This window comes from Clytia hemisphaerica, unplaced genomic scaffold, assembly GCF_902728285.1.
Source record: "Clytia hemisphaerica strain Z4C2 unplaced genomic scaffold, Clytia hemisphaerica genome assembly, whole genome shotgun sequence".
In the NCBI taxonomy this organism is placed as follows: Eukaryota; Metazoa; Cnidaria; class Hydrozoa; order Leptothecata; family Clytiidae; genus Clytia; species Clytia hemisphaerica.
Genome location: NW_027104192.1, coordinates 324,025 through 462,495, shown reverse-complemented (window position 1 = coordinate 462,495; position 138,471 = coordinate 324,025). Strand labels below are relative to the sequence as shown.

The window sequence follows — 138,471 nt, the reverse complement described above, 5'->3', positions numbered from 1 at the left end:
TAATACTTAGGTTCAAAGTAGGCTAGAAAGACTCAAAAGTGTAATACTTAGGCTCAAAGTGGGCTAGAAAGACTCAAAAGTGTAATACTTAGGCTCAAAGTGGGGCTAGAACGACTCAAAGGTTAATACTTAGGTTCAAAGGAGGCTAGAAAACTCAAAAGTGTAATACTTAGGCTCAAAGTGGGCTAGAAAGACTCAAAAGTGTAATACTTAGGCTCAAAGTGGGCTAGAAAGACTTAAAAGTGTAATACTTAGTCTCAAAGTGGGCTAGAAAGACTCAAAAGTGTAATACTTAGGCTCAAAGTGGGCTAGAAAGACTCAAAAGTGTAATACTTAGGCTCAAAGTGGGCTAGAAAGACTTAAAAGTGTAATACTTAGGCTCAAAGTGGGCTAGAAAGACTCAAAAGTGTAATACTTAGGCTCAAAGTGGGCTAGAAAGACTCAAAAGTGTAATACTTAGGCTCAAATTGAGCTAGAAAGACTCACAAGTGTAATACTTAGGCTCAAAATGGGCTAGAAGGACTCAAAAGCGTGATACTTAGTCTCAAAGTGGGCTAGAAAGACTCAAAAGTGTAATACTTAGGCTCAAAGTGGGCTAGAAAGACTCAAAAGTGTAATACTTAGGCTCAAAGTGGGCTAGAAAGACTTAAAAGTGTAAAACTTAGGCTCAAAGTGGGCTAGAAAGACTCAAAAGTGTAATACTTAGGCTCAAATTGGGCTAGAAAGACTCAAAAGTGTAATACTTAGGCTCAAAGTGGGCTAGAAAGACTCAAAAGTGTAATACTTAGGCTCAAAGTGGGCTAGAAAGACTTAAAAGTGTAAAACTTAGGCTCAAAGTCGGCTAGAAAGACTCAAAAGTGTAATACTTAGTCTCAAAGTGGGATAGAAAGACTCAAAAGTGTAATACTTAGGCTCAAAGTCGGCTAGAAAGACTCAAAAGTGTAATACTTAGGCTCAAAGTGGGCTAGAAAGACTCAAAAGTGTAATACTTAGGCTCAAAGTCGGCTAGAAAGACTTAAAAGTGTAATACTTAGGCTCAAAGTGGGCTAGAAAGACTCAAAAGTGTAATACTTAGGCTCAAAGTGGGCTAGAAAGACTCAAAAGCGTGATACTTAGTCTCAAAGTGGGCTCAGAGACTCAAAAGTGTGATACTTAGGCTCAAATTGAGCTAGAAAGACTCAAAAGTGTAATACTTAGGCTGAAAGTCGGCTAGAAAGACTCAAAAGTGTAATACTTAGGCTCAAAGTGGGCAAGAAAGACTTAAAAGTGTAATGCTTAGGCTCAAAGTAGGCTAGAAAGACTCAAAAGTGTAATACTTAGGCTCAAAGTGGGCTAGAAAGACTTAAAAGTGTAATACTTAGGCTCAAAGTGGGCTAGAAAGACTTAAAAGTGTAATGCTTAGGCTCAAAGTAGGCTAGACAAGACTCAAAAGTGTAATACTTAGGCTCAAAGTGGGCTAGAATGACTTAAAAGTGTAATGCTTAGGCTCAAAGTGGGCTAGAAAGACACAAAAGTGTAATAATTAGGCTCAAATTGGGCTAGAAAGACTTAAAAGTGTAATACTTAGGCTCAAATTGGGCTAGAAAGACTCAAAAGTGTGATACTTAGGCTCAAATTGGGCTAGAAAGACTTAAAAGTGTAATGCTTAGGCTCAAATTGGGCTAGAAAGACTCAAAAGTGTGATACTTAGGCTCAAAGTGGGCTAGAAAGACTCAAAAGTGTAATACTTAGGCTCAAATTGGGCTAGAAGACTAAAAGTGTAATACTTAGGCTCAAAGTGGGCTAGAAAGACTCAAAGTGTAATGCTTAGGCTCAAAGTGGGCTAGAAGAAAGACTCAAAAGTGTAATACTTAGGCTCAAAGTGGGCTAGAAAGACTGAAAAGTGTAATACTTAGGCTCAAAGTGGGCTAGAAAGACTCAAAAGTGTAATACTTAGGCTCAAAGTGGGCTAGAAAGACTGAAAAGTGTAATACTTAGGCTCAAATTGGGCTAGAAAAGACTGAAAAGTGAAATACTTAGGCTCAAAGTGGCTAGAAAGACTCAAAAGTGTAATACTTAGGCTCAAAGTGGGCTAGAAAGCAAAAGTGTAATACTTAGGCTCAAAGTGGGCTAGAAAGACTCAAAAGTGTAAAATGCTTAGGCTCAAAGTGGGCTAGAAAGACTCAAAAGTGTAATGCTTAGGCTCAAATTGGGCTAGAAAGACTCAAAAGTGTAATACTTAGGCTCAAAGTGGGCTAGAAAGACTCAAAAGTGTAATGCTTAGGCTCAAATTGGGCTAGAAAGACTCGAAAGTGTAATGCTTAGGCTGAAAGTGGGCTAGAAAGACTCAAAAGTGTAATACTTAGGCTCAAAGTGGGCTAGAAAGACTCAAAAGTGTAATGCTTAGGCTCAAATTGGGCTAGAAAGACTCAAAAGTGTAATGCTTAGGCTCAAATTGGGATAGAAAGACTCAAAAGTGTAATACTTAGGCTCAAAGTGGGCTAGAAAGACTCAAAAGTGTAATGCTTAGGCTCAAATTGGGCTAGAAAGACTCGAAAGTGTAATGCTTAGGCTGAAAGTGGGCTAGAAAGAACTCAAAGTGTAATACTTAGGCTCAAATTGGGCAGAAAGACTCAAAAGTGTGATACTTAGGCTCAAATTGGGCTAGAAAGACTCAAAAGTGTAATACTTAGGCTCAAATTGGGCTAGAAAGACTTAAAAGTGTAATACTTAGGCTCAAATTGGGCTAGAAAGACTCAAAAGTGTAATACTTAGGCTCAAATTGGGCTAGAAAGACTTAAAAGTGTAATGCTTAGGCTCAAAGTGGGCTAGAAAGACTCAAAAGCGTGATACTTAGGCTCAAATTGGGCTAGAAAGACTCAAAAGTGTGATACTTAGGCTCAAATTGGGCTAGAAAGACTCAAAAGTGTAATACTTAGGCTCAAATTGGGCTAGAAAGACTTAAAAGTGTAATGCTTAGGCTCAAATTGGGCTAGAAAGACTCGAAAGTGTAATGCTTAGGCTGAAAGTGGGCTAGAAAGACTCAAAAGTGTAATACTTAGGCTCAAATTGGGCTAGAAAGACTCAAAAGTGTAATACTTAGGCTCAAATTGGGCTAGAAAGACTTAAAAGTGTAATGCTTAGGCTCAAATTGGGCTAGAAAGACTCAAAAGCGTGATACTTAGGCTCAAATTGGGCTAGAAAGACTCAAAAGTGTGATACTTAGGCTCAAATTGGGCTAGAAAGACTCAAAAGTGTAATACTTAGGCTCAAATTGGGCTAGAAAGACTTAAAAGTGTAATGCTTAGGCTCAAATTGGGATAGAAAGACTTAAAAGTGTAATGCTTAGGCTCAAATTGGCTAGAAAGACACTCGAAAGTGTAATACTTAGGCTCAAAGTGGGCTAGAAAAGACTCAAAAGTGTAATACTTAGGCTCAAAGTGGGCTAGAAAGACTCAAAAGTGTAATACTTAGGCTCAAATTGGGCTAGAAAGACTTAAAAGTGTAATGCTTAGACTCAAATTGGGCTAGAAAGACTCAAAAGCGTGATACTTAGGCTCAAAGTGGGCTAGAAAGACTTAAAAGTGTAATACTTAGGCTCAAATTGGGCTAGAAAGACTCGAAAGTGTAATACTTAGGCTCAAATTGGGCTAGAAAGACTCGAAAGTGTAATACTTAGGCTCAAAGTGGGCTTAGAAGACTCAAAAGTAATACTTAGGCTCAAATTGGGCTAGAAAGACTCGAAAGTGTAATACTTAGGCTCAAATTGGGCTAGAAAGACTCGAAAGTGTAATGCTTAGGCTCAAAGTGGGCTAGAAAGACTCAAAAGTGTAATACTTAGGCTCAAAGTGGGCTAGAAAGACTGAAAGTGTAATACTTTAGGCTCAAAGTGGGCTAGAAAGACTCAAAGTGTAATACTTAGGCTCAAAGTGGGCTAGAAAGACTCAAAAGTGTAATACTTAGGCTCAAAGTGGGCTAGAAAGACTGAAAAGTGTAATACTTAGGCTCAAAGTGGGCTAGAAAGACTGAAAAGTGTAATACTTAGGCTCAAAGTGGGCTAGAAAGACTCAAAAGTGTAATACTTAGGCTCAAAGTGGGCTAGAAAGACTTAAAAGTGTAATGCTTAGGCTCAAAGTGGGCTAGAAAGACTTAAAAGTGTAATACTTAGGCTCAAAGTGGGCTAGAAAGACTCAAAAGTGTAATACTTAGGCTCAAAGTGGGCTAGAAAGACTCAAAAGTGTAATGCTTAGGCTCAAAGTGGGCTAGAAAGACTCAAAAGTGTAATACTTAGGCTGAAATTGGCCTAGAAAGACTTAAAAGTGTAATACTTAGGCTCAAAGTGGGCTAGAAAGACTCAAAAGTGTAATACTTAGGCTCAAATTGGGCTAGAAAGACTTAAAAGTGTAATGCTTAGGCTCAAAGTGGGCTAGAAAGACTCAAAAGTGTAATACTTAGGCTCAAATTGGGCTAGAAAGACTCAAAAGTGTAATACTTAGGCTCAAAGTGGGCTAGAAAGACTCAAAAGTAATACTTAGGCTCAAATTGGGCTAGAAGAAAAGACTAAAAGTGTAATACTTAGGCTCAAATTGGGCTAGAAAGACTCGAAAGTGTAATGCTTAGGCTCAAAGTGGGCTAGAAAGACTCAAAAGTGTAATACTTAGGCTCAAAGTGGGCTAGAAAGACTTAAAAGTATAATACTTAGGCTCAAATTGGGCTAGAAGGACTCGAAAGTGTAATACTTAGGCTCAAAGTGGGCTAGAAAGACTCAAAAGTTTAATACTTAGGCTCAAAGTGGGCTAGAAAGACTTAAAAGTGTAATGCTTAGGCTCAAATTGGGCTAGAAAGACTTAAAAGTGTAATGCTTAGGCTCAAAGTGGGCTAGAAAGACTCAAAAGTGTAATACTTAGGCTCAAATTGGGCTAGAAAGACTTAAAAGTGTAATGCTTAGGCTCAAATTGGGCTAGAAAGACTCAAAAGTGTAATGCTTAGGCTCAAAGTGGGCTAGAAAGACTCAAAAGTGTGATACTTAGGCTCAAATTGGGCTAGAAAGACAAAGTGTTACTTAAATTGGGCTAGAGACAAGTAATGCTTAGGCTCAAAGTGGGCTAGAAAGACTCAAAAGTGTACTTAGGCTCAAATGGGCTAGAACGTAAACTTAGGAAATTGGGCTAGAAGGACTCGAAAGTGTAATACTTAGGCTCAAATTGGGCTAGAAAGACTCGAAAGTGTAATGCTTAGGCTCAAAGTGGGCTAGAAAGACTCAAAAGTGTAATACTTAGGCTCAAAGTGGGCTAGAAAAACTCAAAAGTGTAATACTTAGGCTCAAAGTGGGCTAGAAAGACTCAAAATGTAAGAGGCTCAAAGGGGCTGACAAAAGTGTAATACTTAGGCTCAAAGTGGGCTAGAAAGACTCAAAAGTGTAATACTTAGGCTCAAAGTGGGCTAGAAAGACTGAAAAGTGTAATACTTAGGCTCAAAGTGGGCTAGAAAGACTCAAAAGTGTAATGCTTAGGCTCAAATTGGGCTAGAAGGACTCGAAAGTGTAATACTTAGGCTCAAAGTGGGCTAGAAAGACTCAAAAGTGTAATGCTTAGGCTGAAAGTGGCCTAGAAAGACTCAAAGAATGTTTACCTTGACATGAGCTTTCAATTTATCGGCGAGAGTTCCATTAAAGCCGTCTTTGGGTACTTTGCTGTCTTTGGTAAGCACTTCTTTTAAAAGAAGTTCTTTTGCTGCGTCCGACATCAGTGGCGGTGGTTGGGGCGCTGCCCGCTTAGCGGGTGCTGACATTTCTGGAGCTTATAATAAAAAATTGTAAAAATTATATTTGTTTCTTCGACGCGTCTTGATTCGACTTTGCTTTTTTCCAATTTGAAGAAGAAATTACCAACTCATTTTCGTGTCGTTACTTAAAGCAGTTTTGAAACATAATTGACGTCAATTTTTTTAAAAAAGATATTTGACGTCATTTATTTCTTTTTTTTTACATAAATTATTTCATGAATATAAAGTTTTCCGTTAACTTCTTCAACATGTCATATATTACTGAAAAAACGCATAAATTATTACCAAATCAATAACGTGACGTCAAATAAAATGATTTAGATTTTCCGTTTACATAGCATGCGCACTGAGGTTTTAAGGAAGACAGGTGTCGGCTGTGTTTTAAACATTTTTTTATATTTAAAATCTGAATTAATAAACATGTTTTGTTACTAGAGCTGTCTATTGTGTAAATTAGTCTTTACATTTATAACCGACAGGATTTATACGCAATACGGTGGGAAAGAACTTTGTAACTTACGAAAAACATTTAAAATAATTCAAAATATGCCGAAGAATATCAATTATAGCCCCCAATTCAACACCACTGCTTTAACAAATTTTAGAAAAATTAATCAAAAGAATTGTCCCAGGGTCTAGTTTCTAACTTCAGCGTCACGCTCCCTTTTTGTATAATCTTACGAACTGTTCTTATAACAGACAATATAAAATTTCATTCAGCTTCTTAATTTGACACTCCTTCGTATATTAATTTCCTTTGTTTTTATATAGCATATTCCCAAATGACATTTTCTCGACGTTTTCTTTATACTAGGAGTGGGCTATACAGGGTGATTTTTCAAAAAATGTCAAACTAAATAATTTTAGGTCTAAATTATAAGTGTAGACAGGATCAAATAGAATTATTTTTGAACAAAAATGAAGAAAAAAAATGTGGGAAGCCTTTTTGTAGACTAAGGTTTGTGCCCTCAAATCAATCTTTTTCCATCTACCCAACTACCCAAATTATGTTGGAAATGAGACACACAGTAATTGAATTCCGCTTAAATTTGGCACATTCACTTCTCAGGGACAGAAATAAAGTATATCAAAACATTTATTCGAGAAATATAATTTTGGACATTTTGGGCGTTGCCCAAAGGTTTTACGCAGGCAAAAAAGAGGAAGGCTTGACTATAAAGGCGAGAAAACATTCTTTCCTGCTTTTATTTCTATGATCTTAAACAACAGAAAATCCATCAAAATTTATGTTTGTGAATTGTAAGCACTTCTTTTATATCTGAAATAATGTAAATTCTCGTAGAACTGCCGACAATTTGCTCTATGTGATAAAAACACTTTCCTTAATTTAGCACTGCCTCAGTGAAGTTCAGAAGACGTAAAAAGGGATCTGAAAGCGGAAAATTGAAACTTTTACATGAATTTCGACCCCGAAAGGCTTCAAAACTGTTCTTGGATCAAGAATACCAATTTTTAGAGGGAATTTCAATTGAATTACTCTTAGGTTCCAAATAAACGGGGGGGGGGGGGTTCGAATAACGGGGTTTCAAAAACGGGGGGGGTTGGAAAATTTTCTAGATTTTAATAGACGGGGGGACCTAATTGCCGGGGGGGTCGGAAATTGTACTTCTGAAACCCAAAAATAAGGTAAAAATAGGATAAAATCAGGCTATTTAGAGCAAAATAAGGGGCCTTCTCTTTGACAGCTGAAAATATTCTTAGACATTAATAAACGGGGAGGGGTCCTTATAAGGTCCGGGGGGGTTGGAAAATTTTCGAAAAATTAACAAGCGGGGGGGGCCGTTTATTTGGAACCTAAGAGTACACGATTTATGAATGAGCCCTAGCCCGTCTATATTTCCCCTTTTTTTACGGACATCGAAACAATCATTTACGAAATAACGAATTTACTTTGGGAAATATTCTCAGGATTCGGCAAGATAGGTATGCAAAACTTTAGGGCAAAAATATCATTCCAAAGTTTTCTAGAGCTACCCAATCCTTTTTGCCCTTTTTGGGGTTTGGCCACGCCCTAAAACGTCCGATAATGAAATTTTTTAAATAATACTGACAAAATGTTATTATTGTTATTCAAGGAGGACTTGTACCAAATTGCAGCAAAATTGAATGATTTTTAAGGTTTCCAGGTCAAATTGGGAATTTTTTTGTCATACTTTATATGAGTCTAATAGGGGGCCAGAAAAGGGGCTCCCACATTTTTTATATCTAAAATATCTCAAAAATTACTTTTGATCCTGCCTAGATATGCCATACGGAGCTAAAGAAAATTTAGTTTGACTTGATTTGACGAAAAAAATGAAAATGACCCTGTATAGCCCACTCCTATTTATACTAGGATAATTAATTTTAATTATTAGTCAATTATTTTATGCCATACTATATCCGATTCTTTCACGCTTGTGACTACTAAATTCATTCTAAATTTGATTTGATTGGAGAAGGTTGTTTTTGACATGAGTTGACTCTCTAAAGAAATTCAGTAGAAATTTATCGTTTCGTTATGGCAAAGTATCATCATATCCAGTTTCTTGTTGGTCAGCATCTAACACAGCATCTCACTCGTGGCCAGCTGGTGAGTTTTTCTGCTTTTTTTTTGTTCTTTTTCATTGGCTTAGGTTAGGTTTTTGTCTGGCCTCTGGTCTTGTCTGTATGGCCTCATTTTTCTCTGTCTGTTTAGCATTTTTCTGTTTGGCATTTTTCTGTTTTACACATTTTTAGGTTAAGTTAAGTTAGGATTTAAGTTCTAGGATTTTCTGTAAGTTTGTCATTCATTTTTCTCATATTTTTCTCAGTTTAATCATTTTCGTTAATTAGTCAATTAGTCATATTTTCTCTAATTAAGATCAAATTTTGTCTTGTCAAATATTTATGAATTTTTCATTTTCTTTCTTCATTCAGTTTGAATATATCTATTCTCGCATTCGACCCTCTGGCGTCAAGATTATTTCGGACACACCCCAGGTGCGATGCACTAGGCCCACACTTTTATAGCTACCATATAAAGATCCTAGTGATATACACACGATGATGACTCTTCACAAAAATTTCTTCTACGCGATAAACCATTTTACAGATTATATATTATGTGTTCTGCGTTAAAAGTCGCGTTTTAAAGGCCGGTCAAAATTGTTGAGCGTTCATGAAAGACAGAGGAGAGGCTAGGGGCGTTGTCCTCCTTGACTTCCAAGCCCGAATGGCTAGACTCAAGACTCCTGGATTCGAAATCCAGAACGCCCGCGCGTGGTTCTTAGACAAACGCCGGACTGAAAGTAAAATCTATCGCTAGATTTTTAAAAATGCAGTCCTTCGTCATGATTGCGGCGCGTTCTGGATGGGATATAAGTGGCTTCACTTTTTCTTGCCTGGGAAAGGTTAGAGATTCTACTCTAGCCCTTCGGTCTTTAAACTCAATGGTTGTCCTTGCACTATAAGTATTCAATCTTATATTTTAGTATGATGATGATTATAATGACTGGCTTCTCCTTAAAGAGGATAACCATTGAGTGGTCTAGAAGTTGTATTTTTAGAAACGTCTTAAGCTGTAGTTTATACTACCTGTCCGCCTGAAAAATAGAACACACAAAAATCGTACATTAAACTGAAATCGTGAAGTGCAAATTAAAGGGATTTTTTTTACAAAACTGGCAGTTTCTCTCTTGAATTTTATTCATAATGATGTTAGATCGACCAGAGGGTGATTCCTTTTTAAACTTTGGTTTAACAAATGAAGAGCGTACTCTTAGGTGCCAAATAAAACGGGGGGGGGTTCGAATAAAATAAACGGGGGGGGGGGTTGGAAAAAATTTTCAAATCAAATAAACGGGGGGGACCTAATTACCGGGGGGGTTGGAAAATGGACTTTTAAAAACCCTAAAAAGGGTCAAAATGGACTAAATTTAGGCTTTTTAGAGTAAAACAAGAAACTTTTCCTTTGGGAGCTGGGAATTTTTTCAAAAATTAATAAACGGGGGGGTCCTAATAACGTCCGGGGGGGGGGTTGGAAAAAAATCGAAAAATTAACAAGCGGGGGGGCCCGTTTATTTGGCACCTAAGAGTATTTCAATGAAATAGGAGATTAAAGCTCACTTTCACACGTGTAAAGGGGGGCGTACGGGACTTCCAAAAACCGATAAACCGCGCAAAAATAGCTCTTTCACCGATAAGCGGACAACATTTATCCTCTTCGTCACCAACACCGACTTTTTACTCTTCCTTCAAAGGGTATATAACTGTTAATAAGGTAAACTGGATGCATCCCCGAAATTGTTAAAACAAAACTATCCCGTCAATCCCAGTCTATGTAGGAAAATCATATTAGTAAATAATTTTGTGTATTTAATAAAACCAGTAGTGGTTTGACTCTATGCTCTTGAGTTCGCGAACCATGAATTTGGTGTCTGTGCAATCGCAACCTCGTCCCCGTGTATCCCAGGCTTTATTTACTTTACTGATTGACGCCAGAGAATTTTATCTAGCGCTATCAGTAAGCATAAAAAGCTGCTAATACGCAGTGAACGAGGTTGGCGCAATCGTTAATTTTTTTAGCTCAACCTTCATACACCAGCGTACAATCGGCGTCGAAATATATTGGCACTTTTGCGTGTTTTAACGTTTTTCAGAATTTAAATTTTGTTTCATTGGATTCTTCGATTAGTGAGGGGTTAAGTGGCTTCCAGTACGTTGGCCGAGGAGGGACAAACAAAATAAAAAAAGAAAAACAAAATAAAAAAAGAAAAACAAAATAAAAAAAGAGAAACAAAATAAAAAAATAAAAAAAGAGAAACAAAATGAAAAAAAAAATAAATAAATAAAAAAGACAAAGCAAAGATTAAAAAGTTATTTTGCGCATGCGCGCCTGCGTGATCCCCGAATAAACCGATAGTGGCGATCTAGTGTTTATGTTTATTCTAGAAACAAGATGGCGTCGTCTCATGCACGTGTATGCAGAAACTGTAAAGCTGCATTCCCACCCAATGCAAAGCATTGTGGAGATTGTGGGGAGAAAATATAGAATCGTATTTTGCGCATGCGCAAAATAACTTTTTAATTTTTACTTTGTCTTTTTTATTTTTTATTTTCTTTTTTTCATTTTGTTTCCCCTTTTTTTATTTTGTTTTTCTTTTTTTATTTTGTTTTTCTTTTTTTACTTTGTTTGTCCCTCCTCGGCCACCGTATTCCAGGCTATATTCTCAGCCTTATTGAAACATTTTTGAGCTTTTAGATCCTGAAATCCTAAAACTCAGAGTTAAATTCTACTTTCCAACCGTACTTTAAAGCACTTAAAAATCACTTACGGTTTTCAAATTTGAGGGAATTCCCCCTTTTGTGCCAAATATTACGGTGGGGATTATATATTTGGCTATGAAACTCTATTGTTTTCATTGCCGCTCATCTTTATTGTTCTCCGTCGAGTATACTGGCTGTGATAGGGAACATAGATTTATAAAGTCCGAAGAGCTATAGTCGTGCTTTAAGCTCTTCGAAGCAAATAAAAGTGAATATCGCAAAAAATATTGTTTCTATGGTTTTCGAAAGCCCGCGAAGCTTCTTATTGGTCAAGCGCCGAAATACTTTTGTAATGTCACGTGACCTAGGTAGGATTTCCTATCCAACTTTTCAGCCTAAGCACGACATATAGCACTTTATAAATCTATGTTGGGGAATGGTGACGGGAAATGGTAAATTAAAATTGTTATTGTCAAAGTGGCAGCAGGAGTAGACTAGTAAACCACGTCGTTTTATTTATTTGTTCACTGAATACAGCTTTCAACTGTCTTTCCAAACCACTCTCCCGCGGCAATTTCTATTTTTTATAAGAACTCTTTATAAGCACTATTCCCACGTTCCTGTCCTAGGAAAGACGGACGCTTGCTAGTCTACAGTAGGAGGTGCAACCATGGTTTGCGCCGATGGGAAAATATTCATTTTTCTAACCTTTGTTTAAATGATGGTAAAAAAAAAATCCCCTAAAGTGAGGTTTTCAGTTGTAACCACATTATGGCCCACAGCTTTAACATTATTGTGGCTGCATAAAAATGAAAAGAACCATCTAAGTGAGGAAGAGTTGAGCTTTCCAAATATTTGGCTCATTCTTAAAACGAATCGTCCTATAATTAGCTATCAAGGAACAAAGTAGGGGGATATTTTGCGGCTGCATGTCACTGTGGCTCCCTCAACGGTTTGGCTTATATGTGCTGTCCTGCTTATTAAGACTTCAATATTTTCTGACCATTTTTCTTGAAATTGGTAGTTTAAAGATACTTATGGGTTTAATTTGAGGCTGCAGGGTTTTCAATGGGCTTAAAATGTGACTTCAATGGAAGCATATATGACTTTGAGCCACAATTCTAGCCCAATGACCCAATAATTTTTGATATTTTGTAGATAAACTCTTTTGCTATGAACTTCATCTGAAAAAATTATTTTTACTCATTGAACAAATTTGTGACTTCTGTTTTATAAACATAGTGTTTTTCTTGATTTGAGCCGCAATTTTGTCCCATTTTACAAAAAAAAAATTTCCAACCTACTTATATCACCTCTAGAACCGACATTGTGAAGTTTCGTTTGAAAAGAATTTTTTTTAAAAAGGATATTCAAATTTCTTTTCTTTTTTTCTGTTTTTGAAAACCTCACGCAATTTTTGACCAGTATCTTTAGGCTGAAAGCACCCTAAATATTCATTTAAAAAAATCTTTTTACAGAAAATAAATCTGATTCAATGAGTCAATACTTTTCAATACGGGTCTCTTTGCATTTCTTCTCGTGCTTATACGAGGACAATTCTGAAAAAAGTGTTTTTGTTGTTTTGTTGGCCTCAATATAGAGAAAACTTTTGTATTTTTTCAACACTCTATGCGAGCAAAGAGAGCGAGAAAAAAATTCATGGACTTATTTGTAAAAATTATTTGTCCACGATTTTAAAATCAAGAATGATAATCTCTAAAACACCCCTGTCTCACAGCCCCTGTAGAACTCTTTTCCTCCAAACTCTTTTCCTCCAGTGGAACTCTTTTCCTCCAGTGGAGATAAAATTTCTCATTGAAATCTCAATGGGGATATAAACTCTATTGTTCAACAAAGGCTAAAAAATCCAGTGGGGATTATTATGGAGGGCAATTTTTATTTTTAAATTAAACATTTAATTTTGAGTGGAGCTGAAATTCCAGGGCATTTTCCTACCGGGGAAGAAATTTTTGCCGGATTTTTCAGTGAGGCCCTAAAAGTATCACTGGGCTGGAGTATTTTATTTTTCTGCTGGTCGTATATGTACATTTATAAACAGCTTTCCCATCAAAACTTTTACTTATGGCCCGGTGGAGACATTCGATTCAAAAACGACCAAACGCGCAACCCAAAAGTCATTCAAATTGAACCCCCGGCCGGGGGGGGGGGAGCACTCCAGGTAAGTGACCTACCGGAAGTGCGGCCCTTAAGGGTAGGTTTTTTGTACTTTGGAAAGTGCACTGTAAGGGTGTAAACTTTGAGAAAATACCAAATTTTGAGGTAAAATTTGAGAAATTTCAAGGAATTTTGCCCTGAAAAGGGCAAACAATTTCGAAAAATTGCAATATAAGGGTCGATTTTCAGCCAAATTTTTCCTGCACTGTAAGCGTTCGGTTTTAGAGACCTGATTTTTGGCCGAATGTACGGTCGTTTTCAAAATTGAGTGCTCCCCGGATTGAACCCTTACAGTGCAGAGAAAATTTGGAAAAAAAGAAGAATCGAACCATACTACGGTGCTTTTTTTGAAAGTTTTGACCGTTTTAAATCAAAATATGGTCAGATTGTCCAAATTCTACAACCCTTCAAGTGCATTTTTTCTCATCTTTGTTTATTCTGACCCCTACAGTGAACTTTAGGAAGCTTGGAAAAATTACCCTTAAGTACAGTAGGTCGTTTACCTTGAGAGCCCTCCCTGGAATTATCGGCTATTGTTGAACGTGTTATCTTTTTGTATCTATTTTTATTATGTTAGTTATCTTTCGTTATGTTAGTAATCTGAGATTTTTTACTTTGGTATCCTGTTGGTCCAAAACGTCCGAGGAAACGAACGTTTCTCGACACTCTAAAGCGGGAAATAGGCCTGGAAACACTAGAGCTCGGAATAGTAATGGCTAATCGTGAACTGTGGAGAGAGGGCTATTGTTTTTTTTTTCTGTCCTAGGGACCTAGGTCGAAGGATGATGATGATGAGTTATCTTTTCACTGAGGCAGATTTGACTAGGTCACTGATGCAGGAGTGTTTTCTTCAAGGGAAGCGAGCAAAGAATTTTTTTTACTTCTTGAACTATTTTACTTCTTGATTTTCGATTATTCATGCACAACGAGTCAAGGATAATCAATTCTCAGAAACCGACGTATTTGACTTTTTATTCAATTTCTCTTCTATGTCTAGGTCACCGAAAACCGCAAAGGCTATATCTTTGATCTATGGTATCTGGAGGGTTTTGACGCGCTCTTGTTAAAAAGATAATCAGAGTTAAAAAGTAAATAAATCGGCCCTGGGAATACCAAGAGCTTCACACTTTGATTGTATATGTTGGTTCTATCATCAGAGTGTCAATAAAATTTGCCGTTGTTGTAAATCCATGTAATAAACCGAGCCCTTCGTTATAAACTGTTTTTGTTATTGAGAGTCAACTCTTTGTTGAAAAATGTTAATATTTCCATCCCTAGATATTTTTTATGATATTCCTACCAAAAAATTCCTTCTGAGTGGCTGATAGGAGTGTAAATCAAAAGCTCATGTAAACAAGGGACCATCCATATAGTACGTACGCCAGTTGGATGAAAGGCTTAGCAAAACCGTACGCCTATCGTTTGAATTACGTCATTTCTACACGAACAAGGGTTTATATATCATATATTTGGCTTTTTCCTACTATATGGTTGACTCCAAAGACAAAATGACAGAAATTGAGTCAGCGAGTCACTTTGAAAAATGTTCTATAAGGGTCTATTCTGAATTTCTCAGATATCTCCGACAAGAACAATGACACACGTGGGTACAGTGGAGGTAAAAAACAGTAACGTATTAAAGTATTTAATCTTCAATAGCCAATTTTCTGAATAAATTTATAAAACGTAAAATACAAAAAAATAGTTACAATCTCCTTTCGTCCAAATTACAAAATAAATTATTCCTTCTTCAAACAATTGGTATACTTTTAATCAAACATGATAACGGGGCTGACTTCACATTTGTCTCGAAAATTCGAATATCACGCACGGGGAAGACAATCTAATTTCTTTTGGAGTATTCGATATGAAAACTAATTTACAAGGCTCTTTGGGGACAGAAGGTTCGTTTGAGTTGTAGGTGATAAAAAAGCCAAAATGACGCATCGTGCTTTCTATTAACGCATACTCTTAGGTGCCAAATAAACGGGCCCCCCGCTTGTTAATTATTCGATTTTTTTCCAAACCCCCCGGACCTTATTAGGACCCCCCCGTTTATTAATTTTTGAAAAAATTCCCAGCTACCAAAAGGAAAGTTCCTTGTTTTCTCTAAAAAGCCTAAATTTAGTCTATTTTGACCATTTTTAGGGTTTTTAAGGTCCATTTTCCAACCCCCCGGTAATTAGGTCCCCCCGTTTATTCGAACCCCCCCCCGTTTATTTGGCACCTAAGAGTAAACAGTTAAATCATAGCTTACAAAACACCTTTCTTTAAGATAATATTCCCATAAAGTGCATTTTCTCCTGTAGCAACGACTGCAAATGCTTTTTCTGCGCGTTTATAAAATTCGAATCGTTCAATTAAGGAAACTGAAATATTTTTCCCTTCTGATTGATTGACTGCTGCTTTGTATTCTTCCCAGATCGGAGTTTTGATTCCTTTCACTTTGTCACTTTCGGTGGGATCCATTAACATGACAGGTGCTTCAACGTACATATCAAGTGGTAATAATTTTAAAACGCCTTTCAATATTTCCATACACCCATGGCCGTCAGCTCTTATCTAAAATGTTTTAAATATGCACTACTTTTTGTTTTGCTTGCCATTTTCCAACAACTGATTCAAATATAACAAATCATAAAAGATAATTCAGAGCACTATAATTATTGAGAAAAAATATTCTAACAACGTTAGAAAATTAAGACAATAAATTTATTTACTTATTTATTTATTATGTAGTTAGTTCTTGCATTGAGGCTTACAGACTCTGAAAAGTACTCTCGGGTACCTAATAGCCGGGGGGGGAGGTTGGAATAAGCAGGGGGGGGGTTGGAAAAAATCTCAAAACCTAATAAGCGGGGGGGTTGGAATAAAAATGTCCTGGGTGGAAAACTTTTGAAAAGGAGGCTAATACAGCTGAATTAGGACAAAAAAGGGAACTTTCAAAAACATTTTCCCAAAAATTAATAAGCGGGGGGGTTGGAATAAGAATGTCCTGGGTGGAAAATTTTCGAAAAATTAATTAGCGGGGGGGGGGCGGCTATTAAGTACCCGAGAGTAGCTCTTTGGAGTCGAAAAGCCTCGTTTTTTGTAGCTTTTCTTTTACTCCAACAGGCAACCTTTTAAGATCTATAATTGCGTATGTAACAATTCTATTTGAAAAATAGTTGTATATCTGAAATCAGGAAGCTTCAAAGTACCTTAGTACTAAAAATGGACTTCATTTTTCTTCTTAATTTTTCATCTTCAATTATAGTGCTATGAATAATCTTTTCAAAGGTTTATAATTTGTTATATTTGAAGCCTATTGGTTGAAAAATGGCAAGCAAAACAAAACACTTAAAGCGAATTGATTTTGAATAAAGCTAACTTATTTTGGACACATAAAAAACACGATTTTACTTGAGGATAGATCAGAATCTCTTTTTATAAATCTTAGAGATAAAAGAAATAACTTTTGTCAATTATAAGTTGAATAACGTCGTTTTTATAATGAGAATTCAAATACAAAAACAATAGTATTCTAAATCTTCCATTGAGACTCAGCTAGAGCTTAAGGCTACTATAGAATGTTGTACGAGTCCAGGACAAAAGAGAGTTTTGATCTGGGAAAAATATATTGCAGCTAAAATGCAAAGACACTAATGGCCACTATCGAATATTCTATTCTGTCATTGAGACTTTCTGAAGAATATCTTACAAGTTCAGGACCAGCTTTAGCGGTTGAAGCGCTTGGAAAGTTGGCATCAGCTAACACAATTTCATCACCATGACCCATTCTTGCCAAAACGGACAGTAACTCGGGTGACAAAACTCGAGGGATATTCTTTAACATTACCATTGTTTTATTGAGCTTAAAACGAAAAAACTTTCGATTATTACTTACTGTACTTTTAAATATTTTTTTTGTTGGGATTTTTTTAATTAATTTCATTCGTGTAAGTCCCAAGGAAAATATGGATGTGTATGCATTTGAACAACTGAAAACAAACAAACTTCATAAGTTTCTGGATCTTTTGATGTCATAACAAGTTTTAAAAAGGTTTTAGATTCTTCACACTGAGATTTCTAAAAAAATGTTCTAGCAACAGCAACCTGACTATTAATAATGGTACTGTTTTAAAATTGAATAAACGAAACTTGTTCAGAAAGCTTATGTAACAAATTGAAGGAATACCGTGAGTGGTCCTAAATCCGACAGCCCTGCCTATATCCGATGAGGTCTTTCAAAGATACAAACTAAAATAAAAAACCTTTCGCTGTGATGCAACGAAGATACCAAAGTGTCAACTAAACTGAGAGATTTGATACACTGAACCAATTGAACCAAATAACATAATAATTGCTTCTTATACAAAACATGTTTTTTTATTACAAAATTGTTAACGTTTTAAACACGAGCAACGGATTCGGAATAATAGAGGGACTTATTTTTACAACTCACACTTTTTTATCACATTTTAATTGACATCTTGACATTTTAGTCATCTTGTTAGATGTTTTGTTTCGAGAGTTTTTGCAATATAGTTTATTGTTCAACTTGGAGAGGGAATGTTTGTAAACATAGAATTTTTTTCATATAGCCAGTTATTTGTGAGGTCTGATTTAAAGTAGGGGCTGTCGGATTTAAGGACCACTTACGGTAATATACCTTGAGATTGGGTAACTTGCATCAGTAGAGGCTAACATGCATAGCCCTCAAATAAAAGACCTGGCTTGTCATTAAAATACAAAGTTAAATCAAAACAAAAATGGTAGAGTAGAGCTGCGAGCAGAGCTGCGTAGTTGTATTTTAATGACCAGCCAGGTGAAAAGTTTTTCAGGGTAGTATCATATCATAAATAGACCTTTTTTCAAAGAGGCCACCCTGTTGAATAATTATGTAGTCCAGCAGAAAAACAATGATAAAACCATGCATAATTATTACAATATGCATGATACAGTAATTATGCATGGCTCTATCATTGTTTTTATGGCTGGACTACATAATTATTCAACAGGACGTCGTCTTTGAAAAAAGGTCTATAGCAAGAGTATGTTAAAATTTGAGAGGATTCTGTTCGAACTTAAGAAAAGCTAGAAAAACCAACTTTTCCTATTAAGGAAACACAGGCAAAAACGGGTTGTTTACCTTACCAGATGCCAGACCAGACTCTGAGACCAAACGGGGGGAAGAAATGAAGAAGAGCAACAATATAATAAATATGTGCAGGTAACTGCTTGTGAAGTACAGAAAAGGCGCATGCCCTATTGTGGTAGAACTTTTTGTTAAACTTGCAGAAAAAGAAGGAAGAAAGGAAATACAAAATACAGAAGTCTGGTCTGGCTGTCTGCTTTCCTTTCTTTATTTTATTTTTTCATTTAACTCAAAAATCAACCCAAGAAAAGAGTTCAAAATATTACAAAAATCAAAACTTACTATGCTCGGTCAGTTGGTTGTTGGTGGGTGACCCCTCTCTTTTCTATCTACCTCACTTGAGCTTTAGCTGCTTTTGTTAAACGATTAAATTAAAGGCCAATGCCAGCAGCCTTTACCATTTACCCCACTGACCTTTATATAAAGGTCAGTGGGAAAAGGATAATTACAAGGTCTCAAAAGAAGGTTGTCTATCGCTCATTCCGACATTTTAAATTTTCCAGGGGTTTTGTTGTTTGGAATTGATTAACTAACAGTTAGGTAGGGTCAGGGTTGCTAGTAACGGCTTGTCACTGTGCCGGGTGCATACTCGGCGCCTTGGGCCCCGCAGGGTTGCTAGTAACGGCTCGAATTTCAGTCAGGTTATAAGTCGATGTCGGAATGAGCAATAGACAACCTTCTTTTGAGACCTTGTAATTATCCTCTCCCAGGTCAGTGACCCTCATCTATTTCAAATCACTTTCACTTTCGTTTTAGAAATTGTCGTTGGCTAGATTCATGTAAAATGACACTACAAGCCGTATATGTATAAAAATTGCGAAGCGATCGAGGCAGGTCACTACATTCGCAAGTTGCAAGCAAAAAGATAGAAAGTATTGAATGAGCCCGATAAGTTTTTTTTTCTAACGTTATAGGGGGGTCTCACCAAAGAAAAATGATTTATACCTTATTACATTAATATAAGTATGGAATTTAACGGCCTTGAAATTAACATGAAATTTCTCAATTCGTGTTAATTCACTTAGTTATACACGTAAATAATATTCGAAGAACATTTTAAAATCGCGTCTTTTGTTCGGGAAAGCTTTTCCACCTAAACCTAAAAAGTAAATTATTTTTGAGTTTGGTTTTTATTTTGACTCATTTTACTTCCGGTTTTAAATTCCTCGTGTTCGAAAATCGAACTTTCGAATCTTTCGAATTTCGAATGTTTCAATAAAAACAAACATTCGAATCCCCCCTGCCATAAATAGTTTTTTATTTGTTAGAATTCCAGGGTAGACAGACTTTCCTCAGTAAATGATTGGTGACTCGATGATAGTATTCATGGTTACGAAGATTTTTACATGTAAATGTTGATATCAAATCTAGTCTTTATTTTAGAGTCCCTTGCATACAACCAAAACCCAATCAAAACATAAGAATCCTCGGGGTCAGGCACTATCCGGTTTAAACACCAGTCGGTCTATTGAGACAGGGGTGTGAAATACTGTAATGAGGAATTTAATCTTTAATAACCATACCCAGTTACGAGTTAGAAATATTGTATCAAGTTACATCATTTTTTATACACAAAAATTTAAAAGTTTAAGTTCTATAATTACAATAAAACTATTAGTGGTATAAAATCCTAGATAAATATAAAGAACAGAGAAAAAGGGGGGGGGGCGAAAAAGAACTTAAATTTAAGAAGATTCCTACAATTCCTTCAACTAGGGTTTGATTCAACAATCAAGCAAAAACCTCAATATTTTTATAATGACTGAATTTTGTGGTGAAGCCTGGTTTTTAATCTTAAATCTGCTGGAGACAAATGTTTGACAGTCTTACCTTTGATTTAGAAGCAAACTCTTCACATTAAAATAATTTTATCAGCTGTAGCACAGAAATTTAAAACAGTTAAAAGTACTTCATCATAAATATCCATAATATCATGTTTTGATACTGTAACTGTCAAGATTTGTTTTATTATTTCAATATTTTACAGTCATTTTCATTTCCAGCAATTTCTACAAGCATATGTTTCCTCAATAGTTACTTTATCCTGGCCATCAAATGCATATTTATAACAGCAAGCGACCAGAGCCCACATATTTTCAAACAGCCAAGTCAAGATTTCAAGAACAACAACAAACAATCAGTGCTCTTTTCCACTGAATAAGAGGAGGGATTCTTCTTCCCCATTTCAAATCATGCAAAAAGGGCAAGTTATTGTTCTTGCTCACTCTCTTATAGTTATATTCGCTTTTTTCACCACGTATGCAGGTCATTTTTCAGCTTTCCTTTTCTGGAAATGACACAATAACTCTGAGCCTGTCTTGTCAATGAAACCAGATGAAACAATAAAAATCTCTTCTTTCATCTGTTCTTTCTCTTTGCTACAGTTTCAGCTTCCTCTTTTCAACCAACATCTTACACCTCTTCAACTTTTTCAAAACATTCAACGTTTCACTTTTATTTCTCACAAAAAAAGTAAACATTCGAAATTGGAAAGATTCGAAGGTTCGAAAGTGTCTGTGTTTTCAATGCTCGAGTCAATGCAGCGACTTCTTAAAAGGGAGCACTATGAGAGCAGAGAGAGTTTGAGCTTTTTGAACGCTTCGACCGCGCGCTGGTTTTCTGAACCAATCAGCTTTCTGATATTTGAACGCTTCGACCGCGCTCTGGTTTTCCGAACCAATCAGCTTTCTGATATGGAGCGGGAGTAAGGAAGCTAAAAATGTACGGGAACGACGGAATATCTTTTATGGAAGTTGGCCTGACTTGAAGATTTTCGGCGCCGGAGAGTGGTTCTTTTTCTCGACGAAGCAGGACGAATCCACCCTAAATACAATCTACCAAACCGATATTGTAACGCCTCCTACCTGGACGAAAACAACCGGGATCTGAATACTTAATCCACATTTAACAGATGGGAACTAAATTTTCGTTTTCGTCTTGCGCTCCCCTGGGTATATAGAATTTAAAGGTACATGCACACTATAGCAAAACTGCTTCGCTCATGTATATTCGCTTCGCAAAAAACCCGATATATAATCGGGAAAATTTCGGGTGCTCTTTCTTAATCCGAACTTTCAAAATGGCGCTAAAATTTTATCAGCACTCGAACAAGCCGTATATGTATACAAGCCGTATATGTATAAAAGTTGCGAAGCGATCCAGAGCCTCCCTCAATTCGCAAGTTGCAAGCAAAACATTTTAGACACACAAACACTGTATATTCAACAACATTTTTGCAGTTATTCCTTTACATTCGCTCTAGTCTTTCCGAATATCCTATCATTTGCAAATTTTTTATAGTCCCTCTCTATAAAAATGACATCTGTAGTCAGTGTAGTATTATCTCTCATTGATGAAAAATGAAGCTTCAACCGTTCTATTTTTCATTTTCTAAAATAAATAGCAAAAAGTTTAAAGAAACAACAATATAAGAAGTACTGTAAGATGAAAACACTAACAAACTCAGGGCATTTTGAATTTATAAAATAAAAACAAACTGTACCCTTATAATCATAAAGGTTGGTGAGTCCAGTCAAAACACAGATTTGATCTGTAGCGTCACGCTTCACCTTTACAAAAAGGAGGATATCATAAAATGAACCAAGGAAAATTTCATAATTTTAAAAAAGAGTCATTTTGCATATAACTAATAATGTTAAATAAGGATATAATTTCCAACAAATTGCAAGGAGGGAAAAAAATCTTTTGGGAAACATTTTTGTAATCTGAAAGAATGCCCAAAGGGAAAAAAACGTATGCGGAAGAAAACTTCAAGGCGACAACAAAAGTTTTCCATATGAGACAAAACGTCTAATCGGGATTGGCATGCGTTTTCTAATTTCGACATAGCTGTAGGCTGGTCTTCGAAATAAAAAATCAAACATAAACAAATACATACCAAAGTTATCAATCAATCACTAAATTGTACTCTCCCTATCACGTCACAGATTGTTGAAATGTAAGAAACGTGAAGTGGGTTTTTTTCGAAAAGAAAACTTTAACAATGTAGTCACTAAAAAACTAATTATCATGCTTTCAACGAAGATGCCCAAATCACAACAACATTTTGCACGCTAGAAATTTTTTAGTAGACCTTTTTACAGTGAGCCGAAAATAATTAAGAGCATGAGTCTGGTAATGTCACCCAAATAGGTGAAAAAATTTGGAAAAAATAAAGTTTTGAATTTCACTTTTGTTCCGGGATAATTTTTTTATTAATGACTTCAATTTTCAGAAAACATAAGTATCAGGGCTTAATCAAACTGGCTTGGTCCATAAATTTAACCTAGAGTAGTTATAATCAGACAAATTTGGCAAAAAACTCTTTGTAGTTTACACTTTATTTGAGATAAAATATGCATAATCTAATACTTGTCTTAGATTTCAGTTCATGGCTAATATATTAAGCTGCGTTGAAAAGCAATTTTTACCCTCCAGTATGGTAGGGTGTAAACTGGATTTTGAATTTTAGAGTTTCAAAATTGTCACAATTTTTTATCAAAATTTATTATATTGTAAGACTTTTTGCGCAATTTTGAGGTCCATAAGTCAAAAATCCACTGTTTGCCCCAGGGGTATCTGATTCACGGTAGTAGCAAAAAACGGCAAAAATGGCTTTTTTTGTCCATTTTAAGACTATTAAATGCCAGGAAATGGTCAAAATGGTTTCTAAATGGTGTCTTGTACTAATATTCAACACAAAAAGACAAAATAACCCGCAGCGAGATCGCTCAATGTTTCAATTTCAGGCTAAAAAAGCCGATTTGCTCGGATTCTGGGTAGCAAAATGCATGAAAGCAGCATTTTTTAGGACCCACAACTTTTAAACTTTCTAAGGTACACACTTGAAATTTTCAGCAATGAAACACTTCAGAGAAAGCTTGAGGAAAAATCAAACTTGAGTTTTCAAATATTTTCTATAAATCCATAATGGCGCCCTATAAATTGAGTTTTCATGCTAAAATGCCAATATTTCAAGCTAAAACTTGGTTTTCTCAGACTAAAATCTCAAAAATGGTTTCAAGTGGTGTCCTGAAATCTTTTGGTGTTGAAAGTATTCTGAAAATACTCTGGGAGAATCAAAATGGTTTGGGTCAGGAATTTGCCTAGGTTTGCCATTATGGTATTGCATTTCCCACTAAAACGCAATATTTAGAGTTAAAGTCTGATTTTCTCAGGCTAAAATCTCAAAAATGGTTTCAAATAGGGTCCTGAAATCTTTTGGTGTTGAAAGTATTCTGGATATACTCTGGGAGAACAAAAATAGTTTGGGTTTGAAATTTGCCCAAGTCCGTCATTATGGTATTGCATTTCCCACTAAAACGCAATATTTAGAGTTAAAGTCTGATTTTCTCAGGCTAAAATCTCAAAAATGGTTTCAAATAGGGTCCTGAAATCTTTTGGTGTTGAAAGTATTCTGGATATACTCTGGGAGAACAAAAATAGTTTGGGTTTGAAATTTGCCCAAGTCCGTCATTATGGTATTGCATTTCCCACTAAAACGCAATATTTAAAGTTAAAGTCTGATTTTCTCAGGCTAAAATGTCAAAAATGGTTTCAAATAGGGTCCTGAAATCTTTTGGTGTTGAAAGTATTCTGGATATACTCTGGGAGAACCAAAATGGTTTGGGTTTGAAATTTGCCTAAGTCTGCCAATATGGTATTGCATTGCATTTTTGAGATTTTAGCCTGAGAAAATTAGACTTTAACTCTTAAAATTGATATTCAACGTGATATTTAAGAGTTAAAGTCTAATTTTCTCAGGCTAAAATCTCAAAAATGGTTTCAAATAGGGTCCTGAAATATTTTGGTGTTGAAAGTATTCTGGGAACACTCAAGGAAAATCATAGTGGTTCACAATGGTCATATATATGCCAAAGTCTGACATTATGAATTTCATTTCTTTAGGAAGAACACTCAAGCTTACTCAAAACATTGTGTTTTAGAATGAAACACAATTCCATAATGGCAGACTTTGGCAAATTTCTGACCAAAACCATTTTGGTTTTCCCATAGTATTTCCAGAATACTTTCAACACCAAAAGATTTCAGGACCCTATTTGAAACCACTTTTGAGATTTTAGCCTGAGAAAATTAGAGTTTAGCTCTAAATATTGCGTTTTAGTGGGAAATGCAATTCCATAATGGCGAACTTTGGTAAATTTCTAACCAAAACCATTTTGGTTCTCCCAGAGTATATCCAGAATACTTTCAACACCAAAAGATTTCAGGACCCTATCTGAAACCATTTTTGAGATTCTAGCCTGAGAAAATTAGACTTTAACTCTAAAAATCGCATTTTAGTGGGAAATGCAATACAATAATGACAGACTTAGGCAAATTTCTGACCCAAACCATTTTAATTCTCCCAGAGTATTTTCAGAATACTTCCAAGATTCAAAGATTTCAGAACACCATTTGAAATCATTTTTTAGATTTTAGCCCAAGAAAACCAAGTTTTAGCTTGAAATATTGGCATTTAGCATGAAAACTCAATTTCTAGGGCGCCATTATGGATTTATAGGAAATATTTGAAAACTCAAGTTTGATTTTTCCTGGAGCTTTCTCTGAAGTGTTTCATTGCTGAAAATTTCAAGTGTGTACCTTAAAAAGTTTAAAAGTTGTGGGTTCTCAAAAATGCTGCTTTCATGCATTTTGCTACCCAGAATCCGAGCAAATCGGCCTTTTTAGCCTGAAATTGAAACATTGAGCGATCTCGCTGGGGTTATTTTGTCTTCTGGTGTTGAATATTAGTACAAGACACCATTTAGAAACCATTTTGATCATTTCCTGGCCTTTTATAGTCTTAAAATGGACAAAAAATGCCATTTTTGCCGTTTTTTGCTACTACCACGAATCAGATACCCCTGGGGCAAACAGTGGATTTTTGACGTATTGACCTAAAAATTGCGCAAGAAGTCTTACAATATGATAAATTTTGATAAAAAATTGTGACAATTTTGAAAATCCAAAAAAAGTATTTTTTCATGGTTCCAGTTTACACCCTAAGTATGGCATATTTTTCAAATTCTGACACTTTTTTCAAAATAAAATCTAAAATACTAAAAAAATATTCCCATAAAGTTTGACTTCATGAAAAGAAAACTGGCTATGGTCAGGTAATTTCATTTTAGATTTGAAGGACTCATCACAAGGCTTCCAAAAAACCAAAAGTTTGCTATATTTCAGTTAGCCAATAAAAATTAGAAAATGAAACCTTGTTGGTTGCGGACATAACTTTTTGTTAAATTTGATTTAAAATCAGCAATAAACATTAAATTGAGTTATTATTTGGCTTTTAATACTTTGCTGTACTTGAACCAAAACTTAATCATTGAAATTTGTTGTCTTGAAAGGTCTTTGTAACTATGATTTCCTGAAAATTGAAGATTTATTTGTAAATGAGAATCCAATCATATATAATTTTTTGTTAAAATCTAATCTTAAAAGTTAAGATTTGAGCTTGACATCAACTGTTGTACATTTTCATAATCATTAAATATGATTTTTCCTTGAGAGTCACTAAACTTTTTCAATAGAAAGGGTTAAATGTATAATAATGCTGTGTTGCGGACATAACTTTTTCTTCTTAGGGTAGAACCCTAGAACATTATACATCATTAATTAAAGATTTTGGAGTGTCTTTTTCTATTGCCAAAATTTAAGGAATATTATAGAGACTAAATCAATATAAAACCAAAAGATTTGGTTTGGTTTGATTTCAGTTATTACATGTTTTTCTTTGAAAAGAACAAAAGAAGACTTATCAATGATATTAAAACTTTCTCATGTTTCTAATAGAAGAACGACCCTCTAGAGGACACAAAAAATTAAAAAAAAACAAGGAAATGCATGGTTTTTACAAATGTAACTCTTTAGTATTGTCAAAGTGTTAGCATAACTGCTTAAGACACTTAAGGGGGTCAAAAATCTGATAAAATACTTTAAATAGTTATGTCCGCAACATACAATTTGCTACAGAATATGACTCTGTTTTGAACAATTGGAGCAATTCTAACCAGTCTGTAAGTGAATGTGTAGTAGATTATGTTGTGTGTACACTACACAATGAATTTAATATGCAAATTAATGCACGATTTATCCTTTATTCAAGCTCGCAGGCTCAGAACCATCATTTTCAAAGAAACAAAAAGGTTATTTTTCTGTTAAAATTTTAATTTTGGACCTCAACTTGGCATCAGAGTATTTGTTTTCTATTTCTAATAGCCTAAGCACTACTTCCATTATAATAAAACATCATGCCAGCTTGCAAATACACTTTATCAGCAACATTTTAGATGAAATAGTTATGTCCGCAACATGAAATACATATGATATGAGGTGAAAAAACTGAAATCTTGCCAATGGAAAATTATCAGACTTTTTTCTGGTTTTGACCAACTTATAATGACCTCAAATGCAATAATTTGTCAAAGAAACCTAAAAATGGTGTTTGGGGGCTGAGAAAACTTCATGATTTGTTGCGGACATAACTTTTTGTTGCGGACATAACTAATTTTTGGAGAAACTATTTTGTTTCACCGTCTCCCAACAAATAGCCTTTGGGACTTCAAATTTGTATAAAATGACCCCAAATATGACCCTTGATATAGAAAAATGATTCGGCTGAGTAAGAATAACTCCTTTGAAAATTTAAAGGATAAAATAATGTGCGGACATAACTCAAAATTGTGAATGGAAATCATACCCTGTTCACTTCAAAATGGAATATTTTTCAATGAAGGACAACTGGTATTTTAGTGTTACTTGGTTTGGTTCTCTAATGGATGGGAAGGGTTAAAAATCAAATAACTATAGATATTAACACTTTCACTTTTCTAGCAAATCAATTGTGTGCGGACATAACTTTGTGAACGGAAAAAGTTATGTCCGCAACTTTTTGCATTTATTCTGGGAAAAACTTCATTTTGAAAAATCTTTTTGTAGATTTTGTTTTTCATATCCCTTGGCTGTAATAAAAAGAAAAATTAAGTATGATCAGACAGGATTGGCCTAGATTATTAAATAATGAACTTAGACAATTTGCTAAAAACCTCATTTTCCGTTCACATTTTGATGTAAAAAGCTGTCCTGAAAAAAATTGTGTACTTTGTAAAGTGAAAAAATGACTGTTTAAAGCTTGCCAGTATCAAGACTGATAAAAAACATCAGCTGGTATCATTATTGCATGCACCTAGATTTTTCACTGGAGCCTTAAAGTTGAAAAGTTGACAAAACCGAAAATGGGTGACATTAGCAGACTCATGCTCTTAAAAGAACCCGGTTTCCTTATGAATTTGAAAAGGGACCGGACACGTGTGCTAGGTGCGGCGCCTAGAAGTTTAACGCGGACTCTTAGCGCCTAGAGCGCATGCTTGCAATAAACAATAAGGACGGGGAAATCAGGTCGACTAAGCGCGCGAATTATTTTTATCACGTGACTTGAAGCGTAATTGCCTAATAAAGTTGTAAAATTTTAATGATGGACACAAGAAAGTTACGAGGAAGTTTGCATGCGTTTCATGTGTTGTGTAAAATTGCTTATAATTTGGCTGCTTTTTTTTTAATTGAATGGATTGTAATGTTTACTGAACTTCTAGTTTGATGGATGAACTTGTTTGATAAGAATGAGGACCCTGCCGACGCACCGGACTTAACGAACACCGTACACCCGAAAGTCCGGTTTATAATGATAATTTTTTTTACCACTGGACAACCTCTACACCGGACTTAAGAAAGTCGGATGTCTGGTGTCGGAGAAGGATATCTTTTTCCACCGGACAATCAAAACACCGGACATGACCAGTCCGGTGTGTCCAACGTTTCTTAATTTTTTGTTTCATAAATGTCCGGCGTCCAAAATTCCCTGTATGCAACACGGGACTGACACCGGACTTATTGCGGCCGGTGTAACGAAAGGTTACTTTTTGCCACCAGACAAATACACCGGACAGTCCGGTGCATCGGCAGGGTCCTTAAGAATGATACCAAGAATTTCAATCTTGCATGTTCATAACCTGGCAGCTCAAAATATGGCAATAATGGGTATGTTTCTAATGGGGCATCAGAGAACGTCATAGAAACAAATAAGTGTTTCATCACATTTATAACTGGATCATTTTCAGCACTATTTTCATATTGACAAACAAACTTCCAAAAGGCATCAACTGAATACAATGCTTGAATAACAGAATTGAAAAAACACACATTTCGACCAAAATTGGTAAGCCCTGTTGGACAAATTCTGTCTGGAGAAGCTGACATATTATTAAAATAATTAATTTTGCAGTACATACAGTAAACACGGCTAGCAAAAAATAATTAATTTGGTTGAATGGCAAACAAAAGTTGCTTCAATATACGGTATCTTTTAAACAGAAGGGCAAGCAAGGAGGATATACTCGAAGACCAAATGTAAAAAATGAGAAGTAATTTGTAGCACAATAAATTTTAAAATTGACTTCCCTGATCTGAAGACCAACCAAACCAAGTACAATAACTGCTGTCGATTTGATTGAAATGAAAGTCGAAACCAAAACAGTGACCAAAAAAGAACGATGCCAATCAAGGATCGAAGCCAAGAAAAACAGGACAAATTATAGTAAATTGTAATGATGATAACAGAAAGTAATGACTCAATAAAAATTCAAAAAAACAGCCAAGCAGTTTCTCAGAATTGCGATTCAGCCAAATTCGGAGGAAAAAAAAGAGAATAACCATTTTGATGATAAACTGAAACCATGACAACGAATCTGTAGAACCAATCAGTGTCAAGATATCTCTATCGCCGTGACGTCAAACAGGATAGGGAGCATAATGGCATCACTTTCGTTTTGATATAAATTCAAATATAACAATTTACTATAACGGAGGTAATTTGTTTTATCATTTCCCGGGATATTCTTCACGCTTGTTATCTCCTAAATATTGACGTCACGGGTCACGGAGGGTTGACTCGTTCTTCGTATCATTCTGACGTATACATCAAATTTGATATGACGGAGGTAATTTGAGTTACCATTTCGGTGAATATCCTTCGTATTTTATCTCCTTTATATTTTGGTATCGCGCAACTCGGAGATTGGAAACGTTTTTCCCATCTCCTGCCTTATAGATGGTTGAAAGAATGGAAAGTTAAAGGTACGCACACACGATAGCAAAACTGCTTCGCTCATGTACATTCGCTTCGCAAAAAGTTGCGAAGCGTTCCAGAGCCTCCTCGATTCGCAAGTTGCAAGCAAAACATTTAATGACATACAAACACTGTATATTCAACGACGCGGGATTTGTGCAGTTTTCCTCTACATTTGCTGCAGTCTTTCTGAATATCCTATCATTTGCAAATTTTTTATAGTCCCTCTCTGTAAAAATGACATCTGTAGATTATCTCTCATTGAGCAAAAAAGTTTAAAGAAACAACAATATAAGAAGATGAAAACACTAAACACACTCAGGGCATTTTGAACTTAGACAAGCCGTATATGTATAAAAGTTGCGAAGCGATCGAGGCAGGTCACTAAATTCGCAAGTTGCAAGCAAAAAGATAGAAAGTATTGAATGAGCCCGATAAGTTCTTTTTCTAACGTTATAGGCAGGTCTCACCAAACAAAAATGATTCATACCTTATTAGATGAATATAAGTATGGAATTTAACGGCCTTGAAATTAACATGAAATTTCTCAATTCGTGTTAATTCACTTAATTACACGTCTCCTAATACTCATGTAAGGTAAGTAAAAAATATTCGAAGAAAATTTTAAAATCGCGTCTTTTGTTCGGGAAAGCTTTTCCACCTAAACCTAAAAAGTAAATTATTTTCAATTTTGGTTTTTATTTTGACTCATTTTACTTCCGGTTTTAAATTCCTCGTGTTCGAAAATCGAACTTTCTAATCTTTCGAATTTCGAATGTTTAAATAAAAACAAACATTCGAATCCCCCCTGCCATAAATAGTTTTTTATTTGTTAGAATCCCAGGGTAGACAGTCTTTCCTCAGTAAATGATTGGTGACTCGATGATAGTATTCGTGGTTTCGAAGATTTTTACATGTAAATGTTGATATCAAATCTAGTCTTTATTTTAGAGTCCCTTGCATACAACCAAAACCCAATCAAAACAAAAGAATCCTCGGGGTCAAGCACTATGAGACAGGGATGTGAAATACTGTACTGAGGAATTTAATCTTTAATAACCATGCCCAGTTACGAGTTAGAAATATTGTATTAAGTTACATCATTATTCATACACAAAAATTTAAAAGTTTAGGCTCTATAATTATAATAAATCTATTAGTGGTATAAAATCCTAAAGATAAATATAAAGAAAAACCAGAGAAAAAGAACTAAAATTTAAGAAGATTTTCCAAAGTGGTGAAGCCCGAGTGAAGCCTGTAGGGTTTTTAATCTTAAATCTGCTGGAAACAAATGTTTGACAGTCTTACCATTGATTTAGGAGCAAACTCTTCACATTAAAATAATTTTACCAGCTGTAGCACAGAAATCTAAAACAGTTAAAAGTACATCATAAATATCCATAATATCATGTTTTGATGATAACTGTCAAGATTTGTTCATGGACACATACATATTTCGATATTTTACAAGTCATTTCCATTTCCAGCAATTTCTAAAATCCTTTTACAATCATATGTTTCCTCAATATTTACTTTATCCTGGCCATCAAATGCATATTTATAACAGCAAGCAACCAGAGCCCACACATTTTCGAGCAGCCAAGTCAAGATTTCAAGAACAACGACAAACAATCAGTTCTCTTTTCCACTGAATAAGAAGAGGGATAAATTCTTCCAGATTATCCATAACTTGAATATGTTCGTCCCCATTTCAAAGCATGCAAAAAGGCCAAGTTCATGTTTTTGCTCACTCTCTTATAGTTATATTCGCTTTGCAAAAAAGGTTTTTTCACCACGTATGCAGGTCATTTTTCAGCTTTCCTTTTCAAGAAAATGACACAACAACTCTGTTGAGCCTGTCTTGTCAATGAAACCAGACGAAACAGTAAAAATTTCCATCTTCTTTCTTCTGGTCTTTCTCTTTGCTACAGTTTCAGCTTTTTCTTTTCAACCAACATCTTACACCTCTTCAACTTTTTCAAAACATTCAACGTTTCATTTTTATTTCTCACAAAAAAGTAAACATTCGAAATTGGAAAGATTCGAAGGTTCGAAAGTGTCTGTGTTTTCAATGCTCGAGTCAATGCAGCGACTTCTTAAAAGGGAGCACCATGAGAGCAGAGAGAGAGTTTGAGTTTTTTGAACGCTTCGACCGCGCGCTGGTTTTCCGAACCAATCAGCTTTCTGATATTTGAACGCTTCGACCGCGCTCTGGTTTTCCGAACCAATCAGCTTTCTGATATGGAGCGGGAGTAAAGAAGTTAATAATGTACGGGAACGACGGAATATCTTTTATGGAAGTTGCCCTGACTCGGAGATTTTCGGCGCCGTAGAGTGGTTCTTTTTCTCGACGAAGCCATCCTATATACAATCTACCAGTCCGATATTGTAACGCCTCTTACCTGGACGAAAACAACCGGGATCTGAATACTTAACCCACATTTAACAGATAGGAACTAAATTTTCGTTTTCGTCTTGCGCTCCCCTGGGTATATAGAATTTAAAGGTACATGCACACTATAGCAAAACTGCTTCGCTCATGTATATTCGCTTCGCAAAAATAAAAACAAACTGTACCCTTATAATCATAAAGGTTGGTGAGTCCAGTCAAAACACAGATTTGATCTGTAGCATCACGCTTCACCTTTACAAAAAGGAGGATATCATAAAATGAACCAAGGAAAATTTCATAATTTCAAAAAAGTCATTTTGCATTATCATACAGTATTATAACTAATAATGTTAAAAAAAAGAGAAAACTTTCAAAACAGGACAAAGCAATTCCATATTCATAATTTCCAACAGATTGCAAGGAGGGGAAAATATCTTATGGGAAACATTTTTGTAATCTAAAAGAATGCCCAAAGTGGAAGAAAACTTCAAATTGCCAACAAAAGTTTTCCATATTAGACGTCAAACGTGGAAGAAAACTTCCAAATTGACAAAGAAAAAAGAAAGAAAAATAACTATTAAAAAGCAACAAAATGAAGAACAACAAACCTTCTTCTTCTTTTGCAAAATATATAACCATTTTCTAATATGGTCTACAAATTAGCATTTCTAGAATTTTGATAATGGAAACTTAAATATATAATGAAGAAAAAACAAACCATCTCAATTTTTTTTATACGTTCAACCCCCGGAAAAATTGTGTATTACCTATTACGTAGCTTTACATTTCCCGACTCGCTAACTCCCAGAGGAATTCCGATTGTAAACCAGATTGGTTAATTTCGGAACATCTTTATAATGGCAGATCATTTAGAAGTGTCTGCTGTGGAAAGGTCGTGTGAATTTTTTGATGTCAGTATTAATTTTGTTGGTTGATGGCTTGTTGAATCTGGCAAGAAAAAAGTAAACAGGTATAGCTTTTTCTAACCAAGGATCTGAAGGATTCTAGCCACACTGCCAGTATGATCTTCCAACAGACAGTGTGGCTCGAATCCTTCAGATCCTTGGTTAGAAAAACCTATACCTGTTTACTTTTTTCTTCCCAGATTCAACAAGCCATCAACCAACAAAATTACCACTGACATCTGAAAATTCACACGACCTTTCCACTAGACACTTCTAAATTATCTGCCATTATGAAGATGTTCCGAAATTAACCAATCGGGTTTACAATCGGAACTCCTCTGGGAGTTAGCGAGTCGGGAAATGTAAAGTTATGTAATAGGTAATACATAATTTTCCGGGGGTTAAACGTATAAATAAAATTGAAATGGTTTGTTTTTTTCTTCATTATATATTTAAGTTTTCATTATCAAAATTCTAGAAATGCTAGTTTGTAGACCCTATTAGAAAATGGTTATATATTTCGCAAAATAAACACTTACAAAAGCTATTACTTACTATTTTTACCCCCGCTTTTTAAACAGCCTCTTCTGTGGGCGTGATACCAGGCGGAGACAAAACGCCCTCATCGTAAGATTCTCGGGTCGTCTTATTGTTTGTTCCTTTTGTCGAGTCTGTCGGTCCTATTGTTCATGCTAAATCCATACACGATGACGTCAATGTTTGGCGGCATACCTAAAAATAAAAACAAAAAGATTATCATATTATTTTTGCATGAATTACGCTACCTTATACGTCATTATGAAATTATACAAAACGAAAGCGAGTCTAGGCCGCCCGCCTAGAGCGCGGGCCCTAATATTTTTTCTCTCGCGGTCTTCAGGGGAAAACGAAAGTGATCGATATTCTTCGAAGGAAGAATTTGCCAAACAAACCCTTAGACAAAAGGATGTATTTTGAGGTTGGGAATGGATCCTGCGAAGATGAAAAAATTTTGACTAGGGGTTTTTTTGGCAAAGCCAAAAACTCTAATTTTTTTCTTCTCTCAAGCTAAAAAGGTTACGGGTTTTGGGCAATCGAGGCAAAAATCAGCAAAAAGCTGGTGTTTTCCGTAAATCTGAGAATCGCGATAAGATCCTCACTGACAGAAGGCGAGTTAGTTGCCGCGCGAGTTACGTCATGCACTCCACTGCAGCGCATAACAAAGCCTGTTTAAATGAATATCATTAATTATAAGAATATCTTGTGTACTTACTTTCAGTAAACTTCGAGTGCTACATTAAAGATGAAGAATGTAAGAAGATAAAAAATGCGCTGGATAATTTTCATTGTAACAGTTTGGTCAATCATCGCTGAAAGTTTGAAAAAGTTTTTCCGACGCAAAAGAAAATGTCAACCAATTAAAAGCACAGTGTGCTTATACTTACTATGTTTGCTACATCGTCTAGCTAGGCTAAAAAAAGTGCGAAAAAACACGAACGCCATTTTTTAATGAGTGACGTTATGACTTCTTTGATTGCGGCTGTGTACAGGGAACTCACCAAATGTTCCTAAACTGAAATGTGGAGGAAAATTTTTATAGTTGACAACAAAAAATTTTCCATGTTTTAAAGGCTTGTCAAAAGTGTGTTGACAACAAAGATTTTCCACGTTCAAAATGCACAAAGAAAATTTCAAAGTACTGTAAGAAGTTGTGCAGAATCTGGGTTCTGGCTCTGGGTTCACCTCTCGATTCAGCCGGTTTACCAGATGAGTTCACCTCCGTTCTCCTTGGTTCCCCTAGTTCACCTTTTTCTAATTCAGTTAAGTCAATATCGCAGAAGAAGAAGAAGATTTTGATCTAAGGTTGAGTGAAAACTAACCTAAGTCAGTGAAAATTACAAAATTGTCCTTTTTTGCAAGAAATTGGCATCTCTCATTCCAACCGTCAAAATGGAAACAAAACATTCGATTCAGGAAAGAATAATAATATAAGCACACTACAACATAAGCCATTTCTTGTGACAATCATACAAAAATCTTGATCCAATTCAACTCATTAATAGCATGAACACCAAAGACAACAAAGTAAAAGAGAATAGCAACAACCTTCCATGTTTGTTTTGATTTTTGAAAAAGCATAATGGCATCACTTTCGCTTTGCAATAAATTCAAATAATATCAATTTACTATAACGGAGGTAATTTGTTTTATCATTTCCCGGGATGTTCTTCGTGTTTGTTATCTCCTAAACATTGGCGTCACGGGTTACGGAGGGATTACTCGTTCTTCGTATCATTCTGACGTATACGTCAAATTTGATATGACGGAGGTAATTTGAGTTACCATTTCGCTGAATATCCTTTGTATTTTATCTCCTTTATATTTTGGTATCGCGCAACTCGGAGATTCGAAACGTTTTTCCCATCTCCTGCCTTATAGAGAGTTGAAAGGAATGGATAGTTAAAGGTACGCACACACGATAGCAAAACTGCTTCGCTCATGTACATTCGCTTCGCAACAAAGATTTGTTTGATTGTTTAAATGACTTTACTTACTTTGTGACCTGAGTTTGGATTCCACTTCGGTATATTGTTTTATTTGTGAAATGTTTGAAAGCTTCATTCATCTTGTATTTCAAAATGTTAAGAGCCACATTTTCCTCATCAAAATCTTAGTCTTAAAGTCTGTCTCAAATTTTTTACTCGATAATTCCACTCACAAATATCTTTTAAACGAGTCAAAATAATTTGCAGCTGGGAGGGAGACAAAAATTGCTGTAACTTTTGATGTTTTATATATATAGCCGTATATATATAAAAGTTGCGAAGCGATCCAGAGCCTCCTCGATTCGCAAGTTGCAAGCAAAAAATTTAAGACATACAAACACTGTATATACAATGGCATTTGTGAAGTTTTACTTAATACATTCGCTGCAGTCTTTCCGAATATCCTATCATTCGCAAAAATCCCTCTCTATAAAAATGACATCTGTAGATTCTCTCATTGATGAAAAATGAAGCTTCAACCGTTCTATTTTTCATTTTCTAGAACAAATAGCAAAAAGTTTAAAGAAACAACAAGAAAAGAGAAAAGTAAGATGAAAACACTACAGTTACACATTCAGGGCATTTTGAATTAAAAAAAATAAAAAACAAACTGTACCCTTATAATCATAAAGGTTGGTGAGTCCAGTCAAAACACAGATTTGATCTGTAGCGTCACGCTTCACCTTTACAAAAAGGAGGATATCATAAAATGAACCAAGGAAAATTTCATAATTTCAAAAAAGTCATTTTGCATTATCATACAGTAATATAACTAATAATGTTTAAAAAAAGAAACAAAACAGGACAAAGCAATTCCAAATTCATAATTTCCAACAGATTGCAAGGAGGGAAAAATATCTGATGGGAAACATTTTTGTACTAAAAGAATGCCCAAAGTGGAAGAAAACTTCAAGTTGCCAACAAAAGTTTTCCATATTAGACGTCAAACGTGGAAGAAAATTTCCAAATTGACAAAAAAAGCTTTCCACATTTAAAACACAAATACCAAGTTCAAGACAGAAGTTTCCACATTTGAAAAAGAATGCCAACAAAAATGAGAAAAGAGACTTTTTAATCTAATGTTTGCAGACCATCTAAAAAAGAAAGAAAAATAACTATTAAAAAGCAACAAAATGAAGAACGACAAACCCTAACTACTGTACCGTAAGTTGGTCTAATGTCGACATCTGCCTTCTAATTTCGACATCCTTCTTTATGGATAGGAATATATAATAAGAAGGTCGAAATCTCTGATAGACTAAAGATTTTTCCTCTCATCGCGCTAATCAAAGTCAATCAGCAATTCCGACCTTCCTCAGTTTCTATTGTTTCTATCTCTAAAGAAGGGTGTTGAAATTAGAAGACGGATTTCGACATTAGACCAACTTACTGTATCAAAGAACGACATATCACACATCACCATCCACAACCCCGACAGAAAGTGACTGTACCACACAGATTCATTATTCACCATTGTTTATCACGGGAATTAACTACCGTTAGATTGGGTAACTTGCTTGCATCAGTGGAGGATAACATGCATAGCCCTCAAATGAAAGACCTGGCTGGTCATTAAAATACAAAGTTAAATCAAAACAAAAATTGTAGAGTAAAGATGCGCGAGCGGAGCTGCGTAGTTGTATTTTAAAGACCAGTTCAGATCATTCCACTGATCAGTCAGGACCTCTTTGGTCTTTTTTAACATTACTTCGGATAGAATAAAAACATACCTGAAAAACAAAACCAAACCTTCTTTCTTGCGTTTACTCTTTCCTTCCCAACAACTTTCGTTTTTGCTTATGTAGGTTTTAAAATCCACAAGTAATGAACCTCTTATAGCTTTATCTGAATAAATCTGGTTGAAAACCTTTTATCAGGTTTCATTCCGTACGTTTTTTATCCACGTTGTGAACCGGTTTCCCGGATTTCCCGATAATTAAAAATTGGAACTTTCCCGTGGGCGTGATTGGGCGTACCGCCATTGCGAAATATGAACTTCAAACTGAAAAAGGGAAAAAAGGAAGAAAAAGGACCCTGCCGACGCACCGGACTGTCCGGTGGCAAAAAGTATCCTTTCGCTACACCGGATGCAATAAGTCCGGTGTCAGTCCGGTGTTGCATACAGGGAATTTTGGACGCCGGACGACATTTATGAAACAAAAAATAAGAAACACCGGACGCACAGGACTGGTCATGTCCGGTGTTTTGATTGTCCGGTGGGAAAAAATATCTTTCTCTGACACCGGACATCCGACTTCCTTAAGTCCGGTGTAGAAATTGTCCGGTGGTAAAAAAAATTTTCATTTTACACCGGACTTTCGCGTGTCCGGTGTTCGTTAAGTCCGGTGCGTCGGCAGGGTCCTGAAGAAAACTGGGAACTTTATTTTTTCATTAAAAGTTTCTTCAATCTTCGAAGACAAAATTGACCCATGGAAAAAAAATTTCATCTATGCAGTTCTTTAAAATGAAGCAAAATATTTCCAACCCGGTTCAATTAAACTGGGTATTCGGCGCTATTACGTCACTTTCGTTTTCGACCCCGTTCATTTGCCAATGGTCGCAATGAAAAATACCCTGTTCATTTGCCAGGATGTGCCTGACTGACTGATGCAAGTTACCCAATCTCACGGTACATGTGGTTTAAAAGAACGCAAAACTATGTATGCGTATAAGTCTCTATTAGGGTGAGCTGTAAAGATTAAATGAATTAACTCTCATATAATTATAAGCAACAAAAGACTTTTGTTTTTCACATTTTAAACAGATAAATGTGGAGGAAAATTTTTATAGTTGACAACAAAAAATTTTCCATGTTTTAAAGGCTTGTCAAAAGTGTGTTGACAACAAAGGTTTTCCACGTTCAAAATGCACAAAGAAAATTTCAAAGTACTGTAAGAAGTTATGCAGAATCTGGGTTCTGTGTTCACCTCTCGATTCAGCCGGCCGGTTTACCATGAGTTCACCTCCGTTCTTCTTGGTTCTCCTGGTTCACCTTTTTCTAATTCAGTTAAGCCAATATTGCAGAAGAAGAAGATTTTGATCTAAGGTTGAGTGAAAACTAACCTAAGTCAGTGAAAATTACACAATTGTCGTCCTTTTTAGCAAGAAACTGGCATCTCTCATTCCAACCGTCAAAATGGAAACAAAACATTCGATTCAGGAAAGAATGATAAGTACACTACAACATAAGCCATTTCTTGTGACAACCATACAAAAATCTTGATCCAATTCAACTCATTAATAGCATGAACATCAAAGACAAAAAAGTAAAAGAGAATAGCAACAACCTTCCATGTTTGTTTTGATTTTTGAAAAAGCATAATGGCATCACTTTCGCTTTGCAATAAATTCAAATAATATCAATTTACTATAACGGAGGTAATTTGTTTTATCATTTCCCGGGATGTTCTTCGTGTTTGTTATCTCCTAAACATTGGCGTCACGGGTTACGGAGGGATTACTCGTTCTTCGTATGATTCTGACGTATACGTCAAATTTGATATGACGGAGGTAATTTGAGTTAACATTTCGGTGAATATCCTTTGTATTTTATCTCCTTTATATTTTGGTATCGCGCAACTCGGAGATTCGAAACGTTTTTCCCATCTCCTGCCTTATAGAGAGTTGAAAGGAATGGATAGTTAAAGGTACGCACACACGATAGCAAAACTGCTTCGCTCATGTACATTCGCTTCGCAACAAGCCGTATATGTATAAAAGTTGCGAAGCGATCCAGAGCCTCCCTCAATTCGCAAGTTGCAAGCAAAACATTTTAGACACACAAACACTGTATATTCAACAACATTTTTGCAGTTATTCCTTTACATTCGCTCTAGTCTTTCCGAATATCCTATCATTTGCAAATTTTTTATAGTCCCTCTCTATAAAAATGACATCTGTAGTCAGTGTAGTATTATCTCTCATTGATGAAAAATGAAGCTTCAACCGTTCTATTTTTCATTTTCTAAAATAAATAGCAAAAAGTTTAAAGAAACAACAATATAAGAAGTACTGTAAGATGAAAACACTAACAAACTCAGGGCATTTTGAATTTATAAAATAAAAACAAACTGTACCCTTATAATCATAAAGGTTGGTGAGTCCAGTCAAAACACAGATTTGATCTGTAGCGTCACGCTTCACCTTTACAAAAAGGAGGATATCATAAAATGAACCAAGGAAAATTTCATAATTTTAAAAAAGAGTCATTTTGCATATAACTAATAATGTTAAATAAGGATATAATTTCCAACAAATTGCAAGGAGGGAAAAAAATCTTTTGGGAAACATTTTTGTAATCTGAAAGAATGCCCAAAGGGAAAAAAACGTATGCGGAAGAAAACTTCAAGGCGACAACAAAAGTTTTCCATATGAGACAAAACGTCTAATCGGGATTGGCATGCGTTTTCTAATTTCGACATAGCTGTAGGGCTGGTCTTCGAAATAAAAAATCAAACATAAACAAATACATACCAAAGTTATCAATCAATCACTAAATTGTACTCTCCCTATCACGTCACAGATTGTTGAAATGTAAGAAACGTGAAGTGGGTTTTTTTCGAAAAGAAAACTTTAACAATGTAGTCACTAAAAAACTAATTATCATGCTTTCAACGAAGATGCCCAAATCACAACAACATTTTGCACGCTAGAAATTTTTTAGTAGACCTTTTTACAGTGAGCCGAAAATAATTAAGAGCATGAGTCTGGTAATGTCACCCAAATAGGTGAAAAAATTTGGAAAAAATAAAGTTTTGAATTTCACTTTTGTTCCGGGATAATTTTTTTATTAATGACTTCAATTTTCAGAAAACATAAGTATCAGGGCTTAATCAAACTGGCTTGGTCCATAAATTTAACCTAGAGTAGTTATAATCAGACAAATTTGGCAAAAAACTCTTTGTAGTTTACACTTTATTTGAGATAAAATATGCATAATCTAATACTTGTCTTAGATTTCAGTTCATGGCTAATATATTAAGCTGCGTTGAAAAGCAATTTTTACCCTCCAGTATGGTAGGGTGTAAACTGGATTTTGAATTTTAGAGTTTCAAAATTGTCACAATTTTTTATCAAAATTTATTATATTGTAAGACTTTTTGCGCAATTTTGAGGTCCATAAGTCAAAAATCCACTGTTTGCCCCAGGGGTATCTGATTCACGGTAGTAGCAAAAAACGGCAAAAATGGCTTTTTTTGTCCATTTTAAGACTATTAAATGCCAGGAAATGGTCAAAATGGTTTCTAAATGGTGTCTTGTACTAATATTCAACACAAAAAGACAAAATAACCCGCAGCGAGATCGCTCAATGTTTCAATTTCAGGCTAAAAAAGCCGATTTGCTCGGATTCTGGGTAGCAAAATGCATGAAAGCAGCATTTTTTAGGACCCACAACTTTTAAACTTTCTAAGGTACACACTTGAAATTTTCAGCAATGAAACACTTCAGAGAAAGCTTGAGGAAAAATCAAACTTGAGTTTTCAAATATTTTCTATAAATCCATAATGGCGCCCTATAAATTGAGTTTTCATGCTAAAATGCCAATATTTCAAGCTAAAACTTGGTTTTCTCAGACTAAAATCTCACAAATGGTTTCAAGTGGTGTCCTGAAATCTTTTGGTGTTGAAAGTATTCTGAAAATACTCTGGGAGAATCAAAATGGTTTGGGTCAGGAATTTGCCTAGGTTTGCCATTATGGTATTGCATTTCCCACTAAAACGCAATATTTAGAGTTAAAGTCTGATTTTCTCAGGCTAAAATCTCAAAAATGGTTTCAAATAGGGTCCTGAAATCTTTTGGTGTTGAAAGTATTCTGGATATACTCTGGGAGAACAAAAATAGTTTGGGTTTGAAATTTGCCCAAGTCCGTCATTATGGTATTGCATTTCCCACTAAAACGCAATATTTAGAGTTAAAGTCTGATTTTCTCAGGCTAAAATCTCAAAAATGGTTTCAAATAGGGTCCTGAAATCTTTTGGTGTTGAAAGTATTCTGGATATACTCTGGGAGAACAAAAATAGTTTGGGTTTGAAATTTGCCCAAGTCCGTCATTATGGTATTGCATTTCCCACTAAAACGCAATATTTAAAGTTAAAGTCTGATTTTCTCAGGCTAAAATGTCAAAAATGGTTTCAAATAGGGTCCTGAAATCTTTTGGTGTTGAAAGTATTCTGGATATACTCTGGGAGAACCAAAATGGTTTGGGTTTGAAATTTGCCTAAGTCTGCCAATATGGTATTGCATTGCATTTTTGAGATTTTAGCCTGAGAAAATTAGACTTTAACTCTTAAAATTGATATTCAACGTGATATTTAAGAGTTAAAGTCTAATTTTCTCAGGCTAAAATCTCAAAAATGGTTTCAAATAGGGTCCTGAAATATTTTGGTGTTGAAAGTATTCTGGGAACACTCAAGGAAAATCATAGTGGTTCACAATGGTCATATATATGCCAAAGTCTGACATTATGAATTTCATTTCTTTAGGAAGAACACTCAAGCTTACTCAAAACATTGTGTTTTAGAATGAAACACAATTCCATAATGGCAGACTTTGGCAAATTTCTGACCAAAACCATTTTGGTTTTCCCATAGTATTTCCAGAATACTTTCAACACCAAAAGATTTCAGGACCCTATTTGAAACCACTTTTGAGATTTTAGCCTGAGAAAATTAGAGTTTAGCTCTAAATATTGCGTTTTAGTGGGAAATGCAATTCCATAATGGCGAACTTTGGTAAATTTCTAACCAAAACCATTTTGGTTCTCCCAGAGTATATCCAGAATACTTTCAACACCAAAAGATTTCAGGACCCTATCTGAAACCATTTTTGAGATTCTAGCCTGAGAAAATTAGACTTTAACTCTAAAAATCGCATTTTAGTGGGAAATGCAATACAATAATGACAGACTTAGGCAAATTTCTGACCCAAACCATTTTAATTCTCCCAGAGTATTTTCAGAATACTTCCAAGATTCAAAGATTTCAGAACACCATTTGAAATCATTTTTTAGATTTTAGCCCAAGAAAACCAAGTTTTAGCTTGAAATATTGGCATTTAGCATGAAAACTCAATTTCTAGGGCGCCATTATGGATTTATAGGAAATATTTGAAAACTCAAGTTTGATTTTTCCTGGAGCTTTCTCTGAAGTGTTTCATTGCTGAAAATTTCAAGTGTGTACCTTAAAAAGTTTAAAAGTTGTGGGTTCTCAAAAATGCTGCTTTCATGCATTTTGCTACCCAGAATCCGAGCAAATCGGCCTTTTTAGCCTGAAATTGAAACATTGAGCGATCTCGCTGGGGTTATTTTGTCTTCTGGTGTTGAATATTAGTACAAGACACCATTTAGAAACCATTTTGATCATTTCCTGGCCTTTTATAGTCTTAAAATGGACAAAAAATGCCATTTTTGCCGTTTTTTGCTACTACCACGAATCAGATACCCCTGGGGCAAACAGTGGATTTTTGACGTATTGACCTAAAAATTGCGCAAGAAGTCTTACAATATGATAAATTTTGATAAAAAATTGTGACAATTTTGAAAATCCAAAAAAAGTATTTTTTCATGGTTCCAGTTTACACCCTAAGTATGGCATATTTTTCAAATTCTGACACTTTTTTCAAAATAAAATCTAAAATACTAAAAAATATTCCCATAAAGTTTGACTTCATGAAAAGAAAACTGGCTATGGTCAGGTAATTTCATTTTAGATTTGAAGGACTCATCACAAGGCTTCCAAAAAACCAAAAGTTTGCTATATTTCAGTTAGCCAATAAAAATTAGAAAATGAAACCTTGTTGGTTGCGGACATAACTTTTTGTTAAATTTGATTTAAAATCAGCAATAAACATTAAATTGAGTTATTATTTGGCTTTTAATACTTTGCTGTACTTGAACCAAAACTTAATCATTGAAATTTGTTGTCTTGAAAGGTCTTTGTAACTATGATTTCCTGAAAATTGAAGATTTATTTGTAAATGAGAATCCAATCATATATAATTTTTTGTTAAAATCTAATCTTAAAAGTTAAGATTTGAGCTTGACATCAACTGTTGTACATTTTCATAATCATTAAATATGATTTTTCCTTGAGAGTCACTAAACTTTTTCAATAGAAAGGGTTAAATGTATAATAATGCTGTGTTGCGGACATAACTTTTTCTTCTTAGGGTAGAACCCTAGAACATTATACATCATTAATTAAAGATTTTGGAGTGTCTTTTTCTATTGCCAAAATTTAAGGAATATTATAGAGACTAAATCAATATAAAACCAAAAGATTTGGTTTGGTTTGATTTCAGTTATTACATGTTTTTCTTTGAAAAGAACAAAAGAAGACTTATCAATGATATTAAAACTTTCTCATGTTTCTAATAGAAGAACGACCCTCTAGAGGACACAAAAAATTAAAAAAAAACAAGGAAATGCATGTTTTTACAAATGTAACTCTTTAGTATTGTCAAAGTGTTAGCATAACTGCTTAAGACACTTAAGGGGGTCAAAAATCTGATAAAATACTTTAAATAGTTATGTCCGCAACATACAATTTGCTACAGAATATGACTCTGTTTTGAACAATTGGAGCAATTCTAACCAGTCTGTAAGTGAATGTGTAGTAGATTATGTTGTGTGTACACTACACAATGAATTTAATATGCAAATTAATGCACGATTTATCCTTTATTCAAGCTCGCAGGCTCAGAACCATCATTTTCAAAGAAACAAAAAGGTTATTTTTCTGTTAAAATTTTAATTTTGGACCTCAACTTGGCATCAGAGTATTTGTTTTCTATTTCTAATAGCCTAAGCACTACTTCCATTATAATAAAACATCATGCCAGCTTGCAAATACACTTTATCAGCAACATTTTAGATGAAATAGTTATGTCCGCAACATGAAATACATATGATATGAGGTGAAAAAACTGAAATCTTGCCAATGGAAAATTATCAGACTTTTTTCTGGTTTTGACCAACTTATAATGACCTCAAATGCAATAATTTGTCAAAGAAACCTAAAAATGGTGTTTGGGGGCTGAGAAAACTTCATGATTTGTTGCGGACATAACTTTTGTTGCGGACATAACTAATTTTTGGAGAAACTATTTTGTTTCACCGTCTCCCAACAAATAGCCTTTGGGACTTCAAATTTGTATAAAATGACCCCAAATATGACCCTTGATATAGAAAAATGATTCGGCTGAGTAAGAATAACTCCTTTGAAAATTTAAAGGATAAAATAATGTGCGGACATAACTCAAAATTGTGAATGGAAATCATACCCTGTTCACTTCAAAATGGAATATTTTTCAATGAAGGACAACTGGTATTTTAGTGTTACTTGGTTTGGTTCTCTAATGGATGGGAAGGGTTAAAAATCAAATAACTATAGATATTAACACTTTCACTTTTCTAGCAAATCAATTGTGTGCGGACATAACTTTGTGAACGGAAAAAGTTATGTCCGCAACTTTTTGCATTTATTCTGGGAAAAACTTCATTTTGAAAAATCTTTTTGTAGATTTTGTTTTTTCATATCCCTTGGCTGTAATAAAAAGAAAAATTAAGTATGATCAGACAGAGATTGGCCTAGATTATTAAATAATGAACTTAGACAATTTGCTAAAAAACCTCATTTTCCGTTCACATTTGATGTAAAAAGCTGTCCTGAAAAAAATTGTGTACTTTGTAAAGTGAAAAATGACTGTTTAAAGCTTGCCAGTATCAAGACTGATAAAAAACATCAGCTGGTATCATTATTGCATGCACCTAGATTTTTCACTGGAGCCTTAAAGTTGAAAAGTTGACAAAACCGAAAATGGGTGACATTAGCAGACTCATGCTCTTAAAAGAACCCGGTTTCCTTATGAATTTGAAAAGGGACCGGACACGTGTGCTAGGTGCGGCGCCTAGAAGTTTAACGCGGACTCTTAGCGCCTAGAGCGCATGCTTGCAATAAACAATAAGGACGGGGAAATCAGGTCGACTAAGCGCGCGAATTATTTTTATCACGTGACTTGAAGCGTAATTGCCTAATAAAGTTGTAAAATTTTAATGATGGACACAAGAAAGTTACGAGGAAGTTTGCATGCGTTTCATGTGTTGTGTAAAATTGCTTATAATTTGGCTGCTTTTTTTTTAATTGAATGGATTGTAATGTTTACTGAACTTCTAGTTTGATGGATGAACTTGTTTGATAAGAATGAGGACCCTGCCGACGCACCGGACTTAACGAACACCGTACACCCGAAAGTCCGGTTTATAATGATAATTTTTTTTACCACTGGACAACCTCTACACCGGACTTAAGAAAGTCGGATGTCTGGTGTCGGAGAAGGATATTTTTTTCCACCGGACAATCAAAACACCGGACATGACCAGTCTGGTGCGTCCAACGTTTCTTAATTTTTTGTTTCATAAATGTCCGACGTCCAAAATTCCCTGTATGCAACACCGGACTGACACCGGACTTATTGCGTCTGGTGTAACGAAAGGTTACTTTTTGCCACCAGACAAATACACCGGACAGTCCGGTGCATCGGCAGGGTCCTTAAGAATGATACCAAGAATTTCAATCATTGCATGTTCATAACCTGGCAGCTCAAAATATGGCAATAATGGGTATAATGGGGCATCAGAGAACGTCATAGAAACAAATAAGTGTTTCATCACATTTATAACTGGATCATTTTCAGCACTATTTTCATATTGACAAACAAACTTCCGAAAGGCATCAACTGAATACAATGCTTGAATAACAGAATTGAAAAAACACACATTTCGACCAAAATTGGTAAGCCCTGTTGGACAAATTCTGTCTGGAGAAGCTGACATATTATTAAAATAATCAATTTTGCAGTACATACAGTAAACACGGCTAGCAAAAAATAATTAATTTGGTTGAATGGCAAACAAAAGTTGCTTCAATATACGGTATCTTTTAAACAGAAGGGCAAGCAAGGAGGATATACTCGAAGACCAAATGTAAAAAATGAGAAGTAATTTGTAGCACAATAAATTTTAAAATTGACTTCCCTGATCTGAAGACCAACCAACCAAGTACAATAACTGCTGTCGATTTGATTGAAATGAAGTCGAAACCAAAACAGTGACCAAAAAAGAACGATGCCAATCAAGGATCGAAGCCAAGAAAAACAGGACAAATTATAGTAAATTGTAATGATGATAACAGAAAGTAATGACTCAATAAAAATTCAAAAAAACAGCCAAGCAGTTTCTCAGAATTGCGATTCAGCCAAATTCGGAGGAAAAAAAAGAGAATAACCATTTTGATGATAAACTGAAACCATGACAACGAATCTGTAGAACCAATCAGTGTCAAGATATCTCTATCGCTGTGACGTCAAACAGGATAGGGAGCATAATGGCATCACTTTCGTTTTGATATAAATTCAAATATAACAATTCACTATAACGGAGGTAATTTGTTTTATCATTTCCCGGGATATTCTTCACGCTTGTTATCTCCTAAATATTGACGTCACGGGTCACGGAGGGTTGACTCGTTCTTCGTATCATTCTGACGTATACATCAAATTTGATATGACGGAGGTAATTTGAGTTAGCATTTCGGTGAATATCCTTTGTATTTTATCTCCTTTATATTTTGGTATCGCGCAACTCGGAGATTCGAAACGTTTTTCCCATCTCCTGCCTTATAGATGGTTGAAAGAATGGAAAGTTAAAGGTACGCACACACGATAGCAAAATTGCTTCGCTCATGTACATTCGCTTCGCAAAAATTTCGCGTGGACAAAATTTCGCGAAAATGGCCAAAATATGCAAAAATCGCGAAAATTAACCCACACGTAAATTAATCCACTTAAGGTAGCTAATTTTCAAACAGTCTGGGAAATCCTCTCAATTGCATGCTTATGTTCCGAGGGCGTAAGGGCGTAATTGCATGGTTATAATTTACGCCCGCTCCCGCCCCGGTTGAAATTGCTTAGGGATTTCAAGGGGTTCAGAATTCTCTAATTCGGGCGAAGGCATGGTTTAAGGGGACCCGTCCATATTTATTTGACAACGCAAACCGTCAAATTGACGTTATCCTCTGAGCACCCCCCACCCCCCACAGATAACGTCAAGCGATGTACTGATGTCTACCAAAGATTGTAGCCATTTTTCATCAAAGTTTTCCCGTTCCCTCGCAAAGTCCGTACTTGATTGTACCCATGCGTGTATGTGTTCTTTTAACTAATGACCTTTATGCCGTGTTTTAGTCGTACCACCTTCTTTGCCAGCTTGTGCGATGTGGTTCGCTCGATCGCGCAAACAATGAAAATATGATGTAATGATAACATAGCGCGAACCAATGGGATTATGCGAGCAGCAAATTTTCATGTATTTCATAAACGACTATGTTTTGGAAAGCTTATAAAGTATAGTGTGGTTGGTGGTTACAAGTATCCGCGATTTTCACAAAAAGGTATACCTTTGATTTTTTATAACGCCAAACCTAACTTTTGAAACCCCCCCCACCCCCTCATAACGTCAATTTGACGTTTTGCGTTGTCAAATGAATATGGACGGCTCCCCTAACGGGCAATCCATTTTTACGGAATTTATTTTTACGGAATCTTCTTCTACGATAAATTTTGAGTAAAACTGCCCTAGGCTTTTGAAATTCAACAGAGCTTTCGGAAGGAATTACGTGTCAAAAATATAGGAAATTTTAAAGCGTGCAATTACTCGCTTACCGCTAAAGCCGTCACCCGTCAATCTTGCTTAACGCTTACCGCCCGTTTCAGAACAATTTCGATAAGCGTGTAATTACACGCTTAAAAATTCTGCCATTTTGATAACCGTGCAATTGCGCGCTTACGGCCTCGGAACATAAGCGTGCAATTGAGAGGATTTCCCAGACTGACAAAGGAAAAAGACCATGAACACGTCAGTGAAGTCAAGTTTGAAGTTATCTTGTATTAGAAAAATATTCAATTATCTCCTGAGTTTGTCTTCTTACCTTCTTCATTTTCAATGAAGCACTCAAAGTTTACTGAAGGTAAGCACATAAGATATTCTTATAATTAATGATATTCCCTGAAACACCGTTCGTTGTGCGCTGAGGTGGAGTGCGTGACGTAACTCGCGCGGCAACTAACTCGCCTTCTGTTGGAAGATCATACCAGACCCGATCAATCAAACTTGTCGAACCAATCGAACAATCGAACTAAAAAAATTAGTCGAACCTAATCAAACACTCACAATTTTTGAAGCAATAGTTCGATTAGTTCGGTCAGTAAAAAGTTCGATTAGTTCGATGATATTAAATCATCATAGCAAAAACTTTGTCCTGGCACGCGATTGCCATTTCGACAGTTCCCGGATTAACAGCTTGACGTTTATTGTACCCGGACATTTGTCTATCCGGAATAAAGTCCGTAGCCCCTCTGTTGCGATTTCGTGCGCGGCCGAGTGGCGGAATACTACGCCCTAACAAACCGCCTCTGGCGCTAAAAGGATACAGGAAATGTGTGTAATCCGTTATTGGAGGTAATTTCCCGATTTACATTCCGAATTTGGCTTTGAAAAGAAGCTAATATACGGTGGTGGAGCAGCACCAACTTGTCGAACAAAATTGGTTTATCGAACTGATCGAACCGAAACCCATTGATCAAACTTAATCGCACACTCACAATCTTTAAAGAAATCTTAGAGTTCGATTAATTTTTTTAATCGAACTTTAATCGTTCGATAGAGTTCGATTAGTTCGAATCGAACTTGCCGAACCAATCGAACAATCGGGTCTGGATCATATTGGGCATTTTGGCGTTACCACCCTTGTGTAAATACAAATGCACCCGCTGCTTCGAGGGCGGTAACACCAAAACGGCCAATATGATCTTCCAACAGAAGGCAAATTTGTTGCCGCGCAAGTTACGGCATGCACTCCACCGCGGCATACAATGGAGCGTGTTTCAATGAATATCATTAAATATAAGAATATCTTATGTGCTTACCTTCAGTAAACTTCGAGTGCTTCATTGAAAATGAAGAAAGTAAGAAGATAGAAAATGCGCAGGATAATTTTCATTGTAACAGTTTGGTCAATCATCGCTGAAAGTTTGAAAAAGTTTTTCCGACGCAAAAAAAAAATTTCAGCCAATTAAAAGCACAGCGTGCTTATACTTACTATGTTTCCTACACCATCTAGGTTAAAAAAAGTTTGAAAAGACACAAACGCCACTTTTTAATGAGTGATGTTATGATTTTTTTGATTGCGGCCGCTTACAGGAACTCGCCAAATGTTCCTAACTGAACATGATCGAAGGTAATCGAATTGATTGAAAAGATCGAAAATGGTCAAAGAAAATGCCATAATATGGATAGAGGGTCAAGTGAGTATTTTTTATTACTGATAAAATTGATAGTTGGTCACTGGCCGCCTTTGATTATTATCGATCATTATCGATTACTTCGATCCCAATCGAACGTTCAATTGGTACTGTCCATTTGGCTTATTGAATGAATGTCTAACTACGATCGATTACGCCTTTTTTTTCAAAACTTATCCTATCTTTAAGAGCTTCTGAGAGCTTTGAAAAGAAAAAAATGAGGGGTCATAGGCCTCCAGAGGATAAGTGATTGTAAATATACTCAAATTTCAGTGTCGAAAATTTGACTAAAATTGTCAAAAAAGGTTAAGAAAATAGCATGAAAAAAAATTAAAAATGTGTAAAAAAAGAAAAATATAATTTTTTCCAGTCAGGCTTCTTTAATTTTGGCATATCTCTTTTTCTAGTGTAGCTAGAGACCTGAAATTTGGAAGGAGAAATCTTTGTTTGTGTTTAAAAATACTATTATATAAAAATAAAAGTGTTGTTATATAAAAATATTTTAAAAATATTTAGTATATTTATCAAAATAACGAAAGGATATATCTTTTTTTGAAAAAAGAAGACATTGTTGAAATGAGTCAAAAAAGGTGGTAGGACCCATTTTCAAAGGGCCTCTAGAACAAAAAGTTATAAGTAAAGAATAAGTTTAGAAGGATTCAAAGTTCACAGAAAAATTTGGTTCACAGAAACATTTGGTTTGACGTCAACAAAAGTTGCGTGACTTCTGGAGTTGCTAACCTATACAAGGTCTGACGGTAGAAGTTCTGTAATCCAGAATAGTTTGAAGAAAGTTTGAAGGTAGTTTTTCAAAGCATTGCCTCTGCCTGGTCCTGGACTTTCTCCTGATTTCATATGTTTTCAATCGCTTTATCAAACTCTATCTTCTTGAACGGTTCATCGAGCAATTCGTCAATTTCTTGTTTTATCAGCTAAGGTTATTAAAAACTCCTGTAAACAAGATCCTATTTCTCAAATTGCAAATCATTGAGTTTGTTTCTATAAAATCACCTTTTCCGCATGGCATGGACCAGGGGTTTAGGTACCCCCTAAGAAAATAGGTACCCCCTGAATTTTAGGTACCCCCAAAGAACAGATGTTAGTAGGTACCCCCTGTGATTGGTACCCCCTTTGACTTGAGTATATGTCAAGAAATGAAAAAATTGTATATTTTTACAATTAAAAAGAATAATGATAGTTAGATAAAAGCAAGATAAAATATAGTTCCCAAGCCCCCAGACCTTACTGCATAAAAGTTAGATACCCCCAGAGATCATAGGTACCCCCTGAAATTGAAAAAAAATCCAGCCCCCAGCTTTTTTCAGGAAGATTTTGGTTGTAGCCCCCCCCCCTGCGGGCTGGGGGGTGTTCATGCCATGTTCCGTAATTCAAACTTCTCAGAAAAGGCCTGGGAAAATGTGCGCTCCACCGTTGTGTATAAAATTGTTTGGGAGGTAAACGAGCGGGTTTTTGCCTGCAAGGGGTTAGGAAAAGTGAGTTTTCAGCTTCTAACTTTTGATAGCGAGCTCCTTTTGGCAAAAGATTTTCAGGGTGGTATAATATCATGAATAGATTGAACATACTAAAATTTGAGGGGATTTTATTTGACAGAACTTAAGAAAAGCTCTGAAAAGCTCAAAAAACCAACTTTCCCTAAGGAAACGCAGGCAAAAACTGGTTTGTTTACCTCCAGAGCCCAAACCGTGGAGAGTATCAAAATAATGCGCGCGCATTTTAGTTTTACAAATTACGGGAAAGGTGTATTGCAAATCATTGAGTTGTTTCTATAAAATCAGGAAAGTAGACATACTGATTTATTTTATATTTTTTCATTTCTCAGCCTTCATCATCTGACCTGAGAGTGGAACGAGATGTATTCTTATATAGAGCATACATTGCACAGGTATTTTCTTTATATTCATTTGTTGATACACTATGTTTTTTATCGCTTTTTGATTTTATTTTTCACCCTCCAAGCTTCTTTTTTGATACAGCTCCAACTACAATGCACATTTTCAATTATAAATGTATGTAACTCGCAATATGTTCACTATTGTTCTTTGAATAATCAGAACTGAATATTTTTTAGGGAAAATATGGTCTCGTTTTGAGCGAAGTTACAGCATCATCGCCGCCAGAACTTCAAGGTGTTCGTCTTCTCGCTGATTACTTACAGAACCCTGGCAAAAAGTATGTCTTAATTCTCGTTGAAAAAAGTTGTGTTTTAGTAAATTTTCGCTCCTAAATTAAATTCCTTTTGGTTTCAAACACAGAAGTTTCTAGCTTGTACAATAACACAGTTTCTAGGAGATTTCCCTTCGGTATTTTGCCCAATATGTATAATTTCTGCAAGGACTTCGCTGTTGGCCTGAAAAATTGCTATAAAGGACTCTTCTTATTGAACTAATTGTTTCAAGATTTTTCTATTTAAAAAATTTTTTTTCTTAGGGAGACTATCATAAAATCAATTGAATCAAAACTGAATGGAAGTGACTTTAGTGAATATTTTCTCCTTATGGCTAGTGTTATATATTTCCATGAAAATGTAAGTCAACTTTGAGTGCTGAAAAAGTAAAATCAGATCCAACGGTTGTGCACGCTACAGAAAGCAACCCATTAGATTTGTCTATTCATTTTACCACCATTTTGGAGCAGAAAAAGCTTTTGATGCTAACCTGATGGAAGAAAGTATGAAAATTCCAACCAACTAATTCTTACTTTCTAACTAATTATTTTAAAACTTTCTTATATTATCCGTTGCCTCTTAAAGTTAGTTAAATTTTTATATCCATATTTTAATCAAGGTGATTTTTATTCACTTTTTCCTTCATGTAGGATACAGATTCGGCTCTTAGATGTTTGTTTCAATCGACTGCACTAGAATGGTATGTAGTTTAGTGTATTTTTCTATTTATTAAGGCTAATGACGTTTTTAAACCCTGGGCTAAATTATATCTGTTATCTTTGATCAGAGTTTCTTTAAAGAAGTCATTGCAGTATTAAAAGGTCAAATGGCGCTACATCAGTACAAGTATGCGAGGGAAATTACATCCAGCGCTCTCTATGCATTTACACTGCTATCGAGTAGTGCTTCTATTAGGGTACTTTTATAACGGGTACTTTTCAAATTAAAACTCTGATTAAAAGATTTTGGTTGGCAGAGATTGAGAAATTCTTCATCCAGGTTTTATATAAAGCCCATTGGCTAAGACACTTTAAAACTGTTTCATTAATAAAAGTAGGTTGAAGAGTAAATTCTATCAAATATATCAGGAAAGGAGATGTAGAGTAAAACTTTCTAGACAAAGTGCTTTGAATTAAAATCCTTACTTATTTTATTATAACAGTTCTGCACTCTCTGTACAAATATACATCAGTCTTGACAGATTGGACTTAGCAAAGTAAGTGAATATTTGTAGTTACGGAATAACCTCTAATGCTTGCACTGTGCTTCCCATTTTTGTGAACAAAAGTATAGTCCTTTTTTAATTTGAGTTGTATTTTTCTGTTGTTATCTGACCATTTAACATATCTCCTACCATTTTGCTAACTGAACATTTTCAAACAAAAGAAAGACTAACTTTCTCCCCATCTCGCGCTTCACAAGCACAAACATTGAAAAATCCTTTGTCAGCATTAGAGGCGCACCCCTTCTTCTACCTTAAAAGAAGAAATTTTAGCGGAAAGAAAATTTGGCGGATTTCGCGGATTTGGCCAGAATCCGCCAAAATAAGTTCCCGCCAAAATTTCTTTTTTCCGCCATCCGCCAAATTAAATTCCCGCCAAATTAAACTTTTTGAAAATATGATCTCTTTTAAGGTGGTTTTGCATTTTTTTTGCTGTTTTTACGCCATTTTAAGGATAAATTTTCAGCAAACGCCAAATTAAATTCCCGCCAAATTTAGTTTTTTCGTCCATCCGCCAAATTAAATTCCCTCTAAAAAGCTTTTTTGGCCATCCGCCAAATTAAATTCTCACCAAAATTTCTTCCTTTAAGGTATATCGGAAAAATGATATCTTAAATGTTTACAATAATTTTTTTCCTTTTTTTTTAGAACTGAAATTGGGAGGATGCAAGTGAGTATTCAACATGATTAACCTTCAAATTTGACAAAACACCAGATGTTCCCCAGTTCATACAAGCCATATTTTAGAAGGACAGGGCAGCGTCCGTTGTTGGCCAAAAAGAACACTTTTTCCAGTTTTTTTCCGCTAAAAAGGCTGCTTTTAGCAAAATGTTCGTTGTTTCAGGAGGGCAGCGTCTGATAACTGGAGGCTAAAAGGGCATAAAAATGGCCTGATAAATGTAATTTATGCCCTCTACAAAAAATACAAACTTGGACACATTGTAAATGTTGAGTATTATTGATCTTCAACCTTTCTTCGTACTCTCTTCAGCAAAATGATGAAGATGCAACTCTTACTCAATTAGCCATGGCATGGTTCAATCTGGCTGTGGTTTGTTTTTGTCTATTATGTTTTACTCGTATCATTATCAGAGTTCATGTTCTATACTGCGCTCTTATGGTAAACTTTGAGCAATGCATGGCTGAGTGGTCTAAGGCATTAAGCCTACAAACCAACTCTTGAAATGAAATATCATCATCAACTAATATATTATGATATCCTTAATCTGATGTCTAAAACACTTGTTGATATTTCAGGGTGGTGAGAAGTGTCAAGATGCTTATTACATTTTCCAAGAACTCATCGACAAATATTCCAGTACAATCTCCATGTTGAATGCACAAGCAACTTGTTACATGAGAATGGGAAAGTTTGAAGATGCAGACAGTAATTTACAGGAAGCTTTAGATAGAGTAAGTAAACTTTAAAACTTTAAAGGGGAACTTAACATTTTTTTAAGATCATGCTTTTTTTGTCTTCAAGTACTAGACAATATAGTAGAACTTCGAAAATATATTATTTCCACTCTCAATCTATTTTTTGGTTGTTTTATTAAGATAAGTTCGCTTTAACGACCAATTAAGTTTATTTTTTATGCAATAATAATGGATATTTTTATTATAATGTAACAAAGTTCTAGGCGCACGAGGGCCTCTGGAACTGATCGTGATTATACAACGTATTTTACAATTGTCTTGTGTTGAATCTTTTCGGGTGTTTACTCCATGCAGTGTTGAGTCTTTCTTTGAAGACTTTGACTGTCTTTGCTTCAGCGACATCTTTTGGCAATTTATTCCAGGTTGGTATAGTTCGATAAAAGAAGGAATTCGTTTGTACACCACGGAGTCCATCGCTTCCAAAGTTTGGAATCATCTCAAAGTTGTGCCTTCTGTTTGGTCGCGTTCGACGGGCTATCTTGTTTGGGATGGTATCTTTTTCGTAATAGTTGATGTGCTTGTAAAGTTGGACCATGTCACAAAAGTGTCTTCTAAACTCGAGCGTAGGAAGATCTAATTCACGCAATCGTTCTTCATAAGACATATTACGACATTTTTGAACAAGTTTTGTTGCCCGTCTTTGTACTCCTTCAATCAGATTTACGTGTTTACGTAGAAACGGAGACCATACTGACTGAGCGTACTCCAGATGCGGGCGAACAAACGTACAATACAATGTTTTAAATGTACTTGTACTCATGTTTACAAATCCTCGATTGATTATGCCAAGTATCGCGTTTGCTTTTTTGACTTGCTTTGCAATGTGTTCTTCAAATGTAAGTTCTGAGTCAATGAGGATTCCAAGATCTTTTTCTTCAAAGACGTGTTCCAATTGGCGTCCATCTAGGGAATATGGATGAGCATGTTTGATGTTTCCAAACTTTCCTAGCGTCAGAACGTGACACTTTTCAGGATGGAATTGTAATAGCCAGTCTTTCGACCATTCTACAAGTGTGTCTATATCATTCTGAAGGGAAACAGAGTCTTCGATGCAGTTGACTTCTTTGAAGATTTTGGTATCATCAGCAAACAGTAGGATCAATGAGATGACCTTTTCAGGAAGATCATTGATGTATAGCACGAACAGTATTGGTCCCAGTACACTACCCTGTGGAATACCACTCACTACAGGGTCTGTAGTCGAGAAGGACTGGTTCACTTTTACTGATTGTGTTCGACCTGTTAGAAATGACGTTATCCATTTTAAGATTGAACCGTTGATGCCATATGCTGATAGTTTCTTGCATAGTCGACGGTGGGGTACAGTGTCGAAAGCCTTAGCAAAATCGAAGTAGATACTATCAACAACGTTTCCTTTCGAGATGCTCTCATAACATTTATCCAGATAGTACAAAAGCTGTGTCACGGTTGAACGGTTGTTAATGAAGCCATATTGTTTGTTCGATAAAAGATTATGATCGGAAAGGTGCTTCATGATGTGTTTCCTCAGTATTGATTCCATTAATTTGCACACTACCGATGTCAAACTAACAGGTCGATAATTGACTGCCAAATTCTGAGGTCCCTTGTTTTTGTAGATAGGTGTGACATGTGCCACCTTCCAATCTCGTGGTAATGAGCCTTCAACTAAAGATTTGTTCATGATTACAGCTAAGGGTAGAGAAAGATAGTCAGATAATTCCGCTAGTATCCTAGGGTGTATTTCGTCTGGACCGAATGACTTATTATGGTTGAGCTCTTTCAATTGATTCTGTACCATCTCCTCAGAGATATGAATATCTCCGATGGATGAATCAGTTCTCTTTTCAAATGCAGGAAGCTCACCTACTGCTTCTTTTGTGAATACACTGCAGAACTGTCGTTGAAGTATATTGGCTTTTTCGTGATCTTCATGCTTTAACGATGTTTTGACATTTGGTGATTCAAGTAGTGATGAAACTGTACTAGAAGATTTCATCTTGTTACGCACATGTGACCAGAAGATCTTCGGTTTGGTCTTTGCGTTATCACAAATTCTTTGTTCGTAGTTCCTGTGAGCTTGTCTCATCAATTTGTTCACTCTGTTTCTTACAGGGGTGTATTTTGCTCGATTGTATTCTTTTTCTTCGGGCGGTGATTTCATCCATTTCCGATGGAGGCGTCTCTTCTCTGCTATTTCTTTCCGAAGTTGAACTCCAATAGGTATTTTACCTTTCTTCTTCCAGTTTTGACCACCGATGATCTTTATGGGTACAAAACGGTTTCGTATATCCAAAATCTTCTTTCGGAAAAGCTGCCAAAGCTCCTCGGTTGACTTAGAATTAGCCATCTCGGGAAATTGCTTGTACCAATCATCAGAGTTGAGACCTTGTTTCATTGCTTCAAAGTCTGCGTCCTCGTACTTGTATCTTTCTGATTTAGGTTTCAATACAGCATCACATTTGATACTGAAGGTCAAGCAACTATGATCGCTTAAACACAAAGGACTGAGATACTCTAGACATAGAGCTTGGTTAGCTTCACCTGTTAAAATGAGATCGACTAAAGATGGGTCGTCAGTCCCACGGCATCTGGTTGGTTCGTCTACACTTTGGTGGAGAAAGGAGTCGCGAAGGGCTTCAAGAAATTTTTCTTCTTTACTTTCCTCGAGATGTGGCGTCGTCCAATTTTTCCAATTGATTGTTGGGAAGTTAAAGTCCCCGACAAAGCATTTATGAGAGTATTTGTTGTTTGATGCGATATCTTTGATTAGATGATTCAACTTGTTGTTATTTTCAGCTGACGTGTCATTGTTCGTAGGGGAGCGATAGATACAGGAGAAGACCAGGAGATCGTTTCCGGATAGACGAATTTCGATTGTGGATGCTTCATTGAAATTGACTTGGTTCATTGATTGGTTGACATCGGTGACTAAATGTTTGATCGATGAATGAGCAAGAATAATTATCCCGCGACCGATGCCAGTGGTCATGTTCGTATGACTGACACATTTATAATGTTTAAGCTCGTGTTCGTGTAGCTCTCGCAGTCCACCGTGCTTTGGTTTCACCTCACATATCGCAATGATGTGGGGATGATGTTTCTCTACATCAAGCACAAGTTGTCGCTTCTTCTCGGGTGTTAGCGTGTCGGCGTTGCAATAAAAGATCCTGATTTCGTTGATCTTTATTTCAACATCATCTACTTGATTTACGTTATGGTTTTCTTGATTAATTTTGCGACTGGATAGAGCTCAAAATTATTTTTTTTTTCTTTGCAGCACAATATTAGGATAAAATAAGTTTTCTTACACATTTTAACAAAATATTACTGATTTTTCCTTTATACCTTCTTTTATAGCAATATATGGATCAAATTTTGCATTTTTTTACTAAGTCCATTCGCTTAAAGTGTTTTCTTTTTTTTGCGTCCACATAAAAACCACCCTCAAGGGAATTAGTTTAATTATGCTGACATGGCTCCCACTTACTTGCACAAAAAAGAGTACATACTTAAAGGAAATAGACCTTTAACACTTCTCCCTTTCAATTGTAGGATAGTAACAACCCAGAAACACTTTGTAATATGGCAGTTCTTGCGCAACATCTTGGTAAAGCACCAGAGGTATGTGATTTTGCAAGAAATGGATTTGCTTTGTTTTCCTCTATTCATGATATACACCACTGGGGAGTCTTCTAAAAAATTTTGAAATATTCCACCCAATACGACGTCGCTTAAACAATAGAAAAAGTGACGTATTGAGTGGAACAAAAACAGAAAAGTTGCATAATTTCGTGAAGTCATTGCAGTTGTGCATATTATGAATATTTATTTTGTTTTCAACAAACAGGGTGTAACACCTGCCAAAGAAATTTTGTTTTTCTCAAAAAATCTAATATTTACAACCACATTTTTACAATCCTTGAAATAGTGGTAATTCAAGTTCTTTTTTATTTCGATTTCCTAGGTTAGCAACCGATTCATTTCACAATTACGAGCTGGTCACGATCGCCATTGCTTCACCAAAGACTACCTGAAAAAGGTTACACGTTTTTTTTATAAGAACATCCCAAATTTTTGAAGCCTTCGGATGCTCTCAACTTTTTCAGTTTCAAGCCTAAAAATGTTCTTATATTGACCATTTGTGGATATTTTTGTCCTAAGAAGTATGGTGTTTTTGAGTCCATAAAGCCTTAGAAAGTTCTTAACTTGTTCTTAACATTTTGACTATCGAAGCCTTATGCTCTTATATAGTTTGTTCTTATTAAAAAGGTTGTTCATAGCTCTTTAATTCCTTGTGTAAAAAATTGTATCATCTTTTGAAAGGGTTTCATAAAGTCTGTCTCAATATAATCTGCAGCGGAGACTAAAAAGAAAATTGATTTTTTCTTCGTTGTTTTTCGTCTTATTTTTTCCGAATTTATTTGATTATTTTCTATTTCATAATATATCCAACTTATTATCTTTTCAACAAGCACGAAACAACTCGAATTCCTGCGAATTCTATTAAAAGCCTTCTTTGTCTTCACTGCAGATCATATTGAGACAGACTTTAAATATTTAGGATTTGATTGTTTTCTTTTATGAGGCAAAATCAAAATTGTTCTGGCTGATTTCGCTGTTGTCCCCAAATAATGCATATTTTTACAAATATTTTTTGTCAATTTGATTTTTAGGAAGCAGATTTTGATCGTATCGTTGAAAGTTACGCTGCATCGGCAAAAGCTCATTAACAGTTAAATTATTATTATTTTTATATAATTTGAATTTTCAATGTACACATCTATTTTTAATTCTTGACTTTGAGCCTTATAAATAGTGTCACCCTTTTATCCCAACATTTTAATTAAGCCATTTAACACTTCGAATCTTTTCGATTAAGATCTATTCTTTTGAGTTTTTTGTATATCTTTTTGTGCAAGTGTAGGGATCGATAAATTTTTTATTTATTTACAGAAAAAAAATTATATACATAAAATGGATAAAATTTCGATGAATAAAATAAATTTGTTTGTATTATTGCGCCTGATTGTTGTTACAAGTTGCGCGAAAGGGACAGGTCTAACAATTGTAAAAGTATATACAAAATCTTGCTCGTTAATTGGAAACACCTAGGATAAACATCTTGATTTGACAAATTATAATGATATGTACAACTATAATTTGAACTCGACCCAAATGATGTTTGTTTGCGCAAAAGAGAACTAGAAAAGACTTTCAACTCTACGGAAGCCCGAAGCGACTTTTGAAATGAGTTTCAGACAAATAGTTACTTAAAGGTTTTATTTTTACATAAGTGTTCCCGTTTCATATCAGACACATATTTCATATCAGGACAGTGTCTGCCTATTATTATATTATGCTGATATAAGCAAAAAATGTTTTTCTTTTCCTTTTTCTGACCAATCTTGCTCCACATCCGTGTCAATCCAATGTAAAAAAGCTTGCGAATTAAAAGTGAAGAGTAAGCAAACGATTTTTAAAAATTTAAAAATGTCATACGTTGATCCGAAGATTGGATGTAACTTTGTTGTTGTTTTTGTTTTAGTCAATAAATAAACGAATACAAAACAAAAGAAAGAAAAATAAGTTAATCAATGGAATTACTGCATTGGCGTGGTGAGAAGAAATGGGCCTTACCATCAATCGATATTGATTCATTGGAATTACTGGTGAGATACTGATAATTTCTATGTTTTTATATTTTTAAAGGACAATTAACGTATCTCCTATATACAATTTGCTTACTCTTAGGTTCCAAATAAACGGCCCCCGCTTGTTAATTTTTCGAAAATTTTCCAACCCCCCCCCCTGGACCTTTTTAGGACCCCCCTCCCCCGTTTATTTGGAACCTAAGAGTACATAAAGAAAAACTTTTTCCCCGTTGAGTTAAATTCTTTTGTTTATTCTGATTTGTCAGCATAAAGGCATTCTTCTTTTTGATACCACAATATTTGTTTGGTAGGTTGCATCATACGCACGGTAGTTGAAAGAAAGTCGGCGTGAAGAATAGACTAGAGTCTACTTTTGGCTGAACTTTGCTTTTTGATATTTTTTTATGACGCTGAGTCCAGTGAAGTACTTAATCGCGCCATCCTGTCTATAAAAAAAGCTTTAAGTGGACCCCGGGCTACGTGAAGAATAACTTTTTTAAAATGAAGATTGAAATTAAAATGCGTTACCCTTCGATCCTTCATTATCGTCATCTTGCTTTTACCAAGATTTTACACAGCACTGTATATGTTTTGCAGATTTTATATTTCAATGAAAAAGATTGAGGGTTTTTCTGACAAAAATGATTAAACCTTTATATCCCAACCCATTCTAATAAAAATGTAAATTAGCAAGAATGTTTCTAATCTTTTTTTTACTCAGGCGTACGTCAAGTTCTCATCAGCCAATGTCGAAGTGAAACCAACCTTCAAATCGCTCGTGCAAAAGGAGGGTAAGATTGAAAAGCATTCTTAGACCATGTTCACACGTTACTGTTCCGTTTCGCTCCGGTATGATTTTCGTTACGGATCGAGTGTGCTCATATTGACTTTACAACGTTTCGGAGCAAGAAAACGGAACAGTTTTTTTTCCGATGAAAAAAGTGAAGCGAAACCGTTTCGATCTGTTTTGCTTTGTAACGTTCTTCTTTTTTGACGTTTCGAATCTTGACGTTCACATTTGTTTCGGAACCGTTTCGGAACGGAACGGAATGGAACCGTAACGTAACGTCTGAACATATGGTCTTATACAGTGGATCCTCAACTCGAACCACGCACGGGGAACGCATTTATTTTTTGAGTTAAGAGAATCTCGAGTTATGGAGAGAGGTTATAAGATATTGTAAACTGAAGGGACGAGAAAATTTGTTTGAGCAAAGGAGACATTCGAGTTATAGAGGCTCAAGATAAAGAGACTCTACTTTATCACTAAGTTACTACCAATCCTTTTCTTCAATGGTAATTCGCTTTTAGTTGACCGGAAGTCGAAATAGTTGTAAGGTACTCCCTTGATTCAAAGGTTTAGTTAGTGTTGTTCCTCTTATTTGCTGGGAGATACAATTTCCCCATAGATAATAAGAAAAATTAGGGAAAAATTGATTTTCTAAATTAGAAGGAGGCAATAATAGATTTTTTTTCATAGGGTCTAAGGTGTATCATAATGGTTTCTTGGCCGGGAGAGTCTCCCAGTGCCGTTGGATTCTTTGAGTGGACACTCAATACTTGTAGTTAGAGTAAAAATGATATGGTTGATATTTCATTCAAAATGGTTGAATTTCAATATAAGTAAAATGAAACGTAGAAGGAGAGCCCTGAAGACATATATGATATCAATAAATCAAATCTCATTTTTTTAGGGCGAACGTTACCATGTCTTTGTCTACCAGAAGATGAAGTTGTTTACGGAAATCAAGAAATCATCAAACATCTCAATTTAAAGGTTCGTTTTGTTCAATTCCACTTTTCGTGTACCTTTGTCTTGCTTTTAATGGATTTCTTGTTTTCATCCAATAAAGACGTGGTAATTTCGAGGGGAAAACGCATAACTCTCTAAAAAGTTTATTTACTGAACACAAACAAAATGATCTTTAGTAAGTTTGACCATCAAGCTTTGTTTTTGCTCAGCTTTGTGAGTTAAACCATAATAATTTATCATCCCCTAATTCTGACGTCATACTGTCGCAGAGAATCCTGTATAAACGGTACTGGCAGACTTAGGCGCTGAAAAATTCAACTAATTCAACAGAATATAACAAATTCAACTCATTTTGCCTACCCACCCTCTGTTTTTGCTATTTTTACCTTAACGTTAATCCGTTTCGGCACCTTCATAAACATCAATACCCGCATAAAACATTTAAAAAGGATACCATAAATTTCTATCAACTTTTTCAACATGTTTCTTTTCATGTTTCTTGGACCTACCCCGGTGGAGGTCCTATAAATTCACCTCTGTCCGTTCGTTCGTTAGTTACCAGCTTTTCTCGAGATTGGCTCATTAGTTTTTTCTGATTTTTTGCACAAAGATGTGTAACTATAAACCATCGAATGTGACGGAGCCCGATTTTCGAAAAAAAAAAATTTGCGCAAATTTGGGCCAAAAAACGGCTAAAAAACGGGTGTTTTGGACTTTGTGAAAAATTGGATCATTAATTTTTTCTGATTTTTTGCATGGAAGTAGGGTACCCTCATAGGTAAAAGATGGCTCAAGCAGATTTTTGCAAAAAAAATTTTTGTTGGTTCAAAAAAACGCATGTTTATCTATTAGAATCACTATTAGTAAGCATACACTAATGTTCTTAGTTAAATTACTCAATTTTTTTATGAGATAGATGTTTTTTTTGCTCACGAGGGCTTACTTTTGAAGAATATGTGTGTTTAGACATGAAATTTTGGTTGCTTGGCGTGTTTTTATAGAAAAACTGGTCAAATTCTATATTTTTTATAAGCACGTTATCAATTACTTAGGTATTAGCTTTTCTCGAGATTGGCTCTTTCATTCTTTATGATTTTTTGCAAAGATGCATAACTATAAACCATCGAATGTGACGGAGCCCATTTTTCGAAAAAAAATGTTTTTGGGCAAATTTGGGCCAAAAAACGGCTAAAAAACGGTTTTTTTGGACTTTGTGAAATATTGGATCATTGTTTTTTTCAGATTTTTTTGCATGAAAGTAGGTAAAAGATGGCTCAAGCAGATTTTTGTAAAAAAAGAATTTTTCAGCTCAAAAACGCATGTTTATCCATTAATAAGCATACATCAATGTTCTTAGCCAAATTACTAAATTTTTTGATGAGATAGATGTTTTTTTGCTCACGAAGTCTTGAATATGAAAGAATATTTCAAGAGCATGAATTTTGGTTTTTAAACGTTTTTTTATAAGAAACAAACGACTACTTTTAATAGATCGTCACTATTTGTGTTCTGAATGATTGTTTAACGGTCATGCGCACGTAGATATCAATTATATATGTGTTAAATGCATAACCAGGTAGGTCCATAAAAGTATCACTTGTTTCATCATACAAGTTGATCCAACCGAAGGTTTTTAGAAGAAATTTCAAACATAGAGTGTAAACGTGTTGTAAACGTATTCAGTAAAATTTTCTTTTTTCCTACATTAGCACTTTGATGCCAACACTTGGTTAGATGATGGATCCAAAAATTATTCTTTGGTTTTGAAAGCCATTATTGAAGAAAGATTGAAACCTGCAGTGGTATGTTTTAAACCCCGCATTTACGAATTTCTCAACAGGTTATCTAGGCAACATTTGCTGGTGGTCCCTAGAGGTCTTTGATCGACCGATTTCATCTGAAAATGGGCCAGTCTTTCGACCCTTTTGTCCGATTCAGTCAAGTAGTTAGAAACCATTGAACGAAATAACTTCTTAGTGTAGACTGGTTCAGGAGCTTTTAAATTTTCGTGTCAAAATTTCTTTTGAAGTCTTTGAGGGATTATTTTTCAAAAAAAATAAGTGTCTGTCTGGAATTTTAGTTTGAACATAGAATTGGGAATAACATAAATTAAAGTATTTTTTAAAACTTTCCCTTTTAACGTCTAAAGAAAAGACTAATATGGTTGACTTTTGTTCGTAGCAAGCAACTTTATGGATGGAAGTTGAAAATTACAGTGAAATTGTTCGTCCTGTTTTCGCACGTAATTGTCGCTACCCCATCAATTTTACGGAAGCGAAGAAGATTCATGATCGGATCGAAGAACATGTTTCATTATCGAAACACTTGTTGGAAGATGAAGATGCTACGAAAATGAAAAAGGTAAGGTGATCAGAGGGTTGTGTTGTTTTAGGATCTTTTAAAAATATTCCTTTTGATTTTATGGCATATTTTGGTACTTCCTTAAATATAATTGCTAATTTTAGGGCATATTATATGGATGGGGTTTTGTCCATCTGGCTTGAAATCACGGACCTATTTAGAAAAGTGGTACCATAATAATAGCACTACTCGATTTGGGTTTATTTGTAATTCAGTGAAATTTTCCGTTTGAATTTTTTTCACCGACATTGAGTAGTACCACGGCTACCATTAGGGTACCAATTTTTAAAAATTGTAAGCAAACATTTTGTTTGACCGGGATTGAGAAACTGTATCAAGGGTATATAAAGGTCAGTGCGTGAAACGTCATAAAATAGGTTATAATATAAGGGGACGAAGATGATGTTCTTGCACACTTTTTCTGTAAGAAAATAGATGGGATCAAGATATTCTATTATATTTTGTTTTTTTCATTTCCAGTTGATGGCAGAAGGAGCAGACGCGATTCAAACTCTTTCTCAGTTCCTCAAAAATCGAGATTTCATCTTCGGAGCCAGGTAAAAAGAATTGAAACCAAAGTATTCATGATATGCACCATTGCAATTTGCTGATTGGTTGAAAGTGACGTATTGACTGATTTTACGTCACTTCCAGCCAATGAGCTATTGGGTCCGTGATGTAATGTCAGAAGATATTGCAATGGCGCATATCATGAATAGTTGACGCTTCCTAATTCGATTTCAAGTGGAATTGGATTTTCATCGAATAAGGAAGATGATGGAAAAGTAGAGCGTCGTTTATGAGAGTTTCTTGTTGACGGCGCCTTTCAATATCATCGAAAAATGTAGCGTATCGAATTGTAGAGTGTCGAATTAGAGAGCGTGAGCTGTAGTTTAGGTTTTCATGGAATAAGGGAACGTATTGAATGTAGAGCTTCTCTTATGAGAGTTTCTCATTGATCATGGCTTTCAATATTATCGAATAGTAGAACGTATCGAACATTAGAATTTCGAATTAGAGAGCGTCAACTGTAAACGAGTTTCATCGTTCTTAAATTGTTTAGATTATATAAATTAGCGAAAATCTTCCATTATAGAATAAACTTTCGAATTTGTCGAAATTGAAGTGATCCCTTCTGCAAACAAAGTGTTTTTATTTCCACGGTGATGGTGGAAAACCTTTAAGATTAGACTGATTAAGATAAAGAGAAGACCACCAAAACTACTAACCAGGCTACAAAACTACCAAATCTCCTTGATACTATTTTTTATACTTATCGAAAGAGTTAGGTTTTGTAGTCATTAGAAAATATGATTGAATTAAAGTCCTCAAAGTGCTGGAAGTTGATGATATTTTTATGAAGTCTAGATTAAGTGTGGAAACTTTTTTAAGTCCATTTTAGGTCCATTCTCTCGTTTTAAATCGATATTTTTACTTCCCTTACAGACCTTGTTCAGTTGATGCTCTATTATTTTCGTGTTTGGCGCCCCTTGTCAAGATACCATTGAAAAGTGGGGAACTGCACAATGAGGTGCGAAAAACGGAAAATCTCGTTCAATACGTCGATCGTATTTTGATGAAATATTTACGCGAGATTGAAAGAGAGGAAAAGGATGATACGAATGAAGGTAAGGGAGATAAATCCATTCTCTTATTTTTGCCAAACAATATTTGTTTTTTTTAACTGGAACCTCTATAACTCGAATGTATCTCCTTAACTCGAACGAATTTTATGGTCCCTTCATTTAACAAAGCCTTATAAAACTTACTCCATAACTTGAAATTTCCTTAATTCGAACAAATTTGTGTTTGCCACCACTGTGTTGGCTTTTACATATTTTTCATCTGGTAAGGTCTGTAGGTGCGAATTTTTTTAATTAATGGTTGAATTTGCAGCCAAATCTTTCATTGGCATGACCTCGATCTTTCTCGAGTCTTTGGCTTGAATCGCTGTCCAATGACTCTGAGATAAAATCGAAGTTGTGCTCATAATAGATATACCATACTACATGCCATTTTGTAGACGTCCGCTATTCAGACGCGCGAAAGTAAGCGATGAATTGGAACGAAGTTTTTCATCAATCTTTTTCATTTTTTTTACAGAGAAAACACAAAAAGAAGAATCGAGCGCTAAGAAAACCAGCAAATCAGAAGACGAGGAGAACAAATATGATTGGTTGTTTTCTGTTGGCATAGCAACAGCTGCCATGGTTTCCTATGCAATTCATGTAGGCTTGATTCAACTTCGTCGTACAGCTGCTAGTTAAATTTTTTTTTGTATAAACAAATATTTTTTTGTTACATTTTTATTGATTTCTTATTTTCTTTGCGAAACAGAGTGTACATATTATGAAAAACATCAGTGTCAAAATTTTTCTCTCTCAGATGGATTTCCGTTCCAGCGATAAAGTCTGTCATTCTGAAGCGTAATGTATAGCCTGGGAATCCAAGCTCATAATTTTAGAAAAAACAAATACCTCACCTCACAAAGTTCTAAAATTATAGAGCTTGGTGCAGGTAGATTAGTCTGACACAGAATGTTATAAACAGTCTGTGTGTGAACCCTTGTTGACAGAGTTTCTGAACTTTGGAAACCCAGGCAAACACACATAATCAACTTACCATAAAACTCCTCCACAATCTATAAAGACTTTCAGAGCTACTAGAAACCAAATAAAAACAGCCACATATTTAGACTTCCAGCCAACAGCCATTTTGTTTTGAAATGAATCTATGTTTTCATTTTCATTTGTTTTCCTTTTTTCTGCAGAGTCAGCTTTTTCCATAAATTATGCGCGCGCATCGAAATAATCAAAATGCACGCGAAAGTACTGCTAGGTAATACGCCGAAAGCTGGCCAATCAGGCCTAACCTGCATTGCAGGGAAAAATCTCCCTGCAGGCGAGTTACCTGCGCCAAGCGTTAAACCAGCAGCAAAAATATCATAAACTAGACTGTGAAAAAAGTTTAACGCTTGGATTCCCAGGCTACGTAATGTATTGATATACTTTCCATTGGAAATCCAAATGAATTTACTTCACCCATGGAGGTAATAAAGATAGATAGAGGGTCAATGCCTTTTGTTCTATTCTGATTTATCATCGGAAGCAAACAGCTGTTTGGTTGCATTGGGAATAAGATGATTAATTTTGGGTATACTCGTGGGAATATTTAAGTTCGTAAAAAACTGAATAAAAAGATGTTGGAAACAACTCTAACAACTCTATTGTGAGATAATAACTTTGTTGATTAAAATAAGAAAAAGGTTGCCGTAACAAGCACAAAATCCTACATTTATAAGGGTCCCCTCTCATAAAATCATTGATAAATTTCAAAAATAATTCTATATTACGATTAGGTAACCTTTTAATTAATCATCCATCAAAATTTGAAAATCCCCTCCCTATTAGACCTAAAGATTTATAATGAAGAAATTTTCAAGGAAAATGTGCTGAAACTCTCAAAATTAGCACTGTGTTCGCCCAAAAATACATCGACATGAAATCATAGAACTATTGTAACCTTACTTTGAGAAAATTATTTTTGTATCGCGTTTGAACAAGAACTTTTTGCATAAAATGTTTATTTCAATCAGGATAAGATTCTCTCTTCTGTTCTTATAAATTTACATTTCGGATTTTTTTGCTTCCAATGATGGTACATCAAAGAAAAGCCGCTTTGAATAGATTTATAAAAGATTTCAACGATCATTTAGGTCATTACCGAGACGTTTTCTCATCATCTATATCTTTATTACCTCCATGCTTCGCCGACTGCAACAAGACTTATAATCGAGCAAAGGCTTCAGTTGAAAGTTTTTCCACAATAACAACATAACAACATAACGATGATAACAGCGATTTTTTGAGTATTTTTGTGCAATTTCTTTAGAAATTGAGTGTTTTAGATTCTGCCTGAAAGTTCTTAACTTGTTATTAGTATTTTGGCCGCCGAAGCCTTATAAGGCCTTATGTTCTTATACATAGTTTGTTCTTATAAAAAACTATAAAATTCACACAATTTATTCAACCTAAATCATGAAAAACAGTGAGGGACTTAGGGAAGGCTACAGTATGTGGCCCCCAAAACGGCGATCAAATTTGAAGCTTCTCTCAAATCTAGAGGAAAAGAGATTTTACAAAAATTTTTGCTGCATGAAAACTTTTAACATCTCTACTTTATTTCCTGGAAGTTCTTTTTCAAAATTTTCAATTTCAACAATATTTTTCAATCGCTTAAAGATAGGTAGCTTTTTTCTAATGGCCCCCAAAACGGAGGTTTGAAATTTTAGCGATTTCTCGAGATATCTTTAAGATATGAATACAAAATTTTGACCATAGTTTTGAAATATGATTTAGAGGATTTTGGGCATAAATTTATTTGATAAAATTTTTACAGTATACCCCTGGTTGTAAAACAGGTTTGGGGCCCCCAAAACGGAGGTGTAGCTAAAATCAAATTATTAAGCCCGGTGGTAAAGGGGGAAAAACTATGAACATATTGTGTTTTCCCTAATTTACGACCCGATGGATGTAAAATTATGATTTTTATGAAATATTTCAAGATTTTCAATATTGCAAAGTCCAAACTGAAAATTTAGAAATTTTCAAAATGACAATTTTGATTTAACAACGTCTTAATCAAGTTTTGAAAACAAATCTCTTTGAAAATAGTTCCATTATGTATGGAATAAGCTGTGAAAATTTTAGAAAAAAAACTTAATGAAACTGAAAAATTAAGCTTTTAAAGATATTTTTCTCCTATATTTTGCAAAAAAATGAGATTTGCCGTTTTTGCTGATCAGCAAAAATTTTTATATATAATGTTAATTTTTTGTTATGAATTATTAACTCAAGGTGATAGGATAGAAATCCAAGATTTTTGCTTTTTCTCATATTTAGAATTTCGGTTTTGTCAATGCTTATTCTGGGCTTCAAAATACTGGTTGACCTTCAAGATGCTATATCTTTTACCCGCTCTAAAGCCACGATGTATTTGCATTTCTGAAGGCTTAGGTGTAGAAAGTTTCCTATACCCCGTTTTTCATACTTATTTTCAATACAAGGATAGAGTGAGTTATATGATTTTTTCCAATTTTGGTGTTAAAATATTTCCTTTAGACGCAAATATGTTATTTTGAATCCGTCTCAAACCATCAAAAACATGCTCATTTTTAAGTATAACCATCATTCTTTCAAAATAAACAAAAATCGTTTAATTCTGATAAATCTACAAGTCAGAATCTTCATTTTAATGAAAACCTCCGTTTTGGGGGCCGTCTCCGTTTTGGGGGCCATATACTGTAAACAACTTTTGGATTACTTCTGTAATCTTTATTGTAATTCCCAAGAATAGAAAATAATTTTACGACATTATACTGAAAATTTTTACAATATATACAAAATTTAATAAAATTTAAAGTTATTAAAGTAAAAAATAAAGTTATTTTAAAATTGAGGCGGTCAAACAATTTTGAATTTTTCAAGGGAGAAAAAGTTCTTGTCTAACCCGGTAGTTTAACCGGAAAATGATCTCACAGCTTTAGTCTATATAGACCAGTAGGAGGATTAGACCGTTATAATACTAGACTATTTCAAAAATCATCTAATGGTATTTGGACGTTCGATAGACATTCAAACAACGTTGTGTACCAATTACAACAAATCAAAATTTGATTGAAGTATACATTTCCTACCGCTTATAATTATACCTTAAATCTCGAAATAAATCCTTCCACAGCTCTGGCTAACAAACTTAAAATAATAAAAAAGAATCTACGAAGTATTAAAGACTTTTAAATCTTAACCATATTTACAAATCAAATGCTAATTTGACGGTCGACGAAATATTATTACAACCATGTCTCTGTTTTTCTGGTTCCGTGTAAAAGATAGTTGCATGGGATAAAAGTTTTGCTGTTTTAAAATCATGAGATAGCTCCATAGGGAGTAGTTTGTTATTGTTTTTACGCCACACATTTCCGCCCTCTTTCAAGAGATATCGAACTGTGTCGACGTCGCCGATACTGGAAGCGTGATGTAAACAAGTATCGCCTTTCGTATCTGTAGAGTCAATATCAAACGATAACACATAGTTCTCTTCAAGCGAGTCTTCGAATAGAGGACGCCCATTCAATTTATGTGGCGGCATACGCCCTTCACCCATCGAGAACGTATTATTCCTGGTGATCAATTCTGAGAGTTTTGTTTTACGGTATTTTCCACGAGTGTAATTTCGAATACTGAATAAGTCTTTATGTTTCTTTCTCGCTTCTGAATGTTTTTTCGCTGACTCAGCAGCTATTTTACTATCTTGTTGTTCTTTTTTGTATGCTTTAAAGTCTTTAAATTTGATCGTTTGGAATTTATTCAAGTCTATATCCTTCAGGTTAGGAAGCGAATTTGATCTTTGTAATGTAGACAGGGCATTATCTGTTGTTTTGCATCGTTTAACTCGGGACTTGACAAGCGCTAATCGATCTTGATAACTTTCACTCGGTGTGCGGACGACGATTCCACTATCTACCGAAGATTGTCGGCGAACAAGTCTCGTTCCTCGACGTTTTTCGGTTTTTATTGGTAACTCCTCGTTAGACTCTAGACACATCGAAAAACCTTGATCGATGAAATTATTATTGTTGACGTCATCGTCTACGCTAGCCTCGTTATCAAGTAAAGCTAATTCTTCCCAAAAGTCATCAAAATGAAAACTGTCTTTGGCTTCGATATTTTTCAGCACTGTTTGTTTATCAACTGCTTCGCTACAATCCGTTCGCTTCTCTTCAAGACAGGGTTTTCCCCAAAGACAAGTTTCTTTGCTGCTTTGTTGTATCTTTTGAAGGATGTCATTTATCATGTTCCCGCCCTCACCCTTCTGATGGGCGGCTTCGATTGAACTAAATGCCATTGATTGAACAACCATTTGTTTTGATGTCTGAATCTGGAAGAGAAATAAAATTTTAATTTTGAAGATAAATTTGAATTATTAAAAGGAAAATCTAGATACTACATTAAGTCACCAAGAACTGATATTATATTAATGTTATTTGGGAGCTTGAGAAGAAAAGCTCCCTCACGAAGATGGCTGAACTACACAACTACACGTGTTTAACTATCAGCGACTTAAAAGACAACTAATAAATTCTAAGTGAGATGATGTAACTTAAAAACTAAGATCAGACAAAAAAGGCCATAGTTCAAGTTGTTGAAATTTGCTGACGTCATCAATACATCACGCACACAAACAAAAGTCTATAATCTTTATAAACCCACAGAAATTACGCGCAAGATTATACGATTTTAGATGACGTTAAAATCTGTGCTATATAAAAATGACACAAAACCTCAATTGACAGAATTTACAGATTAAAGTTTAAAAACTTAGATTACTCATTAAAATTACATTATACCAAAAAGCCGTAATTTGTGAAAATTACGATTACTAATAATATGTTTCGTGTAATACTAATGTAGCCTAAAGCATCAAAATCTACAATTAGCTTCTTACGTATTATACCTTGCAGCGAAAGTAAAAACATGGAAACTTCTTCAAATCTATAGGGGTCTTATTTAGGCTAAGCAAACGGCGAATTTCGCCGGTCCAAGGCACGAAAAAAATTACAATTCGCCGTTTGAAAAGTTCGGTTCGCCGCCTCAAGTATATGTTTACGTTACTCAATACACTGGGTTTGCTAAGAATTCGCCGGTCTAGAATCTAAAAATCACTAGAGTTAATTTTTGATTCACCAGCCTACCAAAAAACAAAGAAAAACCCCTGCTGTCTAGAGTCATTGCGATGTTATAGAGAAAAGAGAAAAGAAGAAAAACGTAAATTTTCCTCGAAATTTATTATAGGGGACATCATGCCCACTCAAATCAGAAACTTCTAAATATGCCTACAGTATTCTTCCGAGCTTCATCCTTGCTCTTGAAAAGTTATTTTTAATTCATCTACGCCCCTACGCAAAAACGTAAGTCATAAAATATGTTGATGAAAAACTTACATTTATAACTTGAAAAGTCTCTCGTTCGCTAAGTACAACAAGAGAGGTCGCACACTGCTCAAACGAAAAAATGTTCAAAATAATAAGAACTGCGAAGTAGAAGAACCTGATGAAAATATATTTATTCTCTGAAAATATTTCGAATTAAAAATTCGAGAAAACAAGAATAGAATAAGGGAGCGTTTGAAAAGAAAAACACAGAAATTATGGAAAATAAGATATGAATAATTCATTCCCAACTTTCCCTTTATAAATTAAGATTCGCTTTTTTCAACTCATCATCCATCATCCTTTGAACCAACGCCTTAAAAAATACACGCTTTTTTTATAAGAATATTCATGATGAAATTGGCCAAAAAATTAAGAATATAATGAGAATATCACTATCATGAAATTTGGCAATAGAGCCTAAGAATGTCATTTTTAGAGCATTTTTAACTGTAAATTGTTAATTATCCCCCAGAAAGGCTCACTCTTTCACAAAAATGTAATTTTATTCTTCAAGTGTGCATTTCTTGTTAAATTTAGGTTAAATTGTGATTATGACCTAAGAATATACCGTAAGAATATTTTACGATGTTTTTCCTCAAAAAACTAAGAACATCTATGATGAAATAAGAAAAAAAACATTCTTATAAAAAAACGTGTATTATTCTTTACAAAAAATTAACGACCCCCTCCCTAGCAACGAGACTTATGCTTTCCTTAACAACAATGAATATCAACAACAACAAATAAGACAAATAAAGAACTATAAAGAACTCGCTTGAAAATCTTATCTCCAACTTTTCACTGTGAAAATTCCCTGAAAATTTCGTTTTCTCGTTTAAGATAACAAGTTCGATAAGAAAGGATAAGAAACCACGCTAAACACACCATATTAGAGAAATTTCATTGTTATTTCTGCTTTGTCAGCAAAAAAGTACATATCATAAAAAAGAATATCTTTAACCGCAAAAATTTGAAAAACAGAAAACAATCAATCTCTGCACCTTTTAAAGATGTCACTCTTTTATTTGTTTTCTTGAGCAAAAAAGTCCAAAATGAAGGCCCAAACTCTCTAAATAACTTTTACAGATCTAAATAACAGAGTGTCAATGACGTCATTTCAAGCCAGAAAACACATCAAAACAAATTATATTTTTTTTGCAAAGTAAAATACTTTTCACAGTTGAAAGTTGAAAATATATATTTTAAGCTTCGTGAACAAAACAAATTTTCCCTTCTTGAGAACCGAAGCAACCGAAGATAGGAAAAGGGATCACGTTTCACAGACAGGAGAAAATTCTGGGAAAAGATTTCGTCATCAAATATAGACTCTCAAACCTGTTTCAGAGTACCTTTCGAATTTTTACGTAATTCAACGTTTTCACGTTGTCGCGAATTCTAAATATTATCCATTTTCTCAACTCTAGTTGCACGTCCCCGTCGGCCGTCAAAGTCACTAACCCACCAGGTGAGAAGTCCTCTATTTCTTAGCTTTGAGTAGATAAATATGAGCTCCCCGAATGCATTCGGGATGGGTCCTACCAACGAAGGAGTAGGAAGCACGGCGCTGACAGACACTGCGGCTTGACAGAAGCGAGCTGCTATGTCATGGAGTATACCATGAACCATGACACTAGAACAACACTGGGAGAGCGATGCTCACACGAGGCCGAACCTTATGAGTGCCACGGCACGTCGCAATGTCTGTCTAGTCTACCCACACTCTTCTATAAGAGTAATGGTACCCAAATCCCCTCAAGTGGCATGGGTTGACCAGGGCAAACTTATATCACTCGCCAAGTGAATCGTAAAGACACAGTGAGTATCGTACTCGGGCCTCCCAGGCGGGAGTCAAGGATGATAACCACTATCCCACTACGCATTTAGCTTAGGGTAACGTGCAGTATTCGATATGCTAGTCTGAATCTCTACAAATTTTGATTCGTTAGGGGATGCTAATATTGTGTCATGCGAATGTCTGTTACTTCCTCTCAATATATCATACATATATCAGCCTTCAATCAATAAACAACCCAAATTCATAGTAGTTTATGGAAGGTATCAGCTATTTAGACTAAAGATATTGACGGACTATGAAATAGGCTGGATTAAAACAACAAACTGCTACCATATTTCAACAAATCAACCCATACACACACGCCGCAACTAAACGTATCAACCTCCAAATAAAAACTGACTTCCGATAAAAAAAAGTCGAAAATATTGGTACTAAAAAAATTGAGTGATGGTATTTTTGTTACTTACTTCCTGTTCCGCTAAAAGTCATTAAAATTGAAATTTTCAAAATGAAAAGAGAAATAATTTTCTAATTAATTGAAATAAGTAAGTAGCGAACGGTGTGTAACGAGGTAATAAGCTCTACACAAACTGCTCTAAAGATGCGAATATTACACGAACTATTTCATTCATCGCTTTCCAATGTTTTCCGAATTTCACAATCCGCGAAAATCTTTTTTTGAAATTGATTTTTTTCTCTGTGATTCCGCCCGAGATCCTTTTTCAGATGTAATTTATAAAAATAAAGTGATTGGCTAATATAAATAAAGTGGCGCGAATATCCTGTATATCGCATTGAGCTATTACCATGGTTACAGAATACTATGGTTATGGAATATTGTGAAATCGTCAACTTCAAAACAGAATATGGGCAAACGGGATCGAGGTCTAGTCGTGAGGTCGATATTTCAAAACCCCGAAGGGGCTAGATCCTAAACTCCTGGATGATAAGGAATGAAGTCACTTATTTCCAATCCAAAACACGTGACCTGCGTGTTTTTAAAAATAAAACTTCTAAATGCGGGGCAATCTCAAGGCTGCCCTGAAATCATCAGCTTTAAAATTGAAACAGAATATAGGCGAACGGGATCACGGTCTAGTAGTGATTTACCCATCGAGTTTAAAGCCCAAAGAGACTAGAGAGGAATCTTCAACCTTTCTCAAGCAATAAGTGAAGCATTAAGATTTGTACCGCATTTAGAATGAAGGAATGAATTTTCTTTGTTTTCACGCTGGTCACGCGTTTTGGATGAGAAACAAGGTACATTATTTCCCATCTAAGATTTTCCTCCAGGGCTTTGAACTCACGATCGCAAACGGGAAATGTAAATAAGTTATAAAAATACGATAAACATGATTGGCTTGACCTCACCGAGTTCATATTCCACATCGGTTCATTATACAGCTTTGCCGACAATTCATGGTATGCACCATTGCGATGTCTTCTGACATTACCTCACGGATCCATTGGTTGATTGGTTGCAAGTGACGTAAAATCAGTCAATATGTCACTTTCAACCAATCAGCTGTTGGGTCCTTAGAAGACATTGCAATGATATATATTGTGAATAGGCCTATTCATGTATTTTGAGTGCAACGACAACCTCGCTTTGAAGCCGTTACCAAGGTGATCAAATAAATCCCTTGAGTCTTCAAGTATTACTTTCACAAATAATTTCTAATGAACTCCTCTTAGAATCAATAACCATAAAAATATTTTGTAAAAGAGGTAAGCGTTGCTCATAACGTAATGTATGAAAAGGTCTATCAGGAGGATTGAAAATTGCATATTTTCGCCGGAGACCACCGGTGTAATATTTGCAAGTCAACATGGAAGGTCATTTTACTGGCTATTAATTATTTTTGAAATTTCGACATGTCTGCTCTAACTGTCAAAATATCTACATACATTATGTAGATTTAATTAATTTTCCATTTTACTGTAATGGATATCTTTCACAGTCTCCAGCAAAAAGTCTGGCAAGATAATTTGCTATTTCGACACCTTTCTAGGAAACTGGAAACATCGAATACATTAAACGATTCTTCAAAACTGCAAGTTACACTTTTTAAAAATTACAATAAGTATTCGACATTCGATACCTATATTTGAAATTGCTTTGTCGTTCGTTAGCAACACTCTACTCGGCGGGTGTGACGCCGGGTAACAGCTAGTTTTATGCAAAAACTTTAAGGATTTTTTCAAAGTCATGGTACACTTCAAAGCAGAATAGTAGGTCATGTTTGGGTTTGTTGGAAAGTTCTTTTCAAAATCTATCTTTTCAGCGTGTCATTTCTTTGAATTACTTCCTCATTTAAAATCACCGGCAGCCGAAAAAAATAATTCATAAATGATGGAAATTTAAATTTAGCTTGACAGTACTGAATGAGTTAAGACTGAGAAAAAATCAGTCGTTCGAAGGTAAAACATTTTCAAAGAAAATCAAAGCTTTAATCAAAAGAAATGCTGACTACTTCTTCATTCACAAATTGCAGAGCTGTTGGAATTACGGAAACGAAAAAGCAAGAAAGATTTAATCACTAATCGGGGGATTATTAAGCACAATTTATCAATTACGAAAAGGGCTTTATTAGTTGAGTCATATTGTTGGCACTCAGTCAGAGTGGTATGAAACAAGGAAATCTGAACAGAATCTTCTCTTTCTTGTAGACAAAGAGTTGAGACCAACCTTTGTGAGCGTTCGAAACCACCTACTGAACTTACCCAAGGTTTTCTAAGATTAAAAAAATAAACTGATATTTGGTTATCCCCTCATGTCAATAAAACATTTGGCTATAAATGGCCAAAATATTAAGATTAAGTTGAGAACTAAGGCTTTGTGGACTCTAAAACACCCAAATTCTTAGGAAATAGCACAAAAATGCTCCAGATGAGATGGAGTTTTTATAAAATACAATAATTAGTCATTTGAAGTAAAAAAAATTACGCATTCTTTAGAAAAAGTGACAAAATTGTTTTATTACTGGTTAACGACCAACCAAATCAAATAAGAGCTTGTAAAAACTCCATCTCGTCCCAAATGCTCACGAAATGGTGAAAATAAGAACAGATTTAAAGAATATTTTTAAAACACAAAATCTATACCTTCTTCAAGTACAATTTCAGCAGTTCTTCAATCTCGTCTTTTCCAAAAAGATTTGAATTCTCAGTCAATAAAACCTCCAGAAAACTATGCATTTTGAAATCTCGTTTTCATCAAGCGACTACCCTTTTAGAACTGTGGAGCTGCCTCAATGGAAGATAATTGAAGTTTGAAAAATTCGAAACGAGGAAGTTTTTACATATGGCTTTAGTGAAGCTCAAATATTGTAATCAAATTATGGAAAACATTATAAACCCAACAAATTGAGTTTGGTTTAATTTGTCATATTCAATAAGCCCCTCCGGTGGCTTGTCAAGCGTGACGTCAAAATGCAAGTGGGTTAAGACAAAGCTTTTCTCTATGAAACATCAAAATCGATAATTTGAAACACGTGGGTAGTCGAGAGTAATTAACGAGATATTACTTATAAACTTTAAGTTGCATTCAATTCTTCATAGCTTGCCATCTTTTCCAATAGCTTGTTGACTAATTGGATTAAAATGAATGATTTTCGAAACTTAAACAAGGAACTGGGATAGAGGTAATGTAATTAGTTATTGAGTGGGTTCTTTGGTGTGATTCAATGACTTTTTATTAGCAATTAAACTCGTACACTTAAACCTCTCTCTAATACGATCTTCAAAGGATTAAGATTTTTCTCCGAATTATAGAAATATTTTAAACTACCTTCCAGCTAAAGGGACCAGTGTTTTAGTTCGAATTATAGAAATATTCAAATTTTAGAGTTTCGAATTAGAGAGAGACAACCGTATATATTTTGAATCAAATATACACTGACGCAAGTGCCTCTTTAAAGTGCTACAATGTGGAAACCACCCTCGGAGGGTATCACTCCAATCATATTGACTTGGCTTTCACTTGGTAGCTAAAAAAGAATTAACACTTGAAGCGAACGAACCTTAACATAGTACATTGCAAAAATCTCGTAACTCGAACGTTACGTTATTTTTCAGTTCCATCGGGGCTACGTGGGAGTAACCATGATTGACGAAAATTGTGTCCCATTTGAATTATACTGTAGATTTTGGGAAAGGTCAGTGAAAAGCAACCGTTCAAGCAGTCTAAAATATCAGGTTTCGATCAAAATAACAATTTAAAAGGATCGCCCAATGTGAAGGTCTCTTCTACAAACATCCCACGTCCATATCAAATCAACACCACTATTCGAAATACCATTTGATCACCAAAACATTACAAAAAAAGAGACTATTTTTAGATTGCAGAAAAAAAATTACAATGCAGTAATTCAACAAGGTCACTTCGAACTATTATCCAATTATTTCGTACTGACCTTAAATTGAGGAAATATGGACTGAAAATCAGACGCACAAATTCTTGCCTAAAATTAAACATGTCTTCAAGTCTTGAAAATTTTACCAGAAGTTGATTTACATTTCAAAATTTAGTGAATTTTGTGAACCTGTAAAATATATTTAACGTTTGAAAAAAATAACTTGATCAGTAATACGTCCCTGTACCTATGAGGCTTGAGTAACCCTCACCCATGACACAATGTTACCTCTCTTCGTCTCACTTAACCAAAATAATGGTACCAGTTAGTCTGAATTGCATACCTCTACAAAACCACATATATTATCTATAAGGTGCACGAATCCGTTAGTGTATGCCAGCAGCTTAGGTACTAGCTTAAGGTACTACTTAACGAAGCCCGTATTCACAAGGCTAGGACACACGGCTTATGGCAATATATTTATTTTATTTATAGTAATATATTTCGCAGGTCTATCGACCTCTATGAAATAATCATATTTAACATTTTGTAGGCGCACAGTTGGCCTCTAAATCAGTCGTCTTTACAATATTTCGTTTTCAGTAACGCGTAAGTCACAGCAGATCTTCTTGAAATAGAGTCTAGTCCGAGGACTTCCTCTAACCTTTATTTGACTGCCATCCTTTTGTAACTTTGTCTTCTCTTTTGCGTTCCTATGCCATTCTTTGATGGTTTCGCGTTCTTTTTTAGAAAAATCATCGGTTACTCGTAAATCAGTTACAATTTTCTTTAGCTTGTGGACTGATGCTAGAATCTGACGTTTCTCTTCTTCATTCCTTAACACAACTTTTAAGGGTCGCCAACGTTTCGTCCTGAACATCTCGTCCTTTCGAGCTCCTATCCTTTCTGCGCTGACGATGTTTACCTTTAGTCCCATTTGGTTGCTCACAAATTCTTCGACGTAATATTTATCACTTGTTCGCTGTTCTTCAAGGGTTTCATGTTTGAGTTCATCAATGTTGTGAACAATGATATTGCACTTTGTCAGGTTCAGCCATCGTACTTCTTCTTTCTCTTCTTTGATGAAGTTCTTGATCGTTACCTCTTGTTTCTTTAACTCTGTAATGCTAGCATATGTCTGTTGTTTCATAGTTACCTCTTGCTTCTTCAGTTCTTCTTTGGTAGTTTCTGCGTATGTCCTTTGTTTTTTATCTTTAGCGACATCTTCCTTATCTAAAAGTTTCTCGATTTTCTTCTCCAGCCTGTCCAATCGAGCGTTTGTAGATTTATCTCCTTGTTGCTCTCCATTATTAACCTTATCAGTACTTGTTGCCTTGTCCTTACGCACTCTTTCTGTACTTGTTTTGATCTTTTCCAGAAGAATTGGCGTGACTGTAACACATTTGGCACATTCGAAGCGCCGGCTTTTGTATTGGAGACACAGCTGTATCTGATAGGCAGGTAGCTCCGTGCATACATAATGGACAAACCTTTCGCATCTTCTACATTGTAGCACATCATTGTCCTTCACAATCTCGTTCATGAAGCAGTTGTCAGGGGTGCAGAATCCATTATTTTGTTGAATTTCGATTTTTTTTGGTATTTCTTTAGTTTTCGCCATTTTGATGCATTTCGACGAGCACAACCAGCCAGAAAAAAATTTGACGTCAAAAATATAGCGTTTTCGGCGCTTTGAAAATTTTTATGATATTTACGGATTTTAAGTTTACCTTGGAATACTGTTTTTCAGTCACAACACAGATTTATCCTAGTGACTGAATCAAACTAGCTTAGATTTCTAGGCTACTTAGGTACCAAGGCCGATGTCTAAAAAAATGGTTCTTTTGAAAACTAAGCGCCTGTGATGCAAAGGTAAAATTTATGAAAGACGACTCACTTTAGCTCATGATTGATAGCTCAAAACCAACCAATCCTCAAAATGTCATTTTCAGTACCCCAAAATTCAATAAAATTGGTCAAAAAGAGACAATTATCCTATCGTTGAATAAAAATATTTCTGAACTTAACATTTCATAACAGTATGTTATCGATCTTAATATTGACAGAAAAACCAAACAAAAACCTTAACGAAGGAGCACAAATTCTACCGAAATCAAACCCTTTTTACTGCACAAACACCCTCCTGTTGAGGGGATATAGAAGGTCAAAAAAGAGTTTTTGGAAATATTAATAAATAAATTCTCATCATAGCATGACATTGATGAATCTTAAAACCAAGTTTTCGCTACAAACTTTTTTATAAGAACATCCATCATTTTTGAAGCCTTCGGATATTCTTAACATGTTCTTATTTTTATCATTTTGTGAGTATCCCTTGTCCTTTTCCAAAGGGGTTTTAGAGTCTGCGAAACCTTAAAATGTTCTTACCTTGTTTTTGGCCATCGAAACCTAATGTTCTTATACTGTCTGTTCTTATAAAAAAACGTATGTACCCCCTACGCGAAACTGATATCATTTACTCGACATGAGGTCCCAAGAAATAGACTTGAGATGCGAAACGGATAAGCTAATAACCTAGGTAGGAAGACGTACTCCAATCATAGCAAGGAAGTTCTACTTCAAACTGATGAGTTTTGCAAATTGGATTAATTAGTTATCTGTAAGGATAAATCCTAAGCGTGTTATAATAAGTTATATCAAAGTTTGTTCAATGTTTCCAGAACACTAAAATCTCTCCCCTCAAAGTCCTCCCTTACCAAGATATAGCATCTGAATTGGTTGAAAACAAAGAACTATGCAACCTCGTTCCCGTGTATTACAGGCTTGATTTACGTTGCTGATGGATGGAGAATACCCTATGGTGTAGGCTGATGCAAATCCCCCTCTCAGAGGGAGAACTTTTGATAATACACAGGGAATGATGTTGAAAACAATGGTTTAACTCGCTAAAGATCAATTGTGTGTTCAGTAAAGTAAAACTTTTAAGTGAGTTAAGCCATAGTGCTTTTTCCCCTCTCGAAATGATTCAATTTTATACACCCCCTTCTCACAGAACCACTGGGAACCCTTCCCACTGGAAAAATTGGCCAAAATATCGTCCCCGGTGGAAAATTATCCTCCAATTTTTGTCCCCACTGAAAATAATCAAATAAACAAATCCTCACTGCAGAATATTCACTATTTTCCGCATCCCAGCTGAATTTTCTGACTTGAAAACAAAAGAATTTAAATCCCAGGTCATAAAAAATATAAGAATATTAATCCCCATCGAGTTTCAGTCCGTTATTTTTATCCTCACTACAGCTAAAAGAATCCTACCGGGTCTGTGAAAAGGGGGTGTTTTTATTGGTTGAAAGTTCCGTGTGCTAAAAAATAAGATTCATAAAAATAACGTTGCTCCTGGTCAGTACCTTACATAGACCAAACAAGTTTTCCCAGCAAACTAACATTAAAGCCCTGTTCAACCATCACAACTAGTATCTGCTTTCATTATGGAGACTCTACTTCCTCAAACGTGGATTTAAATACCAATTATCTCAATCCTCGCATTATCAAAGGTGATCAAACCCACACATTAATCAACCTTAACTCCATGAAACCATGGCAATAAGGAGATAAAAGGGGCCAAATGTATAGATGGCATTAAGAAAATAAACAACACATAAACAAAAAATGACAAATAAAAATGGTATGCGAAACCATGATAAAATGCATTCTATATACTAGTACTCATGCTTCTATTTAATCGATAAGCTTTCTATATTGCTTTTATAAGACAATTCTATTGCCTGAGTAATACGTTATGTCATAGATAACGAGAAATCCAACCATTGAGTTTAAAGCCCCGAAGAGGCTAGATATGAAACTTTGAATAGGGCGACTTATTTCCCACCCAAAACGCGTGACCCGCGTCGTTTTCACACAAACGCCAGTAAAATCCATCGCCAGATTTTGAGAAATATACCGTGCAACAACAAAGCAAGAGCTACAATCGATCCGTCATCCCAAAAGTGGCGCATATATTAAAGCTTTTTTCTTGCTTGAGAAAGGTTGAATATTCCTTTCTAGCTCTTCGGGGCTTTAAACTCAATGCATCCGACGAAAACCTTTCTATTGCTTTTATAGACTACCATACCATTACCTGAGTTACACATTTTTTGAAATTCCAATGATAGTCATCAGCTACTCATTCACTGGTAAACCTTATTTTACTTTACTCTTTACTTAAAAACCAAAACGCCGTTACTACAGATTCAGTTTTTTACCTGCCCTAAAATGACTAAACGACCTTCATGTGACGTCATCTAATCCTAATCCGGGGGTAATTATGCCGCTAACTTCTTACTTGTGGTTGGCCAATCACGTATTTTATTTTTTTAAGCGATTTTGCATGTGTTAGCAAGCAATTTTTTATCAATTTTGCGGTCAAGCGATTCTTTTTTACGTTGAATTCTTACGTCGAAAAATTTTACTATAGGAAGCTGAAAATTAAATATCGCTTATCTCATCAAACTATTAGAAGTTGTTTTTGAGTAGCGAGGTATTTGATATTCATGAGCCCCAGCGAGCTATTTTGAGTGAGGAGGCCAACATTTTCGAAAAAAATGTCGCCCACCATGGTTGGGCGACGAAGAAATTATTTCACACTTTTTACACCCTCAAAACACCTTAAGGGTACGGTCTTAGTTCATTGGTCATTTGAAAAAAATTGGTTTATTTCTTTTTAAATGATTTTTTTTGAAAAACGGTTTTCATTAGCTGAAAGTATCACTACTAAGCTTTCAAAATGTATACTTTATATTTAAAAAGTTTGTCCTGATGATGAGCTATGATACATTAAAAAACTTCGACCTTTGAACTTCCAGAGGTTAATGTACGGAATTGGCTGAACGGATTTTAACGAGAAATACGTCATCTGATAGCCATTGCTTTGAAGAAAAAAATCGTACTAGCGTTTACGTAATTAGGGCCTCGTTCAAAAGATATTTACTATTGAACATTCTTCACTGTTTAAAACCCATTTTTGAACTTTGAACTCGATTTTCTCCAGAACAAAGCCCTTATTCAATAAATGCTGGCACGATTTTCCTGTTCAGACTTTCCTCTTTCGAATGACGTAGGTTTCAAAAATATCCACCAATCAGAGTCTGGACATTAACCTTTCAAAGTTGCGAGGTTCAGTGCATTTTTCGAGAAATTGAAGTTCTGAAATATTTCAAGATTTGTCTTCCTTTGATCTTTACCGAAAAATTTAATTCCTTTATTATTAAAGTGAATGGAAAGATTAAAAACTATTCTTTCTTTGTTCTATTATGAAAATCATATAATAGAAAATCGAGAGAGAGAGAGACACTTTAAACCTTCAATGGAGCACAGAGAAGGAGAGCTTCAAAAATCTTTCGATCCATACTTTTTACAAGAACATCTTTTTTTAAACGAGGAAAATTACTTTCAAAAATCTTTCTTTTTCTTTCAAAATATACCTAGAAATACGAAATATTGAAATTCTCCCTAGCGCCACAATGATCTATATCATAAGCTTCAACGTTTTCTTGATGCGTTTTTTTTGGGTAATGCAGCTTTTTTGGTAGGCTGCTGGCATCCACTAACGGATTCGTGCTCCTTATAGAGGATGCTTAATAAGCTATATTTCCTTTGTCCAGAGATTTGCCGCCTTTAGCCGATATACGGCTAAAGACATTTTTAGCTGGCGAGTGTCTACAAATATAACATTACGTAATGTTTAAATTTTCTGTGAGGCACCAAATCATGGATTGGAAGATATATTTGGATTTTGAAAAAAAAGTAGGCGGAAGGAAGTTTGCTTGTTTTTCTTCCTCCTTTCTTGTTTAATGTGGAGATTTTGTAAAAGATGAGAAATTAGATTTATCGAATTTAAGTGCCCTGATGTACCTTCTGTGTGCACCAACAAAATTTTGCTTCATAAAACTACATTTTGATGCTTTAATTTGGACTTGCATGAGTGTATAATTTTTTACCACATTGGATTCGTTGATCACTTTGGCTCCAGATAATTGTTTTGTCAGTTCTACAGATATGTTGCAGATTATTTCAAGGTATTCTAGTTATGTATATACAGTACATTTTGGGGGTCATATTGAATATCTCTGACATTACTTCTTTATGATTCTACAAAAGGGAGTGTTGTTGTTCCTTCAACAAGGGCCTTTAAATGTTAAAACAAACAAAGAACTTTTCTTCAGCTTTGGCATTTCACTTTTTAATACTGTGTGGCCTTTGTATCTTTTCAGGTACTTAGCTTCAATTCTTTGAAGAGATTGGAGTGTTTCTGGTTGTTTTCTTTCACTTTTGTGTTCATATTTGTATTTTTTGAGCTTCGACCGAAGAGCTGATGGAAAAGTTTTGATAAATTTACAGACCAGATATCTTATAATAGCAAAAGTCAAAAATAAATCTACAGACTGTACATAATGCGCGCATCAGATTGTTTTTTATATTTTTTCTGTTTTGTTTTTCTGGTCTGGGATTCGAATTTCAAATGTAAACATTCCATTGAAAACGTTCGAAACGATCGTTTTTGCGCGCACATCAATGTCAATCAAATTACTCGCCAAGATTTCCTTTGCGAACCGGAAAGCGGTTGGTAGATCATTAAGCAGACCTATACTACCTGTGGTTTTGTAGAGGTCTGCGATTCAGACTACTTTTTTGGATGGTGTTGCCTTTTTGCTAGTTTTTTTCTGGTTCGTCGTAATATTTTTTTTCGTTTGTTTCTTTGATGATGCTTGTTGTTTACCTTTTGTTTTCACTTGTTTGGGCTTACTTGCTTTTGTTTTCGTTTGACGCCTTGGTTTCTTCTGTTTCGTTGTTTTTGGTTTCTCCGAAACGTAAAAGTGACCTGATTTGTATTGGGTACCCTCTTCGTGTAGAAATGCATCTTGTTTCTTGCACTTTGCCCTTCTGGTCTTTTTGCGACGCAGCTTTACTTCGTCCCTCTGCTTGTAGTCTGACGTCCGCTGCCTCTGTTTGTCAAGATTCTGCCAACTAAGCTTTTGAAAATCAGAAACCTGAATACCACACTTTTCGAACAGCCTACTCAAAGTGTAATAATAACCACTATTGTAAAGGCAGACGGACAGAGAAACAGCTAGTGATGTTTCGGTTGTTGACGTGTACGACTCTTTTGGTGCGAGGTTCCATAAAAGATGGTTGTACGATTCGCATGGATTTTGTGTATAGGCCTCTTGCACGGCAGAAAGGAAATCGGTGTTTGCGAGTCGTTGAAATAATGGTTTGATGGTCTCAACAACGGCGGGGCGAAGTGGGTTTTTGATAGGGCGATGAGTACTACCACCAGTCGCTTTATCCTTGTTAAAGGAACACCAACTATCAGCACCAGCAGGACAGTCTGAGTGGTCAGTGGTTTTTTACCCATATTTTTATTAGATGATTTCCCTATTCTCGTGTCTAGTAACTAATTCTTACAGATAAACTACTTTCTTTTTAATAACGTTAAATATTTTTTAAAATAACACTGTGATGGAGTGTTCCTTTTTGAAACTTATTCAATTTAAATCTTCTCTTTAAATCCTCTATTTTTTACGACTATTTATTTCTCGCACAATAACTTCAGTCAATAGGGATTAAAATATGCGGAGTTTTTTGCATTTTTGCGATTTTTGCATCTTTTATACACTTCGGGATATAGCTCATCAGAAAGAGCACCAAAATTTACACCAAATAATGCAAAAAAAATTTTTTTGACACTGAAAAAATTTTCATCGAAAAAAGAACTAAGACCGTACCCTTAAAACGATTATCTAATTGGGGAGAATAATAGTTTTTGTGGTTTGATTTGGTCTCAAACCAGCTTAACATAGTAACTCTTAAAAACGTATGACATGGTCTACCAAAAAGTGCGGGGGCATGGACCCCCCGTTCCCCCCGTTGACGGGGCCCATAATTTTGGCCCACATGAAGGTCATAAAAATCATAAAAGTCTACTCTAAAGCTGGCCACGCCACCCATAGGGTTGATCAGGTGTATTGAGATGTGTTAGTTAGGCTACTTGAGGCATACGACTCAGAGCTTTCTACCAAAACAGACTTTTGTCTAGACTCTCTCACAAATAAATCGTTAAATCGTTAATTAAATTGCTAATTTACACTGAGGGTTAATCCCATCAACTAACCGTGCCACAAATAAAAGCTATGTTAAATTGAATTCGTCCGACATGAGTCAATCAAAAATCTCTACTCTATAAATCTTTATAAAAGATAAGAATTAAGAATTAATAGATGTACTTTATCGAGTTGTCCTATAAATTTACTCTCGAATAAAGCACTTAATTCGCTTTAAACTTCACCAGAAAAATCAAAAAATTCCGCCATATTGGCTTTGACTTACTTGTGTTGCCGTTTTTTTCGTAAAACTCCACCCATATTTATCTTGTTACAAATACTGTAAGAACTCAAGAACTGTTTGTTAATGTAGCTGGTTGTTTTGCAAGTTTGTTGCTGACCTGGTACAAAAACTGTCTAGAATGATCATTGTGGTTAAAAAAGTGCAAAAATGCATAAAATAGGAAAATTCCTCAATGATTGGTTATGCTGAGGGGGTATAGTGTAGATAAATAAAATTTGACCACATGTAATTGGGTGATCTTGAAAATACCTTTTGTGCTAATGACAATTTTCTGAGCTACATAAGGCATCCTTTCCAAAGACGTACCCTTGTACCCGTTTTCAACATTTTTTTCCCTGAGATAAAAGACAAAAAGACACGCTCGAAGCTTAACTTTATATTTATCTTAGATCAAAAGTTACAGCTTTGTAGTGGGTCCATTTTTCCCATTTTTGGCCATTTTCCAAACAACACGACTTTCTTAGATTATGATTTTACTACCTTTAAAATAAATAACTGCTGAAAAAGGAATAAAAATTTGAGCTAGAATAGGACGAATAAAGTACGATCGAAGCGAAAAAGAGATAAAAAGGGGGACGTACCAAACAGATGTACATTTTTCTTCCGTCTTTCCACCACCAGATTTGTCAACGTCCGTAAAAATATCAAACTCTTTTCTTCACCGTTACACACACCATAAACCAAAGAGGCGAATATAAACAAAACAAAAAGGAAACCAAAAGGACTTTGGTATGAAAAAAGGGTACCTCAAAAAACCACAATCTGTGTATTTGTTAGCTTGGTAGATAGTAAAAGAATTTCGAAAAGCGACTTTTTCCTACTTTTGTTTTAACATGATATGATGAGTACTTGAGAAATGCCATAGTGATAGACAGATACACGCTAATTTTTTATAAGAATAATGCATCAACATGGGGACTTAATTTTGGTCAAACCTAAGAAGAGCAATACAAAAGCGACTCAATACTTGGAGTGGATTTTAACAGAAAGCCGCTGAGGTAGTACACGTAATAAGTTATATTAATTATAAATTTCCCTTGAAAAAGAACTTATATATTGAAACTCGAAATGCTGGAAAACCAAAAAATTGCTTCTTATAAGAAAAATGTGAAAATTGTTTATCTTATTAGATGATAAACACTGATAATCATTATTGACGAGTCTTTCGTTCGATTCAGATATTAACACATTTTATCATTCCTTATCCTTCGAGACCTTCTTGGTAAAAAAAACTATGTATGCAAATATGTTGCAAAGTATTACGAAAGACAATCTGCTGTAAACTACATATTTTTTATGAGAACAAACTATATAAGAGCCATAAGGCTTCGATGGCCAAAATATCAAGAACAAGTTTAAGAACATTTTTAAGCTTTGCGGACTCTAAAAGACCCGATTTAAAAAAGAATGATAAAAAATTCTCACAAAATAGTGAAAATAAGAACATATATTAGTAACATTTTAGGCTTTAAACTCAAAAAGTTTAGAATGTGCCAAGGCTTTACAAATTTAGAATGTTCTTGTAAAAAACCGTGTAAAACTACTGTAAAATAAGAACATTTGAAGAACAAAATTTATCCAGGTAAAGCTTAAATATTAGCAAATTAAAATAAAACAAGTAATACTTTAATGGACCTACCTATTTATAAAACGAATAATTAGAATTTAATGGAAGTAATGTATAATTTTAAATTTCGATTTATATATCTATTGGAACGGAGAAAGCAATTAAGAAACGCATCGATGTTTAACGGTGAAAGAAAAATAATATCGACACTTTAATCAATCATTCATCTCGAGAAAAATCTCAAAAAACCGCTTTTTTCGGGACATTTCCGGTTCTAGCGGCCGGAAAAATTTCTTTTTCGAAAATTGGGCTCCGTCACATTTTTGGGGCATTGCCATTTTACATCATTGTGCAAAAAATCATGAAAATCTGTCGAGTATAAGTTGAAAAAATGAAGGAAAACCGTTTTTACGCCGGTTTTCGGCTGTTCCGGCGATTTTTAAGGAGTTCCGGATTCAAAGGATGATTTTTTTTGGAAATCAAACGATGCTAAGTTTTGGGCATCATCATAAAAACATTTTTCTGTAAAGAAACAATTAAATAAGTTGAAAAATTGTGACGGAAATGTGAAAAAACGACGATTTCCGGCACATTTCCGGTTCTACAGACCGGAAAAATTTTTTTTTCGGCAAACGGTTTTCGACACCTTTTTGGCAGTACTAATGTGCATCTATGTGCAAAAAATCGCAAAAAACTAATGAGAAAATCTCGAGAAAATCTCAAAAAAACCGCTTTTTTCGGGACATTTCCGGTTCTAGCGGCCGGAAAAATTTCTTTTTCGAAAATTGGGCTCTGTCACATTTTGGGCATTGCCATTTTACATCATTGTGCAAAAAATCATGAAAATCTGTCGAGTATAAGTTGAAAAAATGAAGGAAAACCGTTTTACGCCGGTTTTCGGTTGTTCCGGCGATTTTTAAGGAGTTCCGGATTCAAAGGATGATTTTTTTGGAAATCAAACAATGCTAAGTTTTGGGCATCATCACAAAGAACATTTTTCTGTAAAGAAACAATTAAATAAGTTGAAAAAATGTGACGGAAATGTGAAAAAAACGACGATTTCCGGCACATTTCCGGTTCTACAGACCGGAAAAAATTTTTTTTCGGCAAACGGTTTTCGACACCTTTTCGGCAGTACTCAAGTGCATCTATGTGCAAAAAATCGCAAAAAACTAATGATAAAATCTCGAGAAAATCTCAAAAAACCGCTTTTTTCGGGACATTTCCGGTTCTACCGGCCGGAAAAATTTTTTTTTCGAAAATCGGGCTCCGTCACATTCGAGGGTTTATAGTAATGCACCTTTGTGCAAAAAATCAGAAAAATTGAATGAGCCAATCTCGAGAAAAGTTGGTAACTAACGAACGAACGAACTAACTAACTAACTAACTAACGAACACGGGTTAATTTATAGGACCTCCACCCCACCGGGGTAGGTCCAAAAATAAATGATTGCAACAGTATCATCGATTTATCACGAGACCTTTTTGGTCTGGTTTGCAAAACTTGGATTTCAAAATTTCAGAGACATTTACGTCATGAAATTCTGGTGGTATAGTAATCTTCAAATCTAAGTTTTCTGCCAGATTGCTAGCCCCTAGCGACTAATGTGCTAAAATAGATTGACAACTTTGATTTCGGTGTATGGTAATTGAATTACAAAAATGATGAAATCTCTGCAAAGGAAGCTTATAATTTAATTTCAAGATTGCTTAAGCAATAATTGAGAGAACAGCGACCAAGTTGCTAAATACGTGATCAGGTCACGGCACAGTAGGCACGGTGGAAGCTTTCTCGGGTAAGTTATGGCATGTCTTAAATAGGATATTTCGTTTTTTTACTAATTTCTGCTGACATCATCAAAATTACGAAAAGATTTTTTTTTCAAATGATCGACTTTATTAAGATACATCTTTGGTGAAAGTTTGAAGACAAATAGATAAACCATTCTTGAGAAATTCAATTTTTAGTTTTGATGACGTCATCGATTATTACGTAATAATCAGTTTTTGCGGTTTTTCGCGAAAATCAGCGAAAAAACAATTAGGTTACACATCAGGTTAGAAACTACATCATAGTACCCTTCACGTTCAGTCATTTGTTTGGTCATTTTCTGCCGACTAATGCGATCTAAAAATTATGGTAATTTTCAATTTTTGAGACATGCCATAACTTACCCGAGTTTTATATCTGGTACAGTGAATGAGGAAATTTAAGCAATTTTATAGCGATTTTACCAACGAAGAGGAAAATCTGGTACGGCGGCCGCCATACCTGCCATACCCGTTGCGTCGCGCCTGCACAGTGCTCGTTAGAAAAGATTTTTGATGGAATAAGGTACATGAAACGTGCAAACGCCTGAATTAAGCAGTCCCAGCATGAAAGAAGAGAAACCGCACGTAAGGTTGCGTTGCGGTGCGTAAGGTTGCAGGTTTTCATCTCCATCTGGGTCACAGTAACCAAAGACTGCCAAATTGGTACTAGATAACTCTCCACTTAATGCTCAGAAATTTAAGAGATGGATCAATGGTAAGTGGAAAAACCCAGGGAATGGAGTGGTGCCCTCTCCTACCTTCGGGTAGACAGCCAAAGAAATGGGAAACTTCGGGTCACCCTCGACTGAAGTCGCAAGCTTAACTACTTAAGCATTAAGGATTCTTAGGTCCAGAAAATTGGAATAAAATAAACTGGAGAAGAGAGATAAAGATTTAAGAGTTTGGTATTAGTAAGCAGTCATATACAAATGAAAAGCAAATCAAATTCTTAGAAACACATGGCAACTGGATATCAGATATACCATCCCTCCCATGGGTGATTGTTTATATTTCAAAAAGTCTTGCCACGTGCCGTACCTTGTGTTCACTTAGTTTTAGCGAAGAAGAATTTGGTACCATAAGCTAAATTTCGATGAATCAACAGAAATTTCTAGGATGACATCACTACAGAAATATGCAATGTATGTACGCGGGTAAGGCACAGACGAAAGAAAATACCTGAAAAATTTGTGGTTTGCGGTTGTGAAGATAAGACAAAGAGTTCATTTCCTGTTTCTCAAGTTAAAAGATTTTGAGAGAGTAGGGAGAGTCATGTGGTGTTTGTTCAGGTATGCAGGGAATCCTTGAGTTTAAAACTCGAAGGACTATAATAGAATCTCTAACCTTTCCCAGGCAAAAAAAATGAAAAGAACGCGCCGTAATCATGACGACGGATTGTATCTAGCGGTTCATTTGTCTTTGAGGAGTGCATTTTTTGAAATCTAGAGATAGATTTTAGTTTGAATCCCACGTTTTTGTGAACCCACGTGTGGGCGTTCTGGATGGGAAATAAGTGGCTTCATTTCCCATCCAACAAACCTTAGCAAAACATCGAACCAAAGGCCAACAATAGAGCCTTAAAGTTTCCCAGCCAGTCAAAGAAGACAATCCAACAGAAAATTCAAATGCATCAGAATAAGAAATCTGTAAAATACCAGAGAAACATTCTTTTAACAAATAGTATGTACCTGTTTTTCCTTGACATACTTCTTACGGTTGGGCAAAAACCAATTCATCTAGATGGCAGTATGCTGCTGAAAAAAAAAAATAAAAGCTCAATTTATTGAATTTCCCGAAATTTAAGCAGTCACATAAGAAAAGCAACGAATTTTGCGTTTATTTTAGAATTATTGCTTCATTGGCACAATCTAAATGGAATTCAAAGCTAATACATCAGATTATTAAAAAATGAAATTTTCATGAGCTTCGAAATTTTTTCAAATTCAAGGTCCACAGGACCAGAAGGGGTAAAGTTTTTCCCAATACTTACAAACAAAAACGCAATCTTAAAACCTTAAAACCCAAAAACTAAACTTACATGATAACTACTTTAACTTTGTTCGTTAATTTTTCTTTTTTATAATTTTGAGAATTCCAACTGAAAAAAAAGGAAAAACATGAAATAACAAAACTAAACTACGCAAAATAATTATGAATGATCAATTGAACAGCTAGCGGTTAATGAATAAAGAATTGTCGGGAGTCCAGCCTCGTATTTAAATCAAGGAAAAATTCATATATTCAAGTTACAAAATTTGTTAATCAATTATTAAATTTCTCCGCCTTTGATTAAATTCAACATTTTATCAATGTTCCTCAAGGCGATAAAGGGCAGCAAGGCTTTCGGTGAAATTCTGAAAAAATGCCGCAGTTTCAAGATATCCTAATTATAACCATACACGTTTTTTATAAGAACAAACTATATAAAGACAGAAGACTTCGATGGCTAGTATATTAAGAACAAGTTAAGAACATTAAGGCTTTATTGACTACAAAACACCCAATTTATTAGGAAATCGCAAAAGAATACTAAGCAAATGGTGAAATCAAGAATATTTTAAGAATAATTTTTAGGCTTAAAACTAAAAAAAAAAACATCTGAAAAATTTTTGGGTGTTCTAATTGACCCATCAATCAAAAGAATTTCTATTAGTGTTGCGAAATTCTCAGAATTTCCCAAATTTTGGTGAAAATTGACTAAAGAATTTTGCAGGATCTAAGGGTCCTTAATAGTATAAAGCGTCAAAATATCGGTAGGTACGTTTTCAATTACTGGCTTGAAAATATCCGCTAGCTTCTAAAACCTAGTGATCTCAGAAATTAAAGGTAATGTGACCTCAAAGAATTTACCAATGTATGATACCTTCTTCCACTTTTTCACCTTTTCTTTGTAATATGAATTCCTATGTACAAAAAATCTCTTTTTTCATTACAAAAAATTAACAAAAACTAAAAAAATACTCCCTGTTTGTTACTTGGGAAGAAAATTAAACTTCTTGAGTAGCCACGAACTTTCGCTTCGATCCGATTCCTGGAAAAGATACAAGAGAACTTTGATATGAGAGACCATAATATCCAGGGAGACGGATAATTAGCCTGGTTAAACCAAGCCAGTTTTTACAAGGCCAAGATACGGCTGAGCAATATAGCCTTATCGGCGCTTTAATGACTTTCAAGATAGACGGAATATTTTAAGATTTTAAGTTTGCCTTACAACTTACCATCAGATTTTACCAAGTGACTTAATCAATCTGGCTTAGGTTTCTACGCTAAAGGATACTGGCTTTTTCACAGGAGTTTGAGCAGCGCATTCAATTGTCAGTAAGGTAAGTAAGGTTTTTCGTCTGAGACCAACAGTGGATTTACAGAGCAAATTATACAGAATTTCTAGATGGAAAAGCCTTCTTTTATATACTTTACTGAGACGGAAGAACTTTTAACATATTATTAGATATTACCTACTTGGAGATAAGCTTGAGAGTCAAAGTCGTGTAGAAATTAACAGAACTTAATCAAAAATATACGAACATTGAAATCACTAACGAAAAATCCATGGCGTCTAATCTAGGGAGGGGTTTATTTAAAGAATCCTGCATTTACTAAAAATAAAACAAAAAGAACAACAAATTTCAAAAAGAACGACAAATATCGCCATCCACAACCCCGTCCGAGAGTGACTGTACCACGTATTCATCCTTCATTGTTTATCACGGGAATTAACTACACATGGTTTAAAGAATGACAAATTACGCATGCGTGTTACAATGCAGGATTCTTTAGAGGAACAGACTGTAGGCCTAGTTATTCCAAGAGCCGTTTCATTCCTTTGAACAGAAATTTTGTTCAAAACTTTACTTTCCGTTCGACTTTTAAAGACGCTGATCTAAATGACGACGCTTCAAGGCTTCATTTTTAGAGTTCAGTTGAAGGTGCTTCAATTAATGACGACCCTTCAAGGCTTCATTTTTTGAGTTCAGTGGAAAGTCTTACCGGTCACGTGACAGACACTGACGTCAGCACCCAAGAATTGAAGAATGTCCAGCCAAACGATTTGTTTTGAAGATAACTTGTCCCCAGGCCCTTTTACTTCAATGATCTGTGAAAAAAGAGAACCCGTTGTGGACGAAAATATGTATATAGACTTTTCAAAAATTCAAAAATTGGCGAATGACCTCAGGCAAATTAAGGCACGTCCAAATTTACCTAATTTTTTTATCACCGTTTCCACTTGTCATAGCATATCACTTCATACATCGAAAGAAGCGTATTGGAGTGTAGATTACTGGAATTGCTGTGCCATAATTAGTTTTTTCACCCAAAAAAAGATATTAGACAAAAACCAAAAAATGCTGACGTCAGCAAAACTTGTTTTTTGAATAACTCCAGTTTGGCTTATGGTATAAACATGAAATTTGGACAAAAGTTGCATATCAATAATAGGAACATTTTTGCATAATTTTTATCAGCAAAATACGAAATTTTGCAATAAAGTGTCGACGTCAGCAAAATTTCAAAAAAACGTTTTTTCAAAATGATTCCTTTTTGACGTTTCGAATTTTGACGTCCACACTTGTTTTGGAACCGTTTCGTTTCGGAACGAAACGGAACCGTAACGTCTGAACATGGTCTGAATGAGGGAAGAGATTCACTAACCTTGCAGCTTTTTGTTTGCAAATTCCAAAGTATCAGGTCAGGAAATCCACTCATTCGACTTCTTAAATCTTTGGCATATACTTCACAGATGCCTCCCAACACCTTTGGTTTTAAACATAATGTTAGGTCCTGTAAAAAATAGAAAAGATTTTACGGTTAGTAGAAACTGTTTAAAAAACTCACTAGGATGTAAAGAAAGAAATCCTTAATTCATGATATGCATCATTGCAATGTCTTCTGATATTACATCACAGACCCAATAGCTGATTGGTTGTAAGTGACGTAAAATCAATCAATACGTCACTTGCAACCAATCAGCTGTTGGGTCCATGGAAGACATTGCAATGGTGCAAAATCATGAATAGAAATGTTTTTATAAAAGACAGAAGTTCTTGGCCATGCCGGATTATTTCAAATCTTCCTTGTGCCTTGATTCTTGGAAACTATACATTTTGGTTTTGTTTTTTATCTTGTTTGAAATCTTTATAAACAAAGATTCCTTCTTTCTAGTCTAAGTCTCTGTATGATACTCACAATAGCCTCTTGCACACTTGGGAATATGGACCAATTACAACAAGCCACATTTGATTGGTAATTTTCGTTCCATGATTTAGTTAACTTCTCTGCAATCTCCTGTAAAAAAGAATTATACTGTCAGTTTTAAAGATTTCTTTTACAGGGCGATTCAAAAGTTAACATTTCAGATATTTTGTGTCCTATTTCAAATGTCTTTTTCTTTAGAAACTTATCTATGCCTATACGTTTGAAGACTTGTTTAAATTTGAGTCATGCTCTGTGACCGGGTAGCTACAATCTAAGGGTAGTAGGTTCGATCCCCGGTCACCGCCAACTCAGCGGATGAGTAGCTTAGATTGGGTAATCTGATATAGGCGGTAAGAACTGGGAGCTGATAGTAGGCGTGGCGCTCCACCTCAGCATTCGATCTCCCAGTTCTAGCGCAAATAGAAAAGGGGATAGACTCCCTCACTCCCGGCTCCGCTGACAGCCACCAGATGAATATACTTACTTACTTACATGCTCTAAATGTAGGTTTATATCAACAAAGTTGGCTACTAAATACATATGCTTAATTTCTCTTGATGAAAATAAGTTCTGAAGAACAAATTAATTCCCATAGTAGGTAATTTTCATTTTAAGCCTACCTACCTGTTAAGTAGACAGGAGACCCGTCCTGTATTTTTATAATCTGATATATACAGGACGGGTACGAGCTGTGAGGCAGATTTCTGCCTCAAAAAATTTACAGTGGGAAATTCGAATTTAGCGCTGTCCTCACTTACTAAAATAAAATAAAAATTCGGAAGTTGGGTTTTCTCTAAGAAAGTGTGACCAGTGAAAGAACAACAGAATTTGAGTGGCTGTGTTTTCAACCGCCATTAGGATCTGGGAAATTCAAACCATGCTCTATATTTCGCCATCAGTATATAAAATAAGAAATCATAGATCTCAATATCATCATGGATCTCCAGGCTACCTGTTTAGTGGCAGTGTAAACGAAATGTAGTCTCTCATCCAAATCATCTTTTCGTTTGACGTAAAAATCATCAGTAAACATGTCCAATGGAGCATTCTGAAAAATAAAAGAGCAGTTTTTAACTTAATCTTAGTATCAGTCTTGGATTAATACTTTTTACAGAGTATAGACCTTTTCATAAATTCCGTCACGAACATCACTTGCCTCATTTTGAAATTATTACCAAAGTGATTAACTTCCAGCAGATTTTGTTGAAACTACTTTCTGTTCATAAAAAAATTATGTGATGTCTAAAGGGACATAGTCACCATGCCCGGGGGGGGCAGCTGGGCAAAAGGACCGACGGGTATGTGCGGGCACTAAGGGTGTCTTTTTCAAGGCACCTCAAATGCACTGTAAGGGTCGGAAAAACTAGAGATGCACTGTAAGGGTAGAAATTTCAGAAAATTTTTGAAAAATCTAGATATTTTGACCAAAAATGCTAGAATTTTGACCATTTTTTGCACGAAAGGGATCGAAAATTTGGGGGAAAATGCACTCTAAGGGTATGATTTTCACTGATTTTTGCTGCACTGTAAGGGTGCAATTTTAAAAGCCAATTTTTGGCCCGCACATACCGTCAGTCCGCAAACCCAGTGCCCCCCCCGGGTCACCATGGTAATTGTTTGAATACGAGGCAAGTGATGTTCGTGACGTAATTTATGAAAAGGTCTATTTACGAGAAGTTTGGCTCCCTGTAAGATAATGATTTCAATGGCTATTTGATTTGCCTAGACATATTTTTGTGGGCTATTACCTGTTATCTATTTACCCTGTTACCCTTTTTAAGAGGTTATCATGATTACCTGGTATTCACTAAGAAAGACGCCATCCACATTCATAAAAATGATGTCCCAAAACAAAAGAACATATAATGTCATCAATGTTGAACCTTCATGATGTAAGCCCACAAAACCTATCAAGAAGGAAAATAATAAATGACCTCTTCTAGAGACATGAAAGTTCCTGTTACTTTACTAAAACAACCCTTCTCACAGATCCGATAGGACAAGGTATTTTCAGCCAGTAGGGATAAAAATAACATAAAAAAGCTCGATGGGCATTGAAATTCCCATATTTTTTATGGCTGGGGATTTCAATTCTTTTGTTTTCAAGTCAGAAAATTCAAGGGAGATGGGAAAAAAGCATCATATTTTGTAGCGAGGATTGTTTTATTTGATTATTTTCAGTGGGGACAAAAATCGGAGGATAATTTTCCACCAGGGACGATAATTTGGACAATTTTCCAGTTGGAAGGATTCCCAGTGGGTCTGTGAGAAGGGGGTGTAGTAAACTGTTGCAAATTAAAAATCGATTAACACAGACCTGAATATGAGAAATTTGTTTCAAATACAGTACTAATAGAAATAAAACATGACAACAAAAGCTGAATGAAACATAAAACAAAGAAAACACTGACACCTTAAACAAATATCATTTTATACGCTAGATAGGTTAACTGCTTACAGATTTCAAAACTTTTGAATCATGTAGTTCGTCAAGGAGAATATAAAACAAAATGGCGGACTTGCTCAAAAGCTGAAAAACTTCCTATTATGGGATCCCTGATCCAGTCAAATAGTTAGAAATTAGTGATACCTTTAGCTTTGTAAGTCTCCAAAACAAGGTTTTCAACGTTTGACATTATATTACCACCTGAGCTACTTGGTGACATGAAGACAGCTCTGTGTGCAGAGGATGTGTCAAGGAGAGCAGTAGCTTTCAAAAGCTCCTGAAATAAACATTATGAATATACCTTTCAATCCTTAACGACGCATTACTTTCTGGTGAAGTCAAATAAAGTCAAAATTTGTTGTCTTTAAAATGTAAATGCAACTTCTTCAGGATTTTGACGTATTTCTTTAGTCCTCTTATTAACCCAGTCCTATCAAGGGTTGATAGGTGAATGAAAGCGAAGATTAAAAAAAGTTATTGAAAAATCTACAGCATCACAACAAAGTAAAAGACGAATGTAATATCATAAGATTTTCCTCAATAGTTAGGCAACCATTTCTCAAGTATTGATCATACTCACTATAGGAACCTTTTTGTAGTTTTCAAGTTCAAACATATTATCATCAGTGCCTTTCTTCTTTTTACTTTTCTTTTCCATTCGACTCAATCTTTGCTTGAATACATATAACCAATAACCTCGAACCATTGGTTCCTTGATTGCCTCTTCAACAGAAAGATGGGCCTTTTATATAAAAATAAAAAATCTTAGATCTGTAAAGTAATAGAATCATCAAAGCAAAAAGTATTCAAAGAGTTACTATCAGAGTACTAAGGTTTCAGACATCATTTTTCTTAGACAAAAATCAAATCATGTTCATATTAAACGAAAGCATATAAAGTGCTATGAGATAGCAGCAAACAGTAAAAATATTCAATGAGTTAGTATCAAAGTAGCAAGGTGATGGACATCATTTTACTTAGATAAAAGTCAAATCTTTTTAACGTATGTGCATGTGCAAGATCAGTTTTGTATGTTCATATTATACAAAAGCATATAAAAAACAAACCAATTCTAAGTTTTTTAGATGTTTTTCACAATCAATTATTTTTCGTTCCCACAGCTCCCCTCTATGTTTTGCATGAATCAAGGGTGAAGCCAAAACAAAGTCAATTAACTCCACAGCCTCTTTATATTTCTTCAATTTTTCCAACACTGTGACAGAACTTCGACAAATGCGCAGGAAAATGTAATAAGCAGTGTAACGCTTCAAATGTCCTGGTAAATCCTCCCGGCACTAGTAGAAAAGACTAAGGATAAGATGAAATGAAAACTTTTTAAATATATCATATACTGTACAAAAATCAATTTGAAATTATGTTACTAGGCCAGAACATTTGAAATAATTTTGAACATTGAGGGGATCCATTTTTATATGAATCCGTTAATTTAGAGTACATATATCAGTAACATACAAACTAATTGTTAAAACCATTTTAAAAGAATAAATAAACTTTAATCAGAGGCAATTATGAATTAAAAAAATGCACCTTATAGTTTAGGGAAACAAATCTTTTAAGAAAATAGTTACATGAATATTGGAATCCTTCAGCTTCTTAAATGCTTTTGCATATAGAACAAAAGCATCTTCAAATGAATTACTTTCAACCAAAATATTGAATTCGTCTGAAAGGTTCACAGCTTCAGTGTAATATGTAAAACTCTCCCTGGATTGGAAAATTGATTTCAGGTAACTGTTGTCGCACACTTCATATTTGGTATAAATGATTTGTTTGATTTTCACTTGAAGCAAATGATACCTTGAAGAGAAAGATTGAAAAAGATTATTAAATTAATAGGCAGGCAAATTTCCAGGCCATTTCTGCTACCGGATAACGGTGGCAGAAACTCAATCTTTGCTTGAATTTTTGTACATGAGCCATGAGAATTATGACAAAAATTTGATGTCCTAGGCCCTTATTTAAAACAGAAAAAGCTGGGTTGATTATTTTGTTTTTCGAACTGAATTCAAACTTAATCTTTGAAATAAAAACGGTAGCAACTCAAAACCCTGGAAATTTGCCTGGGTGAAACAACATGGAATCCAGTTACTGTTTTCAAAATATATCACCCCCTTTATTTTAATTGCTTTTAATTTATGTGCTTTTAAAGGGATGATCAGATGGTTTGAGATGTTTGGCACACATAAACACTTTTGAGGTCCTAAGTAATACAAGTATTTTTGTGTAACTATTTTCCGTAGTCAAGATATCACAATTTCAAATTTCTGAAAATGGGTACTCACACAGATCTTACATCAAAATTCTATGAACAAATATTTTGATTTTGGCAAATATTTTGGCAAAAATATTTTAGAGTTTTGCTCAGGACAATAGAATAGAATTCCACATACCTCGGGTGAGTTAGGGCGTGTCTAGATTTTAAAAAATCACAAATCCCGAATCCGCGACCAATAGCACCCATTCTCAGGGATTCACTTATGGATTTTTAGATGACCTATACCTTAAAGTTTCAGGACCTGGTGTTACGTAATTAAATATTAACCAAAAAATTAATTATTAAAGAAAGTGTGAATTGTGACGTCATCAAATTATGACGTCAACATAAATTGTAAATTAGCTGTAACTCTATAAGTACATGTCAAATCTTTGTCAAATTTGGACCAAAGACGCATCTTAATGGTGCCAAACTTTTCAATGAAAATTTTTTTGAAGATTTTGATGACGTCAGCAAAAAATGCAAAAAATCGAAAGATGCAATTTTTTTGCTGACGTCATCAAATTTTTCCAAAAATTTTTTTTCAAAAAGTTACATTTTAGTTAGATGCATCTTTGGTTCAAATTTGGGAAAGATTTGACATGTATTTTTTATATTTTAGCGATTATACGATTCATGACGTCACCAAATTCGATCAAATTATGACGTCATGATTACAATTTCTTTAATAATTAATTTTTAGGTTAATATTTAATTACGTAACAACCGGGCCCTGAAACCTTAAGGTATAGAGGTACTTTAGAGCCCTAAGTGGATCTCTGAATCTGGCTGCTATTGGTAGCGAAAACTTAGGGTAAACTGTTAGGTTTTTGAGACTTGCCCTAAGTCACTCGAGACCTCAAACCATCTGATTTTAAGTTATTTCTGTAAACAAAACATACTATAAAAAGCACATCACTCTCCTTAATTTAATGTCCAAGAGACATCTCTAAACATTCAAATTTAAGAAATAAAGTGAATGAAATTTAAAGGAATTTGTGTTTTTTGTATTTTAATTTAATCTTAACTTACAAAATATTATTGTTGTCTGAAGCAAATAATGAGATGAACATCTGAAATAATGTCAACATCCTTGAAAAAATAGCAGAATGTGACTGTTCTATCAGCACACATTTTCCAAGCATCTTCTTTGCTCTAGGAAGAAAAAGAAAAAAGCAGTTATAAAAATCATCTAGACAAGAAAATAGTTGCTTCCTTTTTACAGAAGAATCTTTTCTCTCTTTTTTTTCAATTTAATTTCTGAATAGCTAATTTATGGCATGACAGAATAAAAGCAAAAGAATTCGGAGTAAAAGAATTAACACGTGCTAGTCTCAAGATAACTGGCTGCTTTTGTAAAAAAATATACTTCTTTATGACTATATCCTCCATGGATCCAAATAGTGTCTTTTGTTTCTTGCAATTTTTTTGTAAAGTCTCCTTGATTTCTGATTTACTCAAATTGTTTTTGCCCATTTTAAAGTCGGCTATTAAACTCCTCGCTTCAGCCAAGGACAACAGATTGATAATTTCATCCAACTTCTTCAGTGATGTCTCGTTTTGGAGAAAACCTTCAAAAAATAAGATTAATAGGGTTATTTAAGCTGGGAGCAAACCATAAAACAATGTTCTTCAAACATTGTGACATTTCATGTTTGAAATCAATGTTTGACGGTCAAAAATCGTATCTTTTTAACAGAAAAATCCAAAGATATGTTTCAAACAATGTTTGAACAAGTTCATAACTTTTCTTGGGGTTTCCCTAGAAGGAAGACATTGCATTGCTAATCCAACATCAAATATGACTTTGAACAACAAAAAATAAAAAGAAGCCGATCTACTACAAAAAAATATTTTCAAAATTGTGATGCAACAAAATGAATTTTTGAAACAATGTTGGAGAATGCCGCGCAAACCATTCAACAAGAAAGTTCAAATGTTTGAAGAGCCATGTTTTATGGTTTGCTCCCAGCTTTAGGGTTACTTTACTCAAAAATGCGGGAATTTCAAAATAAGATCTACTTGTGTAACTTATGGCATATCCAAAAAGGACATAAGTTTGGCGCTGAAAATTCAAGGCCTTAGACATGGTCATTTGTACGTCAAAAGAAGCATATTATGATGTAAATTTTAGAACTGACAGTTAATAACATTAATTTTTTGTCTTTTTTAAGGAAATTAGGGAAAAAATATGTTTGATGATGTCATAAAACTTATCAAAATATCATGTAAGATTACCAGATAATCACTTTTTAAAGTTTGTGAAGTTTGAAAAATCATAATATCACCTTCATTTGTTAACAATTTAAGACAGTTGGGATTGTTTATATTGTCATATTTGATCTTTTCTTCTTTTATCCAAGTGTGTTTTCTTTGAAATAGACGGACATAAAGTTCTTGGCAGTCCGGCGAGAGTTCCTTAAATGTTCTGAATGTATTCTTCTCAGTGTCATTGAAACAAACATCAAAAACGTCTGGTTGATTTTTTATCTTTTGAAGAATGAGATTGAAGAATTCAACATGATAAGATTGATTGTTTGATCTTATTGAGAATTCTTCCTCTTCATCAATATTAGTATCATCTTTTTTAGGACTTTGCTCAGTCTGAACATCAGGATTCGATTCTTGTATTGTTCCTGATCTTTCTGAATCTGAAGGCAAATCATCAAATAGCTTCTCAAACTTACTGTCTTTTAAAAATCCAAACCTCACAAAAGGATTTATTTCCTTTCTCCAAATATTGATAGAATAGGATGCTTCAAGCTCACTCGTCAAATCTATAAAATTACTGCTCATGTTGGCTTTGATGCAATTCTTCTTGATGCTGGAGTGTGTTTGTTAAAGCTTAAAGATAAAAAAGAAAGAAAAAAGTAGCTCAAGGCTTCACCACCATCATGCTTTTTACCATGTGCTTACCATGCATGTTTGTTTACATTCAGTGGAAATCCCGAAATTATAACTCCGAAATTAACAAAGGATTTCCCGATTGTCCCGATATTAAACAGCCCATAATGCATTGCGCTTCGCAGGTATCCTTGCTGAGGGAAAATGTTATATCGGATGGCCAAAAGTCACCTCACCTTCTTTTTTTTTCTTTCCTATCTCTTATCCTATTTTTCTCTTTTCTGACTGTCTGAGTTTCTGAGACTTAATTCCTCATTTCTGACTGAGTTTTCATACCTGTCAATCATTTGTCCATCAATTTCGACCTGTCTAATTTTCGCACCGAGTGGGATTCGAACCACCACCAAAGAAAGACCTTCGGATTCGGAAGCCAGCGCTCTATCCGTTGAGCCATCGCCGCACAGCAAAACCACGCAATTCATAACATATTATACCGAACTGGCAAAAGACGGGGGTAATATTATTATAATATGGGTAACAGTACCCCTTTTTTAAACCTGACTGAAATTCGAGCCGTTACTAGCAACCCTGCGGGGCCCAAGGCGCCGAGTATGCACCCGGCACAGTGACAAGCCGTTACTAGCAACCCTGACCCTACCTAACCCCCGGAAAAGTGACTATCAGCGATCCGTGGATAAAAAAATAAAATTAAAAAATGAAAGTGACTATTGGCCATCCGATATAAGAGCATCCCTTGCTGAGCTTGCTGCTGCTGCTGGTGGCTGTCTGTCTCAAGGTCTGTCTGTTTGCTGTTTGCATTTTCTGGTATGTAAGATTCCCTTTTTACTTTGGCATTTGGGCTATCACACACATCCACACAAGGGTATTAAACTTTTCCGGGGGTCTGATACTTACTTACATTTGATGGGTTTCTTGAGTCAAATCTGATGATTCACCATTTCTCTCACATGTTTGAATCCGCTTTCCTGTAGGGATAATGATTCGGGAACAGTGGTTCCTCCGGCAGTGTGGAAAGAAAAAGGTCAAGTTGTCTTTTAAATTTAATTTATGTGCAGTTTGTGATATTACAAATGTAGAATGGGAGAGAATTGAAAAGCTTCAAAGGTCCTTTTCTTCTTTCAGATAATGAGCCTCTTCAAATGTTTTTGTCCTTAGAATTTACTTCCTTAAGGTGGCATTTTCGTCGGAGCCTCTGGTTTCTGTAGCAGGTGATACCCCTTTCTATTTCTATTTCTATTCCAGACGTAATTAATCGAACCAATCAAACGGTATTTTTAATCAAGCTTTGTCGAACTTAATCAAACCTTATTGGCCGACTAAGTTCGGTTGTCGAACTTTAATCGAATACTCACAAATTTCTCAAAATACAAAGTTCGATTAAGTTCGATTACTGAAATCGAACTTAATCGAACTGTGTCAAGTTTAATCAAATTAAAATTTGAGAAAACCCGAGTAACTGAAGACCGCTCCACTTGCGTGTAATTCGATCGCACTTTTTGCCGGCCTTTGACGACACTTTGAGGAATTTTGAAGCACCCCCGCTGGTGCAGGCGTGTACCCTCACATCCCCATGACCAATGGGTACCGATCAAACTCCCCGGAACCCTGGCCGGGACCCCCAGGGGCCGTCCAAGGTGGTACCCAAATGAAGTCATTTTTTCCCAATTTTGACCAATTTTCAAGCCTTTTAAAGGCTTCGGATGACTGATGGAGGGTGCTGGCATTTTTGGCAATTTTTGCCGGCTTTTGACAACACTTTCAGGAACTTTGAAGGACCCCTAAGTAACGGTGCAGACGTGTACCCTCACATTCCCCTGACCAGTTGGCACCAATCGGGCTGTCGACGGTAGTATCCAAAGGAGGTCATATTTTGTTGTCGAACTTTTTCGAACGGAGTTTTTTGTCGAATTTGTCGAATCTTTCTTGTTGTCAAACTTTATCGAACAGAGTTTTTTGTCGAATTTGTTGAACATTTCTCGTTGTCGAACTTTGTCGAACTTTGTCAAACTTAATATGTTTTGTCGAACTTAATCGAATACTCACAATTTTAGCGACTTTTGAAAAGTTTGATTAAAGAAATTAATCGAACTTTTGTCGTTCGATTGAGTTCGACAAAGTTTGATTAGTTTGGTAATCGAACAACTGTTCGATTAATTACGTCTGGTCTATTCCATAATTTACAGGAGGTTTTACAAAACCTATTCCCACAAATATTATCTAGAAAAGAATGGGCCATTCCAGAATTTGTCTGTAACAGGGGGCAGACGACACAGGATTTCCAAGGGTAAAATTTTTCACCAAAATTCGAAATTTCCAAGGCGAGAGAATAAGATGAATTTCCAAGGCAATTGAATATAAAAAAGGCAGAAAAGAGTGGAATTTCAGATTTTGCAAAAAAACATGGATTTTTATCGCAATTTCCGACCACCACTGGAAAAGAAAAATTATTTCTGAGGCTAGAAAAAATTAAAAAATGCACGTCGTCCGACGGGGGTAACAAAAACTTTCTGGAATGGCCCAATTTACATGGGATCATCCCCCCCCCCCAGGAAGATGGGGGGATTCAGATTTTGGTGCCAGGGGGGAAGTGAAAATTTCAAGCTTGATGGGGGGAGAAAGGCGAATAGGGGGTATATTCAGTCCTCTACCTAGTGGGGGGAGTAATAGGATAAATACAGACCTTCCTGGTGTGTTTGGGCATTCAGGCTTATGAGACTGTCTTTCTAGGGATTTTGAGAGTCTTTTTTTTGACAGCGGAATAGTTGAAGAAAGTCTTCATTTAATTGAACTGAATTAGTATTTCCAACAATGCTATTACTATTCCAGGCATTGAAATAAGGGATAGAAAGTGCATCGAATTTTTTTGATAGGCATGATTTTGTATCTTAAAATGGATAAATTTTCAATTTTTAGCTTGTAAGTAATCCAAAAACGCATCGCGAATTGCAAAATGTGATACGCTAATTCGATCCCTGTATTCCAATCAATATCTCGGAGGTTGAAATCACCTGCTAACCAAATAGTGTTGTTTGTTCTCAGAGTGGTTGAAATTTGGAGAATATTTTTCTAAGATATACCAAGTATAGATGATTTGGTATCTTTCCCTACGCCTTTCCAGACTGTGTAGTTTTAGAGTTTTTAGTTTCTCCCAATAGTTCAGATTTTGTTCAGTAAAGAAGATATTTCATTTAAGAATGATTTTTGAAGCTGTTCTAGCCGTTGCATTTGGTGTCTCTTGGATGGTGTGAACAGTAATCAATGTGACACCCAGGGCTGCAAATAAGCGTCGGTCATCGGTCAATGTCCGACTGAAAAAGCTATTTGACCAACTGAAAATCTTTTGTGTCGGTCATGATGTCCGAATGAAAAAAGGAATAAACCATTAACTTGAGAGTTGAAAATAAATCTCTTACACCCCTTACTCTTACTTAGCCTATTCTTTTAATACTCGCTTCCTTTGTAGCTTTCAGGGTGTTATAAGTTAACTTTTATCGACTTGCTTTCTTCGTAACTCTTTTTAAGGGTGTTTCTAAATTACTTTTGTCAACTTGCTTTCTTCGTAACCTTCTTTGTTTCTAAGATCACTTTTATCAATTTGCTTTCTTTGTAACTTCCAAGGGTGTTTCAAAGTTAAACTTTTATCGACTCGCTTTCTTCGTAACTTTCAAGAGTGTTTCTAAGATCACTTTTATCAATTCGCTTTCTTCATAACTTTCAAGAGTGTTTCTAAGATCACTTTTATCAACTCGCTTACTTCATAACTTTCAAGAGTGTTTCTAAGTTAACTTTTATCAACTTGCTTTCTTCGTAACTTCCAAGGGTGTTTCTAAGATCACTGTTATCAATTCGCTTTCTTCGTAACTTTCAAGGGTGTTTCAAAGTTAAACTTTTATCGACTCGCTTTCTTCGTAACTTCCAAGGGTGTTTCTAAGATCACTTTTATCAAATCAATTTCTCTGTTATATACAGTAACAAACTGTTCAAAGGTAACTTTTATTTTTCCTACTCGCTTTCTTCGTAACTTTAAAAAAAAAATATACACTGAATGACCGACAGGATTTTGAGTTTGACCGACAGGATTTCATTTCTGTCGGACATGATGTCCGATTGTCTAAAAATATTTATTTGCAGCCCTGGACACCTGCGTTTGCGTAGGGTAAAATGGCGAAATGCAAAAATGGACTTAGGCAAATTTTTTTTGAAAATTACCCTACAACTACAAGATTTGACTATATCTTTTTTATTCTATGAAGCTATTACTTTCAAATGAAAAATATATTGACAATGAATGCGTAAGCTTTCTAGAAATCCAAACATGAATTGCATAGCTATTACCAAAAAATAGCACTTTAGGATCAGAAACAGTCAAAACCCAGCTTTTTCCAATTTTCATCATGTTGCAGGAATTTATTCCTTGTTTGTTTTGATCTAAAATTTTCAGTAGAGATGGCCAACATGGTTCCCTTGCTCATATCAAGGTGGCGCGGGACGGGTGGGGTAAGAGAATTAAGTTTCTAAGTAAAATCTTAATTATCACCCAAAAAATGCCTTTTTTGTCCATATCTTTTAAATAAATAGTCCCAGCCTTATGCCGCCTTCAGTAAAGCTTCCTACACCTTTTGTCCTTCAGAAAAACCAAAAATATTGGCCTTAAAATCGTTTGCTTTCAGTTCCTGTAGCCAGTAGTGTGACCCCCTGTATTTCTTTTTTATTTCGCGCGGGTTTTTCAATAGAGACATCACATGACTCAAATCCCGCGTCTTATTGGGCTAGAGAAAGCGAAAGTGAAATTGCGCAATCTGATTGGATGAAAAAATTTCCATGTGAACTGACACGAAAAATATTTCTCATTCTAAAACAAGCATGCTTTTTGCCTTGGACAAAAGGTTGTAAATTCTGGTTGATATTTTAAGGTTTTATCTTATCTTATCTCATTTATATTAATTATTAGAGGCTTCTTCAAAAATCAGTTCAATTTCTCTAAAATTAACTTGTCTGTTGTTCAAAAGATTGTTTCTCAGCTTGCTAACAATAAGGCAACAGGATGGTATCCCAGCGCGGGCACTCAAAGCTGGCTCGCCAATTCTTTCTTTTTATCTAACTCATCTTTTTAACATTTCTCTGTCTTCTGGCTGTGTTCCTAAATCATGGAAGAAAAAAAGGGTGACACCAGTCTTTAAGAAGGGCAATACGGATGATGTTAACAACTATCGTCCAATTTCTATACTACCTATCGCTATGAAAGTGTTTGAAAAAGTTTTGCATTACCAGGTCTCTGATTTTCTAGATTCATCTAAGATACTTTCATCATCGCAAAGTGGCTTCAGGCATGGTCATTCTACCGACACTGCTGTCATTTGCGTTTCAGATTTTATCCTTAAAGAATTAGGAAAGGTAAATATGTCGGAGCTGTACTCGTTGATCTCAAAAAGGCTTTTGACACTGTAGACCACCGAATACTCCTAAAGAAGCTTTTCTGTTACGGATTTTGGGATGTCTCCCTTGAATGGTTTCAATCGTATCTTAGTGACAGACTCCAGTGCACCCTTCTTGAAAACACCATGTCTGATTTATCAAAAGAAAATCCTTTTGATGTTCCCCAAGGATCACTACTAGGACATCTTCTGTTCTTACTGTATATAAATGATATAGGAGATTGCATTAAATCTTTTTACCATCTCTATGCTGACGACACAATAATCATCAAGAGTGCTGACGACCCTGACTTATTACGCTCTGGTCTGATGCGTCAACTCTCAGATCTTGGATGTAAACTCTCAGTTAACACCTCTAAAACTGAAGTCATCTTCTTCGATAGATCCAAGAAATTTGAGGAATGCAAGTCTGTTCCTCCTCTCAGATTTCTAGGTGATGCTATAGACTCTAAAAAGGAGGTGAAATATCTTGGTGTCGTCTTTGACGAGAACATGACCTGGGATGAGCAGGCTAAAAGGGTCCGAAGCAAAGCTTATCTTGCCTTAAACAGGATAAAACGGATTTCATCTTCTAACAGATGATACTAAAAAGCTATTAACCAACGCTCTTGTCATGCCTCATGTCAATTACTGTTCCAACTCTTGGAGTGCTATGTCAGCTGCAAATCGGAATAAATTCGAATCTTTAATGCGTAACGTTAATAGACTAGCTCCTCTAAACAGAACTTTCCAACAAATGGCAGAGATTAACAAAGCCATTATGATGTTCAAAGGCATTCACAAAATTGCACCGAGCTACCTCTGTAACGAGGTGAATCTCGTCAGTGGCAGACATCGGAGAACAAGGTTTGCTGCTGAAAACAATGTTGTGGTGCCTTTATCTAAGACTCGTTTCACTGATCGAACATTTATTAATTCTGGCTCTTTATTATGGAATAGCCTCCCAACTGAAATCAAAACTACCAAATCAATATTCCAGTTCAGAAATTCAATTAAAAAACACTTCCTCGACTAATCAAACCGGGTTGTTATATTTCTTAGCCTGTTCTTTTTTCTAGTTCTTGTTCTTGTTACTTTTACTGTTCTTGACCCCTTCCCCCAAAGTGGCCACTGGGTGAGACAATTTTCAAACTGCCTAAAAGTTTGAAAATTATTCCATAGCCCTGCATAGCCAGCCACTATAAATATGTTTTATTATTATTATTATTATTATTCAATGTTTGTGGAAGGTAAGTCTATAAAAGTTATTTGTTTTTTTGTTGGAAAAAAGTGTTGAAAAAAGCATTTTTTGTGATCAAGGTTTGTTTTTCTTCGCAAATTGTTGCCTTCAATCTTAGATAGATGAACGAGTATTTCAATGATAGTTATGATTTATTCATTACAGTTTTGGATTAGCTTTGATAGAGAAAAAAATAGTTTTTCATTGGCCAGCGCGCTGCCTTTTTCTTCAAACTTTCGTTTGGATTAACAATATCAATGCAGGTATGAACAAACTCAATGTTGGTGCAAATAGACAAAAATTCAACGATGACGGGTGGGAAGGCAAGGAGATCAACATGATGGGGTGGACATGATTGGAGAAAATTGTTTTTTCAAAGAGTTAAAAGTTTGTTTTGAAAAATTTTGGCCGATAAGAGCAAGGGGGGAGGGGGTCTGAAGCTTATCGACCCAATGTCATTAAAAAATTTGATAGTTATATCAAAATCTGCATAAAAATCTGATTACCTTGTGGCGCTCCTTCGCAGACTGTTTATTTGTTTTCCATTTTGACTATCAAAAGTTACTGCCAATTATATCTGGATAGACTTTAAGTGAAAATTGACCGCTAAAATCAAGAACTCTCTGGTGGGAACAGATTTTGAAAGCCAATGAATTTTTATTCCGTACATTAGAAAGCTGATTTGGATTTCAAAAACTTTTTGTAGGGAATCAGAAAAAATCAAATTGAGTCTCATAAAATCTCTCCAAAAATCTCTCCAAAAATCTCTAGCATCTCCTGTAGAGGGCAAACTTTGCGTAATCTGGGCTTGGAAGCACTTTAAGCTATCTCCTGATGGTCCTTGTGACTTTTTTTAAGCAAACTTTTAACCTGGAGTGGCTTACTGGTGGGTTTTCGCCGCAAAAATAACATTTTCAGGATTTCTATCTTTGAGTAACTGTCAAAAATGGCTGAAAAAATGGCAAGGCAGATCTGGAGCAAAATTCAAGATGGCTTATCTTTTCGCAGCAACAACAAATTTTTTGAAACTTTCAGTACTATAAGGCTTCCTTAATATAATATAATCCAGTTTATAGCCTCAAAAAATCTCAGTGGGTATTGGTTTTTTTCCTCTTAAAATGCTAAATTATGTCCACTTAAGGGCTCTAAAGGTTAATTCTTGTCAAAATATTGGTTGATCTTCTCTAGCCAACTAATCATTGTCATTAAGGGAACAACTGCAAAAAATTTCAGGTCATTTCCATCAACAGATGACATTTTATGACAGTTTATTTATTATTAAGGACAGAATATGTAAAAAAATGAGACTGGCATCTGGCCTTTCCTATCATTCCAGGGCCTATATTTTCAGGAAAAGCCTGAACCTTTCATAGTTTGGTGAATACTCATCAAATATAAGCAGGTTACTTCAACTAAATGGGTTTAAAGGAATAGTGTATTGCTACGCAAATCAAAATATTATGGTCACGTGTCTGGAATTTGATTGGTCGAGCGCGATAAAAGTTTACAATTTGATTGGTCGAACGGGATTTCACTTTCGTTTTCGTAATGTAAACAAACCGAAAAATACTTTGCGACAAAAAAGTTGGGAGGGGAATGAAAAATCTTTCGTGTAATTTCTTCTGTCTTGTATCATACTTATATGAAGGAAATTTTCTGTTTTGCTATGCCAAAATTGATTCACAAATGTAAATACTACACAAGAGTTTTTCTATACACAAAGAGATAGTGAGATGAGAAGATATAAACAGTTCTTTTTTGTTTTCCTGTGTTCTTTGTGTTTCATCAAGAGCAGATGAACAAAATAACAAATAGTAAATAATGCATAAAACATTTTTTGAAAAAAATAACATCACATTACAAAATTCCTGTATATATACATTTGGATTTTGAAACTTGAAAACTATATAAGTATTTACAAATTCTTTATGGCTTCACTTTTATCAAGAGTGATGCAAAAGTATTTGAATAATAATATGACCTCCTCTTTGAAGTTGCCTTCCAAAATATTTCTTTCCATTCAAAAAAAAATTCTCAATTAAAGCACCCTCAGAGTTTTTCACACAGTAGCACTTCATAGGGAAAAAAGTTACCTAGAAAATAAAGTTTTATCAAAACTGTTGGTGAAAAAATACTTCCTTTTTTTAGCAGAAAATGTTTTAATATCTTAAAATTTTATCATTGAGTATATGTATTTATCGTCACTTCATACAACACCAGTCACAATATTCCACAATCACTCAAGTTAACAACGTAAATAAAATGTAAACAGTTCTTCTTACAGCAGCATATCCATACCACTGTAAAAAATGCAGCTATATCCATCCATAACAAAACAAACTGGTACATGAAAAATATGTTCAACTGTTCCCAAATCATAGCATGTACGAGGACTTTCAAAAAGGATGCAGAGATATGTAGCTTCAGAGTCGAACCATGCCAGAAGCACAAGAAGACAAAGTGGTTTGATCTTAATTTTCAATGATAGTTACAGGATTTTAAATTTAATCAAATCAATGTGTCCTGCTGCTACTTCCTCAACATTATTTCATAAAATTCCAAATCAGTACAATATGATGCTCAGAACCAGAGTTTTTCGTTCATCGTAGAGTTACTTTTCACTTCATTTTATTTGGTTCGTGCAAAATCTCACGATACAGTGCTTTTATTATCGAGAAAATAATATCCGCGTTCCATGATTCTATCGAAGTATTCTGAAGTTATGTAGACTACAGTCTCCAGAGTTGATTTTTCAAGTCATTGGATGAACAAAAATGTCCCATATTTTGAAGTACGAACCATGAAAATCTTCTTTGAACAAGACTTTCTTGTCTTGATGAGTTTCATTCACTTCTCAGATCCATATATGCACACTTTCGAGAGAAAATAGAAATCTTTTTCTCCTCTTGAGTGTTCAAAATTGACTACATTGTTATTTAACTGAAAGCAAGAGAAGAGATAGTTCTGTATAAATTGGTTACTGTAGCAAAAGAATTCAATCTTGATATTAAATATCTTCTTGTATCTTCAGCATCATAGAAAAATAAACATTGAAACTTTGCACAAAGATAGTTGAATAAAAACACTTTATGATTTTGGTGCTTTACCTATTTGCTTGACACTTAAAAGTTTCACATTAAAAATCATATCCAGCTGAATCTCGAGCATCACTGAAAAATATGCTTTGAAACTTTCCATAATGATAGTTCAATAATAATATGACCTATTTCAGTTAATATTAACACTGCTCAGCCACAAAATGATCAATAAAGATCTCGTAAACATTACAGTTTTTCTCAATAAAGATTTTCCAGTCGCCATTTTCTTCTAGCTCGTTTTTTGAGCAAGACTAGAATCTCGTTCGGTTTTCTCGCGCCCTTGACGGGAAATACTCACTCGGGTAGTTTTACTTTTTGCGGGAAAAACATGAGCGAGTTTCTTTGCTGTCGAGTTCAACTGTAGCAATACACTATTCCTTTAACAGTACTTGAATCTTATTCAAAAAACTTTTTAAACTCATTCAGAAATCCTACTTTGACAATAATTTCTAAGTTCTAGTGTCTTGATTAGCTTTAAGCTGTCCAACATTTCTTGACCAGAACATTTAAAAACGCATTGTTTGCAGTATCTCAATGATCACCCTAGTATGTTGCTTGGTTAAGAATCAACAAGTAAGGCTGTTAGTGTACGCTAATATATTATGTAATGTCTCACTTGGCGCAGTAGTGTAGTGGTTATCAATCTTGACTGCCGTCCAGGAGGTCGGGGTTTGATTCTCGCTCGGTGCTGTGATTCACTTGGCAAGTGAATGTACCTTCGCCCGGGCCAACCCATGCCATGTGAGGGGAATTGGGTAGACAGAAACTCAAGAAGCCTGTCAGTGACTGTGCTAGGTATCGATTCCACAATCCATCGTGGATGAGGTTGGAGTGCGCTGGCCTTGTTCCCAAGTGGTTCACGCTAGACTTAACGCGCTCGATCCAAAAACTGTGTGTCAGTGTCTCGCAAGCTGGTCGCAGTATAAACCATTGCGTAGAAGGTTCTAATGAGACAACTCCTAGACCGCTCAATACAGAACCGGGTGTCCTCTGCAAAGAGCAGCCAGTCATTATCAATGTCTCACTTTCATTTTCAGTGAACAAATAAACTGAATACTCTAGATTTATTACACAAGCATGAGTGGACAAGGTAAGTTTAGTTTTTGTGCAATCAAAACATTAGCTTTTCAATTTGCTAAATAAGATGGAAAATAAGGTTATAAAGCTTTGGTTGGTAAATTATAGTTTGATACCCAGTCGATCTTGAGATATTGTGGGTTTTTTCAGGGATGGGAAAAAGATCATGCTTTAAACAAGTCTAAGTCCAAGCATTTGAAGAAACTATTCGCAAATTATTGGTCAATTTAAATTTGAAGAACTTTCATAAGTTTAATAGCTTTCATGCCAAAATTTGGTTATAAGATAATTCTTCACAACTTTAACCATGTTCTTTACTTTTTCCTAATTTACTGAAACAGTAATCCTTAACTTATTACTTAGGACAAAAACGAGGAAATCAAGGAGGAGGTAGTGATGGTGGCGGTAAAAAGATGAGAGCTGATTCAATCACTTTACGCTTTTTATTACAAAGTAAAGTAAGTGTCATTTTAGGCTTCATTTCTTATCCGAATGCAGATTAAAGTCATTTGAATGTCCTGAAATTTTGCACTTTAAGCCATTAGCCAAAGTATTTTGATAAGGATTTTTTTCTTTTTATAGCATGCTGGTGGAATTATTGGCAAAGGAGGACAAACAATCAAAAGACTGAGATCAGAGGTTAGTTATGCTAACTAGGGTGTACTCTTTTTGGAAAACTATTGTCTTTATACTCTTGTGGGTCAATTGTCCCTTTCATTCCTTGATTTGTTACGGAGAATTTGTGATTCTTGAATGTGTTACATAATTTTTAAAGCAATTGAAATATTTTCCAGTCTGTTTCGTATGTTAACTGTGTTTTGTTTTCCTTTTCCCTTATCGCAACCTCACTCCTTCCAATCCATACTACCCAATGATGATTACCCCGATATGTTGCTGGCTCCCTCCTTCCTGTTGCTACTATATTTTCCTAACAATATAGTACAATGCCACGGTCAGTGTCCCTGATACCAACGCACCGGAGCGGTAGGTTCCCATCACTTCCCATTTCATTCCTTCAGGCTGCATCATAGGGTAGCTTATGTCGGGGGAAAAAGGAAATTGTTATCACTGCTGCATTCTGTCACAACCCTCCTCTCAAAGAAACTAGAGGAAAGCTCAGGTATTTGCAACAAACACAGATTTATTTAAGAACTATGGTACTAGACAAATTCTTCAGTTATATAAACACAATGTTCCTATCATGTTAAAGGGGGCTGTGTCAGTCACTTACAAATAGTTTCTTTAAGTTATGATGCAGCCTGATTTTCATAAACTCTAAACCTTTTTTACAAAATTTGATAAAAAGTTTGGGTTTGCTAGCTTTTGACCAGGTTCTGGCAAAAACCTGGAAAAGTCAATTTTAAACATAAACGCTTTATTCTTGGGGGTTAGTTAACCTTTTTGCACCATGCAAAACAACAAATTTAAATTGGCGGGAGAAAATGTTACTTTAGTTTAAATATTTTTTAAAATTTTCGGTTGGGCCAGTTGAAATGTAAGCTTCGCTTTCCTGGGGCTCAACTTCCTATTTGGAATATGTTGTTTGATTAGAAGAAAACTTTCTAGCAGCTAGAGAAACAGTTTAGCAAAAGTGTGCAGTCATGACATGACTAAAGTGACCAAAAAATAGTTAGTTTCAGACAAGAACATAGTAAATCATGACTGAAATCATGCTTCATATTTTTCAGGGTTTTGTCAATTGCAGCATCACAAGAAAGTGCAATCAGTGTTTTGCGTGAATGTTTACCATTGTGTCATGAGGTAAGTTATATCTGGTCAGATATTGTGCTGTTTGCACCTTTTTGACCGTAGCCGCCATTGCTACCATCCTAAAACTGTACTGTCTTTTGTGAACCTAAAGAAAATAGAAAAAAGTGTAAAAAAATGATTGCATTGAGTTTAGGATGGTAAATTAAATAAAAAAAGTGGCACACGCCTGACCGTGCAACTATGGTTGAAAAGGTGTATTGATTTTGATTAAATTTCTTTTTTGCTAAAATCCTAACTTGATCTTAAATGGTGTAATTTTAGGGATACTTTGAAGTTTCAGTTTCGATAGTTAGTTTTTCCTTCTTGTTTTCAGCCACCATACCCAATCACTGGAAATAGTGAAGGAAACAGTGGTGGTAATAATCTTGAAGTCAACTTTCTCGTCCACTCAAGTCAAGTCGGAGGAGTCATTGGGCGGGCTGGTAGCAACATCAAAGAGCTCAGAGAGGTAGGGCATCTCAAGCCAAAATTTTCTCTTCTTTATTTGAATGTGTCTAATGGTTTTGCAAAGATTGAACTCCTGCAATGTTCTTACAGGTTCCTGACCCAAATTCTGTTTGAACAGGTATGGAATCCAGAGAAATTTTTTGTTTTCAAGTCAAAACCTTTCTGATTTCAAAACTTAAACTTTTTCTTCAGACAACTGGTACAAGTATTAAAGTTTTCCAAGAGTGCTTACCAAATTCAACAGAACGTGTTGTAGCCATCGGAGCACCAAATGAAGATGGTATTATCGATGTCATCCATCGTGTCCTGGCCATCATGCAAGAACAACCAATCAAAGGAAACATTGCTTTATATGACCCTTCCATGGAACCTTGGGATCAAGGTCAGCAAGGTAGGGAGAGATGTCTTTTAAAACCTTCTCCATTAAATTTATTATAATCATCAGCTTTGTTGTTGATACTTGTCTGGAATTAAAATAATATGTTAACTTATTTACGAAAATAAAGCTTTGTGATCTTTTCTTCAACATATTTGGATAAAATGAGGGTTTCAAATGGGCCAGACAAGTAGCCTGATTAGGGTTGCTTAACCTGAAATTTGTGATTGTATCTGTATCTGTAGGAATAGATTGTTTTCATTGTTTTCGGAAGACTAATATGATAGCGTTGTACATCAAAAAATGATAAAACAGTTTACTATCAAGAAATAATAAAACACAAAAATTCTACTCAATGTTTTCAGGGTACTGTTTTTTTTTTTAATGTATTGATCGATTTATAGGTGGATATGGAGGCGGTCAAATGCATGGCGGTCGTGGTGGTGGCCGCGGTGGTATGAGAGGAGGACGTGGTGGTGGTCGAGGTGGAGGCCGTGGAGGTTTCAATAACCAACAAGGAGGCTTCAATAATCAACAAGGTGGCTTCAATGGACCTCCACAAGTAAGTCCATTTTACTTTGAATTAATAAACAAAAGGGCCTCTTTGCCTGCATTTTCACATAATGTTAATATGATAAAGAAACAACAGTCCTTAGCCTTCCTTAGCTTGCAGCAGGCTATTTCTTATCTCTTATGAAGAATCTACGTTTCCAGTTTACTATTTCCCATAATTTCCTACAAAAGATCAATTACTTTGCTGAAATTTCTTTTTTCTTTGATCGCTCGAGTATCTTGACACATTCTTCACTCTACCCTATATTTCAGGATCAAGGTAGTTTCGGTGGATTTGGTGGTGGACAGCAAGACTTTGGAGGAGACTTTAATCAAGGTAGTTTTACTAATATTTCCAAAAAATTTTATTCAGGCTCAATTGGATTATACTAGCAAGAGCTTTCAAATAAAAAAAATGAATTACAGTAAATAGAAATGGTCATGTCTCCATTTTGTTAATAAAACAAATCCTGTCTGTCAAATAACATCCGCTGGCAGTTCTGGTTGGGCCAGTCTTTGATCATAGAAGCAATAAAAAGATCCATAGATGATAGTCAAGTATATCTTCCTAGATTGCAATTCTCGTAAAACCTGCGGTACAAGCTGATTCAAATTCTTTCTTCACGTAAACAGGTGACGGTGGAAATTATGGTAAAGGAAACGTTGAGACGACTCAAGTCACCATTCCTAATGATGTACGTATTTTTTTTTGCCTTTTAATTGTTTTGATTCACCCTTAGTCATGGTGAAACACTCAACTGTATGTGGTGTTGATAATTAATTTATAGGCCCTATTTACGTCGACCCTAATTTAGCGCCAGTCCTTATTTTTCCATTTTTAGCCCGGCCCTAATTTAATTCCACTTCCTTACGCTGGCCCTATTTACGTCAGCGACAAAAAATAACACCATAAAAAAACACAAAGAATGAAAAAACTCAATTAAACTCATCAATTTTTAGCTTGCTGGTGCCATTATTGGTAAAGGAGGAGAAAGAATCAGGAATATCAGGTAATTTGTTTGAGTTTTTAAAGTAGTTTAACAAAGGGTTATCTTGTAATGTTCTTTGTTGATGTCTAATGCCTTTTACTCCAGTTAATTGTTTTGCCCTTTCAACACTACTTTCATTGTTATTTTTTCTCTAGTTAGTGAGGGGAAAAATTTGTATCTAAGCTACCTAGCTACATTTTTTTTGAATTGCTATTTTCCAGACAAAGATCAGGAGCAGACATCAAGATTCAAGACCCATTACCAGGAAAAGCTGATCGTGTCATCACCATCGCTGGAAATACAGAACAAATCCAATACGGTCAATTCCTAATGCAGCAGAGGTACCTTAACCTTTATGTGATAAAATCTCCTTTCATAGTTCCCAAAGTTTCTCAGCCTTACTTCCAATATGAGAGAAATTTCCTCTTGCTGTGGCATAGTGGTCGCTGACCTTGGTTACTGCACAGGCAATTGAGGTTCGATTCCCACTCGCAGCGGTTCACTTGGCAAGTGAACAAACCTTTTCCCAGGTCAACCCATGCTATGTTAGGGGAATTGGGTAGCCAGTCCAAGGTGCTGACTTTTTGATTGCGTCTATAAATGCGAAAATTGGTCTTAGAGCCTCCTGCAACTCAACCAGAAAGAAATGCTTGCATCTTATAAGAACATGAAAGTCTATCTCTCCCTACCACTTCATTTGACCTGGCCATTACTTGGTAGGTAATGGTCTCATAAACCTATTTCCAAGTACTCTATATCCTGGCCTTAAACTTTCCAAACATTATTTCTTCTATATTTCTGTCCTACCTTTCACGTACTCAGTCCCAAATACTAGCACTGGCCATGAAGGGCTTCATTCCTCCCAATGACACGGGCTTGAAAGAAAACTCACCCTACCCACTAACAAGTACTAATTTTAAGCTACTAGGTACTTGTTTTGCCTACCCCTATCTCAGAAAGTCCCATAGTACTACAAGGTTGTTAAATCTTTTAAAGCATAATGTCATTTGTTACAACAGACCTATGAACAACTTGTATCCCCTCTCACAATCTCATGGCTATGAGCGTATAACACCCTTTAACTATGTCTGAATAGTTTATTCATTGAATGAAAGTCTTTATCCCTACCGGTCTAAACTCTTGTTCCCACGCAATGGAAACGCTAGTACCCTTGACCCACTACCTGACCCTACCTGACCCAAATTTCATAACAGTTTCACATAGCTTTTCATGTCAAAAATCATACCATCGCGAGACTATGTCCATTAGTAGACAACTTTAAACATAAAACGCAACAATTTCTTTTTTGCAGCGTTCGCCAGTTTTCTGGAAAACAATCATAGAACACTTGTGAATACACACACAATGAATTAAATGTGTGTCTGAGTGAAGAGATGTTTTGGATTTTTAGTGAACTTTTTAAAAACGTAGAGAAAGATGTAAATATATGCAAGGTGAAACGAAAGGGAGACATTATTTTGATGGAGTATTTCGCTCTTGGACAACGTTCTATCGAAGAATTCACACACTGCACAGATGGGATGAATTCACAGATTTTGACAGACGAACCGTCGTTTTTTATGTCGATAGGATATAAATTTTCCTTTGATTGACCCTAGAGTAATCAATTTTATTTTGTAAACTAGTAAAATTTATCAAGGAAAAGATTTGAAAAATTGAAAGTCAGTATGTCTGAAACCTCTCGATTTTTTTCTTCTGAACCATGAACAATCGATACCGACTTTGAGATACATTTCGAACTATGTCAGAAAAAACTTTTTTTTAAAGACTTACTTTTGGGTACCTCATAGGCGTCCCCCCTAATTAATTTTTTGAATATTTACCACCCAGGACATTCTTATTCCAACCCCCCCCCCTTATTAATTTTAGGGAAAATATTTTTGAAAGTTCCCACTCTTGCACTAATTCTGCTGTATTAGCCTCCTTTTCAAAAATTCTCCATCCAGGATTTTTTTATTCCAACCCCGCTTATTAAGTTTTGAGAATTTTTCCACTCACCCCGCTAAAATTTCTTAAGTTGTCTTTTTCTGTATAACATTGTTTAACCTTACACTAATTTATGTTATCTCAGCTGGATGTGATCATGGTTTATGTAACATCAATTAAATAGATCAATCTGCAAGCTCAAGTCTTTCAATTGGATTTCGTTATCTTACCAGTTATATAACCCATCGATAATCGATAACCTCATTCAGAGGATTATTACTCATTTCATGGTTGTCTGGGTCTGGGTACTGCAAATACAGTTGCTGTATCTGACTTTTCAGAGGCCCCACAGCAGACCTTCAATTCACGCAATCGCGTAATTTTTTTTCGCAATTCACACAATCTTTCTAATTCACGCATTCGCGCATTTTCTTTTTAATTTTCACACATTCACGCAAGCAGTGCCGTAGGAAGCATTTTCATATGGGGGGGGGGCTGAAGTTTAGTGACACCGCGAGGGCCAACCATGGTTTGACCCGAGGGGGGGGATTTTGGCTCTAGATTGCTTAAAAATACACTCAAAACATGCCCATAAAGACAATTATGACAAATTAAAAAGAAAAACTTTGCATTTTGCAAAATAACCATTTTTGAAAAAATTATTGGGGGGCATAGCCCCCCCCCCCCCAGTTGCTACGGCACTGACGCAAGTGAAAAAGCCCATTCACACATTCACGCAAACCACTGGGGGGGGGCTTTAAACCTTTTCGGTCTTTTCATAGGAAAATAAGGGATTAAAAACTACGCACCTTACCTTATAAAATCAGAGTGAGAAATGTATTTTAGATTGTCCTATATTTGTCCATCCTCAAATTTGATAAACCCTGGACTCTTTGTTGTTTTCCTGTCTTACTCTTCTTTGTCTTAATTTTGTCGAGTTTTAATTGGATTGTTTATAGGTATTGTTCAATTATTTAGGCACGATATCCAGTCAGCATGGCATAAATTGACTTAATTTAAAATACCAACTGTGAGCTGATCAAGGACCAATACGTAATTTATCATCCTTAATTCTAGTTAAAAATATAGCCGCTTTTTTTCTGAGATTTGCCTCATATTTCATGTTATTAGCGCTATTGGAAGATTAAAATTAGAGAAAGGCCCTTTCTATTTCTGTTCTGCAAAGTATTTCAGTTGTGTTTTCATGTACCGTTTGTTTACCAAAGTCATCTGATTAAACTAAAGGCCGGTCTCCACTTTCGCGCGAAATGGGCGACAGTTATTTTCTTAAAAAATTTGCGCGTCCAAAAAAAAAGTTGAAGGAAGTTCTACTATTTTTATCCGGTACGTCAAATTTGACCAATGGAATTGCTTCATTTTTCAACCGACCAATGAGCTTACACAAACGTCAAAAAGTTTTCGCTCATGTCGCGAAAGTGGAGACCGGCCTTAAGCTTTCCTAAGCTTTCTTTGAATGGCGTTAGAAGTTGTCAAAACAAAGCGGTTCTCCCATTTCACTGTAGTTATCCGAATTTACGTCTTTCGACCTCTTGTTATTCTTTCTACTTATTACGCCTTGTTGTTGATATAACGTTCTCGAAAGACGGAAATTCACTTTGCTTAAGCTTTCCGAGTACCTTCCAATTTCAGCTCATTTCAGACTGTTATTTGTATCTATACGTAAATCAGCTCTTTGAAAATATAGTGCAAAAAAAGGGAAGCTTTAATAGCTACAACCTATGATCGTTTCTTGTGTATTTTCATATTTCCCCCAGGAGATTAATCTTCCCTCTTTTTAGATGAAATAAAAAAGTGTGCATTGGGCTCTTCCAGAAAAAAATTGTACATGGGGGATGGAGGATATTTTTTCCGGGGGTAGCAAAAAATCATCAAAATTTGCCTTGTCCGGGGGAAAAATTTGCTCTGTCCGGGGGTAATTTGCTCTGTCCGGGGGTAATTTGGGGTGTCAGGGGGGTCAGCAGATGCTTGTCCGGGGGGCCAAAAGTCACCCTGTTCGGGGGAAAATCACTAAAAATTCTTATATCCTCCACCCCCATGTAAAATTTTTTTCTGGAAGAGCCCATTCTTTATCTAGTGTTTGTTTACTTCAGTTGTTTTACAACCAACTACCTCTAATTCGAATCTCTGTAGTTCGAAATGGATTATACGTCTCTTCGTATAAAAAATCTCTCCTTATTTCGAATCTTTCTCTAATTTGAAGAGATTTTTCGGTCCCTTGAATATCGAATTTAGGAGAAGATTGACTATATATTGCCCAAGATTGTTAGAAGGAGCATTTCCCCATTCTCACTAAATCTGTAGGTCTTTGCAAGGAACTTGTATTGTGTATTGTGTAGATGGAATAAAACAAAGTATACCACTGCTCGCCTTTTTTCTGAGGTTCCTTTTCCCTTTTTAAAAGGTTCAAGTGTTAGAGTTGGGTTTGTTTTCTCTGGAAAATTGCAGTATTAAGTATTTTCAGCTTCATCATTTAGTTCTTTAACGAGTGTGAAACATGCTTTATTTGGTTGGAAGAAGAAACTAAGTTCTGTTCTTTCGGATATCGAAAATACAACCACATTGCAAACCCGCAAAAAAGGATATCTGTAGTTTTCAATGAACATTTTTCTTTTGAATTGGAAACCAAAGGGAAATGAAGATTTGAAAGAACTCTTTCCTTCACCAACAACCACAAAGTGATCCAAAATAACCATGATATGTTTTGACCGGATACCTGATCAACCTTCCGGTATCTTTCCGTATTGTTTCATAAGTTTCTTCATTTTCTTATTAAAATTTCAAAAGATTAAGCATCACCCGATTGTTTTAAATAATGTTTTCCGGTTTTTAAGAAGGTTAATTACAACCCGCTAATTGACCGGTGATTCGATTTGATTGCTTGCATATGAACCCTCTTAATGTCAGATTTTCAATTAACTCTACTGGCTACAATTCATTTCCAATCTGGCTTTGATATTGCCCTGGATATTAATCCCCGCGTAATGATCCATAATTGCCTATTATCTTGCATAATCCTGGTAATATCGATGCGAGAGATGCTTTGAGAAGAGACTACAGGGAAAAAGTTCCAGCCAAATATTCCAGCCAGCTTATTAAAGTTTGTCTCGCACGCCCTGCACAAATTCACATGCTTAAATTCTCTCACATGTGAAATCAAGTATCCAACTTGTTAAACCTGTCAGATTAACATTTTGCGTAGACCTAGAAGTGGAAGATATTGTATTCCTTAGTAGCTCTCAGCTTAGTCTTCGGCATACAAGGGATCTTCTGGTGCTGAGTGAGTTAGAAGGATTAGAAAAGACTCCACAATAGCCAAATAATACAGTTTGGACTATATCTAAATGATCCTTAGTACAATCTTTCTAGGGCGAGGTAGCTGAAGTGTTACTATGCTGGGAGGCCAACAGGTGCTTGATTCTGGTGTCCTCTAATGTGATTCTTAAATTGTTGCTCAAATTGTCTTAGTATGGAGGCACGCCTTTTCATTTGGCTAGTTTGAGCACGTGCTTTGCTTTGCTTTACTTTGCTCGAGGCTGCCAGACTGATCGCTTGGTTGTGATTAATACGTTTTGCAAGAGTAATTTCTTAGTTGAGAGCTTTAGTTTTTTTCTGTTGGTGGATTAAGCACGTACTTCATTATATAATCCATTGGCGATTCACGTCTATTTCTCCGTCAATTTGGAAACAACCACTGAGTTGCAATCACAGTTGTTTTTATGGAGAGCTTACTTGATTAAATGAAGTCATTAACTTTCCGAATATCAAGCTATTTGTTTACTTTACGCTACGTGCTCCATTGCATAAATAAGTGTGATTTTTGGCATCATAAACTTGAGCATAAAGCTCTACTTTGATGAAATCCTTTGAACTTCTTTCCAATGCCTTATGGAGTGTTGCCAGCCCGACTACATGTTCAATATAAGCACTCGGACACTTTGGAGTTCAAAAAACTATATTCTTTTTTAAGACCTTTAGAGGCAATCTAGATTCGCAAGGTAATAGTACGAGTACAAGGTAATATTTTCCGAAAACTTAACGTCAGAAAGCTTAATATTTTAAGAGCCATTGAGAGATAAAAAAAGCTTAACTATAGGAAAATGATTATGGATCATTCCTTCCAAAATATGCTCACGTCATCAGCTTTTTTACTTCTAATAACTCTTTAATGTGTTGCTAACGTAAAGACAGATGCAGGAATTCTGGTACTTAATACTGATCATCTGTTTGGCTCGGTCGATTAAATCTAAAATCCTCAATTTGAGAAAGCAAGTCAGCATTTAGCTTTTCAATTAATATCCAACACGGTTGTTATGGAAACTTGATGTTATTTTCTGATGTGTCTGTTCCACAGTTCTTTGGATTCTTTCTTTAAAGGTTTTATTTTTACATAAGTGTTCTCGTTTCATACCAGCCGTATATTTCATTTTATGCTGATAAAAGAAAAAAAAATGATTTTCTTTTCCTCTTTCTGAGCAATTTTCCCGTGTCAATTCAGTGTGAAAAAGCTTGTAAATTAAATTTGATGAGTAAGCAAACGATATCACTCTTATTTAAAAAGAAAAACCTTCAACGCCATTATAAGAAAACGTCGACCAAGATTAGAGATAGAAGAACCTCCTTTATTCCCAGCTAGTACACAACGTTGTTTCAACGTTCATACATCTAACGTTATATGGAAATTGTGAACGTTAGATTAACGTTGAAACGACGTTGTCTACCAGCTGGGTCGCTGCTATTAAATAGTGTATGGGTTGCATCCCTCCTAGGTCCGGGCTAGGTCCCTACTGGTGGTAAGTCAAGGATAAGCGTGACAGCACGTACCCCTTCCTGGAATGACCATCAATCTTAAATTTCAAACTACAGTATGGTGTTCCATTGTGATGGTTTAAAATCCTGATCATATCGCGAACAAGGATCTCTGTTTCGGTGGCTAAGTGACTCTCGTTCTCTCGAATAGACTCTCCTTTTCCAAATTTTGGTACAGAAATTTGATGGTTGACGATCCCTCCCCCTTCAGAATTCAAATCATGTTCAAACACTGAAAGGGTCAAATATTCAAAGAACACACAAATGGATTGAATCCACTTCCAAACTTTCTGAACCTAGTTGACGTTTTGTATATGTATAACCACTTTAACACAGAGCAAATATAACGGAAGTGGCATCTCATTAAAGTTTGTTAATCTGCTTTTACCATCATCGTCAGTAATTAACCATCAGGTTAATTAGTTTTGTAATTAATCCTCTAGAGATCTTTGTCTGTAATTAATTCTCTAGAGATCTCTAATCGAGCAGCGGCCGATCTCTAAGATCAGATTTGCAATTTTTGATTGTACCATTTACATCAGGCAAGCTGATATTTCAATCTTACTCTCTTTTCTACAAAGAGCTCTCGAGTTGAGTACACCACATTCTATTGAAACTTACTTATATGTAGCCTATACTAGAAGTCATCCACGTTTTTTCTACACAATTAACGTATATTCCACTTTGCAACTTTTTCGAATGTTTGGAGCCCAGGTTTTCGGGCTCCAAATATTCGATTTTTTGACGTCACTTTAAAATTTCGAAGCTCCTGCAGTAGCAAAAAAAAATTCATCTCTACACCATTTTTGTCTGGGTAGTTATGTAATTCTACGTGACTAATATAAGAACTCGTGAAAATGGTTATCCTTTCTGAATGTCGGAAAAGAAATTTTTGCCTCTTTAGTCTTCCAGGTCAAAAGATTTTGCAATCTGCTTAACCACTCCGTCTATGTCATTGTTTGCAGTCATAATTTCGGAGAAGTTATTTCCAGAACATCACAGCAGGCGTAACAACATTATCATAACTAATATTATAACGTGACATTTATTAAGACCTACAACTAACAGCATCTTCGGCAAATTTTTAAATCTACCAACGGCAACATAAAAATGTTTTGATAACTAGCCTTAATCCGTTTGTCCAAATGGGCCTATCCTAAAAAAACCCGTTCTTCGAGACTGGGAGACGGGTCGCCCTAAAATCCTGAGAATTTACCATGCTCCAAAATGTGGTCAATTTTATACCCTCCCGCGGTAAAACAAGTGTCCACGGGTTTGAAAAATCGTCATGCGCACGCGTTCAATTGCAATCATCTACAATCTTTAAATCATCTTATTTTTGAGGAGGACCTTTGACTTTAACTATTCTGGAGAAAAAAATTTCTAGTTCTTTTCGCAAAACAAAGCGAAAGGTGTATCCAGCCATTCCCTGGCCTATTAACGTCTCTAAATAAACATATACTCAATGTTTATGACCCACAGTCGGTTTTTCTCGGTTCGCTTTAATGCATAGGTCGATTAGTTCCTTTATTTATTTTTCCAGCTCGTTAAATGTAGTGTGATTAATCATTTTTTCAGACACCAATATTTGTTTTCTATATGAGAAAGACCTTCGCACGGGTGGTACTCAAAGAGATTAATTCGATAATTTAGGAAATCGGAACGGCTTTGTAGGAGCAGTCATAACTAATTTGCTAGTTTTTCCTCGATCGTGTCTCATGAGAATATTTTTAGAACATTTGCAACTAATATTATGGTTTGTTTTGTCAAAGTTTGTGTTTTCGTTTTCCTTTCTTATTCAATTATTCTTCCGAAATTAATTTCTTAAAATTTTGGCTTGACAGAAACTCTACCGGCCAAGTTATTTTTTTCTATTTTTTCTACTTGATTCATTTCAATGCCAAGTTAATTTCCTTGCTATTCTCCTATGTGCGTTTGTTGTGACAAGTACTGACCTTTATTGATTTATCTTGGCTTCCCCTAACTCTCATGTAGCCAGGTATCTTTTTAAAACTCGTCTACACTGACTGGTGTGATGTTTTGTGGAACTCTTCTAATGGTCAGGCAAAAAAAATATATGAACTACGTTTTTGTCCATTTTAGAGTATGGGAATCACTTGGTACTAAACCTTATACCTATAACACCAGATATAATATATTAATACACCTATCAACCCTTGTGCCGAAAGCCGTTGTATATGGAATCAAACTCATCAAGCTTTATCAGGTCCAAACCTTATTGTCTCAGGGCTGATTTTTCATTTCTTTGTTAATTTTATGATTTTAAGTCATACACGCGGATTTACATGTTTTGACCTCGTTTGACACCTATACAGTGTGCCCCGGAAAAAAATCTAACACCAGATATATGTACTTAATAAATCTATCAACCCTTGTGCAGAATGCCGAAGTGCATGGAATTTAGATTAAATTCTTCCGACCCTTCCAGGAAACCTCAAGCTCATCCAGGCCCAAGGCTGATTTCTTTTTTCTTTGTTAATTTTAAGATTTTAAGTCATATACAAGGATTTACAAGTTTTGACCTAAATGTTGAGAGATAACACGTGTACTTCAAAGGGGAATGTTTTCATGTTGTCAAGGTTCTAAGAATACTGAAATCTTGTCACTTACATCACATCCTTATTTTAAGAAAATATTTTCGCATAAAACTCACATTTCATAAGATAAATTTCTCATCCATGGTCAATAATTTATATACACGTTTTTTTACAAGAACATCAAAATATTTGAAGCCTTCATGAATTCTTAACTTTTTGAGCTTTAAAAACCTTAAAATGTTCTTAAAGTGTTCTTAAAATGGTTTGTGAGAATTTTTGTGTAATTTCCTAAGAAGTTGCCTGTGTTAGAGTTTGCAAAGCCCTAAAATGTTCTTAACTTGTTCTTAATATTCTGTCCATCGAAGCCTTACTTATGTTCTTATATAGATTGTTCATATAGAAAAAAATGAGTAGCTTGTTACCCTATGGATTGTTGCTAACTTGTGACGTCTTCATATCAATCGAAATTACAGTTAACCAGTTGTTGTCAACCATGAACGTGTTATCAAACCACATAAATTGAAAACTGAAGATTTGTTTTCCCTCCCTACTGACATTTTCATGTTAGATCAGCAGGGATTCTTAAAAATTTCCCATGAGTCAGTTAAACCTATGGGCCGTAAAAGTCATCTTAGATAACCACCCCCTCTCCCATCATTCCATAGTCTATCAGAAAAAATCAAACTATAATACAACTGCAATTTTTCAGAAAATCGCTACAACTTCTTATCGATGGGTCAAGTAGCTTTCAAGTCATTTTGTACTTATGAGACAATTTTCACTATGATATACGCCAGAAATTTAGGTATACCAGAAATTTAAGCACCAAAAGTAGGTCATTCAGCATATATATACTCGGTAAAAAAAAACAAAGATTTATTCGTCTTTGTCAATCACTTTACTGCAGCTCATATTAGGACCTCAAGTTTCCAAGACATGACGATTAAGTTTCACTGTCAATGCACTCAGGTCCAAGAGACCCTTTTGACTTGTTTGCTTTACATTGAAAAGATCTTCAATTATACCGATTCGATTTCTGATTTATTTATATACAAGGATCATTGATAGTTTCAATATTTCGAGACACTGTTCTTAAGTTTCACTGTCACCACTTGCGCTTGCCACGGATGTGGTCACAGGCTCACTTTTTCCTCTTATTGTTGGGTTATTTGTTTCCTGTTAGCCAGCTATTCTTAGTTCAAATCTTCATGAGCTTGGGTTGTTGGATTTTCAGTTATTTATACTAGAGCCTTCGCGTGTATTTAGTGGATACTGAGGCGGTGGCAACTGTAAACATTTTAAAAACCATTCAGCATTAAAATTCTTGACTTTCAAGTAGTAGGGACCTTTATTCATTGTCTTCACAAGAGCTAAAGACCAAAGTCCATTAATAAGAACACTTTGTAATTACCATAATTGATACTTTAGTTCTTGCCTTTGTCTCATACCTTATCATTGCAAATGTAGATGGAAATATACGCATTGTTTATTGTGCGTGTGTGCAATTTCCAAAACATTGATTGTTGACTAACGGAAACACCTTTTCTACCTCAACACTTGAAAATGTCAGAGAGCGCGTGGTCAACGCACAAACATACTTGAAACTTTTTGAAACGGTTTTAGCTCTTGTTATTTGCTTACTATACCACCCTTCAAGAATTTCTAACCCACATGAAAGCTCGCCGACGCTCTGTGCAACCACTCACACGTTTTATAGTTCATGTAAGCTGTCTCATGAAAGCATCAGGCTAATTACTTGTCTTTTAATCACAAGAGATTGATCTAGCCTTAATAACGAGAATAATGATGAAGAATAGGTTTTCTAATTCTTTACCCACATGAAGGCTCACCGCTGTTCGTTGCAACCGCACGAACGTCTTAGCTGTCTCATGAAAACATTTAACGGTTGTTTGCCTTTTAAGCTTCAGGGGATTTACTTCAAGAACATCTTGTTTTCTTTCATTGAGTTTCTCCAGATACAGTAGCAATGATACCTCTGTATAGGTATAAGAGACTAGTAAGGGCTTTTAGAGTAAAGTTCGTTTCCAGGAGCCTCTTCTTGCACCACTTTTCCTTTTGAACCACAATCCTGAGGGCTATTGAGATCATTAAAAGATGAACTTAGGGACTGGGGACGAGTTTGCTAGAGCTACTATTATTTTTGAAATTTGTTTTGAAAATATAATTCGCTCGGTAAACCTTTTCCTTCGGCCTTTTTTCTACAGTCGATTTCATTGGCGATACTGTGTTGTCCATTCTTAAATCTTGCCTTTCAGCAGCCTGACGTTCCTTTTTAATTCTAAGCATTATTTGTAAAATAATAATCTGCACATCTGTTAACCAGCGCATTTTGCTTTTGAGGTCTTTGCTCTGGTGAAGGAGCTGTTTTTGCTTTGAATAATAACAAACTCAGCAATGTACAGGAAAATCGTTATCAGATTTGCAGGAGAAATAATCTCCAATTTCATTATTGACGTCGAGAAAGTCCATTAACTGCACACACAGTGCAGTTTGTTATTTTTTATCTTCCGGTATTCAAAGATTGACCGTTGTTTAGCTTCAGTAAATGACTTTTTAGCTAATGACGTCAACAAGGAGATTTATTTTGAGAGCTTTATATAAGATTGATGTCAACAAGGCTGAATGAAAGTGTTTTGCGCACACAGGCAATTATCTGTACGCGTAAGACTACTTTCTTGTATTAATTATCAAGATTGGAGTCACCCCTAATTTGAGCTTCTGCTTCCGTTATCTTTCCGGAATTTCGACTGTCTTTTTAATTATTATTTGCAACCATATGCAGATACATGTATGCTTTGTCAAAATCTTTTAAATGTCATAGCGTTTGCATTCTGTGTTTACTGTATCCCTGCTGGCACACAATATTGTTTCGCAACGTTCATGTAATGTTCACAACGTCCATATAACTAGGTGAACGTTGAAACAAAGCTGTGTGCCCAGCTTTTTGCACGTATTCAAGGTTTCCAGGATTAAATTCATCGTTGCTTAAATTAGGTGTATCAAGTGTATCAAGTGTAGCTCGGTTTTAATCCATAACCCATGCGACTTTGATCGCAGCGAAATAAAGTTGACCTTTCTGTAAACAAGCAAAGTGTATCGGATTGTAAAAAATTATTTTTGACACCCTTCTTGTTACGCTGTGTGCTTAAGACACACACACACCAGCGTTTATTTACTGAGTAGATTCTCACCAAACAACCCTTTAACACTTTAACCGCCCGGTGGCTCAATCATAAAATAAATCAATAACGCATTACTTGTATACACACATTCCTTTAGGCTGTCCGATAAGATATGGTGATTCGAACTTGAGTTCATCACAACCTTCACATTTTGTCAGTTTTTTTTCAAATACCAGTTTAGAAAAGGCCGAATTCAATAGAAGCAGTAGAGTTCTTGCTCTCTTATCTAGACTGCAGTTGTCTTTAAGCTTTGTTAAAACGCTCTTCATGTTTTTGTTTATATCAAAATGTTGGACATTTTGTAAGTATAAATTTCCGTCATTTATTGACAGTTTCATCAGCGTTTGTTGTTTGCACCAAATTTAGACATCGGAAACATTGGCAACCTCTTGAAATTGTCGGAAATGGAACCGTTATCCTTGTTTTCTATTTATGGTAGGATTAAAACCTTGTGCCTTCGGCTGATATTTTGATATTTCTTCATGTCATCCTTCGTTTAATTTTAAAGCTAGTCTGATATGCAAGGAACACAAATCCGTTAGTAGATACCAGTAGCTTATTTTAAAGCTTGATCCAGCGTCTCTGCCTAATAAGTCGGTCCTGATCTATACGAGGAGATATTTTGATCTGAAGTTTTGCCGGTTCACCCAAAACAACGTGATATACCTTATCGGGAAAATTTTCGTCAGGGAAAAATTCGTCACTTGCTGGTAGTTGGTAAACGCATTAAGGCCGGGGAAAATTTTCGTCGGGGAAAATATTCGTCACTTGTACAAAATTTCGTCACTTTTCCCCGACAAAGTTTTCCCCGATAAGGTATGCCGATTCAGCGAAATTTATTTGTCTTCATCCATCTCTACACCAGCTTTTTTATTATTTACACTTATGAAAGACCGATCTATGTTTGCTTGATATTCGGTCTGCATTGACAACGATCACAGGCTCAATCTCGTTTTATTATTCAGTTTTTGTTCAGTATAATTTTCCTACTTGTAAGCTTTTGTATTAATTGGAAAACTGCAAACAAAAGTCTCCGTTCCAATGAGGGGGCCCGCCAATGACTTTGATGGACTGATCTTTTCTTCACCGATTCTCTTTAATCAAATGCATGTTTTTAAAAAACTGTATTGAATGTGTTTCGAATGTCTTTTGGATGTCGCCTTGTAGTTTCCTCAATTTTCAGGTAATCAATCATTTTCTGTGACATTTTTTTCGTCAGTTAAAAATTTCCTTTGGTCCTAACCATCAATGATAATGGCTAATCTATTGAAAAGGCTTTTCAGTCGACTAAATATTGAAAATGTATTTTTATACCCTTGTTGCACTTGTAATATGTCTCACTAAAGACCAGTCCATCGACCATTAGATTAGATAGACTATGGCTTGGCAAAGAAAATCGCTACATGCTATAGTTTTATTGTTGAATATTCAACCTATAAAGAGTGTATCAAATTGGGAAGCGTCAATGGTTCCTTGAAATTAATCATTCCCTCATTCTCCTCAAATCCCAAGCACTTCCATTTGCTCTGTGCCTCATCTGAGATTATCTCTTCCTTACTTTTTTTGGAAACCCAAGCGTGTGGCTCAAAGATTGAAAAAATTCAACCTTTAAGATATGGCGAGTAGGGATACTAGTATGACGTGCCGTTTGTTTCAAAATTATTTATTGCGGTTAAAACGGAATGGCCATTTTCGCTTGTTAAAAGTCATATTTTTCGCTTGTTAAAAGTCATATTTTTCGCTTGTTAAAAATCGTATTTTTCGCTTGTTAAAAATCGTATTCTTCGCTTGTTAAAAAATCTCATTCTTCGCTTGTTAAAAATCCTATTTTTCGCTTGTTAAAAATCGTATTTTTCGCTTGTTAAAAAATCTCATTTTGCGCTTGTTAAAAATCGTATTTTTCGCTTGTTAAAAATCGTATTCTTCGCTTGTTAAAAAATCTCATTCTTCGCTTGTTAAAAATCCTATTTTTCGCTTGTTAAAAATCGTATTTTTCGCTTGTTAAAAAATCTCATTTTGCGCTTGTTAAAAATCCTATTTTTCGCTTGTTAAAAATCCTATTTTTCGCTTGTTAAAAATTTCATTTTTCGCTTGTTAAAAGTCATATTTTTCGGTTGTTAAAAATGGTATTTTCGCTTGTTAAAAATCTCATTTTTCGCTTGTTAAAAGTCATATTTTTCGCTTGTTAAAAATGGTATTTTCGCTTGTTAAAAATCTCATTTTTCGCTTGTTAAAAGTCATATTTTTCGGTTGTTAAAAATGGTATTTTCGCTTGTTAAAAATTTCATTTTTCGCTTGTTAAATAAGTGGTGTTTTTCGGTTGTTAAAAATGGTATTTTCGCTTGTTAAAAGTCATATTTTTCGGTTGTTAAGAATGGTATTTTTGCTTGTTAAAAATCTCATTTTTCGCTTGTTAAAAGTCATATTTTTCGGTTGTTAAAAAAGTCGTGTTTTTCGCTTATTAAAAAAAACACGGTTTTCGCTTATTCTCTTTTTTCATAAGAAAAATCTGTAAGAACAATGAGGTTCAAAATGGCCAAATAATAACAACAATTTAAGAACAGGCTTGAGGATATAAGATGTCTGATATTTTGTTGACCGTTAATGGGCAAAATAGGGTAAAATAAGGCACAAAAAGGGTCGAGGCAAAAAACGATCTAAAATGCATCAAAAAATAACAATTGGGCTATTCCATTTAATATCCATACAGGGGGGGGGGGGGGGGGTGTTCGAACCTTTTCAGGTCAAAAAATACCCCCTGGAAAAATGGGAAAATTTTCCTAAACCCCCAGGAAAAAAACAAAGATTTTCCTAAACCCTGTGGATAATATAGGTAGCCATTGCTTTGACCCCTGACCCCTTGGAAAAACGCCGATTTTCACCTTAGACCCCTTGGAAATTCTTCTCCAAAATACCCCTTGGAAAGGTTCGTCCACCCCTGTATGGTTAATTTATGCTCAAAGTGCCAAAAAATAAGCTAGACTCGAGTCTACTTTCGATTGAACTTTGCTTTTGGAAAGTTAAGTTTTGATTTGAGAATAATCAGTAGTCAAAAGAAATTCTAGATATAAGAACAACTTGAGAACATTTAATCCTGAAGATTTCAAAAGATTAAGAACAATTGAGACTCAGCCAAAATTTACTGGTTCACAAAATAACAAACGTGTAGACTAGATACAGATATTAAATGCATGTGAAATTTTGCTTTCACCTATTTCTCTTTCTAAAGACTAGATCTGTCATTCGAAAATGAAACAGACGTATGATAACAATATATACAGTACACTTTTAACATTAATAAAAAGATATGAAGTATCTCCCCTCGAAGGACTTTACATTATTTTAGATGGTTTACCCAAAAAATGGAAAAAGGGAAAATTCTTGGAAAATACTATAGATACCACTATAGATATTTTTTCAAAGAGGCCACCCTATTGAATAATTATGATGTCCAGCCATAAAAACAATGATACAGCCATGCATAATTACTGTATCATGCATATTGTAATAATTATGCATGGTTTTATCATTGTTTTTCTGCTGGACTACATAATTATTCAACAGGGTGGCCTCTTTGAAAAAATATCTATACTTGAGTGCCTGTGTAATCATAATCTAGTCTCGAATCTTGAGTACAAATGTCAGATCTTATAAAAAACGATGAAAAAGCCGCTTTACATTTTACTCAGAAGTCGAAACACAAATTGTTGTAAAAAGGGTTCTCCTAGAAAGGAAGATATTCCAGACTATAAAAATATCAACACTATGGTTTTACAAATAAAAATATGAATAGTAAATCACTCGAGACCTAAAAAAGTCGAAATAAAAGAAAACGTTTGCAGAATTTTTGAAGGAGACACTGTCCACGTTTATGGCTGCGTTTAGACCAACTGGCATTTGTAATTTGGCATTTGCTCACTAGGGAATACCTTTAATCACAATTTTCATGTGCTTTCTATTGTCTTTATTCCTTAGAGATAGATAGATTAGGAAATCTCCTTTGTGTAATATTACAGAAGAAAGGAAAGGATTCCCTGATACCTTGTTTTGACGCACGATGGAAGAAACTCAATCCTTTTCCTTTTCCTTTTCAACAACTTTTACTCTATTTTTATTATGTTGGGTGGTTTTTCACTGAGACTGTCTGGCGAAAATCGATTAGCTGAAACAAAGAAAATTGATAGGAAAGCATTACTGACTCCCAAAACAGTTTACAACCCTTTGAATTTGAAGAAAATTTTATTAAAAATCATCAACTAAGGGATTTAAAATTACAGCCTTCTAATGAACATTTTATGTGACAAGATTCCTCGTCTTTTGTATCAAATCAATACATATGAAAGTTTGCTCTTCAACTCTATCGGGAAAGAAAACACTTTTCCCATATGACCAATTTTTTACAAAAGAATCCCACTGAACATTCTGCTACTTTTATGGCAAACAATTTATTTATGATGTCTTTGCACGATTCTTCATTGTATATTTTTTACAACCCTTAGAAATTAATGAAAAGGACCGTTGATGAGAACCACTTATCTATCTAGCATATATGCTATAGTGAAAAAGCACCCGTTATCAAGGAATCGTCGTCAATTTTTTTTTTAATTGATGTAATTAACATTCAACTTTTTGCCATAGGCCAAGGCTACGGCAAAATTTGCAAATTTTATAACACATAAAAAAAATGAATAGAAAACGTGCACATACTTTAAAAAATCAAAAATGTCATTTTTTCTCTTTGTTTTGGTTCCTTTGTTTGAATTGAAATGCTAGAAAATGCTCAAAATGGCATTTCAAATGCCAACGAAATGCCAACACGCTGGCATCATCAGGCATTTGACAAACAGAACAATAGTATAGGTAGAACAATTGAAAACAAAAGAAAATCGAAAGCAATATGCCAGGATGTCTAAACGCACCCACTGTAAAAATGAGGATTGCAGATAGATCTTCACATTTGCGCGTGACGATAATTGATGACTCCTTAACATCAATCAAAACAAAAGAAAAGAACAAAATACTAGAAAAATTTTCCCAGTTTCCCAGTAAGTAAAACGAACGTCAAGAGATGGGAACCTTTCGACAAGGTATCCCAGAAAATTGTAATGGAATAGAAAAACAGCTTTTCTGATTACTTAAAGGCAACAAAAACACACCAATTTTTCATAATTTTTCGATACCCCTGTCTCATTGCATCTCAGAACACATCAAGTTTTCTAGCTCCTACATGTGCTCAGAACACCTCCTAAAAAAGATCGCCTCGTCGGCTGCTTTTGACTGTCGTATATATTACTAATCTATAGTCTGAGTAGGTTTAAACGCCGTAGGATTTGTAGATGAGAACAAACGAGCACTCGTTTTAGACCAATATCGCATTTAATCTTGTATATTTTTTCTTGATAGTGGTTGAAGCCTAGTTTTTTATGTTATGGATCATATTGATATACCTATCTCGTATTGCAATATGAGGGGACCTGGTTCTTTGAGTAAAATAGATCTCAATCGCTTTCTTCACTCTTGAGGTTGAATCAAGATTGATAAACGTCTTTAAACATTTCGTCATTTTTTATCAGCTCGATAAGACGTCGTAATTAATCCAGGAATATTGAAAAAGTGAGAAAGAATCACCAGAAAACAAAATTGATTTGGTAGATAATGTTTATAATAGCAAGCCTTTAGTTATTACCTCACTTTGTCTCCTTTATTATTCTACACGAGACCAACGTTCAGTTTTCTCTATTCAGGAAAAATTCCTAGAGTAATCAGTGCACTACTTTTAATAGCAGCCTAATAAAACCTCCCGTTTCCTGTTCTTCCCCTCGATGAAAGACTGGTTCTAGGTCAGAGATCTCTGCCACTGAATCAAGGGATGGGGAAGTTGATGTTCAAATTATCGACCCTTTTTACGCCGGCTCTTATTGGCGTTATTTTAGAGTTCGTGGCCTAACGGACCGGCGTTAAAAATGCCGACGTAAAAAGAGCCAAAATTATACATTTTAAACCTAAAAGCGGTGTTTCTTTTTTTTTGAACCATTTTTTCGCAATCGAAGTGGCTTTCTGAACAAATTCAAGGTGGAAATTACCGAAATTTTTGCCTCGTATCCAAAACTTAATGTAAATAAGTGAATTTCGACGATAAAAATTTTACGCATTTTCTTACTCGTAGACGTCATTTTGATGAAATATTCTGTCATAATTTTCTGTTTTGAAGCCTAAATTAAATCGCAGTTTTTGCAGGTTTTGGTGTTATTTGCAGCCCTTATTGGCGTAGGCCCAAAAATGGGCAGTGGCATAAAAAGGACCGATGAGGTAATATGAATTGTCACTGCACTGAATAAAACGAGATATAAATCTTTCATGAGAGAGTGGTACATCCATGTGTCACGATCTGGTGGGACCACCCTACTCATTGAAAATAGTTGCCGTAAAATCGTCCCCGCTAAGAAAGATATGCTGAAATTCCAATGAAGTAGTTCATGAGATTTATCTCTAGAAGGAAAAACTAAACTTTTGGGGCTGAATCTCCATCTCTACTTTTAAAGTAGAAACAGTAGGATTTTGCATTATATCTCGCCACTTTAAAAATCTTTACCCAGTTATTGAGACAGAGGTGCAATTTTCGATAGATTTTTAATCATCCGGATTGATATGTCATCTCAACAATGGACTTCATTGCTCGTGGTGAGTGCAGGAAATGGTTGTCAAGGTCAAGAATTTTCTTCAAGGCAGTAGCATGTTTATTTATTTCTTCAAAACAAAGCTAGGATGCGCGACATTTTAAACAACTGCGGCAGCTAAAGCTTAAGGAATTTAGCAAAAGAGATAAATGAGATTTTCCGTTGAATTTTTAGCATATCTGCCGTACAACTTCTATACCTTTTACTTTATTTGACACGAAATTCGATCATGATGAAGTTTCAGTCAAATAAAAGACAATTTCATCAAAAAAAGTGAAGACCTTAAAAACATCGCAATCAATATCTTTGAAGAAAAGAAGTTGCATCTGCCCTTTAAAATTTGCGAATTTTTCTTTTAGGATGCTTGCTTCCAGGCCCTTTGTGCCAGAGTTTATGTAATATAAAATGTAAACTGTTGCTCCAAAACATTCAGCCAACGGAACAAGTCTGCTTCAAAATACTGCCCCAAAGTTTCAGCCTCGTTTTGACGAGAAACTCGTCTCAAACTCGTCCCCAGGCCCTAAAAATACAAATTTTCAAAAAAAGAAAAATTGGATCTGCATATATTCACCCAAGGGCCAAGTGTGCAAAATTTTAGACAAATCCAACCATTTTTTAAGTCTACAGTGTGCCTTATAAAGTTTCAGCCTCGTTTTGACGAAGAACTCGTCCCCAGAGCCCAAAAATCCAAACTTCAAAAAAATGACAAATTATATCTGTAGATATTCACCCAAGGGCCAAGTGTGCTAAATTTCAGCAATCCTGACCATTGTTGAGGTCTGCAGGCCGCCCCTAAGTTTCAGCCTCGTTTTGACGAAAAACTCGTCCCCAGACCCCAAAAATCAAAATTTTCCAAAAATGAAAACTTAGATCTTCAGATATTCACCCAAGGGCCAAGTGTGCAAAATTTCAGCCAAATCAGACAATTTTTGAAGTCTACAGACTCATTCGGAGTTTTTCAGTTGACATTCGATGTTTTATCGATGATTTTATCGATTTTAGCCGTTTTTCCTACATTTTTATCGCTTGAATTAATTATTAGTGTAATATTTTGATGGCTTTTAGTATTTACAAGCAAAATGCATCATAAAAGTGAAAACTCATGATCTAGAAACTGTTAAGTTTATGAAAATCGATTAAAATCGATTAACTCGATAAAAGTCAACTTTTAAGTCGATTTTCTCGACACTTGCACTAGAAAATCGCGGAAACTTTTCGATTTTGTAATCTACACATACTAATTCGCGAGTTTCCACCAAAAAAAGTTAGATCTAAGAGATGTATCACGAAAATCGTTTTCTAGCCACTTTTTTCGATCTCAGCAGCGGGACTAAATTTTTAACAAGCGAAAAATAGGATTTTTAACAAGCGAAAAATAAGATTTTTTAACAAGCGAAAAATACG

General features: G+C 35.3%; 6 protein-coding genes across 9 annotated transcripts; 3 read left to right on the top strand and 3 right to left on the bottom strand.

Annotated features, from left to right (window-relative positions):
• Positions 1-15,223: 15,223 nt before the first annotated feature.
• Positions 15,224-18,711, bottom strand: LOC136815148 (fucose mutarotase-like). The gene is made up of 3 exons (XM_067071597.1): positions 18,605-18,711; positions 16,886-17,038; positions 15,224-15,747 (listed from the first exon to the last, which is right to left on the bottom strand). The coding sequence occupies exons 2-3, from the start codon at positions 17,024-17,026 to the stop codon at positions 15,439-15,441; spliced, it is 450 nt and encodes a 149-aa protein (XP_066927698.1). The 5' UTR covers positions 17,027-17,038; positions 18,605-18,711; the 3' UTR covers positions 15,224-15,438.
• A 31,555-nt stretch (positions 18,712-50,266) lies between these two features.
• Positions 50,267-59,446, top strand: LOC136815147 (coatomer subunit epsilon-like; the record flags this gene model as incomplete). The annotated part of the gene is made up of 12 exons (XM_067071596.1): positions 50,267-50,380; positions 51,471-51,533; positions 51,720-51,820; positions 52,079-52,175; positions 52,466-52,515; positions 52,978-53,031; positions 53,686-53,707; positions 54,029-54,088; positions 54,295-54,450; positions 58,009-58,077; positions 58,421-58,495; positions 59,130-59,446. Coding segments are annotated over 12 exons (918 nt in total), but the record flags the coding sequence as incomplete, so codon positions are not given.
• A 549-nt stretch (positions 59,447-59,995) lies between these two features.
• LOC136815144 (metaxin-1-like) lies at positions 59,996-66,578 on the top strand. Its single transcript, XM_067071594.1, has 8 exons — positions 59,996-60,125; positions 60,829-60,898; positions 61,802-61,884; positions 63,570-63,662; positions 64,042-64,221; positions 64,702-64,778; positions 65,668-65,849; positions 66,325-66,578. Exons 1-8 carry the CDS (start codon positions 60,051-60,053, stop codon positions 66,486-66,488), a joined length of 924 nt encoding a protein of 307 aa, XP_066927695.1. The 5' UTR covers positions 59,996-60,050; the 3' UTR covers positions 66,489-66,578.
• Positions 66,579-69,545: 2,967 nt separating this feature from the next.
• Positions 69,546-92,505, bottom strand: LOC136815143 (uncharacterized). Of its 4 annotated transcripts, none has more exons than XM_067071590.1 (3): positions 92,149-92,505; positions 91,799-91,864; positions 69,546-71,160 (listed from the first exon to the last, which is right to left on the bottom strand). In XM_067071590.1, the coding sequence occupies exons 2-3, from the start codon at positions 91,844-91,846 to the stop codon at positions 70,033-70,035; spliced, it is 1,176 nt and encodes a 391-aa protein (XP_066927691.1). In that variant the 5' UTR covers positions 91,847-91,864; positions 92,149-92,505; the 3' UTR covers positions 69,546-70,032. The 4 variants fall into 4 exon arrangements, with proteins under 4 accessions (XP_066927691.1, XP_066927692.1, XP_066927693.1 ...); XM_067071591.1 differs by having other exon boundaries at positions 91,799-91,861; XM_067071592.1 differs by lacking the exons at positions 91,799-91,864; positions 92,149-92,505 and adding an exon at positions 87,313-87,394.
• Positions 92,506-92,692: 187 nt separating this feature from the next.
• Positions 92,693-102,974, bottom strand: LOC136815141 (fanconi-associated nuclease 1-like). Its single transcript, XM_067071588.1, has 13 exons — positions 102,316-102,974; positions 101,397-101,598; positions 101,060-101,182; positions 99,342-99,570; positions 98,820-99,047; positions 98,333-98,494; positions 97,897-98,029; positions 97,104-97,213; positions 96,259-96,354; positions 95,298-95,396; positions 94,764-94,892; positions 94,101-94,206; positions 92,693-93,141 (listed from the first exon to the last, which is right to left on the bottom strand). The coding sequence occupies exons 1-13, from the start codon at positions 102,821-102,823 to the stop codon at positions 93,098-93,100; spliced, it is 2,169 nt and encodes a 722-aa protein (XP_066927689.1). The 5' UTR covers positions 102,824-102,974; the 3' UTR covers positions 92,693-93,097.
• Positions 102,975-113,641: 10,667 nt separating this feature from the next.
• On the top strand, positions 113,642-119,544 carry LOC136815132 (heterogeneous nuclear ribonucleoprotein K-like). Its single transcript, XM_067071576.1, has 13 exons — positions 113,642-113,734; positions 114,085-114,179; positions 114,304-114,360; positions 114,662-114,705; positions 115,410-115,482; positions 115,805-115,939; positions 116,131-116,329; positions 116,719-116,876; positions 117,140-117,203; positions 117,500-117,561; positions 117,827-117,876; positions 118,077-118,196; positions 119,168-119,544. The coding sequence occupies exons 1-13, from the start codon at positions 113,722-113,724 to the stop codon at positions 119,196-119,198; spliced, it is 1,101 nt and encodes a 366-aa protein (XP_066927677.1). The 5' UTR covers positions 113,642-113,721; the 3' UTR covers positions 119,199-119,544.
• Positions 119,545-138,471: the final 18,927 nt, after the last annotated feature.

Coding starts and splice junctions, on each gene's coding strand:
- LOC136815132 (XM_067071576.1), top strand. Junction 116,877..117,139: donor GCTTCAATGGACCTCCACAA/GTAAGTCCATTT, acceptor CCTATATTTCAG/GATCAAGGTAGTTTCGGTGG. Junction 118,197..119,167: donor CAATTCCTAATGCAGCAGAG/GTACCTTAACCT, acceptor TCTTTTTTGCAG/CGTTCGCCAGTTTTCTGGAA.
- LOC136815144 (XM_067071594.1), top strand. CDS start 60,051: ATGGAATTACTGCATTGGCGTGGTGAGAAGAAATGGGCCTTACCATCA. Junction 64,222..64,701: donor ATGCTACGAAAATGAAAAAG/GTAAGGTGATCA, acceptor TTTCATTTCCAG/TTGATGGCAGAAGGAGCAGA. Junction 65,850..66,324: donor AAAGGATGATACGAATGAAG/GTAAGGGAGATA, acceptor TTTTTTTTACAG/AGAAAACACAAAAAGAAGAA.
- LOC136815143 (XM_067071590.1), bottom strand. CDS start 91,846: ATGAATTGGTTTTTGCCCAACCGTAAGAAGTATGTCAAGGAAAAACAG. Junction 71,161..91,798: donor AGTATGTCAAGGAAAAACAG/GTACATACTATT, acceptor TTTCTCTTCCAG/ATTCAGACATCAAAACAAAT.
- LOC136815141 (XM_067071588.1), bottom strand. CDS start 102,823: ATGAGCAGTAATTTTATAGATTTGACGAGTGAGCTTGAAGCATCCTAT. Junction 101,599..102,315: donor TAAATTGTTAACAAATGAAG/GTGATATTATGA, acceptor TATTTTTTGAAG/GTTTTCTCCAAAACGAGACA. Junction 97,214..97,896: donor GGAGACTTACAAAGCTAAAG/GTATCACTAATT, acceptor CCTTCTTGATAG/GTTTTGTGGGCTTACATCAT.
- LOC136815148 (XM_067071597.1), bottom strand. CDS start 17,026: ATGGTAATGTTAAAGAATATCCCTCGAGTTTTGTCACCCGAGTTACTG. Junction 15,748..16,885: donor CTAAAGCTGGTCCTGAACTT/GTAAGATATTCT, acceptor AAAACATTTTAG/ATAAGAGCTGACGGCCATGG.